A 105057-nucleotide genomic window follows, 5' to 3' on the forward strand; every position below is an offset into this window, starting at 1 on the left:
CATATGCATGTGAATGGACACAGGGTGCTAAAATTAAATTAACCCAGGGGTTCTTAAACTGGGGGTCAGGACCCCTCAGTGGGTCACGAGGTTATTACTGGGGGTTGCGAGCTGGCAGCCTCCACCTCAAACACTGCTTTGCCTCCAGCATTTATAATAGTGTTAAATATATAAAAAAGTGTTTTTAATTTATAAGGGGGGGGTCACACTCAGAGATTTGCTATGTGAAAGGGGTCACCAGTACAAAAGTTTGAGAACCACTGAATTAACCCCTCTGGAGCCTCGGGAAATGCAGGAGAGGGGGATCTCCCTTAGTAGGGTTGGGAAGGAGGTAGGTGGTGTAGGATATTGCTCTTCTCATGTGATCCCTCCCCCATGGAAAAGATAACAGCTTGGCTCTTTGTGTTAAATAGCTGTCTGCAAGCCTCAAACTGTTGAATGAGCTTTAGGGTATGGAAGGCTGTGTCTCCCCAAACAGCCTGGCCCTGCCCCATTCGACCCCCCCCCACCCACTTCCTGCTCCCTGACTGCCCCCCTCAGAATCCCCGACCCATCCTATTCCTTGTTCCCTCACCACCACCCCCCAAGACCCCTCCCCAACCAGGGCTGGATCTAGGCCCCAGCATTCCAAGCTGGTGCTTGGGGCGGCATTCTGCAAGGGGCGGCAGTCCCTCTTGTTTTGCCCCCAAGTAGCACGCCAAATTGCCGCCGTGGGCGGGGGGGGGCAGTCTGTGTGCCCTTAGGGCAGCAGGCGCATTTCCGCAGCAGCGGCAATTCGGCGGCAGCGTCTATGTTTAGCTGTCCGGGTCGGCTTCAGCTAAACATAGAAGCTGCCGCCGAATTTCCGCTGCCGCCACGGAAACGTGCCTGCCGCCCTAAGGGCACACGGACTGCCCCCCCTGCCCCCGCCCAGGGCGGCAATTCGGCGCGCTGCTTGGGGCGGCGAAAACTGTAGAGCCGGCCCTGTCCCCAACCACCACCCCGGGACCCCACGCCCCACCAACCCCCCATTCCCTGTCCCCTGACTGCCCTGACCCCTATCCCCCCCTGCTGAGTCCTGGCAGACCCCCAGAATGCCCACGATCCAACCCCCGTTCCCTGTCCTCTGACCGCCTCCCAGAATCTCTACCCCTCCCTGTGCCCTGACTGTCCCTGGGACTCCCTGCCCCTTAGCCAACCCCCCCAGCCCCCACCATGCTGCTTACCCCCCTGCCTCCCCCCTTTTCCGGAGCCTCAGCGCGCCGTGTCCAGGAGCGGCCCTGAACAGCGCTGCAGCAGCGTGACTCCAGCGGGGCCCCAGAGCTCACAGCCCCGCCCCCTTACCACGCCGCTCTGAGCGGGACAGAGCTCAGGCCCAGCCCGAGCCACGCCACTTTAGCTTTGTCCAAGCCGCTCCTGTACGCGGTGCGCTGAGGTGCCTGGGGATGAGGGAAGGCAGAGGCAGGGCCGGGGCCAGAGCATTGTCTTGGGGGCCCCTGCGGGGCCTGGGGCCTGGGGCAAATTGCTCCACTTGGCCCCTCCTCTGGGCAGCCCTGATCCAGGATTCAAACCCCTGGAATAATGTCACTTCATTAGATAATGAATTTCAGTTCATCCCCAAAAAGTTTACTTAAATGCTACTTTCTTCACCAAGCGTACTATATGATTATACTTATATGGGTCATTATGCAAACAAATGTGATGCACAACAAGGAACAGTTCGCTGAAATAGTATTTCCATGCCTACCATGTACTTTACTTTCCATGAGTTTCAGCTGTCTTTGGATGGCTAACTTTGAGTAATTATTGGATTAATTTAACTTTGCAACTTTTATATTTTACTTGAACATGTACAGAAACATGGGAATTTCCTAAGTGAAAATGTATTTATGAAAGTTTGATTCATGTTCCTCATGGCCTCTCAGTCAGTCACACACAAACAGAGGATGGTGGTGTATTTTCATACAGAAAAGATGTAACAGACCAAATTTTCATCTTTATATTAACTACATGCCAAACCAGGGGCGCAGTTTGGGGGCCCCAATTATACTACTTACCATATAGGGCACATAGACATCTAAATCCCTAATTATACTTTCAAATCAGGGCTAGAGACTTCTACCATATATGACCTAAACTACAGGCATAAATAATTCTGTATGCAAAACTTTGCTGCCATTATTTGTAGCCACAAAATATTTTGAAGTAAAATCTGGCCCATAACCTCTGCCACCTACAGAATAAATTCAATGGATGAGTCTATAAATGAATTATCTACAGAATGATTTGTTCAGTGTTTATGCCAGATTTTTAGAGACAAATACACTAATACTATTATTATTTATTTTACAGCCCTCTTCAGGCAAAACTTCCACAGAAGTTGACTCCAAGGTTTGGCTCATCATCATTAAGATCATATTGGTATAAATTACTGTCATATCCTCAGGCCACTATGAAAAATTTCTCATACTGGCTGAGTCACCCAGAGGCTTTCCAAGGATTCCAGATTCATTTTCCCAGTTGAAGTGTGTAATGCATATTACAACAATGCTATAAAAAAGTATTAGAAAGACAAGGTAGGTGAAGCAATACCTTTTACTAGACCAACTTCTGTTAGCTTGACAGCTTGTCTCTTTCACTATGCAGAGCCCAGGCCTGAAGAAGAGATCTGTGTAGCTCAAAAGCTTGTCTCTCTCATCAATAGAAGTTGGTCCAATAAAATATACCTCACCCACCTTGACTCTCTAATATCCTTGGACCAACAAGGCTACAACAACATTGCAAATAAAAAAAGTATGTACATATAAACTGTTTGTAGAGTTAATGAAAAGCAAGAGCTCCATCTACTGGTATGCAGAGTTGACTAGTGTTATGTTTCTATGTTCAATAAAGTTGTTGTTGCACCATACACAGTTTAAGCCAGAGTGCATATGTTCGCTCAGTTTTGGAACTCAGCCAAGCCCTTGATAACATGCTGCAGCTGTGAAAGTGCTTGAGAAAACATATAGCGGTAATACTTACACTACACAGGTCTCTCTAACTTCAAGGTACTTTACAAACATTAAATAATCAGACCTTGCCATAAGCTTGTGATATAGAGTAATAGGTAAATTTTACAGATGTGGAATATATTTGGGATCATGTGCAAATTGATGATGTTCAGAGTCCTTCTAATCTATCATGCAAACATACATACTGATTTTGAAAGCATGTGTGGCTTATCTGGTAGGCCATTATCACTGTGATATTGTACAAATCCTTATACAAGCAGTGATTTTTACAATGGACCGTTAATACCACTTATTATGGTGTGTCTTTCTAAGATCTTTGTACACCATTCTAATTTGTCAATCATGTGCTATTTGGAGTCAACTGGGCTACTGTGGTTGCTTAGAGAAGGTTGTATGGTTACTGAACACATTTTATCATGTTCTGTTGTCTGAAAAGGTCTTACTAAATTCAACAAATGGAGAATGTGGCTTCCAGTGTTGATAGTACTGCCATTGTGATCCCTTTCAAGGACTTTTTTAGTGCTGGCTATAAGCTTCCTGGGTGCATTATATTAAGCCCTAAGAAGGGGGGAATGTTAATGTGTCACGTTGTGGATCTACTTTTGGCTGCATTGCGGTTCTAGTCCTGTGGAATTGAATCTTCACCATCTGAAATCTATACCATCATAATGAATTTATAAATGTGGTGGAGTTCTTTAGTCTGTCTTTTCTGAAAAACATTAGATAACAGTATGTAGTGTTGAGTTAGAAAGCTCCATTTCCCACTGAACTTATAAAAATGCAGTCTCATTGGGCAGTGATACCCCTGACTCTCTGTTCGTGTGTATTGATGATTGCTGCTCTGCCATCAGCAGGATTCAAAGCTTGAAAATGCATAAGATTTCTGTTTGAAAGTCTTCCTTTTACTGCTCACTGTTAAATTAATGAGAAGTCTGTGAAAAGAGTGGATTTTACCATATGAAGTATTCGGAGTGTTTAAATGTCTGCATGCAGAAATTGCACAGTCACGAAAAAAATTGCCAAAATATAATAATTTCTTGTTCTGAGCATTACAATGGGCCCTATTTTAGAGTGGTTGGGAGATACTGTCCTCAAAAGCCCCTAAATACCAAGTGGTGCATCACTTGTTCCATAAGCCTAAAGGCAAATATCATAGGTGCTTCAAACATCAGGCCTGTGTACACCAGGGCAATTGAGTGGTTCTTATTGGTCTCAATACCTACTTGTAATAGAAGAGAGACAGGACAGAAAAAGTTGGAAATATCTGCAGACGTAAAGCCTTAAAATTCTGTCTTTCAGGGTGAATTGAATTGAGGAATGCTGAGTTCCTGTGAAAAAGATACTCCCCATCCTTCTGGGTATTTTAAGGCTCCAGGTTCATAAGCATGAAAGATCAGTCAGCGATAGAAGAAAACAGGCACATCTAAATAGTTAACTTAAGGTTTCAAAAGCAGGCCCAAAGGAAGTTTAAACATAACCTTGTCTTGCAGGAGGCTGCCAGTTGAGACAATTGCCATTTGGTTCTACACTTGTGGTTCTTTTCTTGCAGTAATGAGAGTTGGAGAAGATCAGGTGTACCATTGCCCTCCACGCTATGTACAGCCTCTCGCTGCCTAGTTCATGATAGCATGATTTGAGGGAACACCTGTCTCCTGGCTAACATAGTCTTTCAACTTAAAAAGCCATGTCTTTTAAGGGCAGGGAGGATTTTTCTACTTAGCAGCTGTGTTTTGAATGGACTGGATGGAGATGACATGACTGTCAGAAAGGAGGTGGCTGCAGTAACTGAAAGGGGACATAAAAGGGTGGATAAAAATGATGGTTTTGTAAGGAAAAATACAAATTTATTTTATTGATTTAAATCCACTGGCTTTGTGGATGAGGGGAAAGCAGGGGATGTGTTATTCCTTGACGTTAGCAAAGCTTTTGATACGGTCTCCCACAGTATTCTTGCCAGCAAGTTAAAGAAGTATGGATTGGATGAATGGACTATAAGGTGGATAGAAAGCTGGCTAGATCGTCGGGCTCAATGGGTAGTGATCAATGGCTCTGTGTCTAGTTGGCAGACGGTATCAAGCGGAGTGCCCCAAGGGTCAGTCCTGGGGCCGGTTTTGTTCAATATCTTCATTAATGATCTGGAGGATGGAGTGGACTGCACCCTCAGCAAGTTTGAAGATGACACTAAACTAGGAGGAGTGGTAGATACATGGGAGGGTAGGGATAGGATACAGAGGGAGCTAGACTAATTAGAGGACTGGGCCAAAAGAAATCTGATGAGGTTCAACAAGGACAAGTGCAGAGTCCTGCACTTAGGACAGAAGAATCCCATTCACTATTACAGACTAGGGACCGAATGGCTAGGCAGCAGTTCTGCAGAAAAGGACCTAGGGGTTACAGTGGACGAGAAGCTGGATATGAGTCAACAGTATTCCCTTGTTGCCTAGAAGGCTAACGGCATTTGGGGATATATAAGTAGGGACATTGCCAGCAGATGGAGGAACATAATCATTCCCCTCTATTCAACATTGGGGAGGCCTCATCTGGAGTACTGTGTCCAGTTTTGGGCCCCACACTACAAGAAGGATGTGGAAAAATTGGAAAGAGTCCAGCGGAGGGCAACAAAAATGAAGCACATGACTTATGAGGAGAGGCTGAGGGAACTGGGATTGTTTAGTCTGCAGAAGAGAAGAATGAGGAGGGATTTGATAGCTGCTTTCAAGTACCTGAAAGGGGGTTCCAAAGAGGATAGATCTAGACTGTTCTCAGTGGTACCAGATGACAGAACAAGGAGTAATGGTCTCAAGTTGCAGTGGGGGAGGTTTAGGTTGGATATTAGGAAAAACTTTTTCACTAGGAGGGTGGTGAAGCACTGGAATGGGTTACCTAGGGAGGTGGTGGAATCTCCTTCCTTAAAGCTTTTTAAGGTCCGGCTTGACAAAGCCCTGGCTGGGATGATTTAGTTGGGGATTGGTCCTGCTTTGAGCAGGGGGTTGGACTAGATGACCTCCTGAGGTCCCTTCCAACCCTGATATTCTCTGAGTCTATGAGTGGTTCTCAAACTGTGGATTAGGACCCCAAAGCGGGTCACGACCTCATTTTAATGAGGTCACCAGGGCCAGCGTTAGACTTGCTGGGGCCCGAGGTGGAAGCCAAAGCCTGAGCCCTGCCACCTCAGGCTGAAGCCGAAGTCCAAGAGCTTCAGCCTGGGGTAGCAGGGCTCAGTCTCTGACGCCATCCCCCCTCCCCCACCCTCTGGGGTCATGAGGTAATTTTTGTTGTCAGAAGGGGGTCGCGGTTCAATGAAGTTTGAGAATCGGTGATTTAAATAAGCAATTTTTAAAAAGTTTAAATGTTGCTAAATCTTTACTTTCTTCAAACTTTTTAGTCTTAAAAGGTGTACCCCTTCTGCTATGTGTTGCCAACAGCAAAAAGGGCTGGAATCAGTTATTTAGAGATTTCTTCTGAAAACTTAACTGCTGGTTCGAGTCCCCACCTCGCACCCTGGAAAACATACATCACATCCCCTAAGTGTCCTTTACAGGCAATCTTCCTACCCACAAACACTTAGTGCAGGGATTTAAAACAACAATAACTTGTACATAAAGCACTGAAGAGAATTCTGCTATGACACAAACTAACAGAGATTAGACTAATTCAGACCCTGACCATCTTTAAATCAAACTGCCAGTCTCTTCTCTTTAATAATGCATTTCCATCATAGCCTTAGTGTGACAGAGTGCTGGGGACCAACAGCTGAGCCAGCACTCTGGTCACTTAAACACCAATTAATCCCCTACAGGGTGGACTCGACAGGACCTAATTAGTGGATTAGAATGGGTTAGGGGTGGACTAACTAGCAAATTGACCGATTAACCCAGGAGATAGAAGACCGCACAGGAAGGAATTGCAGGGGAGAGAGAGGCAGGCTAGCAAAGCCAGAACCAAGAAGGAACTCTGGGTAGAGAGAGCTCTTCCCTCATCTCTTCTTTCCTCTCCTCAGCGGAGAACTGAGGAAAAACAGTAAATAATTATGGTGTGTCGATCAGCAAGGTGGTGAGAGGAACAAATGTAAATCAACTGCACTGGGGTGTTTAACAACTGAAGGTCTCAGAGTCTGTGTAGTCAGAGCAGAAGACAGGAGCAGGACATCACTCTGTCACTCCTGCATGTGCACACAGAGATTAAACAAGGGGAAAAAATCCAAACCTATCATTTCCAAACATCTCCCTTCCCTGGTTATAGAAGGATAAGAGCAGAAGTATCCATAAATCCACTACAAAACTTCTCTGGAGATCTAATTTACCTGGGAAGAATTTACATATTACAGTGATGGAAGCTATAGAAAACTCTAAGATAAATAGACCTTGCACAATAACAAACAAAACACAACATGCAGACCTCTTGACGGCTACCATATGTTGAACTATATTTATTAGCAAATCATAGAAAGTTTTTGATGGGATTAACATAATGTATTCAATCTCCAGTCTCTATATGTGATTAGTACCCTGAGCAGGAACAAGCATTTAATGTGCTGTTTTCAAGTAGCAGAAAATCTTGGAGAACGTTTATATTAGCAAGCATTAATCATTTATTTTTAAATCATCTGCTGTAACAAACATTCTATGCAGCAATATGTCAGATAAGAAGTTAAAATGCCTATTGCAATACTAGCAAGCATTAATAACAGCATTACTAGAATAGTGTGAACCAGTCCTGGCGTCCACATTTCAAAAAGGATGTTGAAAAATTGAAAAGAGTTCAAAAGAGAACTACACAAGTGATTCAAAAGCTGGAAAACCTGCCTTACAATGAGAGACTAAAGAAGCTCAATATATTTAGTTTATCCATGACAAAGTTAAGAGGTGGCTTGATCACAGTGTATAAGTATCTACATGGGGAGAAGACTTCTGATAGTGAAGAGCCCCTTAATCTAGCAGACATAACAAGATCTGATGGCTGAAAATAAGATACATATGTTTAGCAGTGAGGATAATAAACCACTGAAGCAATTTCCGTAAGGATAGCAGGGATTCTCCCTCACTTGAAGTCCTCAAACCAAGATCAGGTGTTTTTCCTAAAAAGTACACTCTAGCTCAACCAGAAGTTATGGGCTTCATGCAGAAATTACTGGGTTAAGTTCTATAGCCTGTGTTTATATAGGAGACTAGACTAGCTCATCATAATGGTCCCATCTTGCCTTAAAAATCAATTTTTTAAATCCATTTATATTTGCCTCTAGAATTATCAGTGTACTGTGCTACAAATCCCCTGAAATAAAAAGGTTTTAAACCCTGCTTAAGAGACTGATCCTGTCAGGTGCTGAATGCTCTCAAAGCTTATTGAAGTAAATGGGCATCGAGGATGCTTGCCACTTAGAATGATTAGGGCCTTTAGGAGTATGGGTACATGTCAATAAAACACCCACAGCTGGTCTGTGTCAGCTGATTCTAGTTCATGGGGCTCAGGTTGTGGAGCTATAAAACTGCAATGTAGACATTCAGGCTCAGGCTGGGGCCTGAACTCTGAGACCAGGCAAGGACCTACATCATACATGTCCTAATATAAATAGTGTTATACAAACTTAATGCCAGGCATACAAATACATATGTGTTAATTTACCTTAGAAAACCCAAGACCCTCAAAGTCCTGTACCCTCAATATAAGAGGACACAGTTGCAATTGTGAAGCTCAATAAAGGTCTGATCCTGCCCCACTGAAGTGAATAGAAGCAGTTCTGGGCCCTTCGACACACAGGGCCATCAGATAGGTAGAATTTTCAGGTTGGCGCATAAACTTATTAAATTTCAAAAAGTTATGTTGACTTAGGTCTCATGATTCCTTTGTTATTGTCTATTTTCATATCCAACTGAATGCTATCATCCATATAACTAATATTTATGCCTGAAAATAGACAATACAAATAAGGTATGATAAAGATATACTATATAGTAAGTTTTCTCCTGATTCTTTAAAACGTAAACTACTTGGCAACACAAACATCTTGAAATGTAGATAGTTTAAAAGTCAATAATCATTATCTAGCATCAGCCCTCATACTCCTGAACTAATCACAGATCCAGTACAAGTCTGTATATATAATTTGCTCTGCTCCAATAGCCAGTAGCATTAAGTCACCAAATATTTGCTGAGACATCTTTTTCAAAGTTGATTTGTCACAAATTTGAGAGCAGAGAAATAATGCTCCCTGGAGAAAGAGGTCACTAATAATGTCATAGCTAGTTTGTACAAATCAGCTAGAGATCTGCAGAGACTGCAAACATCTCTTGATCATCATTTTGTAAGTTAATTGTCTCTAATTCAAGAATTCAACAGCAATAGAACATTAAATCCAGTCCTTTTAGTAGAGATTGCTACAGGCAAAGGTAGACTTTTCCAAGCATCCAGTGGCTTGACTGTAAAAATCTTCTCAATGCTACAGTTGTTTTTAACATATCATTTGGAGTCTATATAGCAGCTCAATGCACCCTGGTAATCAATATTGTCTTACTGAGACAAATTCATACTTGGTGTAAGACCAAGCTAATTGGCTTACATCTGGGATGAATTTGGCCCACAGTATGTAATTTTTTAGTGCAATCACTTTGAGTCCCAATTGATTGCAATGGCTATGCAATCACTCTTAACGATGACAGTGGTTGCCCCTGCAGAGGGATATGGTTTAAAAAAAAGTACTGGGACTGGCGTTATCCTACCAGCACTGGGGTAAAGCACATTGTTAATCAGGAATGAATGTTGGGTGGGAAGGAATAGTAGGGGAGCCTATGGCTATTCTATGTCTGTTCCTCCTAATAAACATTGCCTTCAGGGTCAGAGGAGAGCTAGGGGTGAGCGGGAGACTATTCCCAAGCAAAATATTTCATTAAAAATCAAGAGTTAAGGTTGAAAGTGTATCTCACTGGAGAGTCAGTAAAACCCCTTTGCCCCAAAAAACAAACAAGCCCTTCATTTACAGAACTTCCACACCTTTACAAACCCCCAGGTATGAAAGCCTGGAAGTGAATCAGTCAGGTATCCACTCAGTTCCTTGCTTCCCTGTAATCCTTCACCCTACACTATTTCCCCAATCGATTTATACCACCTACACATCCTTGGCCAAAAGGGCATCTGCGTGGTTGAAAACCAGTAAGACTGACAGCCTTTTGATAACTTCCAATGGAAAGTGAATAGTGAGGTGTTTTTTTCCTCTATGGTACTCCATGGCCCATAATGTATAAATGTACAGATTTCAGAACTCTAGTTCAATAGGGAAATGAAAATGAGTAGTGTAAGTCAGTTACTCCATTGCAAATGTATATGTAGGCTGAGCTAACTAGTATTAAAATAAGTAGATTTTTCATAGATAATGACTATTCATATAGAATTCCAACAGATTGAATGCTTGACTGAATGCATTCCAGGCTTTAACATAAAACCACAAGTGTGGGGTCTATTTTCTCCTTTCCAAGATTGTTAACTAATTGCATAGATCAGTTGGGTGATTGGGATACTCAACTGCATCATAAGCTATTCTTTCAAAATGCAGTTAGGAGTGTTTAGTTTACGAACAGCTCTGAAATGTCTCATTTTACCCCATTATTTCAGTCTAGCTAAGGGTAAATCAGTGAACAGATCAACATTTCAGCATTAGCTGATTGTTCTGGGACTAACAGGGAGGAGGCTATTACCAAGCAGTTATTTGTAGATTTGTACTCTGATATAATAAGCCATGTTCTGATTAAATTGCTAACTTTGCTTTCAGAGTTTGTAACTTTTAACTTTTATATTTTCTTTTTAAATTTCTCTTGAAGTGAGAGTTGTTTCAGAACATACTGTATACATAGGTGTTGGAACTAGGGATGTCGGGGGTGCTACTGCACCCCCCCCAGCTTGAAGTGGTTTCCATTATATACAGAATTTACAGTTTGGTTCAATGGCTCTCAGCACCCCCACTATAAAAATTGTTCCAGCACTCTGGAGTGTATATGGTCCAACCAACCCATCTGTATAACACCATGATAAAGGTCTGATGGTGTATGAGGTGTTTGTGGACTCTTAAGTATATGTACTTTCCTCACAGCCTTTCTACTGTGCATGGCTTTGGATGGTTTCTTTGGCTCTGGCTGCATGTGTAGCAACCCTCAACTCAGATCATCAGGGACAGACCTTCAGCTCCAAAACATGGGCTGCTTCAGCTCATTCAGCAGTAATAATCTCTGACCTAAAAGGAGACATGAAACACTTGCCCAAGCATGTTACACACACTATTAGCAAATTCTGATCTGTCACATATTCTTATGCACGTCTTAACACTGACTCATTCTTTCACAATATCCAGCACTTCAGTAAAGAGGTATTTTGCATAGAAGATTATTGATTTACTAAATTGAGTAAGAAAACTGGCTCTGTATAGGGGCGGGTCTTGTGGGGTTTTTTTCCCAAGACTTAGGCCCTGAAAGTTGGTGCCTTGGCATAATCATAATTTTTTATTTCATAGAAAAATCTTCAGAAGGAAACAAGGGGAAATCTCTGGCAAAGCTACATGATGAGCTGAGCAAAATCTATTTGTCTCCAAGTGATGGCACTATTAGAGTTACTGAACAGAATTCTAGACACTAATCGCTGTTTTATGCTACAGGAGTCTTGAATCAGGAAGGATCACCAAAATAATCCCCACCAAACCAGCCATTGGTTGAGACTTTGAAATAAGTTTGTGTTTTGCATCGGTGCCTGTTGCATCGCAGGCGTATATGAGCAAAGCTCTTCAGTCAGTTTGATTGGCAAAAAAGCCTTTTTTTTTTTTTTCCATACATCTTATCTTCTACTGAAGAAGCAAGCAAGGCAGTGCTAATTGGTTAACAAAATTTACAATCACAACACCTGTTTGACTTATCATCCTATTTACTACCAGCCAGCAAATAAACTAGCCTCGACCTTGAAGTAAACACTTCAGCTCTCACATACTTATCTTAAAAAAAAAAAAAAAAAAAAGGCAAAAACAATTCCCAACTCATAACATCATAACACTACAATCTATCACAAACCAAAATTAAAACTTTATAAAGCCAACCTATATAACCATGCAATTTCCAGGATCAGGCGATCAAACTGGGGAGAGGGAGGGAGGAAAAAAAAAAAAACAACATAAAACATAAAAACAACAAAAGACAATTCAGAAAAACAAACAAACAAACAAACAAAACAGAACACACAGAACATTTAACTAAAAAAATAAATGCATGGTATATATAAATACTAAGCAGCTAACATCCATATTCCTCAATTATCTAAAATAAAAAAAAAATATACCCCTACTGGGCAATCAATCATTACTTAAAATAATCACTCAATTAAATCATTTACAGTAATACAATTGCATCTTTGGCTTACTTAAATTCAAAGCTATTCACAGCTTAAGTACAATTACATAGCACTATATACATTCTTTCTCTAATACAACAAAAAAATTTTATAACCAAACAATTACAAACTAATAACTTTACCTAAATTTATTTACAAACATTTCAAAAGACACTGAGACAGGTGCGCCCCCTTTCTTCTTTTCAGTTCAGGCCACCAACACTGTCCTCATTCAATCATACTGTTTGACTTATCTATTATTTACCTTGCACAGCAGCAGAAAAAAAAAACTAGACCTTGGAAAGTCTAAACACTTCAGCTCTCACATACTTATCTGCCAAGTTCCCACAGGTGCCGTGTATTGTGGAAAAGGAAGACAAAATGGACATGGTTTTCCTTACCTTATTTACACAATGCAAAATACAATAGCCAGAATCTTCTGTTGTGCCCCTGATTCTCTTGGCAAAGCTAAGGGTAGGCAGCTATTTGCAAATATCCAGTCATGGGGCCAGTTTGGCCCCGACATGGTTTAGAGCAGTTCCAGCTTGCTATGACCTCAAGAGACCAACCCGAATTACCAGGACACACCACACTTTGTCCTGTCCTTTTTATTGCTCAGCTTCACCCCCAACCCTCTACTCTGGGAGTGGCATGAGAAGAAGCTGGCTGTGTCAGTTATACACCACACTGGGACAATTCCCAAATGGGAAGATCTGGCTACTTTGCTCTCTACACTACAGCAGGGATCAGAGCAGAGCTTGGAACTGAGCCCTGTATGTCCAAGAAAGTTCAAAAATCATTACCCTTTGTGTGTCCAAATGTTTTGTACACTGTGGCGTGGAGGACTAGCTAAGACCTCTCTCCAACTACAGTCCAAATCCAATTATGAAGGAAGAACTTCCTTATTTTCAAGAAAAGGAATCAAAACTTTGTCAAAGTCAGGAGCATCAAACACATCCAGCATTGGTGAGGAACCCTAAGCAGCCTTGTTTTACATCACTGGAACTTTAGTTTCTAGTCCTACAGTATGTACTACATAGAACCTGATAGGTGAATGTCTCTCTAGGCAGATGCATAGGCACTCACAGTATGAACAATATAGTGAAAGTATCTTGACAGACTCTCTATGTAGATCTTAGATAGTTTAATATTTTCGAAATAAGAATACATTTTCTGAAAAATCTACCTTCTCCAATCTCTTCCATGCAGCATTCTGGTTGTAAAGAAAACACTCCCCTGATTTCTTCTGTATTATAGGGAGTTGAACTGTACCCCCTAAATCCATGAGCTTCTAAGCACTTCAAGGCACTGACCTTTTTATTTTTTGTCCCAGTTTCTCTGTTGTATAATAAAGAATAAATATACTGCATTATGAAGTAATATAGTATATTAATTGGTTGGCATGTAAGCTATTTGGGACAAGGATTGTTGCCTCCTTTTAAGTTTGCAAAATGCCTTTCACGTTGTTGGTGAAATTAGAAACTAATATACACATATAAAATAGCATAGATGTAAACTTCTACCCTATGATAAAATATATAGATTAAATGTATTCCCTGTAATTAAAGGTTTGCCATCTATGTCCAGAATTGATCTGGAGAAGCTGGTATATTATTTCCTCTAGACCATAACTTAAACGTTGCCCCTTCTTAGGGAGCAATAAAATGTCATTTGAATCTGACAATCTGCCAGATAGTTTGTGGGATTTCAAATAAATGTAGAGAAACACAATATGATTGCTAAGAAAAAGCTGCTGTCTCTGAGGTTTGCCACAGACAAGAGAACAATAGTACTGAAGTCAAATCTCTGAGGACTATTTTTGTGAAGAATAGTGCATGAAGGATTATTTATCCAGTGGCTCAAACGTATAGAAAGAGGAATGTTTGTTGTACCAAACTGCTGAAATGCATTACCTTATCAACTCTCTTCTGCATAATTAACTGCCTTATTAACCACATAGTTGTTCACTGCCTTATTGATTTATTGCTGTATTCACTGTACTCTTGCTTTTTGTTTTGTGGCCAAATTCCTCTCTCAATTGCATAACTCTCTCCCTATCTAAAGATCTAGAGATTTACTCACTAATTAACACACTGATAGACTATTAAATTAATTTCTCGCCTGTCTTGCCACTCACTTGGATCCCAACCATCCACCTGCCCACTGAGCATGATCTGCCACTACATTCCTACCATGTTCACAATGTCTTCTTCGCTTCATTGCCTCTTCTTTCTTCCCTGACCAACTCCCGTTACCTCCATCTCCCCATATCTTCTATTCTCCCCACTCCACTGTTCCCCCATCCTCAGAAAGTCCCTGCCTCTCTGTCTAGCACCCCATTGTCCTCCTCCTCTTTATATCTAAACCCACTGAAAAAGTGAAACCTACAACGGATGCACTGGCTTCCTTTCCTCTAATTCTGGCTATTGCCCTCTCTGCTCCAGTGTTGCTGCTTTCACCAAGATCTCTACTAACTTTTTTATAACCAAATATCAGGATTTATATTCTATCCTCTTTCACCCCTCAGATAGTTGTATCACAGAGTTGGAGGGGAGACAAGGCCCTGCGACCCCCGGCTTCCTGTGATTCACCGTGACTCTCAGCCAGGCAGTAGAACAGAAGGTTTATTAAATGACAGGAACACAGTCCAAACCAGAAGTTGTAGGCATAAACAGGACTCCTCAGTCAGATCCTTCTGGGGAGTAGGAAGCTTAGACCCCAACCTCGGGGTTCCCTACAGTTCCCCAGCCAGCCTAAGACTGAAACTCCACTGCAGCAGTGTCACTCCTCCTCCCCCCGCCTTTGTCCAGTTTCCCGGGCAAAGGTGTCACCTGGGTCCAACCCCTTCCAAGCTCAAGTTACAGGCTCAGGTATCCTCACTCAAGTGGAGTCATCCCCTGCTCTCCCATCCCCCATGCAGACAGTCTCAGCAAAACTAGAGGACATTTCCAAGTCAATCCGCCCCACTCCCTACTGCGTCACAACTTATAACACTATCAGCCATGTTCTCCTCAAAATCTTGTCCTCCCTTGGCTTTGTGACTGTCTTCTTCACCACTGCCTCTAGTTCTTCCTTTGAAACCTTTCTTTAATCAACCACCCTCCTTCTCTCTTCCATTCTATAGGAGTCCTGTAGGAATCTGTCCTTTGACTTTCTTCTTCTCCCTTTACACCTTTTCTCTGGGGAATCTCATTCATTCACAGGATTTCCACTACCATCTCCATGCTGATGACTCACCAGTCTACCTCTTCATTCTTTGTGTTTCTCTCCATCCAAACCCACATCTCAGCCTGTGTCTCTAACATTATAGAGATATGTTTGTAGAAGATTATAATTTAGAGATGCTTCCTCATAAGGGACAGTATTATGAACATAGGAATTTGGAGATGTGCCCTGGAGGTGGGGGTTGGAAACACCACATGGCTGTGTGCGGCAGTTTACCAGAAACGCTCTCCAGTTTGTTTTATTAAAGTTTTATTCCTATCTCATTCACTGGTTTGTTATTTAATGAACCCTAAGATCATTACAAACATCTCCTGGCATCTTGCTGCAACTGAAACTTAGCATGGATAAAAATGAGCTGCTTTCCCTTCCTTTTTATTCTTCCCCTTCCATTCTCTGTCACTGTTGAACGCATACCATTTAATGATACCTGTCATTCAATTCCATTGCTGGGGAGTCATCTTTGACTCCTCCCTCTTCCTTGCCTCATAGCTCCAGGCCATGTCCATATGTTGCTTCTGATTCCGCCACAAACAATTCTAAAATATGACTTTTTATTTCTATTCACACAGAAAAGACCAGTATGAGGTAAATAAAATCAAGGCAATTTAAATCACTGGATTTTTAAATAATTTATTTAAATCAGCTGGAAGCTTTTTTTAAAACTAATTTGAAAAATTGTGCTCTTGTAACTTTAAAGTTTCTTATGAACTAAATTATAAATAACATTTTTTAAAAATGCCACTACTGATCAGGTACCTTATTTGAATTTTACAAAACTGTTACAGGCAAAAAACCAAAATATTGACAAATAAGGCCCTGATCCTTCACACTTAAGCAGGTACATAATTTTACTCACATGAACTGTCCCATTGAGTACAGTGGGAGTGCATTTGTGTTTAAAGCTAAGCGTGTGCAGAAGTATTTTCAGCATCAGGGGCTAAAAATGTATTTTTATTTTTTCTCTTAGTGGTATAACATCTCTGTCACTTCAAACCAGAATTCCTTCACTATTAAGAATGATGAATTATTTAGACTTTTAAAATAAGTTATTGTATAGGGTGTTTTTATAAACAGGCTGAAATTTCAAAAAATAAAAGCCTACAGTTAGCTTCCTAAGCCCATATATACGCACCCAAGAATGGAATTTTCAAATGTATCTAAATGATTTAGCAGCACAAGTCCCATTGATATCAAACTGCCAACCCTGATGGAGGGTTATAGCATGGAGGCAGCATTTCAACTTTCTTGACTTGTGGAAATTCAATGTACTGGAAGGCTACAAATACAGTGCAGGCTATTTGCTTGTGGTGTTCACAACTGTGGCTATCAGTTTTGTGGTGTTCTCACAGTAAGGATGCTAATAAGGCCCTAGATGTACCTTTGTCAGCACAGATGATCATTTTAAGTGTGAAACTTGTTAGGGAGAAAAAAAATCTCTATGTAAAATCTGAAATTCTACTGACAATTAGGGATTAAAGCAGGGCCCGGGCCAGGGGGGGCAGGGCCCCCCCGCCGAAGCGGGGCCCCCAGGCCCCCCCGGAGGCCGCCTCCCCCGCCTCCGGCTCAGCCCGCCTCGCGCGCCTCGCGCGGTCCCCGCCTGCGTGGGGCAGGGCTGGGGCCGGGGGGGCTGGGGGGGGCGGGGCGGGGAGCTCGAGGTGGCTGAGCACCCCCGCCCTGGCCTGGGGCCAGAGCCTCGGCCTCGGGGCCTGAGCCGACAGCGACTCTGAGGGAGGGAGGCGGCGCCGGGGAGGGGGGGGGGGGTGCGGGGGGGCCGGGCTGGGGGGGGGGGGGGGGCGGGGGCGGGGCGGAAGGGGGGAGGGCCCGGAGGAGGGAGGGCCGGGGAGGGAGGGGGGTGAGGGAGGGGGCGGGCCGGGGGGGGGCGCCGGGGGCGGGGCGGGGAGCTGGGGGGGGGCGGGGGGGCGGGGCCGGGCCGGGGGGGGGCCGGGGGGGGGGGGGGGGGGGGGGGGTGGGGGGCCGGGCTGGGGGGGAAGGGACGGGGGGGGGAGAGGCCCCGCCGCCGGCGCCCGCCGCGCCCCGCGGCGCGGGGGGGCCCGTTTCCGGACCGCGCCCGCCCCCCAAGACCCCAAAGACCAGCGGCCCCGCCCCCGCCGCAGGTCTTGGCACGCGGGCGGCGTCGCGAGGAAGGGGCGCCCGCCGCCGAAGACCCCGGGCCCCCGGAATCCTCTGGGCGGCCCTGGATTAAAGACATAAATACAACACATTCACTTTTGCAATGTAAGCCCTGTGACCTGGAGCCCTAGAGACTAGGGAGTTCACTGTTGATACCTCTTTATGAATAGAGAGAAGAGTGGCCCATAGCTGCCTGAGAGCTGGAGAGGGAGAGAAGCTCCAGAGGGGAGGGAGCTGTTTCCTGGCACCTGTTGGTGAGCAAGAGGAAAGAAGTGAATGGGCCAGGCCTCATTCACATTTCTGTTAGGTGATAGTTTGGGGCAATTTGATAAAAGTGCAGTTAAGTTTTAAGTTTGGGGGCGGGGCATGAAACTTTATTATCTCTGTCAGGAAACTAAAGAAGCAGTAAACTGCACCACGTGTGCCTGGATGAGAGGTTGCCTTGACTAAAACTATGGTCTGGCATGGTTAGGTAAGGGAGCTTGGCCAAGGACAGAGAAAAAGGGGCTACTGCCTTCTGTTGAGTGCACTTCCCTGGTAGCAAGGACTCTGTTAAAGGTCATATACGCTACTGATCCTTCGCGGAAGGGTCAGCACACAACTGAGGCAGTAGACAGCACAGAGATAGCACGGAGATGGCTTGGGCTGAAGCCACAGAGAGCAGCAGCCTCCCTGAGGGACTCTGGTGAGGGCCTTCCTGCCTAGCACCAAAGGTGCAATGACTTCAGCTGGGTCAGGTGGTAGAGCCCACAAAGCTGCAGTTGGTTCCCTTATATAAAGTGGAGACATACCGGCTTGAATTTTGGACTCTGCCGACCCTAGACAACAAACTGAGTGGGGAGCAGGAGAGGAGGGAAGTGACTAATGCTGAAATATATTGCCACATTAGCCGCTCACAGCGGTGGAACGAGGACTGAGGTTAGGTCTTGTGCCAAGACACCCTGGAGAGGTGTGAGTCTTGCCTAAGAGATATTGCTGATTTATTAATTCCTGACTTTCCCAAGTTGATTACTGGGGGCAGGAAGAGGAGGACAAAAACAAAGTTATTGTTGTTTTAAACCCCTGCACACAGTGCTTGTGGGTAGGAAGATTGCCTGCCAAGGACACTCAGGGGATACGAGGTAGGTTTTCCAGGGTGCGAGGTGGGGACTCAAACCAGCAGTTAAGTTTTCAGAAGAAATCTCTAAATAACTGATTCCGGCCCATTTTTGCTATTGGCAACACATGGCAGAAGGGGTTCACCTTTTCAGACTAAAAAGTTTGAAGAAAGTAAAGAATTAGCAACATTTAAACTTGTTTAAAATTGCTTATTTAAGTCACCAATTCTCAAACTTCATTGAACCCCCTTCTGACAACAAAAATTACCTCATGATCCCGGGAGGTGGGGGAATGGAGCCAGAGACTGAGCCCTGCCACCCCGGGCTGCAGCTCTTGGACTTCGGCTTCAGCTCAAGGCAGTGGGGCTCAGGCTTTGGCTTCCGCCTTGGGTCCCAGCAAGTCTAACGCTGGCCCTGGTGACCTCATTAAAATGGGGTCGTTACCCACTTTGGGGTCCCAACCTACAGTTTGAGAACCACTGATTTAAATCAGTAAAATACATTTGTATTTTTTCTTACAAAATCATCATTTTTATCCACACTGGCGGAAACTCTTATCCATACTTTTATGTCCCCTTTCAGTTACTGCAGCTTCCTCCTTTCTGACCCCCCTGACAGTCACATCACCTCCATCCAGTCCATTCAAAACACAGCTGCTAAGAACATCTTCTAGGCCTGTCATTCAGAAAATGTCAGCTTCTTTAATTCCCTTTATGGACTACTATGTCACTGCATCCCATTAAAACTTATAGTCCTTGCATTCAAAACCCTTGACAACCCTGCCCCTCCCTACTTATCCATTCTTTCTTATTAAGTTACCCCCTGCCCAGCCTTTTCTTAAAGGGACAGTAGTAGAAAAATCCTCCCTGCCCTTAAAAGACATGGCTTTTATGTTGAGAGACTATGTTAGCCAGGAGACAGGTGTTCCCTCAAACCATGCTATATTGAACTAGGCAGCGAGAGGCTGTACATAGCGTGGAGGGCAATGGTACACCTGATCTTCTCCAACTCTCATTACTGGAACAATATGTGTACCAGCAGGAATATCTTGGGAACTTGCTTCAAAACTAAACACATATATTTCCAGTATAACTGATGTATGGTTACTAAGAAATCTCACAAAATTACACACACACGATATAGATTTACTAACTTAAAAGGAATGATTTACACTATACTTATGCACCATTTTATCAATGTTTTCTAAAGAATTAACTCAAAAGAAGCAAGGAATGCAGTAAAAGCATCATTATGTGCCATAGATTTAATGATCCCAAGACCTGGAGGTAATTGCAGGCTTTATCCTCATACAATATGTAAAATTTTACACTTTACACTCTCACTAAGGGTCAGATTCAGATACCTTTACATTGATTAGTACCTTACTCCATAAGAAGGCCCTTTCTCAGCATGTTTATTTTCAATAGGATTTGTGGAGGAAGGTACTAATCCCTGTAAGTATGGGTGTCACACTCTGGCCCTGAGAAGAGCAATTAGCATGTACTACATAATGGGTATATTTCCAAAATAAAAGGAAAGTGTTCCTTTAGCATGGTGGCTGAGTTTTCTTAAATACAATCTGAAAACAGGAGATTAGCAATGATGTTTTCAAAAGGAAAAAGTAGATTTAGTGAAAATATCCACACAAAACCAGTTTCACTCACACTGAATAGTATAAAGAACAGGAGTACTCGTGGCACCTTAGAAACTAACACATTTATTTGAGCATAAGCTTTCATGGACTACACCTTATGCTCAAATAAATTTGTTAGTCTCTAAGGTGCCACAAGTACTCATGTTCTTTTTGTGGGTACAGACTAACACCACTGCTACTCTGAATCTGAATAGTATGTGACACCATGAGTTGTCCCACTTAGGTCAATGGAAGTATTAAGTGGATATATAATTGGTTAAACAACTGCAAACAAAGAGTAGTTATTAATGGAATGATGTCAGATTGGTCTCAAGTGGGGTTCCACAGAGATCTGTTCTGGATCTGGTGTTATTTAACATCTTTATTAATGTCAAGTATCAGAGGGGTAGCCATGTTAGTCTGGATCTGTAAAAGCAGCAAAGAGTCCTATGGCAACTTTATAGACTAACAGACATATTGGAGCATGAGCTTTCATGGGTGAATACCGACATGCATCCGATGAAGTGAGTATTCACCCACAAAAGCTCATGCTCCAATACGTCTGTTAGTCTATAAGGTGCCACAGGACTCGTTGCTATCTTTATTAATGACCGGGGTGTAGGTGTAGAGACCTAGTGATCAAGTTTGCAGATAACACCAAGCTATGGGGGGTTGCAAACACTTTGGAGGATAGAGCTAAAATTCAAAGGGATCTTGATAAATTGGAGAACTGGAATATAGACAACACAATGAAATTCAACAAAGACAAATGTAAGGTGTTATGCTTAGGGAAGAAATATCATATGCACAAATACAGAATGGGGGATAACTGGCTTGGCAGCAGCACGGCTCAAAAAGATCTGGGAGCTGTGGTGAATCACAACATTAACGTGACTCAACAATGCAATGCTGTTGCAAAAAAGCAAATACAATTTTAGGTTGCATTAACAGAGACCTAGCATGCAGGTCACAGGAGGTGATAGTACCACTTTACTTGGTGCTTTGTTGGGCCTCAGCTGGAATACTGTGTCCAAATTTGGTCACCAATATATAGAAAAATGTAAAGAAACAGGAAAGGATCCAGAGGTGAATGACAAAAATGATCAAAGGGATAGAATAAATGCCAGCCATATGAGCAAAGGCTGAAGAAACTGGGTATGTTAAGTTTGGAAAAGAGAAGATTAAGGGAGGTGGGGGGGAACATGATAGAGGTCTTCTAATACTTGAAAGGCTGTAATAAAAAAGATGGTGAAAAGTTGTTCTCTCTTGCCACAGATGGCAGGACAAGAGGCAACGGGGTCAAACTACAGTATAGCAGATTTAGATTAAATCTCAGGAAAAACTTTCTAACTAAGAGCAGTAGGACCATGAAAAAAACTGCCTAGGGAGTTCATGAAAGTTCCTTTACTGGAAGTTTTTAAAAGGAGGCTGGATAGCCATCTTTCTTGGATGGTGCAGGCACAACAAATCCTGCATCTTGGCAGCAAGTTAGACTAGATGACCCTTGTGGTCCCTTCTAGCCCTATGAGTCTAAGTATTTGGGAATGAAAGTACTGAATGTGAGTGAGGATATTCCAGTGTAGCTAATTATCTGTAAAGGGCAAGAGACAGATTATGTGGAAGACCTATTACCTTTTCTACTTGACATGTATTAAAAATAACATGATCCTTTTGTTCTATCTATGGTAGAGTACCTTAAAAAACCTAGGCCAGGAATTTCAAAAATGAGTCTCTAAAATTAGGTTCCTAAGACCATAATTAGGCATGTGATTAATTTTCAAAAATGTTGAGGAAAATCAAGTCATTTGTTCATATGCCTATGTTTTTAGCCACCTAACATTAAGGATCCATTTTTTTCATATTATGGCTGCAACTTTGACTACCCTAGGTACATGCAATAACCACAGTATCTTCCTATATTTAGAAAAGGAGATACTGTTTTACACCAGTCACTATGGAGTGATAGCTGTTCAGTTTTTAATGGTCTCTTTGTATCCATGCAAATCACAGTAAAACTGACACACATGATGGTGATCTTATTTGGGCTTAGAGAGCTTGTATTTAGCAACTAAATATTTGTATTGAAATGTCATTACATTGCAATGAGAGCCTGATGTAAGCTTCTACCAATAGTGTCTGTTTTGCCCTCTGCAGTCTAGAACCCCACCTTCCAAAATGGAAGCTGGCGTTTGCAGTATTGCTAAACCCAGATGTTCAAAACACTAGCCAGGTCCCCAAAATCATGAGACTTTAAAAGCTAATAGGTGTTGGGTTCTTTTTATTTGCCTTCTGGATTTTGAGCTGTTAAGGTGCATTTGAGTCATATTTTCAGTCTCTTCTCTGAAACTATGTGGACTGGAAGTTTTAATTAAAAAGTGAACTGACTCCAGTCACATGATCACATGACTCCAGGAGCTGGTGCTTCAAGTAAAATGGCAACTATTGTGAACTCATGATAGAATCATGAGTTAGCAACACTGCCTTTGGTCTCTGCAACCAAAGCTCACATCCTGGCTACTCTACTCTCTCATATCAGTGTGTATAGTGTGAAATGTTTTAGTTTTTCTTAGGCTTCAGAGGAATAAGAGGAATATTTTCAAATCACTGGTCTGGCTCATTCCCTTCAATAGGATTTCCTCCTTGTGGAGACCCCCTCACAAAGCACCTTGGTTTATTCTGCTGCAGAAGTTACCAATGGGCATGCTCATAGACCTGTTGCAAGAAGGCCCTCCCCCTAGGATTGCCAATTTTCTAATTGCACAAAACCAAACATCCTTGCCCCACCCCCTGCCCTGAGGCCCACCTCCCACTCACTCCAGCCCCCCTACCTCCGTCACTTGCTGTCCCCCACCCTCACTCACTTTCACTGGGCTGGGGCAGGAGGTTGAGGTGCCGGAAGCTCAGGGGTGGGGCTGGGGATGAGGGGTTTGGGATGCAGGAGGGGGCTCTGGGCTGGGGCCAAAGGGTTTGGAGTGTAGGAGCAGGCTTAGGGCTGGGGCAGGAGGTTGGGATGTGGGAGGGGATGAGGGCTCCGGCTGGGGGTGCGGGGTCTGGAGTGGGTCTGGAGATGAGGGGTTTGGGATGCAGAAGGGGGCTCTGAGCTGGGGCCAAGGGGTTTGGAGTCTGAGAATGGGCTCAGGTTGAGATGAGGGAGAAGGTGCAGGCTCCAGCTGTGGGTGTGGGCTCTGGAGGGGTTTGAGGTAAAGAAGGGGGCTCAGGGCTGAAACCAAGGGGTTTGGAGTGTGGGAGGGGGCTCAGGGCTGGGGCAGGAGGTTGGAGTGTGTGGGGGGGTGCAAGGTCTGGGAGGGAGTTAGGGTGTGGGAGGGGGTTCACAATCAGGGCGGGGTTGGGGTGTAGAAGGGGGTTTGGCATGCAGTCTCCAGCCAGATGGTGCTTACCTCAGGTGGCACCCAGTTGGTGGCAAAGCGGGGCAACACAGGTTCCCTGCCGGCCCTGGCTCCATGCTGTTCCCGGAAGCAGCCGCCATATATGGCCCCTATGCAGAGGCACAACCAGGCGACTCTGCATGGTGAGCACTGCCCGTGCCTGCAGGCACCACTCCTGCAGCTCCTATTGTCCACAGTTCCTGGCCAATGGGAGCTGCAGAGCCGGTGCAGAGGCAGCAGGCAGAGCTTCCCTGATTGCCCCTGTGCCTTGGGGCCAGACATGCCAGCCACTTCCAGGGAGCTGCACAGAACCAGGGCAGGCATAGAGCCTGCTTTAGCCCCGCTGTGCCACCAACCAGACTTTTAGCTGACTGGAGCCACCAGAGTCCCCTTTCTACCGGGCATTCCAGTCAAAAACCAGACGCCTGGCAACCCTACCTCTCCCTACAGATTATCTCTAGCCCCTGGCAGGAACCATTCCTCCTGACTCCTTGGCAAAAGCTACCTCAGGCTGAAGATAGGACTCCAAGGAAAAGATAATACAGCCCCGGGTACTAGTCATGACTGGCAAATAGATGAGTGGATTTTTCAATCCCTGTTTATATGTATTAAAAAGGCTATTCCCTCTTGCTTAGAGCATTATGTCTCTTTATGTGAAACTACATATTTGTGCATACAGATCAGCCACAGTTCAGATATGGTGTCTGTGTTTCAGTGTGCTATAGTATTTCCAGATTTCATGGAAAAGTTGAGTTAAACATGTGTAACTAATTTTCAGAGTTCCATAGGACTAAGTAATTACTGGAACAAATAAAGAGCAATAAATATAAACATCATCTTGAGTCCAAAGCGTTATAGTCAGTATCTTGTTTTCCAAACAGAAAAGTATTCTTTTTTCTAAAATTAAAGACAGATTGCATGCTGTGTGGGGTCTAAACTGGACAATATGTTAGGTTAACTGTTAATAAGGCTGTCAGGTCTCTCCTAAATGAGATGAAAGGCTCATCACTTTGACTGTTCTTTGGGGGAGGGTGAGAGAGAAACAACTGTAGTCCAGAGGTTGGGCATCTATCCTGGAGGTCCTAGTCCCCCTGCTCCAATCATTCTTTAATCCACAGTGGAATAGCTTGAACAGGAGAGACTGAGGAACCCCTCCATCAGAATATCCTATAAGTCAGTGGTTAGAGTACTCTCCTGAGAGATGGGGTATTTTGTATTCAAATCCTTTTCATCTGGCAGTGAGGGAATTGAACCTGGGTCTCCCACATCCCAGGTGAGTGCGCTAATCACGGGACTAAACATTTTAAAGTAGGCATCATCACAAACTCTTTCTCCAGAAAGATTCTGAATGGAACCTGATGTGGTGGGCAGCCTCTGATCACGCCTACCAGATCAGGACCTGCACATAAATTGGGCATTCACTCGCCTACCTACCCCTAGTTTGTGGATTGCTTGTGGGCTCAGGTGCGATAGAGGCCCCTGGGCCTCTATCACAATACAGTAGTGTGCATGCCCAGAGGCAGACACATAGGTTCTGAGGGAACTTTTATCCTGAATACTTGTCTCAGGGTATGTCTACACAACAATTTAAGCCCAGATCTGATCCTGGGCTCAAGCCAAACCCTCCTTGAGTCTATGCTGCAAATGTGCTAATCTAAAGCTCAGACCCAAGGTCCCAGGACCCTGCAGGGCTGGAGGGTCTGAGCCCATGTTAAGCTGAAACCTAGGGTCCGAGCTCTATTGGTTTCCTGTGTGCACGTGGCCCTGGCTTGACTCTGGTCCTGGAAGTCCTCCAGATGTATCCCAGAGTTCCTGGCAGCAGACGGAAGTGCCGTTACTGTCTGACCAAGTGCACTCCCCCTTCCTGCTCCTCCCATGGCAGCGGCTCTGGCTCCTCCTCACTACTGTGTGGAGCTTGCCCAGAGCAGGGAGCAAAGTTGACAGGCAGGATGCGGCTCCCGGCCATTGGGATGTTGGGGGTCATCCCTCCCCGGCCGTGCTGAGCTGGGAACTCTGCCACTCCCCCTCCCTGCTGGGTGATGCTTGGTCCCTGCTCCACTCTCTGGCCCTTGCTCCTGGGCCTGCCCGTGCCCTCCCTGGGGCTGTGTGCCCTGTGAGGGCGGTGAGTGGGAGCCAGCTCCAAAACTTCCCCACAGCAAGGAGGAGTCAGAGCTGCCACCAGAGAAGGCTATGGGGAAGTTTTGAGGGCTGGTTCCTACCTCACAGTGTAATGCAGCCCAGGCGTCCCTGCACACGCAGCCACAAGGAAGGGAGTGGGGGCCCAGAAGCAAGGGCCAGAGAGCAGAGTGGGATCACCCTTCTTCCCTGCAGGGAGGGGATGCAGCAGGGTTCCCAGCTCAGCAAGGCCAGGGGAGGGATGACCCACAACATCCCAGCTGCTCCCCCGCCCAGCAGAGCAGCCACTTAGTCCCTGCTCCCCTCTCTGTCCCTTGCTCCCGGGCTTCCCTCGCTGGGGTTACATGTGCAGGGGTGCACAGGCAGCGTGCACTATGAGGGCAGTGAGTGGGAGCCAGCCCGAAAACTTCCCCCCAGCCTCCCGGGGATCCCTTATTCCTGCTTCCCAGGGTGCGGAAGGGGTAGGGATACGGGATCCCTGGAAGATGCTGGAGCACATTGCACCCTAAGCTCTAGGGATGCACTTCACCACCGTAGCAGCCTGGCTGGGGCATGTGTGTGTGTTTCCTCTGATACCTTTAAACTTCAAAACAAACAGACCCCTCCCCACCCAAAAAAAACAACCAAACAAAATGCCTTCATTGAACAGCCCATTTTAAAAAATAAGAATTGCCAAGTTTCATTGTAATAGTTTGACAGCCTTGGATACTTATGTTCTAATACTCCTCAAAACGCATTTTCCTGCCAATGTGACTCAGTCTGGAGCTAGAAAGCCCAGTTCTCAGAGTAGCTGGTAGTTCAGTATAAAGTCTTCTCAAACTGCAGTCATTCTACTGAGACAGCCACCAAAGGAGTAAACTATGCTGTTCAGGTACTCATGTGCTCCTTATGGGCATCTGAGTCCCATCAATAGCTCTGCCACAGTTAGAAAACGGGGGGCAGTAAAGTTTTCCCAAAGTGCACCACATTCCTAGGGGTAGAAAATTGATATGGGTGGGGCACAAGGGACTAGGCACTTTGGAATATGTTTACTTTGACTCAGTCTGTGCACTGCCCTGTGAATGCCAGAGCCCTAGATTCAAAAATTCTTAACCTAAGGTTAAAATGCAATGTAGATGCTCAAGCCCAGGGTTCTCTGACACAGGTCACCTGACCTGAGTCCTGCTATCCCTGGGCTTAGATTGCTGTGTAGACTTAGCCTCAGACACTAAGTGATTTTAGGCCTCTACAGGATTTGGTAAGAGTTTTGTGAATTGCAATGGAGTCTAAAAATGAGATTTAAGTACCTAAACCCCACACTTACTGAAGTCTGGGGTTTAGGTGCCTAAGTGCCTTTGTGGATCAGGGCACATGTCTAAGAGATCTGGGTTAATGTCTCATGCTAAGTTTTTTTTTTGTCATGGATATTTTTAGTAAAAGTCAGGGACAGGTCATGGGGAAATAAAAATTAATGGCAGCCCGTGACCTGTCCCTGACTTTCACTAAAAATATCCTAGACAAAAGGGGTAGGTGGGTTCAGCACCCACTGCTGCTGGGGCTCCCAAGTCCCCCACCGCTGCTGTCTGTGGAAGCTCTGGGGTCCCCGTGACCCTGGGGCTGTGCTGCTGTGAGGTCCCCTTGTCCTGGGAAGCTGGTAGCTGCAGCTGGGCAGCTATGCAGGGTCCCCCTGCCTGCCGTGGCTGGGCAGCTGTGGGGTCCCCCCACCAGGCTGGGGACTGGGAGCTGCCAGGGCGGGGCTGGCTGGGAGCTCCAGCCCCAGGGAAGAAAATGTCATGGAGGTCAATGGAAGTCACAGATTCCATGACCTCTGTGACATAATCATAGCCTTATTAATGACTCATTTCACAACCATGGAGTTTAAAATACAAGGAATGACAACCAAATTGTAGAACCAAGCTTTCAGTTACTAAGCAACATCATTGCAGCATTTTTGCCCTTCATCTTTTAGTGCTTTTACTCCATCTCTGTTCCTCATGGTGAAATTTAAGCAACATGTTCGAGATACTTAACAACAGCAGATGTAATTAAGTTTTTAATCTGACAAAAAACAGGCTGCAGTTTGTACTGAAAATAAAAATCACATCAGTGAATTTAATGATGTTTTGAATGGTACTCTTTGATCTCAAAATATTTCATTTTCAAATGTATATTATGCTGATTTACCTTAGAACATGAATCAGTTAAAGCCTTTTTTCTGTGGATGCCTCTAAATGCATTTGAGATTTGATGAGTACTTTGCAGTGAAAAGGGAAAAAAACTAGTTAGAAACTTTGCAAACCACCTGTTGACACATCAATTGATGAAAAATGGAGCACATGCTGATCAGAAGATTGCTGATTGATTTGCACAGTTTCTTCTGCAATGGTAAGTGGCTAATTAGCCATGCTTTCTCCTCACTGTTGATTGGATTAGCGGCACAGAGTAGTCTTTTCACCTAGGTGGGTGAATGAGAGCAATGGTTTCTGGTCACTATCAATTTGCATTGGATTTGAACTAGTGACACAGAGCTAAAAGGTTCCATATCCTATTACCAACGGCTGAGTCATCCAGCTGTCTACGATGATGCCTCTTAATTGACAAAATGCCTGTAAAATTTACACAGCCACCCACCTGTGAACTCAACAAACAGCATTTGCCCATGGAAACTGAGTCATCATGTACCCAAGGGGATGATTATTATTTTCTAAGCAGATGAGTGCACAAATTTTGTGCATGTCTTTTTGAAAGCATCTTTGAAAATATAAGACCTAATTTTATAAATTGTAAGAAATATTAAATCACATATGGAATGGAAATTATATCAGATTTAGTATCTTTTCTATTGAGATGTTCATAAAAAAAGATATTTTTGACCCGTGTTCCATGAGATGTGTAATTAGAGCAATATCATTTTACAAATATTCTAAATATACTCAACATATCCTATACATACCACGGTTTATCTATTTATTTTCTTTAATCTGTGACAGCAATTTCATACCTGTTTTTAGCACGTGATTTGTTATACAGGATTAGGGGTTTGTAAAGCCTGCTTCAAGGACAACAACACTTTAACAAGTTTTATTTTATAAAATGTAGTCTGCTTTTACTCACTGAAAGTTATATTGTGGAAAGGACAGTTGGATCAAGAAAACAAAATTAACAAATAATGTTCAATGTATCGGGAAGCCCTGAGAATATGTTATACATTCACTGATTACAATGAAACAACATCTAAATCTTCTTGCGCATTCCAAACTCCTGTGTGATTGCTCTTCTTTCAAAGGCAGGCTCCCTCCTTTCCCCTTGGCTGACAGGGGAAGCATTAGTAGTCCCTATATTTACTTTAAAAATGAAGCAGGCTACAGTTCAGCTGCTCTCATTTAATAACGCTCCAGATCCAGATGGCCTTTTTTGGCACTTTGCATAAGTGTTTTTTTCCTCCCCCAATTACTCCTGCTCTGTGTGTCAGTTTTTCAAAGCAAGGCTTCTGAGAAATGGTGTCCCTACCAAACAGAATATCCTAAGGCTTGGTTTTTCTCATTATCAGTGTTGTTGCTTTACAAACTAGAAGTTAAGTCCATTTATTGTTGTTAATATACGTCCAGGTAAGTGGTATTACTATTAGCTGACAGTAAATATGAATGTAAAAGTCCTCAATGAGCCTGACATGAGTCTGAGCTGAGAAGGTAAAGCAGTGCAGTGTACTTGGTCTTTGCAGGCCAAGTATAATGTCATTGCCCATTTCTGACTTGAACAGCTAATCAAAGTTTGGGGCCTGGAGATGTTCCAGTTAGGATGAGAAATTGGGACTAGTCAGGTATTTTTTGATGCAGTTTTGTTTATTTACAAAGTCCTGCTGTTCTGAATGTAGAAGGGATCGAAAACAAAAGGAGCAGTTTCTTAGCTTGCAGCCCCCTACCCATTTAGTCAACAGACCCAAAAACTTTCCCTCTAGCTTGGCTTTGTCTCTGCTTCTCTTTGTTTTGTGTTCTCCCTTCCCCCACACACTTGGGCACAATATCCAATGGAACCCCCCACCCACATGGTGCAAAATGTTGCATGGGTTCACAACCCCTTTTTGTCTTAGGGCATGTCTACACTTAAAACTTCAGCGTAGTCATTACCTATGCTGATGGGAGGGATTCTGCCTTCAGCATAGGTAATCCACCTTCCCAAGAGGTAGTAGTTAGGTTGACGGAAGAACTTGTCTGTTGATCTAGGGACTTAGTTCCGTTTAACTATGCCGCTTAAAATTCCCATTGACTTCTACAGGAATTAAACAAATAATACATGTAGGGACAAAATTAAAAAGGCCAAGGCACAAAACGAGATCAAACTAGGTAGAGACATAAAGGGTAACAAGAAAACATTCTATAAATACATTAGAAGCAAGAGGAAGACCAAGGACAGAGTAGGCCTATTACTCAGTGAGGGGGAAAATAGAAAATGTGGAAATGGCAGAAGTACTTAATGACTTCTTTGTTTGTTTTCACCAAGAAGGCTGGTGGTGATTGGATGTCTAATGTAGTGAATGCCAGTGAAAATGAGGTAGAAACAGAAGACACTAAAATGGGGAAGAACAAGCTAAAAATTACTTGTATAAATTAGATGTCTTCAAATCACCAGGGCCTGATAAAATGCATCCTAGAATACTCCAGGAGCTGACTGAGGAGATATCTGAGCCACTAGCGATTATCTTTGAAAAGTCATGGAAGATGGGAGAGATTCCAGAAGACTGGAAAAGGGCAAATATGCCCATCTGTAAAAAGGGAAATAAGGACAATCCAGAGAATTATAGACCAGTCAACTGAACTTCTGTACCGGGAAAGATAATGGAGCAAATAATTAAGCAATCGATTTGCAAACATCTAGAAGATAAGGTGATAAGTAACAGTCAGCATGGATTTGTCAAAAACAAATCATGTCAAACTAACCTGATAGCTTTCTTTGACAGGGTAATAAACCTTGTGAATAGGGGGGAAGCGGTAGACATGGTGTATCTTGACTTTAGTAAAGGCTTTTGATACTGTCTCGCATGACCTTCTCATAAACAAACTAGGGAAATGCAACCTAGATGGAGCTACTGTAAAATGGGTGCAAAACTGTTTTGATCCCCATTTTTGTTGTAATTGGGGCAGGATTGTCATCCCATTCAATAAATGAGGAACTGACAAATGGTTTCATTTGTTGATAGTATGCACTTCATATTATCCACTGATTGAGCATAGTGGGGCAGGGAGGAAGAGAGGACAAAGCAAGAGAGAGTAGATTGACAGAGATTTGTACTTGGTGGTGAAGGCACTCTGTGTGTGCCAAGCATAGAGGAGACTTCCACTGGAGAGAATCTTTTGGTGGTGCAAGAAGTTTGCTGATTCCAGAAGCCTCTACACTGAAACTGCCAGAGCCACTGTGAGATGTCTCTGACTTAAGAACTGAAATAGCTGCTGAGCTGGAGCCTTGGCTGAAATGGCTACTAAGGTACTGTGCTAAAGAGAGGCTGTGACTGAGTACTGTGCTACTGAGAGGCTGAGGCAGCTGAGAGGAGAGAGCTTTGTGGCAGGAAGAGCTAGAGGACTGGAGAGGAGAGTGTGAATGTGGCAGCTGAGCAGCCAGGACAGAGGCAGGGAGAGGAGCTGCAGCAGAGGAGCACAGGCCAGCCAGAGGCAGCCCAGCAGGCCACTGGCAGAGTGGAGCAGAGCAGTGGAAGAGAGGGCTGGAGCAGGGACAGCAGCTCCAGGGCAGAACTGACCCAGGCTGAGCTTAGGGCAGGGAAGTGGGAACAGGACCTTGCAGGAGTGGGACCCAGAGCAGAGGGGGGCTGGGGCAGGGGGACTCGGAGGCCCCCAGGAGGGACTTTTTGGGCAGAGAGACTGGGGGGGGTGGGCTGCTGGACTCAGAGCGACGGGAGGGGACATTGGATGGGATTGTGGTTGAGCTGGGGGTTGGGGATGTTGGGGAACTCAGTCTTTTTTTTCTGGGGCCCAGTGGAGAGCTCTGTCTTGTAATTTGCAATTTCTGAATCATGCTTGTTTGAGTTTTTGATTTCTGCTGGGGGTTGTCTGGTTTGCGGAGTTGTTGTGCTTGCAATAGGATGAAGCCAGGCAAGAGGGACTGTTGCCTTTGTGGGGTGGGAACTGGTCTTTGATGTATTTTGTTTTTTATGCACTTACCAGGTGGGTTACTCGGTTGTGCTGAAGGGCCCTTATGCAATGGAGAAGAGACCTTTGAGGCAACTTGCTGCTATATAAGTTTAAATTAGAAATTAAGCACCAGGTGGAACAAGTAAAGGAGATCAAAGTAAACAGGGATAGGAGATAAAAAATTCAAAAAATCAATAACATTAAATATGGTCTAAGAAAAATAGAATGAAACAAATGGAATGGGTTAAATAGAATGCAACAAAATAGAAAGGAAGCACAGTACATACAAAATGATAAGCTCTGGGATATGAGTAAGGTATGGGAAAGCTTAAAAAAGAAAGAAACATCATTCAAAGGATGCTTAAATAGAAATGCTAAGTGCTTAACATTATGTAAATTTAAAAGATTAATATCAGCAAGTTTAGTGCCTATGACAGAGAGACCAGATCAGTTCTGTGCCACATTTCAGCAAGGATGTGATCAAATTGGAGAGAATCCAGTTCTGGCAAAGATGCTCAGCAAGGATGGAAAAAAAGAAGAATGAGAAGAGAGAAAAAAAATGATTAAAATTCATGAGAAAGAAGAAAAATGAGGGAAAATTGAGTTTTCTTATTTGTAAAAGGGGACAGGTGAGAAGGAGGAGAAAAAATAAGGGACATTAACCTTAGTTAGGAGGGAGAAAAGGAGTTTGTAAACTTAAGAGAGGAGAAGAAGATTAAGATTTAAATAAAAGGCAAAGATCTTAAAATGCACATAAGTTTAGGAAAAGATTACAAATTAGAAATAACTTATAAAACTCTCTCCTGGTGGGGTAGTGAGATGTTGGAGAAAGTGGACTTTCCATCATTTAGATTTTCCTTCCATGAATTTGTCAGAATGGTAGACTGTCAGGAATGGCTCAGATAAACTTTTCTCCTTCTACTGAACCTTCTGACCTAATTAACTGAATTCTGATTCTATGAATTGCAATTGAACAAAAAATTGCAAATGCTTTAAAAAACTGAATTCTGAACCAAAAAACTGAAAAACAGAAAGAAAAAGCATGTCAGAAAGAAAAAGAACTGAAGCGATCTTAGCAGATATGGCTAGTCCCAGTCCAAAACTGCAGCAGAGCAGCAAATAGCAACAGCAGCTAAACAGGCTAGCTAAGGCAAATCTAAAAGCAGGTCTTCTATAGCTGTTCAGGCCAGAACCCTTTCTTTGACAGGCCACTCAAGAACTCTCTGTTACTATTTGACAGGCCACTAAGAGCCCTTCTGTTAAACTGAGATCACTTTAGTTAAAACTTTAGGCGTCCACTAACAAGCTTGATTTTCTGAACCCCATTGGACTGTCACCCATTTGGAGATTTATTGCCATAGCCCATTTTGATGGAGTGATGATCAGCTACACTCCCTGACTGAGAGCTTGATGGGAATTGTGCTTGCTTGGGATCAGGATTTTAGTTGGGCTCCCTGATGGGAGACTGCAGTTATGAGTTCTGTTCCTGACACAGACTTCTAGTATGATGAGTGGCAAGATGATCTATTATCTGGTATCAGAGAACTTGAGCTTGGAGATCTGGAGATAGAAAGAAACAAAATATTAGAGGGAATAGGTGTGTAGTGAGTGATCTATTTAAGCATTAAAAAGTCCTGTGGCACAGCTGTATATAGGTGCAATGTAGGGATGAATGAGTATAGTGAATTGTGTGAGTTGTTGGGATGCCATAGTGATGGAAGCCAAGGAAGCCCCAACCAAATGGCAGAGAATATGGACATGGAAGCCACAGACAAAAGCAGAGAAAAGCTGAAGACAAACTAAATTTGACTTAGAACTAGCAGCACTGATTTGAGAGCCTAGTTAAAAATTCCACTGGCAAAGCTAAGAGTGGATGGAGACTACTCCTATTGAAGTTCACACTCTTTAATATTCCTGAGAAAAAATCTCTACCAAATTTGAAGTTGTTACTTTTACTACAAAACAGCTAAATTTCTTTTGATCACTTTTCAGAAATTGAATATTACTTCTTTATATCCATGACCCTTTTTATGCTTTCCCAGAATCCACAATAAAGTAAGAGTACTCATTAATCATCCTTCCACCAAGTTCCCACTCCCAAGTCTTCCTTATTTTTCATCAGTGAAGTTCAACATATGCTATTCATATTTTTGCATTCCATTAGTGAACATTGCCTATCTATTCTGTGAGTCACAAGTTTCATCACATTTGAATGCTGAAGCATCTTTGTTGTTTCGTGATTAGCTGTTTGGGATTTTGTTCTCCAGTGGAAAATTTCTCTTATGGTTTCTCTCCTCTGCAAGCTCCTCACCTCCCACTCCTCTCTCTTCCCCTCCCCCCAAGCCAATCCTCCATGACCCAAGCCAATGGGGCCATAATTTGCTAGCACCTTTGTCCCTTAACTTCAATAGCAGAATGGGCTTAAATACAAATGTATACAGCTAAAGTCAATTTGTGATGTCATAATAAAAGGGAATGTAAAACTAAAGATGAGTATATGGCATGGCAAGTGTGTTGGTATGTATGGTGTTTGAGGTATTTGTTGTTATTTTAGCTATTTAGAAATGAGTTATTTGGGTTTTTGTTGTGTTGTGTTGTGTTGTTGTTGTTTTGTGTTGTTTGTGTGGTTGTTGTGTGTTGTTTTGTTGTTGACTTGTGAGGGTGGTGAATGAGGGATGTTAGCAGTGGTGAGGGGTTATTGTATGTTCTGGTTTTGCTGTTGTATGGTTTGATGTTGTGTTGGAGGAGTGTGTGTGTGTGTTTTGTTGGGGTGATGTGATGTGTGTGCAAATAAAGTAAATTGTGGGTGGAAAATTGGAAAAAAGCTAATGGAGCTAAAGGGTAAAAAAGGGGAAAAGGGCTTTACAACAATCAAAGAGAAGTAGGAAGTCTGTTACAAAAGGAGGAAAGTGAATCTCAAATTTAAGAAGAAAAAGAGTGAGAAAAATTTATAACTAATTCAACCTTCTTCATTAATAAATTTACATTCAATTGTTTATGTTATCATTTTGAAACAGAGGTTTTAATTTTTATTTCAGAATTAAAAAAATTCAGAATTTTTAAATTTAAAAAAAAGAAAGAAATCAGGAATGTAGAAACACAAAAAAATAGCTTCAAAAAAGAGAAGAGACCATTGTGCACATATAATAGTGACTTCTTAACTAACACAAGTTGTGAGAATATTGGCAGGGCAAATCAGGAAATCGGGCAGGGGGCAGCGCTCGGGCACGGCAGCTTGGCCCAGCGCCCTCGCGCGGGGCCGGCGAGCCGCGCCGCGCGGCTCCCGCTCCTCGGTCCGGCGCGGGCCGGCGAGCGCCCCGCCGAGGTCCGGGCGCCGCCTGGCTGCGGAGCCCGCGCGATCCGGGAGCTGCGGAGCTCGCGCCGGCAGGAGGCGCCCGGCGGCCGGTCCACGGCCCCGCGAGGGTCTGCCGCCCGGGCTCCTCGCCGCGCCCCGCCCCCCGAGCCGGGCCCGCCTCGCAGGCGCCCCAACCGAGACGAGCGCGCGCGCGCTGCGCGCCGACTGCCGCCTTATTACGCTACTTTCAATTATGTCATCAGATGGATTTACAATATTATCTTTACAAGCATAAACTTATTAAGAATCTTTTAAAGTTAAGTATTGATCAATTACAAGTCAATTGCTCAATCTCATCAGTCATTGGAATCATCATCAAATACCTTCAGCACTGACATTTTTCTTCCTTTTTCTATTCTTATATATATTATATTTTTTTATATTTATTTTCCATTCCATATTTCTACAGGTTTTCGGTTCTTCACAGTTTAGTTTTAGTGTTAGTTCAAATTTAGTCTTTTTGTTTCTTCTTTCTTGTTAAAGTGTTGATTAATTCAAAATTTTTAATTTATGCACTTTACTACTTATTTACTTATGCTTAAATGTTATTAAAATCCACTTTTAAAATTCTAGCAGGCTTCTATCACGCCCCACTCGCCTTCATTCCAAACATATAGTAGTTATAGTAGTTCTCCTTTTTTTGAAGGAAAAAAACAAAAATCTTCACTTAAAAAACTTACACTAGATGCTTTAGTACTATTTTTTTTGATGGAATAAAAATCTTCTAAATAAAAATCTATCATCAAATTTCTGCTCTCCATGTTATCAAATAGTGATCTTTACCTTTCTCTTTTCTTACTCTTGTTTTTGTAAGCTCTTTTTTTTTGATTTTGAACCTTTTGCCAATAATTTCATTTTATTACTATTTTTTTTTTGGCTCTTCTCTCCAACCTCTCCAATTTTTCAACATCCTTCTTGAAGTGTGACTCCTAGAACGGGACACAGCATTCTGACAGCAGTCATACCAGTGCCCCATAACCCCTCTACTTCCACTCGGAATTGCCCTGTTTATACATCAAAGGATCACATCATCCCTTTAGCCATGGCATCATAATGGAAGCTCAAGTTCAGCTGATTATCTACAATGATGCCCAAATCTTTTTCAGAGTCATTGCTTTCCTGGATAGAGTCCCTCATCCTGTATGTATGGCCTACATTCTTTGTTGCTAGATGTATGACTATGCATTTGGTTGTATTAAAACACTTTGTTTCAGTGACCTGTCCTCCTCCTTATTTACCACTTTCCCAGTCTCTGTCATTTGTGAACTTAAACATTTTGAGCAGGGGATTGGACTAAATGACCTCCTGAGGTCCCTTCCAACCCTGATATTCTATTATTTTTATCCATGACCCGCAATAAAATAAAATTACTGATACATATTGTAGATCAAAAACCAATCCCTGCAGGACCCCACTGGAAACTCAAAATCTGCTTGATGATGATTCCCCCTTTACAATTACATTTTGAGACTTGTCTGTAAGCCAATTTTTAATCCATTTAATGTGTGCCATGCTAATTTTGTATCATTCTAGTTTCTTAATCAGATGTCATGTGATACCAAGTCAAATGTCTTACAGAAGTCTAAGTATATTACGTCGACATTATTACCTTTATCAATCATACTTGTAACCTCATCAAAAAAATAAAGTTATTTACAACATCAGCTTTCTTCCACTTCTCTGTGATGTCCCTCAAGTTGTTCTTGAAGGGAGCCTGCCTTAGCCCTGCTATGCCACTGACTGGGAGCCACCCGAGGTAAGTGTCGCCCAGCCAGTCACTGTACCCCTCACCCCCTCCTGCCCCCCAACCCCCTGCCCCAGCATGAGCCAACACTCTGTACCCCCTCCCGCACCCCAACCCCCTGCCCCAGCTCTGAGCCACCTCCCGGAGCCTACACCCCAAACTCCCACACCCAACCCCCTACTCCCCAACCCTAAGCCCCCTCCCACACCCAACCTCCCTCTCCCTTCCTGTCTGTTTTGCCTGTTACAGGGAGTAATATTTATTTTGAACTTCTGTACATGGAGTGGCAAAGAACAAAAGAGAGGTATAATTTCTAAAGCACACCAATACGTTGTGCACTAAGTGACCCCTGTAAACCCTACTGGTGCAAACTAAACATTTCTTAGAATGCATTAATGTACTATTCTTTGAAACAGCTCTACATTAATGAGCACTAGGGAGTTTCTAGTTCAGGCAGCAGGTCTACACAGGCCAGTTAGCATGAAACACATTAGTGTGTTTTAGAAATCACCACTCCTTGAGTGCACATTGCTGCTCTGTGTAGATAATACTCTGGAGACTGTGTTAACTTTTATAAAACACACTTGTGATAGTGTTGAGAAATTGTATTATATGCTAATTTAAACCATTGTTGCTTATGTCCTGTTGACAGGTAAGGTGTAGATCATCATGTTTTCATAATTTTAATAAACTTTTTGTGCAAGGCTTGAAGTTATGAGGAAACATATGCTGTTCCATGCTCTTGTTTTAATTATATTGCTTTCTCTGCTATTTGAATTCAAAAGACTGTATATTTACTTTACAAACTATGCTGTGGTAAAGAGCAAAGATACTCCGCCAAAAATAACCTTTATTTTTTCAGTTGAAATTCTGATTCAAGGGCCATATAAACAGCTTTAAGGCTCAGCAAATCAGGATACAGGTCTCTGTTTGCCTTATACTTCTGTTGGATCCTAACAACAAGCTACAACTCGCATTCCACTGGGGGAAAAAAAAAAAGACAGGGTTCAATCTTCCACCACCACTTTAGATGCAAAATTTGTCCAACCTGCATGTGTGGTCACCAAAAGAAATCCAAATTGATGAAGTAGAATCAAACAATCAAATAAGACAGAGCCTGGTATAAAAAGCATATGGGGACACGCATTAATTCATATAAGATAATGAGGTTTAAGTTCTTAAATATCTGTGTAGTGAGGCAGAGTGGCTGATGCTGATGGGGAGGAACTACTCCCCCTAGTGGGCAGAGCCAGGCCAGACCCGCCCCTTGTGCTGGAAGCAGACAGGAGGAACTGGAATTATAAGAGGCAAGGCCTTCAGCTCAGTTGAGGGAGAGCTGGGGGAGGAGTCAGATGCTGCTGCCAGCCTCTGAACCAGGGACCAAGCTGTATCAACCCCTGCCTCTGGCGGAATATAAGGGGAGCTGCCACTCAGCAAATATCCCAAGGAGCTGCTGGAACTGTCAGTTGCCAAGTACCCCAAGGAGCCTGAGGGCCTGTGAGCACTGAAGCCCTACGGACAGGTAGGTTATAGGAAGTAGCCCAGGGAAACCAGATATTAGTCTGGTTGTGTTTGTTGAACCTATGGTCAGCATGTTTTGGCGAGATTCCCCACAACTGTTAGGGCCCTGGGCTGGGACCTGGTGGAGTAGGGTGGGCCTGGGTCCCCCTACACCCTGCTGCCAGCTCCACTGCATGGTGTAGGATTGCCAACTTTCTAATGGCACAAAACCAAATGCCCCTTCCCGGAGACCCCACCCGTGCCCTGCCCCTTCTCCAAGGCCCCACCCCCGCTCATTCCATTCCCCCCCCATCCCTTACTTTCCCCCACCCTCACTCACTTTCACCAGGATGGGGCAGGAGGACTTCTAGTGGCCTGTGAGCAGTGCTGACCAAAGCCGCCAGGGTCTCTTTTCGACTGGGCACCTGGCAATCCTACTGGGGTGGCAGCCTACCCATCTTAGGCCAAAAGGCCTGCGTTTGTTTGCTGTCTGCCCCAGCCAGAGCAGCTCTGGGCCATAAACTGCTTTTGCTCTACCCTACCCAGGGAGCTGGGCCATAGACTATTTGTTGTCTGCCCTGCTCAGAAGACTTGAACCTAACTGCTTGATATTGCTCGGCCCTGCCCAGAAGACTCAGCCTTACCGTGCCTGCTGTCTTCCCCAGCCAGAGGGCTAGCTACAGACTCTTATTGGTGCTAATCCCCTGTTGATTGGCTCTCAGCTGCTTGGTGGCATAGTGAGGTGGAGTGACCCCCCTCTGAAGCTGACAGGGAGGAACCACTCCAACCCACTACACTCTACATTAACAAAACTAAAATCCCCAGAAGACCAAGTGGGAATACAGAAGATGATGCTTCTGAGATTGCCTCAGACTGAACATGTTAATCATATTGTTGCTTTTCCAAACCATCATATAGCAAAAGAGTCAGAGATACAGTTGAAGATGGAAAAGATCTACAAGAGTCTGCTCAGCACTGCTGGGGTAAATGTGTAAAGTCAAAAATTAAAAAGAATAAACCATACAAATTTGAAGGTAATAACCTTTTTATTATACTAACTCTACGCAGTCGGTATATGTTAGAGGGGCAAGTCCTGCAAAGCAGTACTTCAGAGGAGACCTCAAGTTGATAGGAAACAGTCTATCATATAGTAGTTTGCGGTAGGACAGTACAAAGGGCAATGCACTTTTGGTCTGGCATCACATCACATATTAGGGATCATTTCCTTGGCCACTTAGAGCTTCATAGTTGTCACTACGTTACATATCATGGCTGTTCAGAATTTCTCAGAGGCAACAGCAAGTGAACTCCTGCTCCAAAAGCAGGCCTCTACCATTTAAGCTAATAGAAAATCTCCTTTAGCTGGTAGCATCATAGGGCCCACGGGACATAGCTGAGCACTTCATAAAATCATAAACTAAGAAATCAGAAAGACCCAGTACTGTAGGTCTTCTGTATGTCTATTAGTGTTTTTCCAGTATAGTTTTAAATAGCCCAAATAGTATGTTGCTTCCATCATTTCCCTATTAGACTATTCCACAGTCTCACTCTTGGAAAAAATGTTCTGATATTCAGCCAAAATATTTTCTTCTATAATGTAATCCCTAGGACAGACTTAGTTCCAAAAAGCCAGGTTGATGGAAAAATATAACTTGGAAGAGAGAAAAGAGTATTTTCTAAATCCCTGCAAGATTTTGTACACTTAAAATGCAACTGAGCTGAAGAAATTGTAGGGATTTTTAATCTGAAGAAAATGGAGTTTGTTATAGGTTTAGTGTTGGTTTCCAGTAGCGGATTCTTAAGCTGCAGGATCCAGCAGCTGTGGAATGCTAGTATCCTCTGTGCATGCTAGGAGCATACAATTGTGCTAATATTAAAGTCATGTTATTAGCAGGTTGATTGCAGAGTATATTACACAGCATATATTGCACAGTATATTATCCTGAGCACCTGGACACACTCCTGCACAACTCAATATTTTTGCCATTATTAAGTATTCTGTGTTGATCCATCAGCTAGTTTTCAGTCCACACAGCAGTATTCACATCCAAGTCAGTTAGAATTAATTTTAAGTGTAAGATTTTGTGAGACACTTTATAAAATGCTTTATTAAGTGGTTGTGGTGTGGTTACACCTGTGCTCAGTTCCAAGCAATTCTAAGTGGAAAAACTGAAGAATGTTCATGGAGTAACAAAAATGATTAGAACTGTGGAGGGATTGTTGAATGAGGAAAGTTTGGAAAAAAAGCTCACTATGACACTAACGGGGATAACTAATGACTAAATGGAGAGACACGAGTCATTCTGTAAAGATAAGTGAAAGCTGTCTTCATCACAGATGGAGAATCCCAAGATAACTGCTTAATCTACAGTAAGTGAATGAACTTTTGTCATAAACAGATAGTTAAGGGTTAATGTCTCTTTTACCTGTAAAGAGTTAAGAAGCTCAGTAAACCTGGCTGACACCTGACCAGAGGACCAATAAGGGGACAAGATACTTTCAAATCTTGGTGGAGGGAAGTCCTTTATTTGTGCTCTTTGTTTGGGGGTTGTTCGCTCTTGGGATTAAGAGGGACCAGACATCAATCCCGGCTCTCCAAATCTTTCTGAATCAGTCTCTCATGTTTCAAACTTGTAAGTAATAGCCAGACAAGGCGTGTTAGTCTTATTTTTGTTTTCTCAACTTGTAAATGTTCCTTTTTGCTGAGAGGATTTTACCTCTGTTTGCTGTAACTTTGAACCTAAGGCTAGAGGGGGGTTCCTCTGGGCTATATAAATTTGATTACCCTGTAAAGTATTTTCCATCCTGATTTTACAGAGATAATTTTTACCTTTCTTTCTTTTAATTAAAAGCTTTCTTTTTAAGAACCTGATTGATTTTTTCCTTGTGTTAAGATCCAAGAGGATTAGATCTGGACTCACCAGGAATTGGTGGGGGAAGGGAGGGGGGGATGGTTAAATTCTCCTTGTGTTAAGATCCAAGGGGTTGGATCGGTGTTCACCAGGAACTTGGTGAAAAAACCTCTCAAGGCTGCCCAGGGAGGGGAAGGTTTTGGGTGGACAAAAAGTGATCCAGACACTGAAATTTCTGGATTGTGGCAGTGTTACCAGATCTAAGCTAGTAATTAAGCTTAGAAGTGTCCATGCAGGTCCCCACATTTGTACCCTAAAGTTCAGAGTGGGGGAGGAACCTTGACAACTTTATAGGCCTTTTAGGGCTTGATCCTGCTTGGTGCTGAGCACTCTATATTCTCAATGAAGCATGTGGGAGTTGAGGGTAGTCAGTATCTTGCAGGATCAAGTGCTTAATGCCAAAGATTCAGATAATATAGGGTAGTATCTATACTCTGTGGGGAGCCAATTCTAAACCCAAGCCACCCAAACCTTTGAGCTTAGTTTATAAATGCTTACTAGTTCAATCTGTCATGCATATGTTTCTTCTTATACTCCCTAGCAGTTAAGCAAATCATGAAAAGTAATGTTGATTGTGAGCCATGATATTTCTGTCAACATTCAGGGTTATTTTCAGTGTCTGCAGACCATCTATGTTATGTCATTGTTTTAGCTATATAAGGGATAGCTTTAAGTCTGTAAAACTCTGATACATAATTGTAAAAACAAACCATTTAGTTTAAAAAAGGGGGGGGAATCCCTGCATTGAAGTACTTTTAATTTGAGATCCATCCTTGAATCTGCTTTTGCTAAATCATGCTGTGTTAGCTTCCCTAGTAAAATAATTTGTCAGATATAGCATCTGATTTTCAGTGCAGTGTTACTTTTTAGCCAGTTTTGTCACTGGGTTAAATGAGGCACAGTGGATTCATGTGACTTGAGCCTGATCGTACAATATAACGAATCCCTTTTCCAAGTCGAGGTTTTACTCTAGCTACATGATCATGGAATCATTTCTGGGTAGCATAAGCCAGGATTTTGGGGATCTAAGCCTTATGACTGAAGAGGATAAGAAAGCAGTGAGTCAGAATCACAGCAGTAGGCAATGGTGCAGTACATATCTGATTGCTCTTGGGAGACCATTTGTTGGACTTGGCTGAGCTGTCTCACATCAAGGACCCAGGAAGGTGTCTCCACTGTGGGAGGTGTAGCCAGTGTGGGAAGAAGAGTCTGCCTAGGAAATGGGGCCAGTGCTGAGGGGAAGTCTGTTGGCAGGGAAGTGGGGATTGAATTTTTGTAACGCTTGATCCCATTTAACCATAATTGGAGCCACTACTCCATGAATTTTAAGCTTGTTTTCACTTCCTGGCAAGGGCTAAGTAGAATGGTGCTTTTTAATACACATTTGTTAATTAGATGTGAAAGTTATACAGTTTACCACAGACAGCTATGGAAATATCATTACTCACTTTTTGCCCTGACATCCAGTATTCACTGTTAATAAATCAGAGGCAAATTTCACTTCAGGAGACTCTAAAAGAAAATTCAGTACCCAGCCTTCAGCTAAGCAACACACTTTTGGCTACATTCCAAAATGTTCTGCACCACTAAATTGGGCACTCGAATGGGCAATAACATGTGCAGTGAGTTTTTGTGCCTGTTTTCCACTTTCAAAGGGGAGCGCGAGTAGTACTCCAGTGACTTGCTCCTGCCCAAAGCTGCACCTGTCAGGAGTGGGTGTGCTGATGGCATGCTAAGCTTGGAGTTTTCCAAGGGTGACACCTCATGCTGCTGCAGTTCACACTTGCATACAAAGTTTTTGCCCAGTAATATCTTCACCTCATTTCCAGTCTGTACCAGTTGACCATCCATGCTAATGATGCACACGGCAGCCAGAGATTATCAAGTAGGCACTTGGAAGAAATTTGTGTCTGCTTTGCACTGCACCAGTAAAATGCTCCCACCACACAGTCGGGCCTACTTTGCATTCATAGAAGATGGGAAAAGGAGGATGAGAAAAGGAAGACAAAGCAAAGCCTGAGCAGACCCCTACAAGAATTACAAGGCATGGGTAAGAGGATTTTAGTTGTCCAAGGAACACATCCGGCAAAGTTATAGATGGGGCACACCTAAATTACACAGGGCCAAATCCTGCAATGCAATGGGAATTGGACATGCTCAGCACTTTTTAGGAAGTACTCAACACTTTGCAGGTTCAAGCCCTTTGTTGTTCCCCTTCTCGACCCCAAAAGAAAAACAACCCACAAGCCTTACATAAAACTCTGCCAGGCATGTAAATAGTGGAATGAAATGGCAGTGGTTCCTTTGTCTTCCACATGCCTTCCCCATCCCTTCCAAATGACCCAAGAACTTACCACATTCAGTGAGCTGCTCCATGGAGGGATGTAGTGGAGGCAGAACCTGGACAGCAACAGTGCAAGCTTCCCCATTCTGCCCTGCCAGCATGCTTCGACTGTTGGCAAAGAGCTCATCACCAGAGGGGACAAAGCAGTTTAGTTTAGATTCGGCCTTTGGAGTCTCTGGAACTTCCAATCACAGTGCCAAAGAGTGCCATTTGCAATGGAAGTTTTTAGTGATGTGCGTCCCCATCCATTCTGGACTGGACTGAGACCACCTGTTCTTTTCACAGATCAGCTGCTAGCTATTAATGATAGTGGCTTCTGGTCACTAATGTCCTCCTGTGGATTTAAAGCTCCATATCCTGCTGTCAAACCCCTGAAAAATACCTGCAGGTATTGCATCTTTCTAGGCTCAGCTATTCTCTTCCTAAACAGGTTCATTTGTATGTGTGCAATGTTTTTGATCAGCTAGAGTTTATATAACTCTCAAGCTTCACAACCACAAAGAGCTGAAACTTTAGCGTTCTATTAGCTGGCCCTTGAGCTTGTGTAGTAGTCAGCAGTCCAATGAAAGTTAGCATGCTATTTACCTTGGCTCCTTTTTACTAAAGCCTAATGGTATGTCCAGACTACCCGCCGTATCGGCAGGTAGCAATCAATTTATTGGGGATCGATATATCGCATCTTCTCTAGACATGATATATCGATCCCCGAACGCACTCCCATCGACTCCGGAACTCCACCAGAGCGAGCGGCGGTAGCGGAGTCAACAGGGGAGCCGCGGCCGTCGATCCTGCGCTGCGAGGACGGGAGGTAAGTCGAAATAAGATACGTTGACTTCAGCTACGGTATTCCCGTAGCTGAAGTTGTGTATCTTACATCGACTCCCACCCCAGTGTAGACCAGGCCTAAGATATAAACATTATTTCAAAAGAACATTGGAAAATGTGGTGAATATTTCTGTTTGCTGTCTCTGTATTATGTGTACAAAAGAGCCCATCTTGTGGGTTCGATCTTCACATAAGTGCATGTTTTTAACGATTTCTAATGAATTAGATAGTTGATCTATGTCAAGCAGGGCCCTGGTCTTTTTCTGTGATTTTTAAAGACGCGTGTACCTTTATGGCTCTGTATAAATAATCTTGTCACTGTTTTTTAAACCACGTGCATGTGGCCAGTCTTCCCGTGTGTATCAGCACCACAGGCGCCAACGTTTTTCTGCGCTGGTGGGTGCTCGCGGCCCCAGCCCTACCCCTGCCCCAAGTCTCTGCCCTAACTCTGCCCCTATTGGACCCCTCCCCAAATCCCTGCCCTGGCCCCGCCTCCTCCCCCAAGTACGCAGCTGTTTTGCGGCGCAAGCACTGGGAGGAGGGAAAAGCAGGACACGGCAGTGAGTTCAGGGGAGGAGGCGGAGCAGAGGCGGTGGTGAGCTGGGGTGGAGCGGGGAACTGCCAGTGGGTGCAGAGCACCCACCAATTTTTCCCCGTGGGTGCTTCAACCCCAGAGCACCCAGGAGTCAGTGCCTATGATCAGCACCACAACATGACCATAATGAGACCCTATACACATGGAGGCTTTTAGCCTCTTTCCCCAGACAGAACATATCTATAAAGTCAGACAAATTTGTCAGTCTGATTGTCTACTCTATGATTGTTATAAAGCTGACTAACACTGTCATGTAGCTTTATCTTTTAACTATAGTATAATCAGGTACCACATAGTTGTGTGTTTATGGCATATACATGATACCATTTTATAGATAAGAATTACTGCAGAGAAGCACACCTTCATTAATATATTGATAAAGTAATAATGGTAAATACAACTCTGTCCAAGATAAAATGACACCATACATCACCATTAAGGTGGTCAAACAATGCACGCAAAATATAGTCTATAAACATAAAACTGTTACACCAGCAGTACTTGATGACTTTTGGCAACCACAAAATCACCAATAGCATCCTAAAAGCTCCAGTGACATGTGAACTCACTCTCAATAGATACGTTGTCAGGACAATTTAATTTGTTCTGTGGTGTTGTCACACACAGTTGGAGGAGGACCTTTCTCACCCTCACAGTTCATTAATGGAAGTGTCAAAAACAGTCTTATTACCATGACAACATTGGAGAAGTTGAATGAGGACTACATAATAACAGAAAACAGATATTTCAAAAGGATGGTACTTGGGAGATATGCTCATGCAAAAATAAATGCTGCTGTTTCCAAACAACATCAAAATGGGTTCAACTTCAAATTCAGTTTGCACGAACAATTTCCAAGTCTTCAGAGTATTTCTCTTTGTGTGAATTTTGTAATAAGCACGACTGTCTTTTTTTGCTCATGTATCAGATAATTTTAAAAAATCATTGAATGTTTTAGTTCTAAACTTCTGTTCAACTTCACAATTTGTCACCAGAACTTTTTCAGCTGCATTTCTCTCCCAGAAATGATGAACTTGGTTCATGTTGTTGGATGGTGGATATCATTGCTTTTTTACTCATACAAGCAAAGTTTGATAGGAGCTTCTCAACCTATCCTACATATATACACAAGCAATGCTGCAGGTGTAATCACTTGTCAGACCTTTTTTCCACATGTATATGATGAAACATACATGTGCCAAGCATAGTTGCATTCATGTTGAGGTTACTTTGCATATTCACGTAGGGTCTGCATGTGTAAATTATATTCTTTATGTATACAGATAATAGATCATAAAAATTTGTGCAGACAATGGATTGAACTGGTGAAATGTGTGCCCACATAGAGAAGCTATGTTTTGAAATACGAGCTTTCAATTTAGTTTTGAATTTTTCTCTTGATTCATAAGATCCAAGGACCATAGGAATTGCCATACTGGATCATACTCATAATCCATCTAGTGCAATATCCTGTCTCCAACAGTGGTCAGTACAAAATGCTTCAGAGGAAGATGCATGCAGCTCTGAAATAGGTGGATTTGGGATAATTTGCCCCAATCCCCATCCTAATCCCCAATAGTTAGAGATTGTCTTACAACCTGAAGCATGAAGTTTTCTCTTCCAGTTCTCCTTGTTTGTGTTAACTGTTATGGCACTGAATATTCTTGTTATGCATATAAATGTCCATTCCCTCTTTAATCTTCCTAAATTTTTGGCCGCAATGACATCCAGTGGCAATGAGTTCCACAGTGTAATTACACATTGTGTGAAAAATATTTCTTTTTATCACTTTTTAATCTTATTCCTTTTGGATTCATGGAGTGCCCCATGAGGAGGAGGTTATGAGATAAGAAAAACAGAAGCTCCTGATCTACCTTTTCTAGTCTTTTCATTATTATATATACTATTGAGAATTTTTCCATGCCTCTAATCATTCTCTGAACCCTCTCTAGTGCTCCATTTTTATTATTGAGATTGAGTGTCCAATACTTCACACCGTATTGAGATGAGGTTGCACTTATATAATAGCATTTTTTTTCTGTATTATTTTCCGTGATGTTCCTTTATCATCCTAATTTGTTTGCTTTTTTTTTGTTGTTTTTTTGGTTTTGTTTTTACTGTGGCTGCACATTGCGTAGACATTTTCATTGAGCTGTCCACAGTGATGCTCAAGTCCTTTTCCTGGGTTGGTACAGTTAATTTGAACAATGTAAAGTATATGAATAATTCATATTTTCCCTCTAGTGAGCATTATTTTGCACCTATCAACACTGACCTTCATCGGCCATTATGTTGCCCATTCACCTAGCCTGGTTAGGTCCTTCTGAAGTTCCTCACAATCTTCTATGGATTTGATTGACGTGAATAACTTTGTTTTCTGAAAATTTTGCTAACTCCCTGCTCACCCCTCTTTCCAGATCATTAAAAAATAAATACATTAAACAATATTGGACCTACTACAGAACCTTGAGGAACCCTGCTGTTAATATTTGGCTGTAATGACAATTGAGCATTTATTCACACTCTGTTTCCTATCTCTCTTAGCCAGTTTTTGATCCATGTCAATTCTCTGCCTCTGATCCCATGACTACTTAGTTTCTTTAGTAGACTCATGTGAAGAACCATGGCAAAGGCTTTTTGAAAGTCAGAATAAATTATGTCAACTCATTCTCACTTATACACTACTTTACTGTCAGGTTTAAAAGAATTGTAACATGTTAGTGAGAGACAGTTTTCCTTTGCAGAAACTTCTGATTTCCAAGCAGTTAGAAAGAGACTTGAAAATAATTACTTCTTCTGGTACACTGAGTTCTTCTTACCTCCAGAAAAGGGAGAAAGTATTGTACATGCTGACAGAAGTTATTATTGTAAATTGCAATAGTAGAAAACTGAGAGAATTAGAGAGGGAGAAAGATGCAGTTTCAAGGCCAGCTCATGGTATCTCATACAGACAGTTCTCTGGCTTTCTTTGCCATATTCACTGATAGATTCTTCAGGCTGATTAATAGACTTTTTTAATATGCACAGAACTAAATAAATGTGGCCACATTCTATGGTAACTTACAACCATTCAACCCTTTTGGCTTTAGTCAAATGCAATTCAGCACAGGAAAACTTCCTGGTTTTAGCATCTTGGGCCCTCCATGTGTTGCATGAAGTCTTCAATACTAATATTCACTATTTTTGTAGTGGGGGTGCTGAAGGCGGAAATCATGTATTTCGGTTGTTATTACTACTTCAAGCCAGGGGGTAGGGTAGCACCCCCAGCACCCATGCTAATATTTCTTTTTGTCTGTTGCTAAGAAATTTCCTAAGCAATACATTTATGAACTGCTGGAGAACAGAACATCTATTGTGCTCAAAGCAATTCAAAGTTCTGTTGCAGATTTTACGCCCTAAAATGACAGATTTTAGGGCTTGATCCTGCATAACACAAGTAAAGAATATTGTTTATATAAGTGAAAGGTAAAAAACGATGAGCAGGACAAGAAATTCAGGAGAATTATTACTATTGAAAGTGTGCATGTGGACACCAAATTACTCCTGCTTCATACTAGGAATAAGGCCCGAGAGAGGAGGGCATAGCTAAGGCCTGGTCTACACCTAAAACTTCGGTCAATCTAGCTACAGTGCTCAGGGCTGTAAAAGAAATTCATTTTCTGTGCATCACAGTTAAGTTGACCTAAAGGCCACTGTAGCTGCAGGTAGGTCCATGGAAGATTTATTCCATCAACCTAGCTACCTCCTCTTGAGGGCTGGATTTACCACAGTATTGGAAAAAAACCTCTTCCATCACTGCAGTATGTGTCTACACTACAGGGTAACAGCAACATAGCTGTTGTGCTTGCAGTATAGACTCACCTTCAGTACCTTATTTGTATGCATAGCAGTTAAGCCCATGCCTTCTCAAACAGATATTCTCCATTCACACCTCACCTCCTTTTTATCTTCCATTGTTAAGAGTCATAGAGTTCAAGGCCAGAAAGGACCACCAGATCATTTTGCTTGACCTCCTGTATATCACAGGCCACCTCCACACTAAGCCCAGCAACCAGAATTAGACCAAAGTATTACAGCCTTCAGGAGATTAAAATATTGTGTGCCACAGGCAGAGAACAAGAGGGACCGAGGTGCACCAAGAGTGAGAGAGTAGGTATGCAAGAGGCTTGAGACTCTTGTACTCAGTGTGTACCTAGTGCTTAATTTTACTAATCCTAGTTCTTTGCTCACACCTCCACTGCCTTGGACAATCTGCTAGTAAATTAAATTAGTGCCTTAGAGTTTCTACTCCAGTATATGTAGTACACATTTCTTCGAATTATTGTTCTTGCTGATCATTGTAGTTAATAGACTGTCAATTTCCTCTTCTTTCAAAATAGTATGATTTCCACTGAATATTTACCAGTGTGGCTAGTGTTTATGAAAATGCAATAAATTATTCAACTGGCTCTATGTACACATTTACTTAATGAAGAGAGAATGTTGGAGTAGAATAAACAGAGAAACCAAACTGTCACTGTTTAAGTCTCTCCAGAGAAAGCATTTTGGTGTGTGGATTTTGTGGCAAAGGGATATTGTTATCTAAGGCATTAGTATGGAAGAAAAACAATTTATTTTGCCTTGTCTTCCTTTAGCAGTAAATAACAGTCATCAATTCAGAATAAAGACTCATTTCAGCTTGGTGGAACATGTTTGTTGTGTTTCAAATTACATATTATTTGCTATTCCTTGTAAGAAGAAATGAAGGAATTTCTATGTGGTCTGAAAATATTGTCCATTATTGTGCCACATGCCACAAAGCTGTTGTGGTTCTCTTTTAAGCTATGTCTACACTGCAGGCTAGAAGTGTGACTCCGCTGCTCACAACAGCTCTAACTGAGCTATCGTGAGTATAAATAGCAGTGTATCCACAGTAGCAGTCATAGTGGCAGTGGCAGTACAAACCCATCTGAACCTGGTGCGTATGTTCTCCACATAGTTCAGTCGTGCCGCCAGTGCCACTACCAGTGCTACCACAGCTGCACTGTTCATGATAGCTTGATGAGAGCTACTGTGAGTATGTGCACATGAAGAGGGAACTCACACCCCTAGCTCATAGTGTACACATAGCCTTGGGTACAACAGACAGTCCTAATCAGGCTTTGCTCAGCATCACAGGCTGGCATTGGCTCATTAAGAGAGAAGAGGCCAGTGCACCTGTGCCTCACGAGCTCAGTCCGATTGGGTTTAAAAGCGAGCACCTGGGGCCCCAGCGGGAGAGACTTGGTAAGTTAGAACAGTTGAAGTGAGTCTGGAAAAGGGGTAAGTTAAAGCTGCCACAGACCAAGGGGCTGTGGAAGGTAACTGTAGGGGCTTATGCGCTGCTACCTCTGTTATATTATGTAACCCCCTGAGACCAGTCCCCACATGGTCAGCGCTGCTAGTCCAGGGAAGCTATCTGCTGAGTGTGTGACTGGAGGCTGAGCTAGGAGGCTACAGTTTGGATGTTAGGGTAGTTGTATAACCTACACCTTGAGCCCTGCGCCCCTTTCTGGTGAGGGGAAATCCTGGGACTGACGCAGCCTGACTCCTGCCTGAGGAGGATCCCTGCCAGCAGACAGCAGCCAACCTGCAGTGACTGAGGAGTCCAGCGTCATCCTCAACCCTGAAGATCATTCATGGAGTTTGTGAGTGCACTGTCTTTAGTTAGTTAGTCAGGGAATTTGTTTTGGGGACCCTCTACTCCCTGAACTGTGTCCTCAAGCCAGGGAGTAAGGGTTTGAGGATTTTATAACCTACTGCTTATTACACCTGTGGAGGGATTCACCACCTCCTCCCACTTGTCAGTCCTTTGGGCTGTACTGAACCCAGTCAGCCACACTGCTACACCTCTGCAGAGAATTTTATAGGTCATCAAGGGCCCCAGCAAAGTACGCGTACCAACAGGACACTAATTTTACACGTTACATCAAGTCACGGGTATTTTAAGTGTGGGCACCGGTGACCCTAAAAATAGTGTTTCACCCTGTTATGTTGTATTTGTCGCCTGTTTAATATAATTGTTGTGTTGAATATATTTTATGTGTTGTGTTATTTCTTGGAAGTCTCCAACTATCTGGCAAGTAAGTGGGGATTACTCTGTAGTTAGAATTTTCCGCCCAAGCTGCCCTGGTGACCCTGCCAGGAAGGAGCGAGGGGGGTGGAGGCACCGCCAAATAATTTCATAACAAAAAAGAAAAAAAGATTCACCCTGCTGAGTGGGTGGCGGGATCCAAAAGAACCCAGACCTGTCCATCAAAACCTGTAAGCGGAGTGCCATTAAAGGAGGTAATCAGGTGGAGAGGGGCGCTACAATTAGGACCCAGCAGAGAAGGAGATAGACTGGCACAGGGGAAGCTGATTTAAACACAGCTATCTGCTGCAGTGACTTTACTGTTCTGGTGACAAACAGAAATGAGGCTCTGCTCTGAGTACAGAGTGCCCAGCCTTTTACAGGGGCAGGACATCACAACCTCCATGCGGAGAGCTGGAGCCAGTGGAACAGTGAGAGGGCACGGGGACCGAGCGAGAGGTGCTCCCCTGGTGAGGATGATCTCCCAGCAAAGAGGCTGTGGGGGTTCCTGTTGAGAAGAGCTGGGGTTGCACTTCAGCTGGCAGGGCTGGGCTGTCTGTCCTAGCAGAAAGACAGAAGAGGACTGAAAAAGACCTAGGTGTGGCAGAAGACACTGGAGTGTGGGATGTTGAATGACTAGATACCCTGGGATTTTAAGGCCTGTATGCACTAGGAGTAATAATGAATTTTATTTTGGGGCTTATGTTTTGAATGATTTACACTGTTTTGGCAATACCTCAACTCCAAGGAGGTGGATTATTGAGGCAAGGAAGCTTCTACTGGCATTATGGGGGACTGTGCAAGGGGAAAATGAGGCAGGCACACCTGTCATGCTCTGGCCTACTCCTGGAGGGTGCTCTCAGTGGGGCTGCCCTATTACACTCTTGAAAAACATGTTTGGGCTGATGAATTTATTTGTATAGAGTTTGAGATCAAAGGGAAAGAAAGGCTAACACTTTTAAAATAATCCAGGACATTGCCCCGTGACAGGTTCTAAATGAAGTGAAACAATAAATAGAGGTGAAAAAAATACTCTGCAAGGAGTAACTGGCACATCAATATCTCCTCTTAACACCCAACTTTTGCCATCAGAATGACTTGGACACTGTATCTGTGCATCAGTTGTCAAGGAACCAATCCCATTTCACACAAGTGAAATTCAGCCCAGGACAGGGGTCCTGACCTAGGCACCTAGACTCACTTAAGATGTTAGAGGCAAATTCTCAGCTGAGAACTTATTTGTTAGTTAATTTTTATATTGGAGTAGCTCTGAAAGGCCACAACCAGGCTGGGCCCCTGTGGGGAGCAGGGGCTCCCTCAAACCCCACTTCCAGTCATTTATACCATCCTTGCCCATTCCCCCAAGCCCGTCCATCCACCAGCCAGCCACTCACCACTCCCGGGCACATGAGGGGCTCTCTCAGACAAACCAATTCAAACCCTTCTTTCTCTTATGAGAGGGGGGAATCTGAGTGAAAACAAAGAAAGACAAAGGTACCCTGTCTCTCAAGCAGTCTTTCTGGAGTCAGCTATCGGAGACAAAACCATGCTCAAAATCAATAAGGATATAATTTCAGGGAAAAGTGAACAAGCCAGGCTTAAAATTCTCTCTGCTGTCTTAACCTGTCTTTCTGTGCTTTAACTTGACTTAGTTCTATACAGGAAGAAATTGTTTTATTGTTCCATTTGGATTAAACAAAAGAAAGTTATTTATAACTAATGCTGAACCATTTTCCAAGTGTGTGAAAGAAGTCCATCTGCTGTGCTTACAATCTGCTGTCCTGAGGTGCTTGTTCCTCTTTAAACTGGGAGGGGACTTCATTATGACCTGGTCTACACTACAGAGTTAGGTCAATGCAACGCAGCTTACACTGACCTAACTCTGTAAGCGTCTACACTAAAATGTTGCTCCCGCAGATGTAACTCGCCCACTACAGCGACTTAATAACTTGGTAGTGAGGTCTGCCTCCAGCCCCTCTTCTTCGGGCATACTATTTTGCCACTGGTCCATGCAGCTTCAGGAGTGATGAGATCTGTAACTGTCCCCCTCTCAGTTGACCCTGTCTCTGTTATCGGCAACCTCTAAAGTAAAGCAGCACTTCTCCTCTTCATCACTTCTCCTTGGGGGGGGGGTTGTCTTTTTTTAAGCTCCTCCCTCTCCAGGCAGCACAAGCCTTGCAGGTGCATCTCATTAGAGCTGAACAGGCCCAGATGAGCTTGTTAGTCTCTTCATCATACTGAGGGCATGTCCTGTCACGGCACCATTGCAGCTTGAGTAGCTATGCTGGGCTCTGGCATGGGTGGCACATGATTCCTCCATTTGAGGAGGTTGGGCACACCGGGACCATGGCCCTGCCTCCACTTGGCCTTCTTCCCCCCAAAGCCCTGCCCATGCTCTAAGCCCAGCCCTGTTTGGCTCCCCCTGCCTGCCCACTCCTTCCCCAGAGGCCCCTCCCACCTCTTATGCCTCTTCCCCCAAGGCTCCTCCCACCTGCCGTGCATGTGCCTCTTCATCCCCTTCCACCATCACTGCTCTTCACTGCCTTTCCACCTTCCGCTCACACCTCTTTGCCCCTTCCCCCAAGCCCGTCCATCCACCAGCCAGCCACTCACTACTCCCAGGCGCCTCTTTGCCTGCTCCCCCAGGACCCTCCGCCCACCGGCCAGCCCCTCTCCCCAGAACCCCTTCTGCCCACCAGCTAGCCAGCCCCACTCACTGCTTGCACTCACCTCTTCACTCCCTCTCCTGGGTTCCCAATGCAGGTGAAGCAGGGACAGGAAGAGGCAGAGGGAGGGCAGGGCCTTGGGGGGAAGAGGATGAGTGGGACTGGGGCCTTGGGATGGAGTACGGATGGGGCTATGGCTGGAGCGCCTTTTTTGCAGTGGTGGCTGGCTATTTGGAGATGCTTAGCCTCCCCTGGCCTCTTATACCCGCTCCCCAGGGGCTCTGGGAAGAAGAGTGGGTGCTTTGCTGATGCCACTTCAGCCTAGCACTGCTTGTCACTAGCATGGGACCCCAAAAATGGACCATTTCTTCCAGGGGTGTCATTTAGGGGAGGCAGGAAGGGCTCCTGCCTGCCCCCCCGCCCACCACCCGAGTTTCTGTACAAAGGTGTGCTCCCAGGCGGAGCTGTTAACTGCACAGCATTAGTGTGGAATGTGAGTTCTGCTGAGAGGTGCTTCTCCCAGCTTGTGCCTCTGGGGCAGGGAGTCAGTATTTTGTTTACAAACAGAGGCAGAGTGATCAAGATCCTTAACCCTTTCTTATCTTAAAGTCCTTAAATGAACCTGTAAAGCAGGAATCCTACTGCAGGGGGAAGTGAGTGTTGAAGAAACCCCCCACCCCGCCCCCTGAGTCTACAGGGGACTCAGAGGACTTGGCTGTATTTCTTCTGAGACAACTAAGTTTACATTCAGAAAAGAGGGAAATGCGAGGGGCATAGATGAAAAGAAGGGGCCAAAACTCAAGAAAGGGATAGCAGTGATATAGAGAAGTTCCTATGCTACCTGTGGTACTTATGTGCCCCACCACCATAGTATTTGAGCACCTCACATCACAACCCCTCAGTGAGGTAGAGCAGTGCTCTTATCCCCAGTGTACAGATGGGGCACTGAGCACAGAGGGACTACAGGCCAGATTTTTCAAAGATATTTAGGCAACTAGTGGGATTGTCAAAAGCCCCTAAAACGTTAGGTGCTTTGTAAACCAGATGCCTAGCTGTATCTTTGGGTGCCTAAAAACCTTTGAAACTCTGTCCCTAAGGCACTGGCATGAGGTCATACAAGAAGTTCATGGCGGGAGTAGAACCCAGGTCTTTCAGGACCAGCATCCTACCAACTGGACCAGCCTATCCCTTTGCTGCATGCTGCAAAAAAAGAAGACTCTGATAGATGGGAGCAAAACCAAGAAGGCTAGTTCTCTGAGACTCCAGCAATTGATCCCAGGCGCTTGGGAAGTCTATCATGGTTGACAGTATGAAAAGTAGCATAGCAGTCAGGAAGGATGAAGAAAGATAGAGAGACAGAGAGAGAGTCAGATGTGTTTATGCCTCAAATTCTTAGGGTTTCAACTGTATCCAGGCCAATTCAGAACAAAGAACAGAAATTGCATCCATAGAGTCTCTAAAGTTGATGGTTATTGTCATGATTTGTATTATTCACTGGGTACCACCTGTCTGCTCAGCATTGTTCAGAATATGCCAGAAAATGTAGTCCATGAGCCACGCTGTATAAGATGTACAACTGTGGATAAGATGGCTCAGATATTTAAGTATGAAGAGTATAGTTATTGACCACACGTTATCACGTGTTCACTGTGATGTTCATATCTATGAGTGGAGGCACCGATGGCAATCAAAGTCTTACTTGATTGAAGACTAGAAGATTTAACCCTCCAACTTTCTTTCAAGAGGAAGAGCTGCCCAGAACTCCTGTGCTTGTTTATTTTCCTTTCCTGCCTGCAGTGGCCCTGATATACCTCAGAAGCCTCAATTTTTTTCTCAGCTTTAAAATGTGGAATTTTCTTGGTGTTTAGTTTTAAATATTCTCCTGTGAAAACTGCAACTCAATCACTGTAGTGTTGTGTTTAAGACCCTTCTGGAAAGTAAGTAGCCTTTAAACAGAAATGAAAGTAATGTTGCCAACTCTCATGATTTTGTCATGAGTTTCATGATAATTATTGTTTTCCTTAAAGCCCCAGCTCCTGGAGTCAAGTGGATATGTGATTATTTCAGCCTTCGTTCTTAAAGAAAAATGAAGTTTATAGCCCTCATGGGCAATCTGCAGAATGCAAATTAAAAGAACACCAAATCTATTATTTTTACATAATCTCATTATTTTAAAGCCAATCTCATGATTTTTGGTGAGCCTGATTCATGATTTTCAAACACTTGGGGTTGGCAATACTGTGAAAGTGACTAGAACGTGTCAGTTTCACTTCTGTGTAAAGTCAGTTTCTAGTCTATTATTTGTAGTAGGTTAACACTCCTAGAGCCCCGGGCAGGTGCAGTTTAAACTCAGGGGGCCTTGCCTTAGTAGGGTGTTTCCAAAAGTTAAATGATCTATTCCAAGATTGGTGAACTGCAAAGAAGTGATAGAAAGTAATCTAGATTTTTCTAGATTGCTCCAATTGTTGTATTCAAGAGTTAGTAGCAAAGTGAGTATATACATTAAATTTTTAAACCTAACCAGTGTTCCTTAAGTGAATTGACACACGATGTTAGAACATGTTAGTATTAGAGCTGAGTAGGTCTAATATTTATTTTTCTTTCTTTATACAGGAATCAGATACAATACTCCTGTCAGATAATAATTTCTAAGTTATTATCTAAAAAAACCCAAGAGTTTTCAGGTGCCCAAGTAGCTCCTGGAATCATGATTAAAGTTGCCCCACCCTATCAAAATCTGAAATGGTCTGGTTTCTTCTGGTCTACCAAAGCCTTCTCCACTTCTCTGCAAAGTGAGTGCTTGCCAGCAGGGCCAGCTCCAGGCACAGCGGAGGAAGCACGTGCCTGGGGCGGCACATGCTAAGGGGCAGCATTCCATCCATTCTTGAGGCAGCACAGTCTGAGTAGTTTTTTGTTTTTTTTTGCTTCGGGGCGGCAAAAATGGTAGAGCCGGCCCTGCTTGCCAGGCTGGACTGTGTGCCAGGCAGGGGATGTGCAGCCCCTGGATCCAACTTTCTTTCTTTGTGCAGTAGGAACACATCAGTTCCACAGTCTGGGGACTTCTGAGGTAGTTACCTCTTAATGTGGGATTTATGTGGTACATAGGGCCTTGCACTAACCCTCCGCACTAGGATGAATTTGTTTCTGCATGCATATATCCATGCCTTGTGCTTCTATACAGTCAGTTATTACTCTGGTGTAGAAAGAATGCTTATCAGATGAAAATGCTCACCTGCTAACCAGCGTGTGTCATCAGTGGGCCTGGAAGCTGTTGGGACATGCACACGACCCTCCCATTCCCACACACATATGGGTGCACGAGAGGAGGGGCAACCTGGACTCCTGCTAGTTTCCCCTCCCTCCTCCTTTTGTAGAGGGAGGGAGGAGGAGTTTGGTTCTAACAGTAACTGAACTCTGGGTCTGTCCCAACTGCTCCTGCTGCCATCCGACAACAGGGATCAGGGCACACTGACTGACTGGCTCCCACCTGCAGTGCAAGGGGGAGGAAGGAAGGAAGGAAGGGTTGTTTCTGCCCACTGCTGGCCTGTAGCCATTTTAATTGGCAGCTTGTTTGTCATTATCACAAGACTAGCACTAGTATTTCATGCTTACAAAAAACATGACAGTACAGGATTCTGAGATCAATAGTAGAGAAAATACAGGGAATATACAGTAGCGGCCCACGGTATGGTTGGCTCTTACTGAGGCTATTAGCCTAAATTACATTATAAGTACTTAACATTCATATCCTTTAAAAAATGGTGTTTCTTCTTTGTCAAGCTGGCTAGAATGTGAATATGTCCAACCTATATAAGAAGCCAGGGCAAGGGAAAAGGTGTTTTACTCTGGACGTCATCAGTGTAGGTACTGCTGTGATATTTTTGGCACCTTCGTCAGCATGGTCCATATGGATGTACCAGTTGCTTCAAAAATAGTTGTCATCTTTCACCAGAATTCAGATGAGGTTCTATTTTAATCAACAGGCATGATACATATGAAGGGTGCCATCTAGTGTCTCAGATCAGCATTCAAAACCAATAGGGAAAATCCCCCCCTCCACCTCCAATAAACTGATTTTAACATCTGTTTTTTCAGTATCGGAGACAAAAACCATGCTCAAAATCAATAAGGATATAATTTCAGAGAAAAGTGAACAAGCCAGGCTTAAAATTCTCTCTGCTGTATTAACCTGTCTTTCTGTGCTTTAACTTGACTTAGTTCTATACAGGAAGAAATTGTTTTATTGTTCCGTTTGGATTAAACAAAAGAAAGTTATTTATAACTAATGCTGAACCATTTTCGTGTGTGTGAAAGAAGTCCATCTGCTGTGCTTACAATCTGCTGTCTTGAGGTGCTTGTTCCTCTTTAAGCTAGGAGGGGATTTCATTATGACTTGGTCTACACTACAGAGTTAGGTCAGTGCAACACAGCTTACTGTGTTGACCTAACTCTGTAAGCATCTACACTAAAAGGTTGCTCCCGCAGATGTAACTCGCCCACTACAGCGATTTAATAACTTCACCTCCATGAGAGGCATAGCACTTAGGTCAACACAGTGTTAGTGTAGACACTGCATTACTTATGTTGACTTTAGTGGCCTCCAGGAGATGTCTCACAATGCCCGATCATGACTGCTCTGGTCACTGTTTTGAACTCCGCTGCTTGGAGGCCAGGTATGCAGGTACATGCCCCTCCCCTTTTAAAATGCTGTGACTTTAAAATTCCATTTCCTGTTTGGTCAGCGTGGAGACCTCACATAGCAACTGTCCAGCTGACCATGCTGGCTCCACTCAGCAAATGTGCTCCTGCCTGGAGTACACAACATGGTGGATCTTCTGGGTCTGTGGGGAGAAGAGGCTGTGAAGGCACTGCTCCTCCTATCCAGCTGTAGAAAGATCTGTGATGCTGACATACAAGCTCAGGCCAAAGCCATAGGCCAATTCATTTGTATGTGTACATCAAAGAACTGTAAAGTGCTGGTATGCATTCAAACTAATTCACTCGTATGCTAATAAGGACCAAAGCAGATGTTGATTGTATTGTTTTCATCTGCCTATATCCTGTAGTTTGCTATTCTATTACTTCTATGTTATGTATAGCCTGTAATTTAATAACCATAGAGCAAAGGTGTGTTAATATAAGGTAGTATTTGGGTGTTAAAACTTCATGAAAACTAATGAAAGACTGTTGTTTGCTCTTACACAACTTTTTACATTGTGTATCTCCCTGTGATTAAACTCATCAAACCCGAATGGAACGTTGGAAATGCTAATGAAGGACTTAATGGCTGTAACAGGAAATGCTAATTTCAAAGCAAGGGGTCATGGAGGAGTAAAGGCATTTATCAGATAGCTTTCTGTGTGGAAAAGCTATAAAAATGGAGTCATGGAATGATCCTGCATCTCTGAACTGTTTGGAGACTTACAGGGAAGTGTTTCAGATGCAAGGCGGAGATCCCCAGAGTTATTCTGGGTGACCCTGAGAGACTTTTGGAAAGCTAGCAGATTACGACATCCCTGCTGTCATTTGGATTTACAAACTTTGACTCACCTGTTAATGTATTTTACCTGCTGTAACCTCTCAATGACTCATTTCTTTTTCTTAATTAATCTTTAGTTTGTTTACAAGAGAATGGACTGTGACTCCATGGTAATACTGTTATAATGATCCAGGAAAAGCATCAAAGAGTTCTGTGGCACCTTATAGACTAACAAACATATTGGAGCAGGAGCTTTCGTGGGTGAATACCCACTTCGTCAGCTCGACATGAAAGCTCCTGCTCCAATATGTTTGTTAGTCTATAAGATGCCACAGAACTCTTTGCCGCTTTTACAGATCCAGACTAACACGGCTCCCCCAGTGATCCAGGAGTGCACATTTGTTTTTGGCTTGATGAAATCTAATTACACTATCAGTTTGGGGTGTCTGCCCTGTTCTCTGACAGTCTGACCTGAGATTGGCACTTATGGTCGTGAGCCACTCCAGATAACATTGACATCTACAGCCAGATCACTTGGAGCATGGAGGAGAAGGGCTACAACAGGGGCACGCAGCAGTGCCGCGTGAAAATCAAAGCACTGCAGCAGGCAAACCAGAAGGCAATGGGGGCAAACAGTGACTCTAGTGCGGAGCTGCAGACATGCCGCTTCTACAAACAGCTGCATGCCATCCTTGGGGCAGACCCCACCTGTGCTGCCAAGAGCCCCATGAATACTTTGGGGGAAATGGAGTCACAGGCCCCCGCAGTGCACAATGAAGAGGAGGACTAGGAGTATGGGGGACAGGCAACTGGGGGATTCAGTGGTGTGGCAAGCCAGGGCCTTTTTCTGAAGTTGGAGCAGTCAAGCCAGTCCCTACCGTCCAGCACTAGAGAGCCTGATGCAAGGAAAGGAACCTTTGGTAAGTATGCAGTTTGAAGTGATATTGCAGGGACACATCTGTTTACTTACAATTTTTTTTAATCATGCAAGAAGAGGTAGCGAAATAGCCAATAGAGGTAGAGTTGCTATCTGCTACTCATTCCACTGTACAGCTAGGGAGAGGGGGCCCTACAGAACAGTTTGTTTATGTGCACTGGGATGACCAGTGAATCCAACATAGAGATCTTGAAGAAACTTTCCCGGAGGTAGTTTGCAATCCTCTGCCAATGGTTTCTGGGGAGGGCTGCCTTATTTATTCCACCATGGAATGATACTTTCCTGTGCCACTCAGCAATTACTTCAGCAGGCACCATTGCAACACACAAGCTAGCAGCATATGGACCCAGTCTGCAGCCAGACGCATGCAGGAGCTGTTCCCTTTTAGCTTCTGTTACGCCAGGACTAAGACCAGCTAAAATCACCACCACCTATGGACAACAGTGCCAGCATTCAGTTCAATTGTCCTATCCACATACACTGATGCCCATGTGCTCCCCCCCAAATCGCTCCCTTTCCCCTGGGTCATACTCACAATGTATGGGACTGCTGCCATGATCTCTATGAATCCCAAGAGGAAGGGAGAATGTCGTGCTTGTAACATGTGTGGATCAAGGGGAATGAAAACACTCACAATAGTACCTCCATGCATTGTCTTTTGCAGCTGGAAATGTGGCCTTAAGGGTCTCTCCACCCACACTAGCAGAGGGGCTCAACCATATAAGAAGGAGAAGAAAGAGGACATTGGACAACATGTTCCAAGAGATCCTGCAAGCCTCTGGTGCTGTGGATATTGAGCAGAGTGAGTGTGTGTGTGTGTGTGTGTGTGTGTGTGTGTGTTCTTTCCCCTTCAAAGTTTCTTTTCCCTGTATTTACAGTTTCATTCAGTTTCAATTTTTGTTTGCATATGGTTGGAATAAAAGTCTATTTATGGAAACTTAATTAATCTTTATTAGTTCACAACATATGGTGGCTGGTGCTGACGTTCAAAGATAATAGCAATAGGTGCATTTGCAATGTTATGCTACCACACACATAGCACTCATTACAAGGTTCATACCGGGGTGCTAAAAACAATGCCAAGCGGAGCACACTACAACACACAATACTGTGGCTCACTATTGAAATGGTCTTTCAAAGCCTCCCTGAGCCAAATAGCTCCCCACTGAGCTTTTCTTAAAGCCCTGGTATCTGGCTGCTCAAAATCAGCAGCCAGGTGTTCCACCTCCACACTCCACCCCCAAGGAAAACTTTTAAAGAGCACAGCAGGCAGCTATAACCATGGGGATTTATTTTCACTAAAGTCTAATTGTGTGAGTAGGCAGCGCCAATGGCCTTTCAAATGGCCAAAGGCATATTCAACAGTCACTGTGCACCTGCTGATCCTGTAGTTGAAGCAATCCTTGCTGCTGTCGAGGTGGCCGGTGTATGGTTTCATGAACCATAGGAGTAAGGTTTAGGGTGGGTCTCCAAGGAACACATCCCCAATGGTAATCCGCCAGTCTGGAAAGGAATAGGCCTGTGTTTTTAAAGATGTGTGCTTTGTGTGCCTTCCCTGATTGTCTCGCATTGATGTCAGTAAAACGGCCCCAGTGACCCACCAACGCTTGCAATACCATAGAAAAGTAGCCCTTTCTGTTGAGTTGGTCTGCTGCCAAAATAGGGATATGCATGCCATCTATCACCCCACTGTAGTTCGGGAACTCCACTGCTGCAAAACCATTCAGAATGGCCTGCACGTTGCCAAGGGACACAGTCCTTCATAGCAGGATGTGATTAACAGCTGTGCACACTTGCATCACAGCAATCCCCACGGTGGATTTCCCAACTCCAAATTGATTCTTGACTGATCGGTAGCTATCTGGCATGGCCAGATTCCACACAGTGATGGCCACTCGCTTCTCCACCGTGAGTGCAGCTCTTATTTTTGGTGTAGCTGCACTGGAGGGCTGGGATGAGCTCTGCACACAGTTCCATGAATATGGCCTTGTGTATCCAAAAGTTCTGCAGCCAGCGATCATCATCCCAAACCTGCATAACAATGCGATCCCACCAGTCTGTGCTTGTTTTGTAAAGGAAATTTCTGTTTGGGGTTGTTTACACCATCTTGCCCCTATATGGCCATTTTGTTTTTTTTTAAGTTGTTGGCCTCCATATTGGGCCTCCTTCTTCATGAAGGTTTTGGCAGCCTTTTTGCCAAGAGCGGGAAAGTGAAGGTCAGGTGACCTCGTTATCTGCCTGGAGACAGCAGGTTACTTAAGGCTTGGATGCCCATCCCTCAGGGCTGTCCATCTGAGTGACAGTCGAGTGCTCACACTCATGCACTGCTGCCCACCCCAGAAGCAGACCTGCATCCAGGTTAGTGCCATCTAGTTCCATCTGGTTCCCTACTTGGACTTCCATAGCCAGACCAATGCCACATTGCTTGCATGCAGGGCAGTTGTCATTGGCTGTCCCTCCAGCTAGTGTCCGCATACTTGCACCCAGGACGACGTGGCAAGCCGAGAAGACCTGAAAAAAAGAATACCGAAGATCAACTCACCTGTGTGGAGGTCCCATCGTGTTCCTGTGTTCCTGAATCTTGATCCGTGGTGTCCAGTGTTCCCAGCCCTTGTCTTCATTGGTGTCCATGCCTCTTCCCTATGAAACATGGTACTGTGTTAATCCTCATTTATTCCTTATCTCTCTACAGTGTATTCTGGTTCTGGGCTTTAAGCCCTTGTTTCATGGTTAACAACCAAGTAGTTTTGTTTCATACATGTTACCCTTATGTTGGGGGTCCTGGTTTTGCACCTTACCTTATGGTTATGTTTTCTATCATTAACTGACCACCTGATGATAGGTGTGGGATAAGGTGGGTGTAATTTACATCTCCTTAGTTAACCCAGTTTAAGAATCTCATTTTGGGTTAACAGTTTCTCAGGTCCAGAACCAACACTCCACTGCCTGCAACAGCTCCGTGAACAAACTTGAATTGTTTCTTTCTACAGCTGTCAGCAAGTCAGCCTACCAGGCATTGTCATGTCCCTCACAGCTCCTCTGGCAGCTCCCGAAATACTGAAGGACCAGACACGTTGTTCATAACAGTTAGCACAGTACTGAAGAGCAGTGCAAGATCCATGCTTCTTACAGAGATGGCGGACACGTGGGTTTGCGGGGCTTTTGAAAAGAGGCATGAAACATTATGGGATGCAAATAATATCATGGGATGGAGAAAACTGCATCATGGGACATTGAAACCATATTCCCAGTCAACCCTGCATGACTCATTTGCCCCCATGAGGCTTTGCAAACCTTTCCCACAACACCCTGCGCCAGATGATGGTGAGTTGCAGAGAGGGATAGCTACCCACAGTGTGCTGCTCTCTGCATTTATGCAAGCGCTGCTAATGAGGACACACACTGCTGACACAAGGAGCATAGTATGGACATGCAAAAGTGGTTTAATTACTGCAGCAGCTGTACATTGACATAACTTTGGTCGACTTAATTTTGTAGTGTAGACATGCCCTACCTGCTGATCCACAAGAGACATAGGGACAAAATGCCAAAGGCACCTAATGATGCAGATAAGCACCTAGTGGGATTTTCAAAAGTGCCCAAGCAGGTGACCTTTTTAAAATCTGATGCCCCTCTCCACCCAACGGACCAATCTGAAATACTCCATGACTGTTTAGACTCACATACATGTAAAATGGTCATTACAGAAAACAGAATTGACTCAGTTGTTTGTGGTTCTCCCAGTGTATTTATACCATTAACTCTCATAACTTGGAACTCATTGGCTATTTTATTACAAAAATGTAACAAAAAAATTTCTGACACACTTCAAGAAGAGTAGTTATACCAGTCACCTGCACTCTTCCAATACACTTCCTGTGCACTTATCGTTCTGCCTAATATATTACAATACACCCAAGGAGTTTGGGTTTCCCATCTGTGTACCTAGGTTCTGATATTGGTACCCATCCTTGTAGAATCTAAGTGCTTCTCACAAGTAAAACAACAAAAAGAAAACAAAAGATCTACAACAAATATATTTCCATCTTCCCTGCTGGCATTAACTCCCAGCTAACATCTCGATTTGTTGTGTGGTGTTCTTCGATGACAGCTAGGCTGTGTACTTAAACCTAAGCAATCAAGGATTATCTGTGAAAACAAACACTGTAAATTATACATTTTTTCAGAATCATTCAGAATCTTTTTACTTGGCCTAAAGTTGAGTTGCTGGGAGAGCTTGCCTTATATGATAGTTTCAGCACTTTCACCAACAGCTAATTATATGTCTAATATTTTACTAAAACTCATTGTCATTATGCATTTTATTCTTCGTCTTTTTGCCCGAGTATAAAAATATATATTTATAGATACAAGGTGCCATCTCTACATGCAGTTGGCTTTGGATGCCCAGAATTGTGAACCACTGTTACCCTTCCCTACCTCAGCCAGTGAGAGCTTTTCTGCTGCTAAGTTGTGTGCCAGCTCTTTGAAACACCAGCCTGCCTGCCTTATTAGCAAACTCTTCAGGATTCTGACAGTCCAAACTTGCCCTGCAGGTAATAATCAACGCACCCCAATTCCCGAGTTCCCCAGAGACATCTTTCTGCAGTGCTCAGTTCCTCTCACTGTGACACTCACAGAAATTATCAAGTTTGCTGCCTCCAAAGAGACAGAAAACATACCAGCCTGTAGGTTTAGCTAAGGGCTCATGCTCCACTTTAATACAAAGCACTGAGATAGTTTTGTAATAAACCAAGAATAAGTTTATCAACAAAGAACAGACTTAAGTGATGCTAAACAAGAATAAAAGAGACAGGTGTAGTTACAAGCTAAACAAAACAAACCAGACTTTCTAATGCCTAAAACCTAATTTCAGCATTATAATCTTTGTCTAAGCAGGTTATTCACATCAAGTTTGCAGCAGCTTTTGCCTTGCAGGCCAAGAGGATGCAGCTTTCATAGACTCAAAGGGTGCTGTACTCTATCATCCCCTCTGTGATGGATAACTAAAAGGTCTTTTAGCTCCCTTTGTATTAATGAAAGTCCATTGTTTCTGCCTCAAGAGCTAGGAAGCTGGGATACACATTGTGTCCCACATCATGCTTATTAAATGGACTTCTTGCCCACTTGTTTAGCTTGATGGCTTTGTTTTCCTTATATGTAAATATACTTCTATTGTCCTCTCCCTGTAACTAAGCCAGTCAGACAGGTAAATACAAAATTCATTTGTCTAGGGCAGTTTGGATTCATGTCTACCTCCCAACACATTTTCAGAACATATTTTCAGCACACATCTATAACTTTTTAATACAATCCATCCAAACATCACACAAGGATTTTCAGGACCAGTCTGTCACCTTTACATATGATACCTTACATGACACCTTTGAGATATATATTATGACAACAGTGTGTTAAGGCAATGAGTGTGTCAGGCCTGATGTGAGCTACAGTACTGGGGGGGAGGGAGGCTCTGCCAGTTGGCTCCCAGCATCACAGTCACCATCCAATGTTTGTGATGTTTCACTGTCATTGCAGTGATTTTGATATCACAGATAATGGATTGTATGATCACTGAATAATTCAGAGAGGGCAGATTGATGAAATAGGGTAATTTTTTTGTTTATATTAAAATATGACAGGAAAAAAAGAGAGAATGTACAGAAAAGAGAGTTAAAGTGGGTTTAAGCAATGTATTATGGGTTAAACCTTGTTTGCCTTATTCATGTGACTAGTCCCACTGATTTCAATGGAACTCTGGTGTGACTCAGACAGTCAGTATTTGACCATGTTTTGTCAGTGGACTTCACATCAACCAGTGGTCATCCTACCAACTGAATTTTGGTCTAGGTTTATTAAAATAATGAAACCCATTATTAGGGTCATATCCTTGGACCAGGTAACATAGGAATAATGGGCACTGCTGAAGTTACCATGCTAACTGCATCTCTGACCCCTACTGGTCTCTCCAAGTGCACCCCCTTTAGGTCTAAGGTCTCGAGCCATCACCTGTCTTTTGGAGCGGAATCACATGATTCTCCCACTCTCAGACAGATCCTGGGTTGCAGTGCCCTGTATATCAACTGTGATTTATCTCAGCAGGGCTGAGCAATGTCCAGATCTGCAATTCTGCTCCCTCCTGTATGAATGTCTGGGTTTAATTTAATAGGGGGCTATAGGCAGAGTAAACAGAAAAGTCACAAACAGATCTGGATAAGGAGCCTCAAGCTCCTGTTTAACTGGGATGGTAATGCTGTTTATGGAGACATTCTTCTGGTTTAATGATACTTACAGTAGCTTATATTTCTAGTGGCAGGCACAGAAGAACACTGCACAACACTAAATCAGCACTGAAAACCCAAGAGGTTTCATACCCTGTAGGCATCTGCTTTTCAGCTTCTGACCCCGTAATGACATAAGATGATTTGTTTACAGTTTCACATTTGCATATTTTATATTTCAGGCCCTCTTTATTTCCATGCTGACCAAAACCAGGAATTACTGAAATACCTGTATTTCCATAATCTTCCATCTGGAAGTAGGAAGAATGGAAATACCTAAAAAAGTCTGATTTAAGTGGAACTGAATTAGGATCCCAACCTTTAGAGGTTTGCCTGTAACTAGCATATACCTCCACCCATCATCTTAATTTGCTTCTATGTATTAATTCTGGTTTTCTATCTTGATGTTTATTCAATGGAAAAAATAAGAGTTATTTTTATTTCTGAGTACTGTTCAAATGTATTTTAAAAAAATCATAGCCACAAAATTCATGTTCATTCAGAGCAGGCACTATGTGTTCAGAGACAGTAATTCTGTTCAGCCCTGGAGTCATTCCCCTTCAGATATGTTTATTAGAAGAATATGATCTTTTAAAGACTCAGGTTCATCTTTGTGTAAAACAGTTAATTTTAAAATGTCTGTCACAATTGATACTATGTGTGCAACCTGGGAAACAGATGAGATAATTTCATTTGATTCTGAGACTCAAGAGGATTTTTTTCCTTGTGTGGTGTTGATAGACTCTCCAATCTGTTTCAGCTCAGGGAAACACATCTCAAATGTACTCAGAATATATTTCACACCTCCTCTTCGCCGTTTAATATTCTTCCTATACCACACCGTCTTAAAAATAACACAATTCTGAAAGCAGAGCCATGAAGCTGTGAAGGACATAGTAGATGGTTCAGATTAAAAGGGGGATTGTGCTGCCTCTTAATTTAGGAACAAATCCTACCCCACCTTCCTTGAAACAGAATATTTCAGATGAAGGAAAACTGGTGCAATCCCACTCTACAGTGTTTGTAAAGGCACAATTTGGGGACTTTGTGCCAGATGTCTGCAGCTATGCGTGATAGCGGCTCTTCTGGTATGTGTGTCTACCAATACACAGGGGAGGCTAGGGCCAAGGCAAGAGCGAAGACAGTGGATCTTTATATATGAAGTAAATCCTCTCTTGAAAGTAGGTCACAAATACTGAGGTGGCTACCACGGTCCTGGGACACTGCAGTCTGTGGCATGGCAGATTCCTCATCCCCCCACACATACCTTCATAGGAAACCCTTGTGCTGTGTCAAGCTACACAGGATTAGTACAGGATATTGAGAAAGGATTTGGCCCTAATCATTGTACTGCATGAAACTAATTTTTGTCATTTTTTTCAGTGTATGTATTCCATATTTTCAGAAATGGACTAACACCTTTTCCCTTTTAAAGACTCACTGATGCCTCACTGAGCACTTAAAGTACATTCTGTATGGAGACAATTCTGCTTACATAACATATTCAGAATTTCTCTTTCCATTTGTCTTTATTTTGATTTGCATGAAAAACAAGATCTTTGAGGCTTAGAAGTTCATCTGCTGCTATTGCTTACTCTTGTCGTGAAATAATAAATTATAATTCTCTGTTTATAAGCAGCAAAGAATCCTGTGGCACCTTTGCTGCTTCTACAGAACCAGACTAACACGGCTACCCCTCTGATATCTCTGTTTATAATATCATTAGTTAGTGTGGAGATAAGCATGATGTCAAGAGGATTTTAACTTTAGGTGAGGAACACTTTGTAGAAAGAGATGACATTTTAAGCAACAAAGATCAAGTTTTCATGCAAATAGTTCCAATAATTAAAAAAGGAAGAAAATTACTGAAAATCTACAAGAAATATTTCTAAATAGACTATACAGTACTTCAAACTCTCCAAAGAGACATCAAAGGCTCCTTAAAGAATTATAGACATTCATTTTGCTTAACAAACAGGTTGCCTACTGGAGCAACAAAAAAACGGTAAATATAAATCAAAACTGGACTCCCTGTCTCAATGTTTTCTGCATGTATCTCAGCTCTGCTGTCTAAATTTCTATTCTGCATACTTAAGATGACTGTTTAGGAATACTTTGTTACTTTTTTTGGTTGTTAATGTCTGAATTGAATTTCAGCTTCTAATGTTCTGAATAAAGTATGGAATCTGCTGAAAAGCCAAAAGAACGTGATTCAAGGAAGACTAACAGTTATTCATCTAACAGCATAATGTTTACAATCCACCTCACTAACCAGAGATTTCATGATGGAACCTCAAGGTAGCACAGTAAATAAGGAGCTATGACTTAAGGGGTGAAGATTTCAGTGTACTGCTCCTATGAATGATCCCATCTGTGCTAAAGTGCTTTTCAAGATAATTTGCTAATGTATACATTTGAAACTTAACCTGGGGAAAACTGGTTATAATCAAGGCCCTATGTGCTCTGTGAAAAGATCAACTTAAATTATATAGCAAGGCACCTAGATTCTGCAGCAAGCTGGTCCAGCAGACTTGATATTCTGCAGCAGCTTCAATTAACTGAATAATTGAAGCTTTTACTGAATTAAATATGACAATAAATAATGCAGTCACTATAATATTGATTACAATTTATCTTAATATTGCATTTAATTAATTTTATGCTGTGCTTAAAGTTTTAATCATCAATATGCACTGCAGAATTTTGAATTGAGAAATTATATATGAATTGTAAAAATTATCAGAATAGAAGCTGGAAATTTGGGAAATGGGTATTACTATTTTGCATGGTTGCCATAAACATAAATTAAATGAATTCTTTGCATCAGTCTTCACTGCAGAGGATGTGAGGGAGTTTCCCAGATCTGAGTCATTCTTTTTAGGTAACAAAAGGGAAGAACTGTCCCAGAGTGAGATGTCAGTAGAGGAGGCTTTGGAGCAAATTGATAAATTAAACAATATGTCACCAGACCAGATGGTTATTCACCCAAGAGTTCTAAAGGAAATCAAATGTGAAATTGCAGAACTACTGACTGTGGTATGTAACCTATCGCTTAAGTCAGCCTCTGTACCAGATGACTGGAGGATAGCTAATGTAATGCTGATTTTTTTAAAAAGGCTCCAGAGATAATCTTAGCGATTACAGGCCAGTAAGACTAACTTCAGTATTGGTTGAAACTATAGTAAAGAACAGTTACAAAGGGATCTCACAAAGCTGAATGATGGAGCAACAAAATAGTAGATTAAATTGAATGTGGATAAATACAAAGTAATGCACATTGGAAAACAAAATCCCGAATATAAATACAAAATGATGGTGTCTAAATTAGCTGTTATCACTCAAGAAAGAGATCTTGGAGTGATCGTGGATGGTTCTCTGAAAACTGCAGTGGCAGTCAAACAAGCTAACAGAATGTTAAGAGCCTTTAGAAAAGGGATAGATAACAAGACAGAAAATATCATAATGTCACTATATAAATCCATGGTACACCCAGACCTTGAATACTGTATGCAGTTCTGGTTTCCCCATCCCAAAAGCTTGTCCTTCTCACAAACAGAAGTTAGTCCAATAAAAGACATTACCTCACCCACCTTGTCTCTCCCATCTCAAAAAAGAAGTATTAGAATTGAAAAAGATACAGAGAAGGCAGCAAAAATGATTAGGGGTATGGAACAGCTTCCATATGAGGGAAGACTAAAAAAGCTGTTCACTTAGACAAGGGATGACTAATTATAAGAATTATAGACATATCTATAAAATCATGAATGGTGTGGGAAAAGCGAATAAGGAAGTGTCATTTACCCCTCACATAACACAAAACCAGGGATCACCCAATAAAATTAACAGGCAGCAGGTTTAAAACAAACATAGGAAGTACTTCTTCACACAATGCATAATCAACCTGTGGAACTCATTGCCACGGGAGATTGTGAAGGCCAGAAGTATAACTGGGTTCAAAAAAGAATCAAAGGATCAATTCATGGAGGATAGGTCCATCAATAGCTATTAGCCAAGATGGTCAGAGTTGCAACCCCATGTCCCTAAACCTCCAACTGCCAGAAGCTGGGACTGGACAAGAGTGGATGGATCACTCAATAATTACCCTATTCTGTTCATTCCCTCTGAAGCATCTGGCACTGTCAGAAAAGTGAATATTGAGCTATTGGACCATTGCTCTGCCCCAGTATGGCCGTTCTTATGTTCTTATTTTGTGGACTTTGCCTGTACGGACCATAGGGCAGGATCAGGGCCTTTGTCATCTTCTCAGGCATGAGAGCCATCTGCCATTTGACCTTTCAACTTCTCTAAAGAGTTCAGATTGCTTGACTTAGGGTGTGTTTTGTCTTTCAGCTACTTATACTTAAATCCCTATCAAGAAGGAAGAGGAAATTGTTCTTCATGAATTTCTAAAATAATGTCATTTATGTGTTTAACTTTTATGCAGTTAGACATTTATTTAAAAGTAAACTGCTCTTTTCAAGTTTTACAGAGTTTGATCAGGACTTTCTCTCTAGTATTCAGAGGAAAGTTTAGGCAAGTACCATCTAAGGAAGAATTCCAAGAAAACTTTAATAACTACACCCAACAAAACACTGCTGCTCTTTAGTTTGGAACAAAAAACCACACCCATTTTGAAATTATGAGTTTGATGGGATTTACAGACCCCTCACTATGACTAACAGGGTTATGTAGATCCCAACCTTCATCAGCTGCATAGCATACTCTAAATAGAGGACCTGCTTAAAATGGGACTCTGGCAATCAAGCTGGGGGAAAGTGAAGGAGAGGCTGTTTACAGGAAGGGAAGCCAGTTAGTACCTGCTGGGACAGAGAAATCCACAGGGGAAGGACTTGGACTGTGAGTAAGACCCAACTGGGCAGCCAGAGGTGTGACCCCTTTTTCTCTCCCCTTTTCTCTGATAAGGGGGAAATCACTGGACACTGCAGAGGGAGCTGGGAAGCCCTGACTGACAATCTAAATCACTGAGACTGCTTGAGTAGCCCTCTGTGAGGAGAGAAGCAGAGGGCTGTGACCATACCCCAGACTGAAGAGATCATTGGGTGGGGGAAGGAAATGGCCCTGGGGAGGTTAGTTTGGGCATCAGCTAAAGGGGAAGGAAACCACCTTGCAATTGCTCCCTACTTAGGCCCTGGGCTGGGATCTGGTAGAGAGGGAGGGCTGGGTCCCCCTGCCCTTCCCTTCCCTTTGCCTCTAGTCCCACTGGCGGTAACCCGGAGGAGGACAGACTGTAACTTGAGTGCCAGGCCCCTAGACTGCCCATACTATTCATCCCTACGACTTTGGATACTATTGAGCCGTGGCCTGCCTGCTAACCCCTAAATTAACCCCACCACTATAGGGGTTATGCTTGCAATAATCCTTGTGATGAACATTCAGAAGTTCTAGTTCTAAAGAAAATTTAAGAATACATCCAGACAAATGAACCCTAAACCAAAGAAAAATAGAAAGTCACATTTCTAATTTCATACAAATCCTGTGGTAGCTGCAGTGATAGTATCACTTTTCTCTTGAAATTCAGAAGTGAAATATCTCTGAAAATAAAAGCTTCGAGTATATATTATTTTTCCAATGAGTCAGAATAGAGAGGCTCATGGTGACTGAAGGATTTGGGAGTCTCAATTAAGATGATGGATAGAGATGATTACAAAGAATGCTTTAACTTATCTGTGTACCTGTCAAATAAGTTTACACCAAGGCCTGATTTGGATAAACAAAGCAAGACGAAGGCATATGATTTAAATGATCTTTGGGAGATGATATATTTCATTTATGTCAAAAGAAGAAATTTTTGCAGAACTAAAGAACACAACAAACAGCTTAGAAAGTTTTCTTAAAGTTGAAAGGGATAATGCAATACCTAGGGTAAGTGGTTGATATATAGACAATAAATCTGAAAGTCTGTTCAAAAGGCTTGTTAATTTTTAACATCAGTTTTTGTTAGTTTATAAGGTCTTCAGGTAAGAGGCTTTTTCTTTATATTAACCTGCAGAGAGCAAACAAAGTTTCTATTCTGTAATTCAGTGCATCTCTGTGTCCACACAGAGCTTCATTGACTTCAGTGGGACTCATCAACTGCATGAGCAGCACAATAATCTGTAAACGTCATAGCATTTCTCTGAAATTAAGCATGTTTTGTTAATGAAAAGTTTCCTAATATTTCCACTGGGAATTCTTCAGAAATTATAATGGTTTTCACCAAATTTTGATATAATTTAAATTGAACTTTACTGATGTTACAGTTATTAACAAATAGCATGGCAAAATGAAAGTATAGTACAAATGGGGTTTTTTTTGTTTTTGTTTTTTCTTTAGGGATTCATATTTGAGTAAAACCATGTGATATACTGCATTTCCCCCAAAATGTAAAACATTTTTTGTTTGCTAGATTCTGTACAGGTGAGAATGTTGTTTTTTACAGTTGCCTCACAGTAAGGCAGTCTTGTGTTAGTTATGTTCTTTTAAAATAAAAAAGAAATTCTTAATACCATAGATAGGAAATAAAACACCTTCATATTTGTAGGATCATACACCTTCATATTTGTAGAGGGAGGGATAGCTCAATGGTTTCGGCATTAGCCTGCTAAACCCAGGGTTGTGAGTTAAATCCTTGAGGGGGCCATTTGGGGATTGGTCCTGCTGTGAGCAGGGGGTTGGACTAGATGATCTCCTGAGGTCCCTTCCAACCCTAATGATCTATAATAAAGTCTGGGCAGAGAGAGATGCATATCTCTTTTCAAAATCTTTCCTGTGTTTTTTTTTTTTGAGAGACTTTGTGAAAATATAATAATACTCAGATTAGGTACTACAGTTCAGTTCAATAATATTTTACGGGCATAACAAGATAAACAGTCATTGCTAAAGTGCACAAAAGAGACAGGATCCTTAAGTGTCTGTCAGAGGTAATACAATCAATCCAGAACAGGGCTTCACACTGTGTTTGAGGTTTGTTAGTCATTAGTATCCATTCTTGCTGTGGTGGTAGATTGCTACCTAGTGTAATACCCTCTTTGTCATTTCTTCTTTCTCCCAGGATTTGGCACAGTCTGACTGGTTTGCTTGAGGGGTTTTTTGGGGGAGGGGGGTTGGTTCTTCATCACTTTTTGATTAAAAGTATTTTATATTTCCTGATAATTTGAGAAAAATATTTTTCTCCACTCTTTTGTAATTTGGACACTAGAGTAGAAAGTGTATTTCTTTCTTCAAACTCTTCTGTCATAATGACTATACAACCTAGTGAGCACATGCTTTGAACTTCCCAGTCTCCACTGCAGTTTGTAGACTGATTCTATATTTGGTGGGATTCTGCCTTAATTTTTCACATTTCACTGTAATAAGATAGTCCCTCCTGGTATGATAGTTCTGTGCAGGGAACTGTAGCAATCTAGCTCATTGTTCCTCTCAATGCCACACATATATTGCTCCTTTATGTTGCAACTTGAGAAAGTTTCAGTTTTGTGTGCGGCTGTTTGCTCCATTGGTCAGGAGGTTGGAGTTGTTGAGTCTGGCATGTGGTGATATAGGAGCTGATCATGTTTTTGTGTGGCTATAATTGTGATCTCCTAATGCTTTTGCGTTGGAGGGAGTGGTAACTGCTTTGGTTGAGATGGTATCAGAAGTTAAATGCTTTTTTTTATATATGGATTAGCAGGGGAAGTTGACCAAATACTGTTCTGCAGCCATGGTTGCTGGAGCTCCTTACAGATACAAGTTTTCTGTTGAGGTTTGATCCCAATGCAGATACTAAAATTCAGCCCCAGATTTCATTCCCACATAGTAGAATGGGTTGAAGTACATGGTCAAATGGCAGTAGTTTTATCAAAGTGTTGTATTTAAAGCTATCTAGTAGTTTCTTTATGGACAGAATGCCTGCAGAATTTTTCTTCTAGTGATTTATAGCCACTTTGAAGCTCCTTGAGGATAATTTTTTATTGTGAGGCCCAGGTACCAACAATTTGGGGTGTGTTTGATTTTCATGTCTCTAATAAAATCTTAGCCTGTTTTGGGGCTGAAATATCAGGTTGACCTGTAGTCCCCATGTGTTGCAGCCAGTTTCTAGCCAGGTATACGTTTCTTTGGTGATCCTCTTGTGTATGTGATAGCATGAACTGATTATCAGCATCTGGAAGGCTTTTTATCTGAGTTGTTTTGTGGGACTCCTGAGATTGGAGATGTTCCTAAAGGGTTGGTAGGTTATCAATTTATACATGTTTGTAATTTTTAATTTTCATTTCTGATACTGCAAAAATGGAATGACTGTAAGGTCATTATTGAAAAATCTTTTATAAATTATTGTAAACTTGCAAATTTCATTGGTATTCTTCCATTAACATAGCATGAGGTAAAGTTGTTTTCCCTCCTTGCTTTTCATTTATGCAATCCTGGAAGATTTGAACCAATTCAGCTAGTGGAACTAGATTATTGATACACTTTTATTCAGTATCACTAATTTCCTGGTTTTGGATGATACAAAGTCAGAGTTTGATGCAGGTGAAGCACATAGTGGATGGAGGTGAAATCCACCCTGTACCCTCAACAGCAGGACAGATGGCTGTTCCTGCTGAAGCATCTCAATGAGCCATAAGGGATTATGCTAATTTTTGTCTGTGCCTCTAGGAATTATCAGTATCAATCATATATCCTTCATTCTGTCTTGCTTTTATTTGTATTGTATTTTTCCAGGAGGAGGTGGAGGAAGCAGCAGAGATGGAAGAAGAGGAGGAACAGAAAGAAATAGTTTACTGTGTCAAAATGATTCAAATAGCACTTCAGGTCAGAATTTTGTTAAAGGATGCTGGTAAGAATTTAATTCTAACAATAAGAATTATGTACACCCTACATCCGGTGCACTTGGGAACTTTGAGCCCTGACACAAACCCAGAAAGCATTGTTGTGTATTGTCCCCATGCATCCAAAGCCATCAATAACCTCCTGAGTATTGGCAAGCATTATTGCCCAGTACCACAGTAACTTCTGCATGACAGCACATGCCTTCATGACAACAATTGACAAATTGGTTGGCTACAGACTAGTAACAGTCAGGGATGGTCAGCTTCCAGGTTGCAATGGAGACCCACTTATCAACAAGTATGGGACACTGCATGTTGGTACACTGCCATTGTAGCTCTGAGGCTAGTTCAGCAATGATCTCAAAAAAAGGTTGCCTTTACCATCCTGAATTCTGTTACCACTGCTGCTCATCCTGGCTTTGAAGAACAATCCTCTGCCACCAGCTGATTCTGGTTTTCTGAGCTGAGAAATGGCACTGCACTTTGTGACCCTTAAGGAGAGCTTGTGTAGTAGCAGTTGCATGGTATCCTTCTCCTCCTCCCTCCACTGTTGCTGCTAGAGGAGCCACTGCTATAGCCACATGAGTGCAGTGGTGCAGCAGTTGAAGTCCAAGACCAAAGCCACCCAGTGTCAGCTAAAGCCCCAACAGCCTCTGCATATTCACACATCTGACAGCATAATGGCACAGAGCATTGTTGCATCCATGCTGGTTGACAACAATTCAAAAAATGGCACTAGCCTGCCTAGAAAGAAAGGAAGCATGGGACAAAGGGAGCAGAATCATGGGAGTTTTGACGTTTGACCCTAAGTCCCAGAATTCCACTGGCTTCTGGTATGCATCCCACAATGCATAGCAAGAAAAATCCCGCAATGCATACAGCTCTGCAGTGAAGCAAATGACCATGAAATACTTGGCAGACATGCCATATGCTTAGTGTGCACCAAATCTCCATCATCTGTACACACTGATGTGAATTGAAAGAGGGCACAGCTGCCACATATACGTGCTATTAGTGCGGCTTATGTATTGCACAACAACTAGTACATGTCAACTGAGTGTGAACTATACCACCTGCATAAACAAGCCCTTAGATACAGTACTGGTTTCTAATGGAATTTAGCTACACAGCAAAAGTCACCATTATAATAGTCAACCTATTTTGTAGTTCAGGAGAGGCCAAGGATGGAATATGCACAATAAAATATAATTTTAAGTGTAAAAGTGGTTCCAGAAGGCCAGGGCTAACAAAATGAGTGGATGCTTTCATATGAAATCAACTTAGCACAAGACCAGAACCAGGTTAACAAAAGAAACATAAGCACAGAATTCATGGCCCCCACAGATTTTTTTCCCCTGCAGAATAATAGATTCTGCCATGGAGACAGTGCAATTACACCTTTCACCCACCAGGGGATGTTGTGGCACCAGAAGAGGAGGCAGCTGGCTCATCACTGGAGTAACCAGCCACAGAGAGGGAGGGGGGACTTTGGTCTTGCCCCCCCCCCACTTCTACAAAGGTTCCGGCCCACTTGCATATGAGGAACTACATTAATTGGCACACAGCTGTAGGCACCAATTAGCAGTCACAGCAGCTATTACAGTATAGCCGGTTGTTACAGGTCCCGCTACTCACCATTGGAGGCACCGCCTCCTGGCTGTTCTGGGATTAGTTCTTTCAGACTGGCTCCCTCTTCTTGCCATTCCTCAGCCCATTGTCTCACTTTGTTGTCCTGCAGTTCCTCTCTTGCTCCTCACGAGCTGCCATGCTTCATCTTCATACAGGGTTGCCAAATGTCTAATTTCTGAAAACCGGACACCCCCCCTCCTCTCCCACTTCCTCCAAGGTCCCACCCTCGTTTGCTCCTCTTCGTCCCCTACCCCCCATCACTCTCTGCTCTCCCTTGTCAACTCCAGCGTAGGCAGTCTGAAGGGACTTGAAAACCCCAGCTCCAGCAGGCTGCCTAGGAGTGCAGGTCAAAAGAGTGTTGTGGCCTCATGGGAGCAGCCAGGCAGCCCCGCTGGCGAGCTTGGATGTAGCCCTCCTTCAAGGCAGCTTCCAGCATCCCTCTGTGCTGCCTGCCCAACTGCCCCCCTTCCCACATGCTGGAGCCCTCCCTGCCCTGGAGCTGCCTGAGAGCACGGCTGGGGGAAGCACTGGCTGGTAGGCCAGTTCACATTCCTTCCCTCCCGGGGAATATTCCATGCCTGTTGGGAGCCCCTTACTCTGCTCACCATGGGCCCCCGCACTCTGTCCTCTGCCACAACCCTGAAAACCTCAAAGGGGCCGCCTGAGCAGGTGCATTTGTGCTTCCACAGGAGCTGCCTCTTCAGGCCTGGGGAAAAGGCTACCACTCCTCCCCCCCACCACCTATAACCAGACTTTTTGTATCCAGTCAATACATCTTGCAGAGATATATTTGTAAAAGATTATAATTTAGAGTCGCTCCCTCATAAAGGACAATATTATGAACACAGGAATTTGGAGATGTGCTCTGGAGGCGGAGGTTGGGAACTTGTGCAGCAACTTACTACAGAAGATCTCCAGTTTGTTTTATTAAAGTTTTATGCCTTTCTCATTCACTGGTTTGTTATTTAATGAACCCCAAGGTCATTGCATGGTGTCAGAGATGCTGAATGAGAAGAAAACTGCAGTCATTTTGAAGTTAATTCCTGTGTTTGCAGCTGAAAGCAGAGACAAAGGCAGGCACCAGAGAAGCATGTGGTGCACTAGGCACAGAGGCTTTTGCATGTATTTGGTGAGCACAATAGTAGCTTGACTAGCTTAAGAAGGGAGAGAGGATTTAGCCCTTCAGCCAAGTCACAAGAGTCCTCCTCCTCCAAGGTACTATCACAGTTTTCCACGCCATCCCCGGCTGTCCTTAACTCCACTGCTCTGGTTGAGCCACTCCCTCAGTGGCTAGAACAAACAAACCTGGACAGTCTTAAAGTTCACTGCCAAGTAGGGTTGCCAGGTGTCTGGTTTTCGACTGGAATGCCTGGTCGAAAAGGGATCCTGGCATCTCCGGTCAACACCGCTGACTGGGCCATTAAAAGTCCGGTCAGTGGCGCATTGGGGCTAAGGCAGGCTCCCTGCCTTCCCTGGCTCCGTGTGGCTCCCACAAGTGGCTGGCATTTCCCTCTGGCTCCTAGGTGTAAGCATGGCCATGGGGGCTCCATGCGCTGCCCCGACCCTGAGCGCCAGCTCCACAGCTCCCATTGGCTAGGAACCACGGCCAATGAGAGCTGCGGGGGCAGCGTCTGCAGATTGGGGCAGCGCACAGAGCCACCTGACCATGCCTCTACCTAGGAGCCAGACGTGCCAGCCACTTCCAGGAGCCGCCTGAAGTAAGCACCACCCAGAGCCCACACCCCAACCCCCCTCCTACACCCAGGGGGGGCGGGCCCGCCTCCCGGCTGGGGGCCGCCGGGCCAGTCGACCCGCCCCGAGCCCCCGCGCCCCGCCACCACCCGCGGGGCCCGCCGCCGCCCGCGGCCGGTCTTGGGGGGGCGTGGCGGGGGGGCGGGGCCGTCGCCAGGCGAAGCGGGGGGGGTGGCCGGTCACAGAAGCGCCCGCGCCCCGCGGCCGAAGATGGGGTCGCGCGGGCGGCGCGCGCGGGCGGGGTCGCGCCCCGCCCCCCCCCCCAGCCAGCCGCCTCCTACGCCCGGCGGGGCGGCCCTCAGCCTCAGTCCCCTCCCGGAGGCCTCGGGGGGGGAGCCGGGGGGGAGCGGGCGGGCCGGGGGCCTGCCTGAGCCCCCTGCCCCGCCGAGCGGGCAGGGGGGGGGGCTCAGGGGGGGGGAGCGCGGCGCTGATGCTGAGAGGCAGAGAGGAGGGAGAGGCAGGCAGGAGGGCTGTTCTTTCTGGGGGCCTGCGGGCCGGCCGGGGCCGACACGGACCCCCCCCCCCCCCTCTGGGCAGCCCTGCCTACACCCCAACCACCTGCCCCAAGTAGGAACCCCCTCCTGCACCCTAACTCCCTCCCAAAGCCCACACCCCTCACCCCCTCCCACATCCCAACCCACTATCCCAGCCTTGAGCCCCCTCCCACACCCAACTTTCTGCCAGAGCCCACACCCTCTCCCACACGCTGAACCCCTCAGCTCCAGCCTCACACCTGAGCTGGCACCTGAGCCTCGTGCCTCAGCGGGGGCACAGAGCTTTTCCGGTCTCAGGGCTGTGGGAGTGGGGGAAGAGGAATGAACGGGGGTGGGGCCTGAGGGGGAATAGGCAGAGTAGGGGTGTAACAGGAATGGGGCAGTGGACAGAACAGGGGCATGGCTGCAGGGGAAGCAGCACAACAGGGTGGGGCCATGGGGGGGGATGTGGGTAGAATGGGGGGAGTTGCTCTCAGGGTGGACAAAAAACAATTTTTTTTTAAACAATTAAATAAAAAAAATTGGATTTTTTTTAATAACATGCTTTTTGAGGGAAAAAACCTATCTAAAGATAGTTTTAATTAAGGTGAGATATCTTTGAGATATAATGTATCATGGAATAGGGATTATAAATTCTAATTCTATAGTATGAGACAATATATTCATGTAATGTTTAAGAAAAGTTTTGTAAATGAGTTCATGGATTAGGGACCCAATTTTATGGGGTTCCAGGGGCATCTGTATAGATTATTTAGGTTAATCTTTCTATCGACCCAATGGGACTCAGTGCTCAGTCTAGAAGATACCATCAGAGATGCTTAGTTTTGCAGTTCTCAAACTGTGAATTTGTGTCTCTAGAGATGATATGCTTGTTAATAGCAAAAATGTTTTAAATAAATAAATAATATGTAGCAGTGAGAAATAACAGACCTCAACCCTATTGTTCCTCTGCAAATTTGTGTAAACAGAGTCAATCCCTTACCTCTCTCTAAAAGTTCAAAGTTTCAAAAAGTTCAATGAATACAAGATCGTTGGGGGTGGAATAGGTCTGGACAAGGAGAAGCAGTCTGGAGATAAATGTGAGAAGGGAGAGACAGGCAGTAGAAACAAAAGTGAAACTGTTTGAGCAGCATATTCCAGAAGTCTTGCGGTCTTTCTGAGTGTAGCCTTCATTGATTTGAGATCTACAATACCATTCTCTCACTACAAGAGAAAACCTATCATGGCAGCAGGCCATAAAAGAGACCTAGTTTGGGAATAAGACAGGCATGTGTGCAAAATGCAAATAGTGCAACAAAAAAATGCAAGGCCTGGTTTCCCAAATGAAACAACATCATGAGAAGTGTTCCTTCTCAGGAGGAAGCTGTGTTTAAGATGATGAAAGGAACATGTCTGAACATGCAGGATCTTCAGGTTGGTAAACTTTTATTTCATACTGTTTTCTTGAGGACTGCCTGTCTTCCTTCTGGACTGTGCTTGAATTCTCATGTTTGAGCAAAAAATATAGTTGTTACTCTATGTTACTATCATTTTAGATGCAGTTGTGATAAAAAATAAATAGCTGAAATAGGCAGATCTTTTTACAATTTCACCTTTAAAGTAGTACTGAGTGTCAGTGAATGCAATGAGTAATACTAAATGAGCAGTGTGGTAATAATAATTAAATAACTGCATTGACTTATTTTGTTTAGGAGAATCCATCCTCAACATGCAGGATTCTGAAGACTATCCACCTTCAAGATCACCATCGTTTTCTATAGTTTCAGAGTTATCTGCCAATGATAGTGTTTCAGTCAGATCATGTATGTCACATAGCCACAGTATATCACCTGTAGCAAAAAGAAAAAAAAATCTCCATCATCCAGAAACAACCATAAATAAGTTTGTGATAAGAACCAGCAGATTATAAAAAGAGGTTATTGATGAAAAAATTGCCCAGTTTGTTTATGCAACAAACTCTCCTTTCCGTATGATTGAAAACCCACACTTCACTAACATGATTCAGTAATTAAGACCAGGATACAGTTCACCCAACAGAGCAGATGTCGCAGGCAAATTGCTGGATCAAGTGTATGAAAGAGAAATTGAGCAGTGTTCAAAAGGTAAAATTGTTAACCTGAGTCTTGATGGGTGGAGCAATGTTCACAATGATCCTGTTGTATGTGCTTGTGTGGCAACAGAAGAAGGGAATGTCTTCCTTACAGAAACAGTAGATACATCTGGAAATACATACACAGCAGAATACTTACAAGAAGTAGCAGTAAAAGCTATAACAAACCATGGGAAAAAAAATTCAAATGTCTAGTACACAGCTTGGTCACAGACAATGCTGCAAATGTATCCAAGATGAGAAGAAATTATTTAGTAGAGAGTGAAGAGAGTCCCAAGCTAATAACATACAGTTGCAGTGCACATTTGATGCACCTCCTAGCCAAAGACTTCAGTGTTCCAGAAATAAGGCTAACGTTGTTGAAATTGCAAAACACTTCCATAGCAACCACTTTTCAGCAGCTGCTCTGAAAAAAGTGGGAGGAACCAGCTAACTCTCCCACAAGCAGGGCTGCCCGGGGTGGGGGGGGCAAGTGGGGCAATTTGCCCCAGGCCCCGGACCTTGCAGGGGTCCCCACGAGAATATAGTATCCTATAGTATTGCAACTTTTTTTTATGGAAGGAGCCCCTGAAATTGCTTTGCCCCAGGCCCCCTGAATCCTCTGGGCAGCCCTGCCCACAAGATGTGTGATGGAACTCAGTAGTGGACTGTTTTGAGCACTATATCAAGAACTGGCCTAATCTGATGACAGTCTGTGAACAAAATCTTGAAAAAATAGATGGCACTGTCACAGCCAAAGTTCTCAACATTGGGCTTAAGAGAAATGTTGAACACACGCTGAGTACCCTGAAGCCTATTTCTGTAGCCTTGAACAAAATGCAGGGAAATAGCTGTTTTATTGCTGACATTGCTGAAATTTGGAAGGAACTGAGTGAGATCTTAAAAAGAGAAATATGCAATACCAGAGTTAAATTACAAACATTAAAAAAACGAATGGGACAAACACTATCTCCAGCTCATTTTCTTGCAAATATTCTCAGTACTCGGTACCAGGATCAAAACTTAACTGCTGAAGAACAGGAGTTGGCTCTGACATGGACATCCAGCAATCATCCCTCCATAATGCTAACTATAATAAACTTCAGAGCTAAGGGTGAACCATTCAAGAAATATATGTTTGCTGATGATGTTTTAAAGAAAGTCATGCCAGTGAACTGGTGGAAGTCACTTAAGCACTGGGATTGAGAGACTGTTGAAGTGATAATCTCACTTTTAACAGCAGTAGCTTCTTCTGCCAGTGTAGAAAGAATATTTTCTTCTTTTGGACTAATTCATTCCAAATTGAGAAATCGTTTGGGACCTGAAAAAGCAGGAAAGCTTGTTTTTCTTTTCCAGATTATGAACAAACAGGAAAATGAAGGTGAAGACAACTGAGTTAGCTGCAGAAGCCAATATTTTAAATTTCTCATGTTGACCTGGCTGACATAGTCGATTTAATGTTTTTTAATTTCATTTAACTATTTTAGTTAAAAACAATTTTAACAAAAATAAACCTGATTTTAAAAAAGTGAATGTTTTTAACTAAATTCAAAAATTCATATGCTTGTTTTGTTAAAATATTATATGTTTGTTGCTGAAGAAAAAAATCCAGAATATATAACGTTGTTTTAGTTAAATAAAACAATTTAACTGTCTGTCTGGTGATGTTTTCCTCCTAATACAGCACAGCAAGAAAATCCTCCAAATATTAATGATTAACCTGTGGAATTGGAGATAGTTCACCTCCCAATGATTTCATAAATATCTGCTTCAATTATCTTTGGTAAATGAAATAACCAAGCAATCATTTATTTTTTGATGTAGCTGTAAAACTATCTGAAAAGTTTTCAGAATAAATCACTTTAAAATGTATAGTGTGTACCTTCTAAAAATGAAACCTACATTTATCTGAGTTGTGAAGAATATGTATTAAGGTTATAAAAACCAAGAAGCATGTACTTTTATGTAGAAATCCATGATTAAATCGAGCCTTCCTGACTAGTGATTTAAAGCATAATTTAAATCAAATCCACCTTGGTTCCTCTGGATTCCGAGGACAGAGAGCTCCTCTGCAGTCCCAGCTAGGGCCAAGCTCTCAGTCCCCCTACCCTCCCTGCACTCCAGCCAGGGCAATATGGGAGAGGGGCCGAGCCCTCAGCCCCCGCCACATTCCAGCCAGGGCCAAAGCGGGGGGCCGAGAGCAGCGAATGGGGATGGGGCCTCGGCTGGAAGAGGTGAGGCAAGGGGCTAGAGTCCCCAGGGGAAGCTTCATCTGCCGCCCATGCTAATGACTAAGAACAGGGAGGAGCTATTAGGAGTTAGGAGTCATCAGAAATAACAGCCTGTAACCATGCCTTGGTGCATCACACAGCTATTGTGACAAAATAGTAGAAGGTGGTAGGGACGTTAAAAGAGAACTTAACTTCTTTCAAAACTAAAGGTATGGGCAAGTGTTTGAGGAACAGGAGATCAACATTCTATTTAAGTTCTGACATTTTGTGATTTAGCCTTAGTGTGCTTCAGTTCCTCAACTGCAAAATAGAGATAATACCTACCTCACAAGGGTGTTGGGAATCTAATTTTTTTAATGTTTGTGAAGCATTTTGAGATCCTTGGAGTCAAGTTACTATAATAATTCAATGTATTATCTTTGCTATTTATTTTAAGTTAGATGAATGACTAACAATTTTATAGGTATCATGAATATATTAAATCATGTCTTGATCATTTCATAGTTTAAATTTAATCTGTACTTTAAATACTTTTTCACAATCCCAGCACACTGGAATAGTGAAATTCTTGTTTGAATTGTTACGTTTTATATTCATTAATTTACTTGTTTACCTCAGTTTTGAGCATTTATTAACTTTTTAAATAAAAATTAAAGAATTTTTAAACAACATTTTTTAAATTGAAAAATAAAACATTTTTGAACTATTATTATTATTATTTAGGATTTTTTTAAACTGAAACAGTTTGGCAAGAGTTGCCAAATCTGCTTGCTGCCTTTTTGGCTTTAATAAGTTTTGTTGGAAAAACTTTGTCCATCTCCACTTAGAGCCTGGATTTGCTTTCAACCGTTGCTCCAGCAAAATACAAGGATGTTTTCCCCCACACAACATGCCTATTGTCTGCACAGTGCAAAAATAATACACTTGTACAAGTGGTACGTCAATATGAAATCACTAAAAACAACAATAAAACACATTCATATATGAGAGCACAGAGGGCTCTCTGCATTCCTTGTACTGTATACCTCAAACCTTCATTTTTTTTTAATTTTTCCCTCCATAGCAGCTTTCCACAGTGAATACTGAAGCTGGAACCTTTGGTAGATGGCTTCCAAATTTTTCATATAATTATCTTTGTCAATAGCTGTAATGAAGATATCATCAAGTTAAAAAAGAAATATGCCATACAATCCTTGAAAAGTTGAACCATTATTATTTGAACTAAAATTATCCATAGTATTTGCCACACCGTCACTGTGAAGCATTGGCTGTATAAAATCAGTCTACTGCCTAACTGTTACAGGTCAAATAACACTTTTGACTGCTCCAAAAATGCCACCTACTGGTAAACTTGTGGAAAATCCATTTTCATTCAGAACAAAACCAAAGTTCCTCCTCAAGACTTCCCAAACAGGCTTTGAGTATTAGTCATTGTGTAGCTGAGGATTTACAAACTCTTTGTCATCTTTGCAAATGTAGGTCATATCATTGTCCTTTGAAAGGCACCCAATAATTCAAACAATTCAACTCGCCTCCAGGTTTTACTGCTTTAGAAAACAATAGAACAACAATAGAGTTTAACCTTTAAAATAATTGGGGGCTGTTCTTCCACAATCTGAAGTATAGTCTACAGCATAGCTATTTGCTGGCAAACTCTCCTAGTGTGTATATGCAGCATATACTGGCAAAAAAAAGTGTTTTTTGCCAGGATAGCTGTAGCAGTTCCCTGAGTGAAATAAGCTATTACAGCAGAAGCATTTTTATACCAGTATGACTGCATCTACACAAGGGCTTTTGCTGATATAGAAATAGCCAGGGCCACCCAGAGGATTCAGGGGGCCTGGGGCAAAGCAATTTTGGGGGCCCCTTCCATAATCAAAAAATGCAATACTATAAAATACTATATTCTTGTGGGGGCCCCTGCAGGGCCCAGGGCCTGGGGCAAATTGCCCCACTTGCCCCCCCCTCCCCCCCCCCGGCCTTAGAAATATCACAGAAATCACAATCCTAACCAACGCTGGTATGTGAGCAAAAGTTTTTAGTGTAAACCTGACCTCAGTGTATATATTCCCAATCTGACCTTCCAGTACTTGGGATCTGAGCCCAGCATCCACATACAGCAGAGCAATTATGCTTTTAAAGAATAAAAGTTCATCATCACTTAATTTTGTTTTTCAAATAACTAAACTGACATTTCAAAAACACTGCTTATTTAACATAAAAAATAACATTATTTAAAGAATCTTGAGATTGCCATTTTAGCAGGAAATGACAGAATTGAACTACAAGAAAGTCATTCTGCATTTCAAAGAACGCAGACAACTGAGAAGGCAACTTTCTGGTATGTTTCTAGTATCTGACTTCTCGCACCTTTCACTTATCTTAAAGAAAAAGGAATTTAAAAAATATATACAGAGCTCTTCAATCAGGCCTCATTGTTAGTCTGACTAATATGTTCTTGCTGTAAAATGAGATCACTCATTTATTATTCATCTACATTTTTAACCATTTCAACCCAGTGTTATCATGGGAATAATAAGAATGCTGGGGAAGACACAGCTCTAATTAAACTTCATGAACTAAGAGGTTCAGAACTAATGCATCCGATCCCATGAAAACTTCCATTAGATATAATGTAAGCTGCTCATAGATTGCCCTCATTTACCATTAGTGGCATTCTTCAACTTCAGACAAGCACTACTCTGTTACAGCGATTATCAAAGGTGTGCTGATCGCTAAATCTCTTGCTAGCTGACTGTTACAAGAGCAATTTTCAGGAATTTTCAATCTGTAGTATAATTTGGTTGAGATGACTTTTTCACCTACTAATAGGATTTACACCAGAGGGGGGCAAACTATGGCTCGCGGGACCCTCCTGCCTGGCCCCTGAGCTCCTGCCCTGGGATGCTCGCCCCTGGCCCTTCCAGGGCCGGCGCAACCCAGTAGGCAACCTAGGCGGTTGCCTAGGGCACTAATATTTGGGGGGCGGTGACTACGGCGGCCGGATCTTCAGCCGCCCCAGTCGTAGATGGTATTTCAGGGGCGGGAGCTTCTGTCGGGGGTGCCATTTCGAGGGTGAGACCTTCCACCGCCTAGGGCGCCAAAAAAGCTGGCGGTGTTCCTGGGCCCTTCCCCTGCTGTTCCCCCTCCCCCGTGGCCTCAGCTCACTCCGCCGCTGGCGCAATGCTCTGGGCGGCGGGACTGCGAGCTCCTGGGGCAGCACAGCTGCAGAACTGGGGCCTGACCTGGTGCTCTGTGCTGCACGGTTAGGGTGACCAGATGTCACAATTTTTTAAGGACAGTCCCGATTTTTGGGTCTTTTTCTTATATAGGCTCCTATTACCCCCACCCCCTGTCCCAATTTTTCACATTTGCTGTCTGGTCACCCTATGCGCGGTGGCATGGCTGGCTCCAGCCAGGCGGCATAGCTGCCTGTCCTGGTGCTCTGGGCAGCGCGGCTGTAGTGCCACCAGCCACCATGCTCCAGGCAGTGTGGTGTAAGCGGGGGAATGGTCCCGCTATTGTGGGGAACTTTCCTGGCTTCTGTGTACCCCGGTGAAGTGGGCTAGCGAAAGGATCTGAGTCCTCGCTCCCACTTCCTTTACCCAGAGGCCTCCCTGCCCTTGAGGACTCTCCTGTTTTGGCAGAGTTCTCGTAGCCCCAACAAGACTGGGCCCAGGATTCCTGGGGGGCTCAACCCCCAACCCTGCTGTGGCCACCTAGGACAGGGGCTAAGGTGTCCCCACTCCGGGGTACCCTCTCTGCACTGGGCACCTCCCTGACCCACTGATTATTCCATACAATTTAAAGCAAATACAAGTTGTTTACTTAACAATCAATTTAAAGAAAAGAATAAGAATAAATGGGAACGGTTACAGGGAAACACATCACCCTGCTCTGTGGCAGGGAACATTACAAACAATGTCTCTGGACATCAAAGCACTTTGCAGTCTGTTCCTTGTAGGCCCCAGGCCTCCTTCTCAGGCCCTGGCTGTGCTGCAGGGATGCTGTGGGTGGGACACTTGAAATGGTGGTGACCACACACCTCCGGGCTTTGGGTGGTGGGATCCTTCTTTCCAGTGCCAGCCCCCCGGCAGGTTAAGGTCCCCCTCCCAGCCTGGCCTGCATGGACCCTTGGCTGGAGTGTCTTTCTGCGCTGGGCCCTTTTACCAAGGTTCCCCCCCTTGGCTGGCCCCAGTTGCTCACCACACTCTGGCTCTCTGGCTGCAGCTCTGCTCCCAGCACAGGATCTGCTCTCCCTGGGATGTGCCTCTGGCTCTCTGGCTGCAGCTCCGCTCCCAGCACAGGATCTGCTCTCCCTGGGATGTGCCTCTGGCTCTCTGGCTGCAGCTCCGCTCCCAGCACAGGATCTGCTCTCTCTGGGCTGTGCCTCTGGCTCTCTGGCTGCAGCTCTGGCCCCTCTGGATCTGGCCTGGCTCTGTTCTCCAGCTCAGCTTGGGCCCCTGCTTCCTCCTTAGCTCGGCCCCACTCTGTCTGACTCCGGCACATTCCTGCTCACACACGGAGGACGGGACCCACACTGGCCTTCTGTCTCCTGATTAGCCGGCCTGCCCTGTCAATCAGGCTGACCTGGAGCATTGGCCTCTTGCCATTGTTCCTGGGGACTGTCAGTCTCAGGGTCCTGATTTGCCATCAATCCCTCCCCTTTTAGTGCTGGGAGCTAGCAGCCAAAACACCCCCACTGAATGTTAGTAAGGGGGCAACAGTCCCCTTACATTCCCCCCTGCTAAAATTCTGCCACAGCCACAATAGTTACACCGGTACATCCAGGCCCCATAAAAACAACATATATCCACATCATATTATATTAAAAACCCATTAACAATTACGAAAAGAACATTTAACATAGTTAACACTCCACATCTACTTCTTAATACTATACATAACAATATTCATCAACACACTACATAGAACCAATAAAATAAGTATCTCTAAGTCTAACAGGAAGTACACCTTTATTAGCCCTCTGGGACCTCCTTAAAACTGGTGGTTTGTTACCCATATTTTCGGTTTCCCTATCCTCGGGTAATACTGGGTCAGTTTGAGGGATCTGGCCATTCTCGTTAGGGTTTGGGTTTGCCCCACTCTGTCCCCCTCTGTATTCGGTTTGTGGGACTAGAACCATTTCCCAACTGGTTTCAGCCTCCTCAGAGTGTACTGATCTACGCCTCCTATGGTCCCTGTCTGGACTAAGAGTGCAATGTTTCAACTGGTCCCTGTGTACTACTCTCTCAGGACCTCCTCGTTCAGGCCGAATGGTGTAAACTGGTAGCTCGGGATTGGTGTGAGCAACTACAATGTGGGGCTTTGACTCCCACTTGTCCTGTATTTTATTACGCCCCCGGTGTCTATGGTTACGAACTAGTACACGGTCACCGGGCCTGATGAGAGCCCCACTGGACTTGCGATCATAAGTCCTTTTCCTACTTTGGGCAGTGTCTTTAGTTGTATTGAGAGCAACTTCACAGGCTATCTTCAGCCTGTCATGGTGACCTTTGACTTGGTCATCATAATTGGTCACCTCATCCTTAGAAAAGATTTCTTGATGTTTCTCTGGCAACGCCCTTATGTTAGCCACATGTGCAGGAATCAGCCCTTGGCGTGCCATGTGAACAGGAACTGGCAGTCTCCCATCACATCTTTCTGGAAGAAAGGTAACTCGTCCTCCCTTCTCCCTCATCATCTGCAGCTCATTTTCTGGTACACAGCGGTGTTCATCAAGGATCTTCCCTTTCCACGGAGGAATAATGGTCTTCTGTTTTCTGCCCACTTTAACATTTCCAATATGCCTCCTGGGGTCCAGGGAATGACTCTGCCTCTCCGCTCGAGCCAATACTCTACTCCGCACAGCATTCTTCGTATAGTGCTCGTGACAGTTCATCCTCCTGGTTCCTTCTCCTGGTAAGAGTAGCTCCTTCAGCTCACCGATGATGTTCATTCCTAGAATCCCTGGAACTTCTTCTCCCATATGGCTCCCTTTTGACGCTTTGTCTTTCAGGATGAAGATGCATTTTCCTGGCAGCGTTTGGCCCATATACTCTATGTCTGCTTCAAGGCACCCCGCCACTGGGATTGCCAGTCCATTAACAGCTGTTAGACGTACAAACCGTGTGCTGTGCATGGTCAGGTCCTTGTCCTTCAAATATTTTTAAAATGCGACTCTGTAATGGTGGTGACTTCGAGCCAGTATCTACCAAACATCTGGTCTTCACCCCTGCTATATATACTTCAGCAGTTAGACAGTCTCCAAATGCTCGCTTACAGAAGTCGCTAGATATGCTGGCACTGACCACGTTCCTCTCACTGTATGCAGAGGGATTTTCCACCAAGGACAGGCCTAGGAATCCTTCTGCCACTGCTTGGCCTTCTACTCTAGATGGACCACTCGCTCCTGGTGCCCCATTGGTTTCGAGTGCCTGGGACTCTGTTCTCCTTCTCAGTGAACATTCTCGGCTAGTATGTCCTGGCCTGTCACAAGTGTAACAAATGTATCTTCCCAGCTCATCCTTCAGTGGGGCTCTTCTTCGGGGTCCTGGGGCCCTTGGATGTCTTGGCATATTGGTGGGGTTTTTCCCTTTCATCACCTCAGTCATTACTTTCAGCATCTCCCCCTGTTGGACCGCCAGTTTTTGGACAGCTTCACTTAAGCTTTCCAATGTTAGCTGTGTTTGGGGCAGGGCTTTTTCCCCAGCAGCTGCATTCACTAGGCCCCCACTTCGTGTACAGGGGTTACTCTTGGCTGTCTCTGCCACAGGAACTTCCTCTTCTTCTGACCACATAATGGCAGCCTGCATGAGTTCATAGAACTTCTTACTGGGCTCTTCCTTAAACCTCCTTTTCATTTCACGTCGGAGGGAGTCATCACGAAGCCCCAACACCAGCTGCTCTTTCAGAACTGTATCTGGGTCTGGAACTCGTTGAGGGTCTCGCCGCTCCACTTTGCTCATTCTCTCCTGGAGGTCATATGCATATGCCCGGATAGTTTCACCAGGCTCCTGCTTTCTCTCAAAGAACTCCTTTAGTCGGGTTCCAATAGGCACCTTGTCTCCATACACTTCTAGGAGGAGTTCAAATACCTTTTCCACATCTTTCTTGTCTGCCACTGCCATGAACTTTACTGTGGCCTTGGCCTGGCCCTTGAGATGTTCCTCTATGAAGTCTACATGGTCTTCTACAGGTACTCTTAGCACACGCAGAGCTGCCTTCACAGACTTGACCCACTCTTCTACCGTAATGTCTCCTGGTCTTGTCGGGAAGCCACCAAACTCTGTGACCTTCCGCTCCCGTGGGACATAAATAGTAGCGGGTTTCTTAGCTTCTGCTGCCTGTTGGTCTATTACTGCCTTGGCCAGCGATAAGGCTTCTCTCTGTTCAGTTCTAGCTTGTTGTAATGCCTCCGCTTGGTCTGATAATCTGCGCTGAAGTTCAGCAAACTGGGTTCGTAGTTCTTCAATTCCAGCCATGGTAGAGTGCTCAACCAGGCCTGGACAGTGCTACTAGAACTCAACCAGTAAACCAATGGGGTGGACCCTGTGGATAGGATCCTGTTCGTGACGCCAATTATGTAAGCGGGGGAATGGTCCCGCTATTGTGGGGAACTTTCCTGGCTTCTGTGTACCCCGGTGAAGTGGGCTAGCGAAAGGATCTGAGTCCTCGCTCCCACTTCCTTTACCCAGAGGCCTCCCTGCCCTTGAGGACTCTCCTGTTTTGGCAGAGTTCTCGTAGCCCCAACAAGACTGGGCCCAGGATTCCTGGGGGGCTCAACCCCCAACCCTGCTGTGGCCACCTAGGACAGGGGCTAAGGTGTCCCCACTCCGGGGTACCCTCTCTGCACTGGGCACCTCCCTGACCCACTGATTATTCCATACAATTTAAAGCAAATACAAGTTGTTTACTTAACAATCAATTTAAAGAAAAGAATAAGAATAAATGGGAACGGTTACAGGGAAACACATCACCCTGCTCTGTGGCAGGGAACATTACAAACAATGTCTCTGGACATCAAAGCACTTTGCAGTCTGTTCCTTGTAGGCCCCAGGCCTCCTTCTCAGGCCCTGGCTGTGCTGCAGGGATGCTGTGGGTGGGACACTTGAAATGGTGGTGACCACACACCTCCGGGCTTTGGGTGGTGGGATCCTTCTTTCCAGTGCCAGCCCCCCGGCAGGTTAAGGTCCCCCTCCCAGCCTGGCCTGCATGGACCCTTGGCTGGAGTGTCTTTCTGCGCTGGGCCCGTTTACCAAGGTTCCCCTTGGCTGGCCCCAGTTGCTCACCACACTCTGGCTCTCTGGCTGCAGCTCTGCTCCCAGCACAGGATCTGCTCTCCTGGGATGTGCCTCTGGCTCTCTGGCTGCAGCTCCGCTCCCAGCACAGGATCTGCTCTCTGGGCTGTGCCTCTGGCTCTCTGGCTGCAGCTCTGGCCCTCTGGATCTGGCCTGGCTCTGTTCTCCAGCTCAGCTTGGGCCCCTGCTTCCTCCTTAGCTCGGCCCCACTCTGTCTGACTCCGGCACATTCCTGCTCACACACGGAGGACGGGACCCACACTGGCCTTCTGTCTCCCTGATTAGCCGGCCTGCCCTGTCAATCAGGCTGACCTGGAGCATTGGCCTCTTGCCATTGTTCCTGGGGACTGTCAGTCTCAGGGTCCTGATTTGCCATCAATCCCTCCCCTTTTAGTGCTGGGAGCTAGCAGCCAAAACACCCCCACTGAATGTTAGTAAGGGGGCAACAGTCCCCTTACAGTGGTAAGGGGGCAGGGAGCAGGGGGGTTGGATAGAGAGCAGGGGAGTTTGGGGTGATGGTCAGGGGGCAGCGGTGTGGATGGGGTCGGGGCAGTCAGAAGGCAGGGAACAGGGGGTTGAATGAGGGCAGGAGTTCCCAGGGGGCAGTCAGGAAGGAGAGGGGGGGTTGGATGGGGCGGCGGGGGGCAGTCAGGGGCAGGTAGGGTGACCAGATGTCCTGATTTTATAGGAACAGTCACGATTTTGGGGTCTTTTTCTTATATAGGCTCCTATAACCTCAGCCCCTGTCCTGATTTTTCACATTTGCTGTCTGGTCACTCTAGGGGCAGGGGTTCTGGGGGCAGTCAGGAGACAGGGAGAAGGGGTGGTTGGATGGGGCAGGGGTTCCCGGGGGACAGTCAGGAATGAGAGGAGGGGTTGGATGGAGCGGTGGGGGGCAGTCAGGGGCAGGGGTTCTGGGGGTGGTCAGGGAGAAGGGATGGTTGGATGGGGCAGGGGTCCCGGGGGGGGGGCAGTCAGGAATGAGAGGAGGGGTTGGATGGGGTGGCAGGTGGCACTCAGGGGCGGGGGTTCTGGGGACTGTCAGGGGACAGGGAACGGGGGATTGGATGGGGCAGGAGTCCCCAGGGCTGGGCCATCAGGGAGCGAGAAGCAGGAGGGGTCGGATACGGGATGGGGACAGGCCATGCCTGGCTGTTTGGAGAGGCACAGCCTCCGCTAACTGGCCCTCCATACAATTTTGGAAACCCGATGTGGCCCTCAGGCCAAAAAGTTTGCCAGCCCCTGATCTACACAGTCAGCAGTTGCTTTATCAACTTTTCCTTACCTTACTTTGTGTGGTAATCCATCAATTGTTTCTTCTTTCTCTCATTGTAGACATAGTACAACTGTGAGAAAGCTCCACAACAAAACTCCTCTGACATCTTATCCTCTAGCAAAAGATTATATTATTGGAGTTTAATACTGTTTACCTTCTCATTATGTTACCTCATCCACTCTTCACTGGTGGAAGGAATTCTTTGTACTACAAGCAAAAAAACAATAAATTATATTGTTTGCTAGGGTTTTTTCCCTCAAAGTGTAAATTTTACTAACTAATGTTAATGATAACTAATCATAAGTAGTAAGATAATTATAAACAAGTGTATGGTAATTAGTTTGTATATGTTATATTATGTTTATTGATATTACATAGAAAGTAGGTGTGATGCACTGATCAATAACTTGTATGTGATATAGACCAGAAATACCGGTAAGAGAAGACTATACAACATTTTAAAACCAGTTGCTTTAAAAACCCACTGAGTTTGACTCTAACACCTCTAATCAGGGTCAGTTGACATGCAAACTTAGATCCAGACACTTTGATCCTTAGGCTAACAAAGGTGTAGACCAGAACAAAGGGGTATTTGGAATGCTAGTTTTTGAGAGGCGATGTTGAGATGTTGAAACACCTTTGTGGGGGGTGCAGGTGGGAAGGTTATTAAGAAGATACAAAACTCATTGTACAGAGAGCAGAGACTATTACACAAATGGCAAACCTAATCAAAACAATACGTTGTTAAAATGCTGATGTAAACTCCACCAGTTTGCCTGATATGACCATGAATAGAGTCACATTTTCAATGTAAAAAATAATCACTCCAAGAATCATAGAATATCAGGGTTGGAAGGGACCTCAGGAGGTCATCTAGTCCAACCCCCTGCTCAAAGCAGGACCAATCCCCAACTAAATTATCCCAGCAAAGGCTCTCTCAAGCCTGACCTTAAAAACCTCTAAGGAAGGAGATTCCACCACCTCCCTAGGTAACCCATTCCAGTGCTTCACCACCCTCCTAGTGAAAAAGTTTTTCCTAATATCCAACCTAAATTTTTCCCACTGCAACTTGAGACCATTACTCCTTGTTCTGTCATCTAGTACCATTAAGAACAGTCTAGTTCCATCCTCTTTGGAACCCCCTTTCAGGTAGTTGAAAGCAGCTATCAAATCCCCCCTCATTCTTCTCTTCTGCAGACTAAACAATCCCAGTTCCCTCAGCCTCTCCTCATAAGTCATGTGCTCCAGCCCCCTAATCATTTTTGTTGCCCTCTGCTGGACTCTCTGATTCTTCCACATCCTTCTTGTAGTGTGGGGCCCAAAACTGGACACAGTACTCCAGATGAGGCCTCCCCAATCTTGAATAGAGGGGAATGATCATGTTCCTCTATCTGCTGGCAATGCCCCAACTTATACAGCCCAAAATGTCATTAGCCTTCTTGGCAACAAGGGCACACTGTTGACTCATATCCAGCTTCTCGTCCACTGTAACCCCTAGGTCCTTTTCTGCAGAATTGCTGCCTAGCCATTCAGTCCCTAGTCTGTAACAGTGCATGGGATTCTTCCATCCTAAGTGCAGGACTATGCACTTGTCCTTGTTGAACCTCATCAGATTTCTTTTGGCCCAATCCTCTAATTTTCTAGGTCTCTCTGTATCCTATCCCTACCCTCCAGTGTATCTAACACTCCTAGTTTAGTGTCATCTGCAAACCTGCTGAGGGTGTAGTCCACTCCATCCTCCAGATCAATAATGAAGATATTGAACAAAACCGGCCCCAGGACCGACCTTTGGGGGCACACACTTGATATCAGCTGCCAACTAGACATGGAGCCATTGATCACTACCCATTGAGCCCGACGATCTAGACAGCTTTCTATCCACCTATTATCCATTCATCCAGCCCATACCTCTTTAACTTGCCGGCAAGAATACTGTGGGAGACCATATCAAAAGCTTTGCTAAAGTCAAGGAATAACACATCCCCTGCTTTCCCCTCATCCACAAAGCCAGTTATCTCATCATAGAAGGCAATTAGGTTAGTCAGGCATGACTTGGTGAATCCATGCTGACTGTTCCTGATCACTTTCCTCTCCTCTAAGTGCTTCAGAATTGATTCCTTGAGGACCTGCTCCATGATTTTTCCAGGGACTGAGGTGAGGCTGACTGGCCTGTAGTTCCCAGACCCTCCTTCTTCCCTTTTTTAAAGATGGGCACTACATTAGCCTTTTTCCAGTCATCCGGGACCTCCCCAGATCGCCATGAGTTTTCAAAGATAATGGCTAATGGCTCTGCAATCACATCCGCCAACTCCTTTAGCACTCTCAGATGCAGCGCATCCGGCCCCATGGACTTGTGCTTGTCCAGCTTTTTTAAATAGTCCTGAACCACTTCATTCTCCACAGAGGGCTGGTCACCTCCTCCCCAAGCTGTGCTGCCCAATGCAGTAGTTTGGGAGCTGACCTTGTTCGTGAAGACAGAAGCAAAAAAAGCATTGAGTACATGAGCTTTTTCCACATCATCTGTCACTAGGTTGCCTCCATCATTCAGTAAGGGGCCCACACTTTCCTTGACCTTCTTGTTGCTAACATACCTGAAGAAATCCTTCTTGTTACTCTTAACATCTCTTGCTAGCTGCAACTCCAAGTGTGATTTGGCCTTCCTGATTTCACTCCTGCATGCCTCAGCATCAGCAATATTTTTATACTTCTCCCCGGTCATTTGTCCAATCTTCCACTTCTTCTAAGCTTCTTTTCTGTGTTTAAGATCAGCAAGCATTTCACTCTTAAGCCAAGCTGGTTGCCTGCCATATTTACTATTCTTTCTAGACATCTGGATGGTTTGTTCTTGCAACCTCAATAAGGATTCTTTAAAATACAGCCAGCTCTCCTCCAAGAGACTGGGATCTAAGAGTGGGGGAAGACTTAAAACACCTGAACCAGATATGGAATCTGTGAGACTTGTTTGGCCAAAGAGAATCATGAGAAGTTAGAGGGTGGGAGGCTTAAATGGCCTAGGAAGAAAAAGAAAGCACTTTCTACACAAGTAAAATAGTTATTTTTTTTGTAATTCACTGCATCGAAACCTAAATTGAGCCTAATGAGATTAGTCAGAAACTATGCAGAGCTCAATATGTCCTACAAACTGTTTCTTTAATGTTAATGTCAGTTTCACTCTTTTATTATTTAAAAAAAAAAAGTGTTTTAATTAGACTGCTTGAACCTCAGACCTGTCCTGGTAAAGGCAAAACAAGCTTCAACCTCTAAGAAAAAATAGTGAAGGAATCCAGCAATATTCAGGGCACAGGGGCCTGGCTCCACCAATGTTCCGGGATGGGTCTCTCCCCCAGTCCCACCTGCTGCCCCCATGTGCCTCCCCCAAACGTCCCTGCCTGCGCCCTGGGCAGCGGGTGGCTGCCTCCTGCAGCTCTGCACTGTGCTGTGCTCTGCCAGCTCCTGGCATCAACTGCTGCAGCAGGGTCCTAGTGCCCCCCAACCACTAGTGCCAGGGCAGGCTGACCCTAACCCTGCCCTTCCGCCTTGGATGGACGGACCCTTCCCTTTTCCAGCGGGACCCTCCACCAGCATAGGGGACCCCCCCACCACCTGCAGTCACCACTCCTGCCCCATGCTGGGCAAGGGGCAGTCCCATCCCCCAACTCCAGTGAGGCTTCGTCGAGGGGCAGCAGCAGAGGAGGAGGTGCACATGTGATGGCAGTCTTCCCCGCACCGACCACAGGGGACATGATGGGGCTTCTTGGACCTCCTGAGAGGGGCCCTTGGAGCACATGCAGTGACAGTGGTGTGAGGTGAGTATACTGCCAGTGCGGGGGGGAGGGAACCCCTCTCCCGGAGCTCGCTGCTGCCATCTGCGGGAGGTCTGGGGGAGAGTCCTCCTCTCTGTCTCCAGCTGGGGGCAGCCTTCCTGCACCCCAAACTCCTCATCCCTGGCCCCGCCCCACCCCATAGCCCACACCCCCAGCCAGAGCCCTCACCTCCCCTGCACCCCAACCCTCTGCCCCAGCCCTGAGCCCCCTCCTGCACTGAGAATCCCTCATCCCCAGCCCCACCCCAGAGCCCTCACATTTTTACATTATTTAAAAAAATATATATTGGCTTACAAGGCAAGAGGATGGGGGGCAGGACTTGGACCCATTCTGGGCACCATCAAAAATTATACAAACCTGCCACCCATGCTTAGTATTCACCATCTAACAGACCCTAAGAACCATGAACAAGAATGGAATTTAATAAGTGAAAGGTGGCAGAATTAATGATAGGAGATGAACTAATTAAGAACATAACTAATTAAAAGTTAATTATAGCATATTAAAGGTGGGGCTGGTAATACCACCTATTATTAACATTGCCTGACACTTCCCATTATAACATCCTGTTTTCAGTTGCTTATATCTTTATCAAACTCTAACCATTTGGACTGAAGCTTTCCATGCCAGGTGTCTACCTTAGACTTTTTTTTCCCCCTTGAAGTTTCAGCAAAGATAGTTTAGCTATTTCTGAGAACAAGACTAGAGAAAAATACATTGTTTTGCCCATGTTAAAAAAATTCTGGCAACCTTTTATTTGAGAAGCTCTAGCACTCCCATACTTTGGAGCAGGGACCTGATATGTAGTATGGTGTGACCTTTGTGTCAGATGTGCCGTGGCCATCTCCATGAAAATCCATCCAAATTTCACCAAGTTATAAGACTTTGAAAAATTGTAGTTCACGGGTGCTCAGTAGAGACTTGCTAGAGTTTTGCAGCTAAATTCCCCAAAGATTCCCTGCATCCTGTGTATGCTTCAGCCCTAGGTTTAGCTGCTGTGGGCTGAATGGAGTTTATTCAGTACTGGAATTGAGAATGGGGTGTTTGTATATCCTGTGCTCTTTGTGACTCTACTTCTGGGACCAAGCAGCATGAAGGAGGAAGCTGTCTGATTTGAATGTAGGTGGGACAGGAACTGGACTGGGGCGGGGGAAATAGATTGGGACATGGTACTGTGGGAAGGAACTGGGACTGCAGGCTGGCACGGTTGGGGGAGAAGGACACTGGGAGCTGGGATGTGGGAAGACTGGGACTCTCTGGGCAACAAGACTGGGACTGAGAGCTGGGGGCAGAAATGAACTGTGGGGAGACTGACTGTCTGGATGAGGAGACTGGGACTTACAGCCAGCAGGGGAGACTGAGTCTGGCTGGCCAAGGAAACTGCAATGAGGAGCTAGGGAAGGAAACAGGGGAGGGACTTGGATCCAATGTGTGTGTGTGGGGGGGGGGTAACATCTGATGAAAAATCAGAGGGTGGAAACTGGGACTGGAAATCAGTGGATCAGAGGGAAAGAGGTGATGGGGAGGGGAGACAGATCAGATGAGGAACCAGTATGTGAGTAAGAACTGGGACTATCTGGACAAAGAGCCAGGGACAAGGTGATGGGGGTGAGGACACAGATGCTGGAGAAGGAGTTGGGGAAGGGAGGCTGGGGCTGGAAACTAGTGGGGACAAGGAAAGTGTATGTGAGGGCACTGGAGGCAGGGGTGGGCAGATAGACCCACTGGAAAAGGAGCCAGAAGGTAGGGAACTGGGACTGGCTGGACAAGGAGCTGGGGGTGGGGATTAGGAATAGCTGGGTAAAAAGACTGGGACTGAGATGAGAAGCCTGAGAAGTGGAGAATGGGACTGGTAGTGTGTAGGAGAGGGAATGGGACTGGGGCTAGGACTCAGGAGTGGGGAAGAGATAGGATTGAACAGAGACAGGTTGGAGAGGACAGTGCAGGAGTCAAGGTTGTGCAGGAGTCAAGCAAGTAGGGAAGGGACAGAAAGATATGTGCCCACTAGAGCACACTCCCCTCAATAGCCTGAAATGGAATGCAAGATTCCTAAGTCTCACCATCCCTCTGCTATCAGCTGATATCTGTGAAACCCATACACCTCTAATGTTGGTCCATATAGAAGATAACAACCTACTATTGTTACCAGTTCACTCTGTTCCTTCAAATGACAGAAAACTAAAGGTTCCAACCCTGCTGATGACCAATGTGGGTGCCAAAATGATACCACACAATCTAATTTCTGTTTTTGCAGTTATATTTTTAACTAGCTAATTAAACACTAACAAACTACAGAACATTATTAAGGTTGCAAAGTCAAGCACTCAAAAGTTTGGCAATGCCAAAATTAAGGTTACCTGTGCAACTGGAATTTACAGTGACTCCTCACTTAACATCCTCCCACTTAACATTGTTTCACAGTTATGTCGCTGCTCAATTAGGGAACATGCTCATTTAAAGTTGTGAAATGCTCCCTTATAACGTCGTTTGGCTGCCTGCTCTGTCCACTACATGTAAGATTCTGTGGAAGAGCAATAACTTTACAAGAGAGCATTGCACAAGTTCCTCTTCACCGCCTCCTCCACCTCCCTCCCAGAGCTTCCCCCCCCCCAACAGCTGTTTGATGGTGCTTAGAACTTTCTGGGAGGGAGGAGGAGAAGCGGGGAAGTGCTGTGTCTCCACTCCTCCTCCTCCCTCCCAGAAAGTCTTAAGCGCCGCCAAACAGCTGTTTGGAGGCGCTTAGGCCTTTTGGGGGGGAGGGGAAGGAACGCGGAAGCGGCATGCTCTGGAGAGGAGGTGGAGTGGGGGTGGGAAGAGGTGGGCCTGGAGTGGAGCGGGGACGGGAAGACGGGCCTGGAGCATCCCCTGGCAAAATCAGTGCCTGTTCTTCTCCAGGGAAGCTGCTGCTGCTGCTGTGAAGGTGCTTCCTAGCAACCTTGCCTGCAGTGGTCTGTGCCTGTGTGAGGTAAGCCAGGACATTTCCCAAACACAGTACAGTACTGTACAGTATATAATGCCTTTTGTCTGTCCCAAAAAAATTTCCTTGGAACCTAACCGCATTTACATTAAATCTTATAGGAAAATTGGATTTGTTTAACATCATTTCACTTAACGTTGCATTTTTCAGGAACAGAACTACAATGTTAAGTGAGGAGTTACTGTGTGTGTATGCATTATGATAAAGTCTTTTAATTACATGATCACCTACTATTTTTTCCACAGGACCTCTGCCTCATTCAGTGCAATTCTTCAAAACATCAAGTCAAATATTTCCCTTTCTATATTTCATCCTAGTTTTAGTCACTTGTAATACACTGTATAATTCTCCACTGTAAGGTTTTTGGTTCTTATACAATCTGATAAATTCTTATCTGCCTTCTTAATTGTTGCTGATCTCTTTTAATACTCCCTTGTAAGTGCATCCCTCCAGTCCCCTAATTGTAGGCCAAATTATTTTCTCTGATAAGCATGCACAATTTTCACTGAAGGTAATGAAGATGTCCTACATATATATGACATAAGAATCCAATCTGGCCTTATGTTTGTTACCCTTCTCTGAACTGCTTCCAGATTGCCAGTATCTGAATGGTAAAAATCACCTGCCTACTCCAAGATGTGATGGCTCTGTGTACACAACCCAAAACTGCATTGGTCATTTTTGCTGTCATATAATACTGATTTGCTAACAGTATAATCTGTAAGTGTTTTTCAATAATACTGCTTCCCAAGTTTACCATTCCCACAGAACATCTGTGTTTCAGATTACTTTTCTCCAGGTGTGCTATTTTATGTTTTTTCCAAAATAACTCTCCTTTTATTGTTGTTTATCTTTGTTTCTAATCTCTTATTGTGTCCTAATCTATGTCTGTGTATCCCATGACCAGTTTGCTCATTCAAAAACAAATGCACTTTATATTTCAGGTTTGAAAGAAAATGGATAGCAGGTGACTAACAGAAACCAGATTCTAATATCAGGACTAATGTGTGGACGTTGTGAATCTCTAACCTTCCATGTAACTTGTCAAGAGATACCCAAACATAGAGGGATGCCAAATAAATAAATCAGACCTTGCAAGCCTCACTCAGTTGAGGGATATTCTTTCATTTTGAATGAGTTTTAAGGCATTCAGATTAGTTTTATATCCTGGGGGTGGAGGACATTTGATATGTATGTTATGAGACATTTAAAAAATATCACTTATCTGAAATTGTCCCAGATGGAGACATAGTCCCCAGGAAGCCTTTCAGGGGCCAGGCTGATCATACAGACCTCGCGTTAGATTCACAGGGGGATTTAGATGTGGCAATGCTGAGCCTAAACTTAGGTTCTAACTTCTGAGCATGCCTACTGGATCAGATGCTTAAAGTGAGACAGGTGGGGGAATATGCAGTTTGTGAGTCCTGCCAGTGCTTAGGTGTAAGTTACATGCCAAAGAGCTCGGTGGTGTCAGAACATAGGCAGTTTTGTGCATGCCTACAGGCAGAAGGTACCCAGAGAGTTAAGCAGCAGCTGAGCAGTGGTGTTATGAATGCCAGTGACACCTCAATGTTGGATTTAGGCAACTAAGTCCCTCTTGTGAATCTAGTCCAGTGTAATTACATCAGTGCAAACTTCTAGTGTAGATGTACTGCACCTGTTTAAAGTGTCACAGCCTTTCAAAGACTGGAAGACTTTCCTGAATGTCTTTCAGTTAAATATTTTTACTCTCGCTATTAATTTTTTGGAAGATTTTGTGAAAGTGATGTGGGAGACGTGGTGTTAATGATATCCAGCTAGCGTTGCCAACTTTCTATTGGCACAAAACCGAACACCCCCGCCACTTTCCCGAGGCCCTGCCCCCTGCTCACGACATTCCCCCTCCCCCGGTGGCTCACTCTCCCCCACCCTCACCACTTTCACTGGGCTGGGGCAGGGGGTTGGAGTGTGGGAGGGGGTGAGGGCTCTAAATGGGAGCGCAGGGTGGGGCCAGAAATGAGGGGTTTGGGGTGCGAGAGGGAGCTTCGGACTGGGACAGGGAGTTGGGGTGCAGGGAGGAGTGAGGGCTCTGGCTGGGGGTGCAGGCTCTGGGATGGGTCTGGGGTTGAGGGGTTTGGGGTGCAGAATGGGGGGGGGGGGTGAGGCTGAGGGATTCAGAATGTGGGAGGGAGCTGCAGGTTGAGGCAGGGGGTTGGGGTGTGGGAGGAGGTGAGGGCTCGGGGCTGGGAGTGCTGGCTCTGGGGTGAGGCTGGGGATGAAGGGTTCAGGGTGTGGGAGGGGGCCCTGGGTTTAGAGGGGCTCAGGGCTGGGGCTGGGGATTGGGGCACATGGTTGGGGCATGGGCTTATCTCCGGCAGCTCCCGGTCAGCGGTGCAGCAGGGGTGGTAAGGCAGGCTTCCTGACTGTCATGGCACTGTGGACTGCACTGTGCCCTGGAAGCGGCCAGCAGCAGGTCCGGCTGCTAGAGGGAGGAGTGCAGGCGGCAGGGCCGTCCTTACCCATACACAAAGTACGCAGCTGTGTAGGGCACCAGGAAATGTGGTGCCCCAAATTTTCTGGTGCCCTGCGCAGCTGCGTGCTGCTCTTCCCCAGGGCCCCGGACCCTGCTCCACCCCACCCCATCCCCACTCCCCGAGGACTCCAGAAGCGGTCGGGCCTGCACTCACTGGTAAGTAGAGCGATCCGGCCCCAGCCTGCTCTGCTCCCCTGGCTCCCAGCCAAGCCGATGGCGTTCCCCCGTACCTCCAAGCCTGGGAGCCAGGGGAGCAGTGCGGCTGGGGCCGGGTCACTTCACTTCCCGCAGGAAGTGGCCAGCCCCCCTCCCTCCCGGAGGCCTGGGGCCATCCCCCCACCAGTTCCCCGCAAAAAACGGACATCTGGTCACCCTATATCCATCCTTTGCCACTAGCAACTCAAAGAAATTTCAAAGCCTCTGCACACAGAGGTGCACTGTATCCCAATTTGCCAGTTTTACCTTAAACCACCATTCTTGTAAACCACACAGTACTTGTGAGCGTGTATAATAAAATACAAGTAGGTTTATTTGAGAAAGATAAAGAGTTAACTAGAAATGAGAGAGAGTGATGAAAACAATTGGTTACACAAAACAAAACCATAAAACGCAAACGTGGATCCATATTTGTCAATAGTTCCCTTTCATCTATAATAAAGTAGTTCTGTCTTTTGCAGAGCTGGCTGGTTTCACAAGAATCAGGATCCAAACGTTCATGAAAGCACCCTTGCTCACCAAGGGGTTTCCTCAATTAATGATTCCTTTTCTGTTCTACTGAAAACAGCCTTTTGTTTCTCTTCACTGACAAAACAAAGCTCTGTCTGTTGTAATGCTCCTTTTTCATGTCCAAAATATTCTGATTGTTTGGAGATGCCTCTGATGGTTTTCTAGTGATAGTTATGGGAGTGACCAAAGCTAGTCATTTGAGCTGGCATTACCTCCCTCTTGTGTGAATGGGTACATCACATCCTGGTGACTAATTTCTACTCCACGTCCATAAAGCCTACTTTCAACATAAATACATTAATTTATTCCTTAAATATTACCCATACATACCTCTCAAAATCATTCTGTGTCTTGACAATTTACCAACTTACTGTAAGTACCTCACATGACATCACTTATGGATAAATATCCTGCAAGATATGTGTTTGGTGTAATGAGTTTGTCAGGTCTGAGGTGAGAACTGTATACAAAAAACAGGGGAATCTTTGCCAAGAGGTCACAGATTGCCAGTGACTATTGAGAGGGGGCAGGGACACAGGGCCATGTGACCCCCCCCAGTCACTGGGAGAAGGTATGGACATGGGGCTGTGTGACCTTCCCCATTCATTGTCACTGAGAGGGGACAGGGAAACAGTGCCATTTGACCCCTCAGTTAGTCACTAGGTGGGTAGAGATGTGACCCCCCCGCATTCAGCCACTGTGGGAAGGGTAGGGATGCAGGGCTGTGTAACCCCCAGTCACTGTCACATGGTGGGGGTTAGGACATGGGGCTGTGTGAACCTGTCGCTGGGACATGGGGCCATGTGACCCACAGTTGCTGTCATTGAGGGGGCAAGGACACGGTGCTGTGTGATCCCTAGTCATTGTCACAGGCCACAGGGCTATGTGACCCCCAATTGGTGTCACTGGGGGTGTTAGGTCATGGGGCTGGTGACCCCCCCCCACTCACTGAAAGGGGAAGGGATGTAGAGCTAAGTTACCCCCAGTCAATGTGGGGGTAGGGACCCAAGTTCCCTCTAAGCCACGCAGATGCCTATTAAACCCTGACAGGGGCTCAGGGCTGCTGCAGAGAGAGGCACCTCTCCTTGCTGGCACCTGCCCTGGACTTGCTGCTGCCGAGGAGAGGAACTCCTCCCTTGGCCCAGCCCAGCCCGGCCAGAGCTGCTGCAGCCAGGAGAGGCACCTCTCCCCCAGCCCCAAGCTGCTACGGCAAGAGAGGGCTGGAGGGAGTCCTCTCTCCCCACCACAGCCCTGGAGGAACCTGCACCCCAAAACCCTCATCCCTGGCCCCACCCCAGAGCCAGCACCCCAACCCTCTGCCCGAGCCCCCTCCTGAACCTCTCATCCCCGGCCCCACCCCAGAGCCTTCACCCCTAGCGAGAGGCCACATCCTCTGCACTCAACCCTCAGCCACAACCTTGAGCCCTCTCCTGCACCCTGAACCCCTCATTCCCAGCCCCGTGCCAGAACCCTCAGCCTCCCCACCCCCCGTCACACCTCAACTCTCTGCCCTAGCCCTGAGCCCCCTCCCACACTCCAAACCCCTCAGCCCCACCCCACCCCATGAATTTTGTTATGTGCACCAATATGGAGGTGATGTGTGACACATCACCAACAAAATTAATTCCACAC

General features: G+C 44.4%; 1 long non-coding RNA gene across 1 annotated transcript; it reads left to right on the forward strand.

The window, feature by feature from the left end:
* Window positions 1–38458: 38458 nt before the first annotated feature.
* LOC120395947 lies at window positions 38459–77134 on the forward strand. The gene is made up of 3 exons (XR_005592898.1): window positions 38459–38700; window positions 39597–39712; window positions 75509–77134. It is a non-coding gene; the product is annotated as an uncharacterized LOC120395947 (long non-coding RNA).
* The last annotated feature ends 27923 nt before the right edge of the window (window positions 77135–105057 follow it).

This window comes from Mauremys reevesii, linkage group 1 (genome assembly GCF_016161935.1).
Source record: "Mauremys reevesii isolate NIE-2019 linkage group 1, ASM1616193v1, whole genome shotgun sequence".
NCBI classification, from domain to species: Eukaryota; Metazoa; Chordata; order Testudines; family Geoemydidae; genus Mauremys; species Mauremys reevesii.